The 105,361-nt window shown below is 48.5% G+C and overlaps 3 protein-coding genes across 4 annotated transcripts; 2 read left to right on the forward strand and 1 right to left on the reverse strand.

Annotated features, from left to right (window-relative positions):
* The first annotated feature begins 612 nt into the window (after positions 1-612).
* Positions 613-37,141, forward strand: BIN2 (bridging integrator 2). The gene is made up of 13 exons (XM_038753026.1): positions 613-690; positions 10,717-10,797; positions 13,182-13,236; positions 15,011-15,105; positions 18,559-18,654; positions 21,648-21,755; positions 22,559-22,644; positions 22,759-22,834; positions 26,285-26,367; positions 26,930-27,563; positions 28,702-28,785; positions 31,357-31,449; positions 36,853-37,141. The coding sequence occupies exons 1-13, from the start codon at positions 613-615 to the stop codon at positions 36,898-36,900; spliced, it is 1,617 nt and encodes a 538-aa protein (XP_038608954.1). The 3' UTR covers positions 36,901-37,141.
* A 3,350-nt stretch (positions 37,142-40,491) lies between these two features.
* On the forward strand, positions 40,492-57,007 carry LOC119933635 (small cell adhesion glycoprotein). Its single transcript, XM_038753187.1, has 4 exons — positions 40,492-40,540; positions 49,351-49,424; positions 52,688-52,771; positions 56,631-57,007. The coding sequence occupies exons 2-4, from the start codon at positions 49,397-49,399 to the stop codon at positions 56,804-56,806; spliced, it is 288 nt and encodes a 95-aa protein (XP_038609115.1). The 5' UTR covers positions 40,492-40,540; positions 49,351-49,396; the 3' UTR covers positions 56,807-57,007.
* DAZAP2 (DAZ associated protein 2) lies at positions 56,544-81,369 on the reverse strand. Of its 2 annotated transcripts, XM_038753186.1 has the most exons (5): positions 81,223-81,369; positions 72,238-72,356; positions 68,410-68,658; positions 66,496-66,620; positions 56,544-56,689 (listed from the first exon to the last, which is right to left on the reverse strand). In XM_038753186.1, the coding sequence occupies exons 1-5, from the start codon at positions 81,233-81,235 to the stop codon at positions 56,686-56,688; spliced, it is 510 nt and encodes a 169-aa protein (XP_038609114.1). In that variant the 5' UTR covers positions 81,236-81,369; the 3' UTR covers positions 56,544-56,685. The 2 variants fall into 2 exon arrangements, with proteins under 2 accessions (XP_038609114.1, XP_038609113.1); XM_038753185.1 differs by lacking the exon at positions 56,544-56,689 and having other exon boundaries at positions 66,373-66,620; positions 81,223-81,368.
* Between the last annotated feature and the right edge of the window lie 23,992 nt (positions 81,370-105,361).

The raw sequence follows: 105,361 nt of genomic DNA on the forward strand, positions 1-105,361 counted from the left end.
ATACCATTATCAGCTCTTAGAACAGTGCTTTGCACATAGTAAGCGCTTAATAAATGCCATTATTATTGCTTTGCACATAGTAAGCATTTAATAAATGCCATTATTATTATTATTATCATTATTATTATTTTACAGATGAGGGAACTGAGGCCCTAAGAACCTGGGAGAACGCATAGGTAGCCAGATCCACTTTTCCCGCCCTCCAGGAGCCAGCAATTGAAGAACTGTGGTATTTGTTAAGCGCTTACTATGTGTCAACCGCTGTACTAAGAACTGGGGCAGATCCGAGATAACAGTCACACCCTTCTGCTCCCCCCACCCCGTTCCTTGACATTTAAGGCTGAAGCCCTCCCCACTGGGACTTTCCTCTCCTGACCTCTGATCCCTCCATGTTGGGAGACCCGCAGTCCTGAGTTCGAGAGGGTGTCAGGCAAAAGTGTGGGCCTTTTTGGGGCGGAGAGTTGAAGCAATTGGAAGCAGGGTGGGGGGAGGCCGGGGAGAGACACCCAAGGCCGAGCAAGATTGGCAACCGGATGCAAAGCTTGCTGAGCGGCCCCATTTCCTCCTCAGCTCAGCCTGAAAAGTAAAACCACAGTGTGACAGCTGAGGAGGATGGCGGAAGGGAAGACGGGCGGTGCTGGTCTCTTTGCCAAGCAAGTCCAGAAGAAATTCAGCCGGGCCCAGGAGAAGGTATGTTGCCAGCTTGTCCTTCCCAAGCGCTTAGTACAGTGCTCTGCACACAGTAAGCGCTCAATAAATACGATTGAGTGAATGAATGAATGGAATGAATGAATGAATTGTCCCCCTTCTCCCCCCTCAATCAATCAATCAATCATATTTATTGAGTGCTTGATGAATGAATGAATGAATGAATTGTCCCCCTTCTCCCCCTTGTCTCCCTCTCCATCCCCCCATCTTACCTCCTTCCTTTCCCCACAGCACCTGTATATATATGTATATATGTTTGTACAGATTTATTACTCTATTTATTTTACTTGTACATATCTATTCTATTTATTTTATTTTGTTAGTATGCTTGGTTTTGTTCTCTGTCTCCCCCTTCTAGACTGTGAGCCCGCTGTTGGGTAGGGACTGTCTCTATATGTTGCCAACTTGGACTTCCCAAGCGCTTAGTACAGTGCTCTGCACACAGTAAGCGCTCAATTAATACGATTGATAGATTGATTGATTGATTAAATGAATGTAAGGCCCGGTTCGCCCCCCCACCCGGCTCCTGAAGGGCATTCCCCTCAATCAATCAATCAATCATATTTATTGAGCGCTTGATGAATGAATGAATGAATGAATGAATTGTCCCCCTTCTCCCCCTTGTCCCCCTTGTCTCCCTCTCCATCTTACCTCCTTCCCTTCCCCACAGCACCTGTATATATGTATATATGTTTGTACAGATTTATTACTCTATTTATTTATTTTACTTGTACATATCTATTCTATTTATTTTATTTTGTTAGTATGCTTGGTTTTGTTATCCGTCTCCCTCTTTTAGACTGTGAGCCCACTGTTGGGTGGGGACTGTCTCTATATGTTGCCAACTTGTACTTCCCAAGCGCTTAGTACAGTGCTCTGCACACAGTAAGCGCTCAATTAATACGATTGATAGATTGATTGATTGATTAAATGAATGTAAGGCCCGGTTCGCCCCCCCACCCGGCTCCTGAAGGGCATTCCCCTCAATCAATCAATCAATCATATTTATTGAGCGCTTGATGAATGAATGAATGAATGAATGAATTGTCCCCCTTCTCCCCCTTGTCCCCCTTGTCTCCCTCTCCATCTTACCTCCTTCCCTTCCCCACAGCACCTGTATATATGTATATGTGTTTGTACAGATTTATTACCCTATTTATTTATTTTACTTGTACATATCTATTCTATTTATTTTATTTTGTTAGTATGCTTGGTTTTGTTATCCGTCTCCCCCTTTTAGACTGTGAGCCCACTGTTGGGTGGGGACTGTCTCTATATGTTGCCAACTTGTACTTCCCAAGCGCTTAGTACAGTGCTCTGCACACAGTAAGCGCTCAATAAATACGATTGATTGATTGATTGATTGATTGAATGTAAGGCCCGGTTCGCCCCCCACCCGGCTCCTGAAGGGCATCCCCTTCGGGAAGGTCGGTGATGTCAGGTAGGGACCGAAGTGGGTGGTTTGGGGGATTGGCGTGAACCTCTTCAAATCTCTGAAAAAGCTTCCAGCAAGTGGGATTCAGGTTAGACCTGAGCAGGATGTTAGGTTTTCCTCCAAGGTCTCCGCAATCTGGACTGGGCCTGGGGCCATCCTGCCCGGAGGCAGGGGGACGGACCGGTTGACCTCTGCATCTCCGTGGGAATAATAATGATGGTATTTGTTAAGCGCTTACTAGGTGCAAAGCACTGTTCTAAGCGCTGGGGAGTTTACAAGGTGATCAGGTTGTCCCATGGGGGGCTCTCAGTTTTAATCCCCATTTTACAGCTGAGGTCACTGAGGCACCGAGAAGTGAAGTGACTTGCCCAAATAATAATAATAGTAATAATAATGATGATGGCATTTATTAAGCGTTTACTATCAGTCACTCGTATTTATTGAGCGTTTACTATCAATTAATCAATCAATCGTATTTATTGAGTGCTTACTGTGTGGTTGTACATATTTATTACTCTGTTTATTTATTTATTTATTTATTTTACTTGTACATTTCTATCCTACTTATTTTATTTTGTTGGTATGTTTGGTTCTGTTCTCTGTCTCCCCCTTTTAGACTGTGAACTCACTGTTGGGTAGGGACTGTCTCTATGTGATGCCAATTTGTACTTCCCAAGCGCTTAGTACAGTGCTCTGCACATAGTAAGCGCTCAATAAATACGATTGATTGATTGATTGATTGTGCAGAGCACTGTACTAAGCGCTGGGGAAGTACACGTTGGCAACATAAGCAAAGCACTGTTCTAGGCGTTGGGGAGGTTACAAAGTGATCAGGTTGTCCCACGGGGGGCTCACAGTCTTAATCCCCATTTTACAGACGAGGTAACTGAGGCCCAGAGAAGTGAAGTGACTTGCCCAAAGTCACCCAGCTGACAATGGGCAGAGTCGGGATTTGAACCCATGACCTCTGACTCCAAAGCCGGGGCTCTTTCCACTGAGCCACGCTGCTTCTCCTAGTCACACAGCTGACAGTTGGCAGAGCCGGGATTTGAACCCATGACCTCTGACTCCAAAACCCGGGCTCTTTCCACTGAGCTACGCTGCTTCTCCAACCTCAGAGGTGTCTACTAGGCCGGACCCAGAGAGCCCAGGCGGGCGTGTGTACTGGAAGGGAAGTGGGTATTTGTATGTCGTTTGCATGTGATTTGACTGGGGTAGTGGTCCTCAAAGGGAGGAGCAGGGGTGATGGAATTCACAGCTGCAGTAATAATAATAATAATAATAATAATAATAATAATAATGGCTTTTATTAAGCGCTTACTATGTGCAAAGCACTGTTCTAAGCGCTGGGGAGGTTAAAAAGTGATCAGGTTGTCCCACGGGGTGCTCACAGTCTTCATCCCCATTTTATAGATGAGGTAACTGAGGCCCAGAGAAGTGAAGTGACTTGCCCAAAGTCACACAGCTGACAAGTGGCGGAGCGGGGATTTGAACCCGTGACCTCTGACTCCAAAGCCCGGGCTCTTTTCCACTGAGCCACACTGCTTCTCCAGTAGCGTTTCAAACAGCTGTCCAGAGGTGGAAGCGGGTTCAGGGACTCAAATTCCCTCCTCTGGAGATAATAAGAACGTCCGTGGTATTTGCTAAGCGCTTCCTCTGTGCCAAGCCCTGCACTAAACACTGAGGGAGAGACCAGATGATCAGGCCGGACACAACTTCCGTCCCACACGGGGCTCTCAGTTGAGGTGGGAATAATAACAATAATAATAATGATGGCATTTATTAAGCGCTTACTGTGTGCAAAGCACTGGAGAAACAGTATGGGATCCCCATTTTACAGAGGAGGAAAATGTAGTCCAGAGAAGTTAAGAGACTTGTCCAAGGTCTCACAGCAGGCAAGTGGCAGTGCTGGGATTAAAACCCAGGTTCTTCCGACACTCTATTCATTAGGTCACGGCCCTTCTCTCTCCCAATTCCCCTAGAAGCTCCTCAAGAGACTCAACATCATTGATAATAATAATAATAATGGCATTTATTAAGCGCTTACTAAGTGCAAAGCACTGTTCTAAGCGCTGGGGGGGTACAAGGTGATCAGGTTGTCCCACGTGGGGCTCACAGTCTTCATCCCCATTTTACAGATGAGGTAACTGAGGCCCAGAGAAGTGAAGTGACTTGCCCAAAGTCACACAGCTAATTGGAGGAGCCGGGATTTGAACCCATAACCTCTGACTCCAAAGCCCGGGCTCTTTCCCACTGAGCCACGCTGCTTCTCCAGTCTAGAGTTTACAGTCTAGAGTAGAGGAAACAGACGTTAATAAAAATAAATAAATTACAGATACGGACATAAGTGCTTCCCAGCCCGTGGTCTAACCACTATGTCATTCTGCTTCTACGAGGTTTTCTGCAGCCAACAGAGTTGAAACCTTCCCCTCACTCATTTTTTTTTTTCTGTTGGTGGTGGTGGGGAGGGGTGGAGGATTCATTCAATCATATTTATTTATTTATATTATTTATTTATTTATTTATAAAATACTATTTTATTTTGTTAGTATGTTTGGTTTTGTTCTCTGTCTCCCCCTTTTAGACTGTGAGCCCACTGTTGGGTAGGGACTGTCTCTGTATGTTGCCAACTTGGACTTCCCAAGCGCTTAGTACAGTGCTCTGCACACAGTAAGTGCTCAATAAATATGATTGATTGATTTATTGAGCGCAGAGCACTGTACCAAGCACTTGAATAAGATTATGGGATGCCTCGGGGTTGGGGGAGGGAAGGGAAAGTGGGGAGGTGGGGCTGAAATCCGATTAAATGACTCAATCAACAGTATTTACCGACTAGATCACCGTGCTAAGTGCTCTACAATAGAGGGAGTTCCTGGTAGGATCCCTACCCTCAAGGAGTTGACAATCTAAAAGAAAGCTTATCAATCTGACAATTAACAGGTATTTACTGGAAGTGGCCTGGGGGATGAGGGGGTCCTAAACTTAGGGAGAGGCGAGGGTCTGGATGAAGAGGAAAACGCCCTGAGAGGGGAAGACAAAGACAAGCCCCATAATGATAATAATAATGGCATTTATTAAGCGCTTACTATGTGCAAAGCACTGTTCTAAGCTCTGGGGAGGTTACAAGGTGATCAGGTTGTCCCACAGGGGGCTCACAGTCTTCATCCCCATTTTACAGATGAGGTAACTGAGGCACAGAGAAGTGAAGTGACTTGCCCCAAATCACACAGCTGACAATTGGCAGAGCTGGGATTTGAACCTGCGACCTTTTTACTTCAAAGCCCGGGCTCTTTCCACTGAGCCACGCTGCTGGGCTGATAATCAATCATTCATTCATTCATTCATTCAATCCTACTTATTGAGCGCTTACTGTGTGCAGAGCACTGGACTAAGCGCTTGGGAAGTCCAATTTGGCAACATATAATCAATCAATCAATCGTATTTATTGAGCGCTTACTGTGGGCAGAGCACTGTACTAAGCGCTTGGGAAGTCCAATTTGGCAACATCTAGAGATGGTCCCTACCCAACAGCGGGCTCACAGTCTAGAAGGGGGAGACAGACAACAGAACAAAACATATTAACAAAAGGAAATAAATAGAATAAATATGTACAAAATAAATAAATAAATAGAGTAATAAATACGTACAAACGTAATTATTATTATTATTATTTTATTCATTCATTCAATCAATCGTATTTATTGAGCGCTTACTGTGTGCAGAGCACTTTTTTAAATGATATTTATTAAGCGCTTACTATGTGCAAAGCACTGTTCTAAGCGCTGGGGAGGTTACAAGGTGATCAGGTTGTCCCACGGGGGGCTCACAGTCTTCATCCCTATTTTACAGATGAGGAAACTGAGGCCCAGAGAAGTGAAGTGACTTGCCCAAAGTCACACAGCTGGCAATTGGCAGAGCCGGGATTTGAACCCCCGACTTCGGACTCCAAAGCCCAGGTTCTTTCCACCGAGCCATGCTGCTTCTCTAGGAGAATCCCTTCAAAACCTTACTGAAGGCCCAACTCCTCCAAGAAGCCTTCCCTGACTGCACCCTCCTCTCATCTTCACCCACTCCCTTCTGTGCTGCTCTGACTTGCTCCTTCATTCATTCACTCATTCAATCGTATTTATTGAGCGCTTACTGTGTGCAGAGCATTGGACTAAGTGCCTGAATCCTCCCTCTGATTCCCACAGAACACACACATATAATAATAATCATAATAGCATTTTTTAAGCGCTTACTATGTGCAAAGTACTGTTCTAAGTGCTGGGGAGGTTACAAGGTGATCAGGTTGCACGGGGGGGCGGGGGGGGGCTCACAGTCTTAATCCCCATTTTACAGATGAGGTAACTGACTGTGAGCCCACTGTTGGGTAGGGACCGTCTCTATATGTTGCCAACTTGTACTTCTCAAGCGCTTAGTACAGTGCTCTGCACACAGTAAGCCCTCAATAAATACTATTGAATGAATGAATGAATGAATAAATGAATGAAGTGACTTGCCCAAAGTCACACAGCTGGCAATTGGCGGAGCCGGAATTTGAAATATATGCATATATATATACATATATATATATATATATATACATATACATATATATCTGTCATTTATTCATTTATTTATTTATTTATATTGATGTCTCTCTCCCCCTCTAGACTGTGAGCTCGTTGTGGGCAGGGAATGCGTCTGTTTGTAGTTCTGTTGTACTCTCCCAAGCGCTTGGTACAATGCTTTAATAATAATAATAATAATAATAGTGATAGCATTTATTAAGCACTTACTATGTGCAAAGCACTGTTCAAAGCACTGGGGTAGATACAAGGTAATCAAGGTGTCCCACGTGGGGCTCACAGACTTAATCCCCATTTTCCAGATGAGGGAACTGAGGCCCAGAGAATCAATCAATCAATCAATCAATCAATCATATTTATTGAGCACTTACTGTGTGCAGAGCACTGTACTAAGCGCTTGGGAAGTCCAAGTTGGCAACATATAGAGACGGTCCCTACCCAACAGTGGGCTCACAGTCTAGAAGAAGTGAAGTGACTTGCCCAAAGTCACACAGCTGACAAGTGGTGGAGCTGGGATTCGAACCCATGACCTCTGACTCCAAAGCCCGGGCTCTTTCCACTGAGCCACGCTGCTTAATAATAATAATAATAATGGCATTTATTAATTGCTTACTATGTGCAAAGCACTCTTCTAAGCGCTAGAGAGGTTACCAGGTGATCAGGTTGTCCCACGGGGGGTTCACAATCTTCATCCCCATTTTACAGATGAGGTAATTGAGGCCCAGTGAAGTGACTCGCCCAAAGTCACACAGGTGACAATTGGCAGAGCCGGGATTTGAACCCATGAACTCCGACTCCAAAGCCCGGGCTCCATCCACTGAGCCACGCTGCTTCTCCATACAGCACGCTCTCAATAAATATGATTGAGTGAATGAGTGAATCCCGGAAAACTTCTTGGAAGAGGTGGGCTTCAGCTGCAGTGGGGCAGGGATTGGGAAGGGAATGGGCCGGCTGCGGGGATTTTACTGGAGATTGGCGTCTATTTGGTTTTCCGAGGTGGGATAACGCCTCCCCTGAACCAGCAGAGGATGAGCCAAACTGCTTCCCAGCAACTGGGTGCGAGGGATGGGTAGAAGTGGGAGAATGGGGAGAAGCAGCGTGGCTCAGTGGAAAGAGCCCGGGCTTTGGAGTCCGAGGTCATGGGTTCAAATTTTGGCTCCGCCAACTGTCAGCTGGGTGGCTTTGGGCAAGTCGCTTCACTTCTCAAGGCCTCAGTCGTCTGTAAAATGGGGATTAAGACTGTGAGCCCCACGCGGGACAACCTGATCACCTGGTAACCTCCCCAGCGCTCAGAATCGATCAATCAATCGTATTTATTGAGCGCTTACTATGTGCAGAGCACTGTACTAAGCGCTTGGGAAGTACAACTTGGCAACATTTTGGCTCAGAACAGTGTTTTGCACAGAGTAAGCGCTCAATAAAATGCCATCCTCATTATTAAAGAAACCTCCAGTTGAGAGATTAGCAGGTCGGGCAGCCCTGGCAGGAGAGGAAGGAAGCAGTGAGAGGCGGCGGGGACTGGGGGAAGCGTCAGAAGTGGCAGGAAGGGGATCGCCCACGGACCCTGTGGGGAGGTCGAGGTGGCGAAATTTTAGGGTGGAGGGGAGAGGATGCTGTGGAAAAGGGAAACGAGAGGGCTTCCTTCCCCCTCGCCACCCCCCATTGCCTCCTTCTCCTTTCCTGGTAGTCGTCAGAGCATTGGCATTTGTTGTTAAGAGAAGCAGCGCGGCTCAGTGGAAAGAGCCAGGGCTTTGGAGTCCGAGGCCACGGGTTCAAATCCTGGCTCCGCCACTTGTCAGCTGGGTGACTTTGGGCAAGTCACTTCTCTGGGCCTCAGTTCCCTCATCTGGAAAATGGGGATGAAGACTGGGAGCCCCACATGGGACAACCCGATCACCTTGTATCCCCCGCCCCCCAAGTGCTTAGAACAGTGCTTTGCACATAGGAAGTGCTTAACAAATGGCATCATTATTATTATTATTATTAATGGCATTTGTTGTTAAGAGAAGCAGCACGGCTCAGTGGAAAGAGCCCGGGCTTTGGAGTCGGAGGTCACGGGTTCAAATCCCGGCTCCACCACTTGTCAGCTGGCAAGTCACTTCTCTGGGCCTCAGTTCCCTCATCTGGAAAATAGGGATGAAGACTGTGAGCCCCACATGGGACAACCCGATCACCTTGTATCCCCCGCCCCCCCCAAGTGCTTAGAACAGTGCTTTGCACATAGTAAGCGCTTAACAAATGCCATTATTATTATTATTATTATTATTATTAATGGTATTTGTTGTTAAGAGAAGCAGTGCGGCTCAGTAGAAAGATCCCTGGCTTTGGAGTCGGAGGTCACGGGTTCAAATCCCGGCTCCACCACTTGTCAGCTGGCAAGTCACTTCTCTGGGCCTCAGTTCCCTCATCTGGAAAATGGAGATGAAGACTGTGAGCCCGACATGGGACAACCAGATCACCTTGTATCCCCCCCCAGCGCTTAGAATGGTGCTTTGCACATAGTAAGCGCTTAACAAATGCCATCATCATTATTATTAGTATTATTATTAATGGCATTTGTTGTTAAGAGAAGCAGCGTGGCTCAGTGGAAAGATCCCGGGCTTTGGAGTCAGAGGTCACAGGTTCAAATCCCCGCTCTGCCACTTGTCAGCTGTGTGACTTTGAGCAAGTCACTTCTCTGTGCCTCAGTTCCCTCATCTGGAAAATGGGGATTAAGACTGTGAGCCCCACATGGGACAACCTGATCACCTTGTATCCCCCCAGCGGTTAGAACAGTGCTTTGCACATAGTAAGCGCTTCTAGACCGTGAGCCTACTGTTGGGTAGGGACCGTCTCTATATGTTGCCAATTTGTACTTCCCAAGCGCTTAGTACAGTGCTCTGCATGCAGTAAGCACTCAATAAATATGATTGAATGAATGAATGAATAAATGCTATCATTATTATTATTATTATTATTAAGCCAGTCAGTCACTAGTAATTATTGAGTGATAATAATAATGACATTGGTATTTGTTAAGTGCTTACCCTGTGCCAGGAACTGTACTAAGCCTGCTGTTGCGTAGGGACCGTCTCTATATGTTGCCAACTTGTACTTCCCAAGCACTTAGTACAGTGCTCGGCACACAGTAAGCACTCAATAAATACGATTGATTGATTGATTGATAGATGTGGGCAGCGATCACGTCTACCCATTCTGTTGTATTGTCATTCATTCATTCAGTCGTATTTATTGAGCTCTGCACACAGTAAGCGCTCAATAAATACGATTGATTGATTGATTGATTGATGTGGGCAGCGATCACGTCTACCCACTCTGTTGTATTGTCATTCATTCATTCAATCGTATTTATTGAGCTCTGCACACAGTAAGCGCTCAATAAATACGATTGATTGATTGATTGATTGATGTGGGCAGCGATCGCGTCTACCCACTCTGTTGTATTGTCATCCATTCATTCATTAATTCAATCGTATTTATTGAGCTCTGCACACAGTAAGCTCTCAATAAATACGATTGATTGATTGATTGAGCGCTTACTGTGTGCAGAGCACTGTACTAAGCGCTTGGGAAGTCCAAGTTGGCAACCTATAGGGACAGTCCCTACCCTACAGTGGGCTCACAATGAATCAATCAGTCAATCAATCGTATTTATTGAGCGCTTACTGTGTGCAGAGCACTGTACTAAGCGCTTGGGAAGTACAAGTTGGCAACATGCACCGTGTCCTCTGTGTCCTCTCCTAAGCGTTTAGCTCAGTGCTCTGTCCAAAGTAAGCACTGGATAAATACCGTGAATTGATCGATCGATTGTAAACAGTCTACCATCTCTGTTATATTGTCCTTTCCCAGGTGTTTAGTCCAGTGGTCTGTACGCGGCAAGCTTCCGCTAAATATCGTGAAGGGATTGGTTGCTTAGTACAGTGCTCTGCACACAGTAAGCGCTCAGTAAATACGATTGATTGATTGATTGATTGATCTCCACTTTCCCGGCTCCTCTCCCAGGTGCTGCAAAAACTCGGGAAGACTGTGGAGACCAAAGATGAGCAGTTTGAGCAGAGTGCGCACCGTTTCCAGCTACAACAGGTCGCCTGCCTGGCCTTGGGACCCGGGCGAGGGGCGGGAGAGGAGGTGGGTGGGGGGGATCAGGGAAGGGGGCAGGGAGGGGATTCACTCATTCATTCAATCGTATTTACTGAACGCTTACTGTGTGCAGAACACTGTACTAAGCGTGGCTCAGTGGAAAGAGCTTGGGCTTTGGAATCAGAGGTCATCGGTTCAAATCCCGACTCTGCCACTTGTCAGCTGTGTGACCTTGGGCAAGTCACTTAACTTCTCTGGGCCTCAGTGACCTCATCTGGAAAATGGGGATTAAGACTGGGAGCCCCCCGTGGGACAACCTGATCGCCTTGTAAACTTCCCAGCGCTTAGAACAGTGCTTTGCACATAGTAAGCGCTTAATAAATGTCATTATTAGTATTACCCTACAGCATTAGAAACAATTCCTGCCCACACAGAGTCTAGAGGGATTCTCCCTCTCTCCATCCCCACCATCTTACTTCCTTCCTCTCCCCCTCGTCCCCCTCTCCATCCCGCCATCTTACCTCCTTCCCTTCCCCACAGCACCTGCATATATGTATATATGTTTGTACATATTTATTACTCTATTTATTTTACTTGTACATATTCTATTCATTTTATTTTGTTAATATGTTTGGTTTTGTTCTCTGTCTCCCCCTTCTAGACTGTGAACTGCACTTACTGCACACAGGAAGCGCTCAATAAATACGATTGATTGATTGATTGGGTAAGGGGTCTGGAATGGACAGGGAGGATGAAGTCGGGGCTGGATAGAGAGGGGGTGAGAGGGCTAGAGAAGCAGCATGGCTCAGTGGAAAGAGCCCAGGCTTTGGAGTCAGGGGTCATGGGTTCGAATCCCGGCTCTGCCATGTGTCTGCTGTGTGACATTGGGCGAGTCACTTAATAATAATAATAATAATGGCATTTATTAAGTGCTTACTATGTGCAAAGCACTGTTCTAAGTGTTGGGGGGATACAACGTGATCAGATTGTCCCACAGCGGGGCTTACAGGCTTCATCCCCATTTTAATCAATCAATCAATCAATCATATTTATTGAGTGCTTACTGTGTGCAGAGCACTGTATTAAGCGCTTGGGAAGTACAAGTTGGCAACATATAGAGACGGTCCCTACCCAACAGTGGGCTCACAGTCTAGAAGGGGGAGACAGAGAACAAAACCAAACATATTAACAAAATAAAATAAATAGAATAGATATGTACAAGTAAAATAAATAAATAAATAGAGTACTAAATATGTACAGACATATATGCATATATACAGGTGCTGTGGGGAAGGGAAGGAGGTAAGACGGGGGGATGGAGAGGAGAATGAGAGGGAGAGGAAGGAAGGGGCTCAGTCTGGGAAGGCCTCCTGGAGGAGGTGAGCTCTCAGTAGGGCCTTGAAGGGAGGAAGAGAGCTAGCCTGGCAGACGTGGGCTTCAAGGCTGTCCATCACCTCGCCCCCTCCTACCTCACCTCCCTTCTCTCCTTTTCCAGCCCAGCCCGCACCCTCCGCTCCTCCGCCGCTAATCTCCTCCCCGTACCTTGTTCTCGCCTGTCCCACCATCGCCCCCCGGCCCACGTCATCCCCCGGGCCCGGAATGGCCTCCCTCTGCCCATCCGCCAATCTCGCTCTCTTCCTCCCTTCAAGGCCCTACTGAGAGCTCACCTCCTCCAGGAGGCCTTCCCACACTGAGCTCCTTCCTTCCTCTCCCCCCCGTCCCCCTCTCCATCCTCCCATCTTACCTCCTTCCCTTCCCCACAGCACCTGTATCTATGTATATATGTTTGTACATATTTATTACTCCATTTATTTATTTATTTATTTTACTTGTACATATCTATTCTATTTATTTTATTTTGTTGGTAAGTTTGGTTTTGTTCCCTGTCTCCCCCTTTAGACTGTGAGCCCACTGAGGGGTAGGGACTGTCTCTATATGATGCCAATTTGTACTTCCCAAGCGCTTAGTACAGTGCTCTGCACACAGTAAGCGCTCAATAAATACGATTGATGATGATGATGATGAAGGCCAGCCAGGACCAGGCCCATCCAAGAGAAGAGAAGGCTGAGGCAGGGGGCCGGTGGGGCCCACGCTAGACCTTAAGCTCGTTGTGGACAGGGAATGTGTCCGTTTGTTGTTCTGTTGTCCTCTCCCAAGCGCTTAGTTCAGTGCTCTGCACACAGTAAGTCCTCAATAAATACGATTGACTGAGTGATGCTCCAAGGGCTGGCTCCGGCCACCTGGACCCCCAGGGCCACAAGTGGGGTTGGGGAGAGGGCAGCTCAGCCTTAGCTGTGACTCAGACCCGGTCGCTGGCCGGTTGGCACCGAGTGGCTGCCCTCCGCCTGGGGCGACCCACCTTCTTCCCCTCTTCTCCACCACCACAGGCTGAAGGCCACAGGCTGTACAAGGATCTCAAGGCCTTCCTCAGTGCCGTGAAAAGTAAGGGCTCCATTCCTCTCCCCCATCTGTTTCTGGGGACCCGCCCCCCGGCTGTTTTGGGGGGCTTCTTTCCCCTCCCCTCCTTGTTTCTGGGGGGTCCGTCCCCTCCCCAACCTGTTTCAGGGGGCTCCTTTCCCCTCCCCTCCCTGTTTCTGGGGGGCCCGTTCCCCTTCCCCACCTGTTTTGGGGAGCTCCTTTCCTCTCCCATACCTGTTTCTGGGGTGCCCCTTCCCCTCCTCTACCTGTTTCTGGGGAGCCCGTCCCCCTCCACCACCTGTTTTGGGGGGCCCATTCCCCTCCCCACCTGTTTCAGGGGGCTCCTTTCCCCTCCCCCACCTGTTTCGGGGGCCCCTTTCCCTTCCCCTCCCTGTTTCTGGGGGGTCCGTTCCCCTTCCTCACCTGTTTTGGGAAGCTCCTTTCCTCTCCCATTCCTGTTTTTGGGGGGGCCCGTCCCCTTCCCCACGTGTTTCAGGGGGCTTCTTTCCCCTCTGCCTGTTTCTGTGGGGCCCATTCCCCTCCCCACCTGTTTCAGGGGGCCTCTTTCCCCTCCCCTCCCTGTTTCTGGGGGGCCCGTTCCCCTTCCCCGCCTGTTTTGGGAGCTCCTTTCCTCTCCTATACCTGTTTCTAGGGGGCCCCCTTCCCTTCCCCTCCCTGTTTCTGGGGGGCCTGTTCCCCTCCCCACCTGTTTCAGGGGGCTCCTTTCCCCTCCCCTCCCTGTTTCTGGGGGGCCTGTTCCCCTTCCCCACCTGTTTTGGGGAGCTCCTTTTCCCCTCCCTTCCCTGTTTCTGGGGGGCCCGTTCCCCTTCCCCACCTGTTTTGGGGGGCTCTTTCCTCTTCCCTACCTGTTTCTGTGGGGCCCATTCCCCTTCCCCACCTGTTTTGGGGGGCTCTTTCCTCTTCCCTACCTATTTCTGAGGGGCCCATTCCCCTCCCCTCCCTGTTTCTGGGGGGCCCGTCCCCCTCCTCCACCTGTTTCAGGGGGCTCTTTCCTCTTCCCTACCTGTTTCTGGGGGGCCCATTCCCCTCCCCACCTGTTTCAGAGGGCTCTTTTCCCCTCTCCTCGTTTCTGGGGGGCCCGTTCCCCTTCCCCACCTGTTTTGGGGAGCTCCTTTCCTCTCCCCTCCCTGTTTCTGGGGGCCTGTTCCCTTCCCCTCCCTGTTTCTGGGGGGTCTGTTCCCCTTCCCCACCTGTTTTGGGGGGCTCTTTCCTCTTCCCTACCTATTTCTGAGGGGCCCATTCCCCTCCCCACCTGTTTCAGGGGGCTCTTTCCCCTCCCCTCCCTGTTTCTGGGGGGCCCATTCCCCTTCCCCACCTGTTCTGGGGGGCTCTTTCCTCTTCCCTACCTATTTCTGAGGGGCCCATTCCCCTCCCCTCCCCGTTTCTGCGGGGCCCGTCCCCCTCCTCCACCTGTTTCGGGGGGCTCTTTCCCCTTCCCTACCTGTTTCTGGGGGGGTCCATTCCCCTCCCCAACCCATTCCACGGAGGCTCCTTTGCTCCTTCCAGACTGTAAGTTCGTCCCTCTAGATTGTAAGCTCGCTGGGGGCAGGGAACATGTCTACCAACTCTGTTCCATTGTCATTTTTCATTTAATCAGATTTATTTCATTTAATCATATTTATTGAGTGCCTACTGTGCGCAGAGCACCGTACTAAGCGCTTGGATAGTACAGTTGTACATTGTCCTCTCCCAAGCGCTCAGTACGGTGCTCTGCGCACAGTAAGCGCTCAGTCGGTACGATTGATCGATTTATGGATCGATCTATCGATTCCTCCAGTCATGCACGAGAGCTCCAAGAAAGTGTCGGAGACCCTGCAGGAGATCTACAGCCCGGAATGGGACGGTCACGGGGACCTGAAGACCATTGCAGAGGTCAGTGCGCTCCGGCCGGGAGTCCCTCCCGGAGATCCGGCGCTTAGAACAGTGCTCTGCGCATAGTAAGCGCTTCACAAATGCCATCATCATTATTATTATTAGATGAAGCAGCGTGGCTCAGCGGAAACAGCCCGGGCTTTGGAGTCAGAGGTCATGGGTTCAAATCCCGGCTCCGCCACATGTCTGCTGAGTGACCTTGGGCAAGTCACTTAACTTCTCTGTGCCTCAGTTCCCTCACCTGTAAAATGGGAGTTAAGACTGGGAGCCCCACGTGGGGCAACCTGATCACCTTACATCCCCCTCCCAGCGCTTAGAACAGTGCTTTGCACATAGTAAATGCTTAACAAATGCCATCATTATTATTATTATTATGGAGGGCAGGGGTGGACCCCTGCTAAGGATTTGGGGGGCTGGGAAGGAGGAGAGCATAGGATTTTTGTGGTATTTGTTAAGCGCTTACTATGTGCCAAGCACTATACTAAGCACTGGAGTAGATACAAGCTAAGCAGGTCGGACACAATCCTTGTCCCACATGAGGGCTCACAGTCTTCATCCCCATTTTACAGATTGAGGGAACTGAGGCCAGAGAAGAAGAAGAAAAATGGCTCTCCCCCTTCTAGACTGTGAGCCCACTGTTGGGTAGGGACCGTCTCTAGATGTTGCCAACTTGTTATTCCCAAGCGCTTAATACAGTGCTGTATACACAGTAAGCACTCAATAAATACGATTGAATGAATGAATGAATGAATGAATGACTGGAGTGGGGAGAGACAGCGTGGCTCAGTGGAAAGAGCCCGGGCTTTGGAGTCAGAGGTCATGAGTTAAAATTCCGCCTCCACCAACTGTCAGCTGGGTGACTTTGGGCAAGTCACTTCATTTCTCTGGGCCTCAGTTACCTCATCTGTAAAATGGGGGTGAAAACTGGGAGCCACCCCGTGGGACAACCTGATCACCTTGTAACCTCCCCAGCACTTAGAACAGTGCTTTTCATTCATTCATTCAATCAATCGTATTTATTGAGCGCTTACTGTGTGCAGAGCACTGTACTAAGCACTTGGGAAGTACAAGTTGGCAACATATAGAGACGGTCCCTACCCAACAGTGGGCTCACAGTCTAGAAGGGGGAGAAAGACAACGAAACACACATATTGCACATAGTAAGCACTTAATAATAATAAGAATAATGGTATTTTTTAAGTGCTTAATTATTAAGACCCCGGGTCTTAATAATAATAATAATAATAATAATAATAATAATGGTATTTTTTAAGACCCGGGGGTCAGTAAGGAAGCTAAGAATTAAAATGGTAGCAGTTTGGCTGATGGAGAGAAAAGAGTGGAGAAAGAGAAAGAGAGAGACACACACGCTATCCCTGTCTCTCTCTCTGTCTCTCCTTGGGGCAGGAAAGAGTGAAAGAGATCCAGTCCCCGCTCTTTCATTCATTCATTAATTTATTCAATCGTATTTATTGAGCGCTTACTGTGTGCAGAGCACTGTACTAAGCGCTTAGGAAGTCCAAGTTGGCAACATCTAGAGACGGTCCCTACCCAACAGCGGGCTCACAGTCTAGAAGGGGGAGAAAGACAACGAAACACCCATATTGCACATAGTAAGCGCTTAAAAAATACCATCATTATTAAGATCCGGGGGTCAGTAAGGAAGCTGACATTATTATTATTACTATTGGAGGTCAGTAAGGAAGCTGATGCAGTCAACAAGGCAAGGGAGAAGAAATGCCTGGATTTTTTTTTTTAATGGCATTTATTAACTGCTTACTATGTGCAAAGCACTGTTCTAAGCGCTGAGCACTGTTCTAAGCGCTGGATTAAAATGGTAGCAGTTTGGATGATGGAGAGAAAAGAGTGGGGAAAGAGAGAGAGAGACACACATGATATCCCTGTCTCTCTCTCTGTCCAAGTCGGCAAAATATAGAGACAGTCCCTACCCGACAACGGGCTCGCAGTCTAGAAGGGGGAGAGAAGAATGGAAGAATGGAAATTCATTCATTCATTCATTCCGTCGTATTTACTGAGCGCTTACTGTGTGCAGAGCACTGGACTAAGCGCTTGGGAAGTCCACGTTGGCAACATCTAGAGACGGTCCCTACCCAACAGCGGGCTCACAGTCTAGAAGGGGGAGACGGAGAACAAAACATTGAGGGTTGGGGGGAGCAGCAGCTTCTAAGCAACTGCCTAAGCTACCTAAGCAGCGTGACTCAGTGGAAAGAGCCAGGGCTTTGGAGTCAGAGGTCATGGGTTCAAATCCCGGCTCTGCCACTTGTCAGCTGTGTGACTTTGGGCAAGTCACTTCACTTCTCTGGGCCTCAGTTACCTCATCTGTAAAATGGGGATTAAGACTGTGAGTTCCATGTGGGACAACCCGATCACCTTGTAACCACCCCGGACAGTGCTTTGCACATAGTAAGTACTTAATAAATGCCATTATTATTATTATTATTATTACAAAGCACTGTTCTAAGCGCTGGGGAGTTTACAAGGTGATCAGGTTGTCCCACGGGGGGCTCGCATTTGACAGATTTGACGGATGAGGGAACTGAGGCACAGAGAAGTGAAGTGACTTGCCCAAAGTCACACAGCTGACAAGAGAGAAGCAGCGTGGCTCAGTGGAAAGAGCGCGGGCTTTGGAGTCAGAGGTCATGGGTTCGAATCCCAGCTCCACCACATGTCTCCTGTGTGACCTTGGGCAAGTCACTTAACTTCTCTGAGCCTCAGTTACCTCATCTGTAAAATGGGGTTTAAGACTGTGAGCCCCACGTGAGACAACTTGATCACCTTGTATCCCCTCCAGTGCTTAGAACAGTGCTCTGCACATAGTAAGCACTTAACAAATGCCATTATTATTATTATTATAAGTGGCGGAGCTGGGATTTGAACCCATGACCTCTGACTCCAAAGCCTGGGCTCTTTCCACTGAGCCACGCTTCACTTCTCCGGGCCTCAGTTAAGTCATCTGGGAAATGGGGATCGAGACTGGGAGCCCCACTTGGGAGAGGGACGGCGTCCATCCCGATTGGCTTGTATCCACCCCAGAGCTTAGTACAGTGTCTGACGCATAGCAAGTGCTTCACAGATACCATGATAATAATAATTATTATTACTATTAATTACTATTACTATACTATACTACTATTATACTATACTATTATATTATATATATATTGTATATTATATTATATAATATATATTATATATTATATATTATATTATAATATTATATATTATATATTATACTATTATACTATACTATACTATTACTAATTATTAGTAATTAATTATTATTAATAATAATTATTACTATTACTATTACTATTACTACAATCGGGCGTCCATCCCGATTGGCTTGTAACCACCCCAGAGCTTAGTACAGTGTCTGATGCGTAGCAAGTGCTTCACAGATACCATGATAATAATAATAATTATTATTATTAGAATAACAACCTGCTGTGGGAAGACTATGAGGAGAAGCTGGCGGACCAGGCCGTGCGCACCATGGAGAATTACGTCGGCCAATTCGGCGAGGTCAAGGTAGCCAGAGAGGGATGGGTGGGGCTCGGGGGGTCCCTGCTTGCCGCGTTCCTGCCCCGCATCTGCCTCGTACTTGCCGCGTGTCTGCTGCGAGCCTGCCGTGTACCTGCCGTGGGCATGCAATCAATCAATCAATCAATCGTATTTATTGAGCGCTTCCTATGTGCAGAGCACTGTACTAAGCGCTTGGGAAGTACAAATTGGCATCACATAGAGACAGTCCCTACCCAACAGTGGGCTCACAGTCTAAAAGGGGGAGACAGAGAACAGAACCAAACATACCAACAAAATAAAATAAGTAGGATAGAAATGTACAAGTAAAATAAATAAATAGAGTAATAAATATGTACAACCATATATACATATATACAGGTGCTGTGGGGAAGGGAAGGAGGTAAGACGGGGGGATGGAGAGGGGGACGAGGGGGAGAGGAAAGAAGGGGCTCAGTCTGGGAAGGCCTCCTGGAGGAGGTGAGCTCTCAGCAGGGCCTTGAAGGGAGGAAGAGAGCGAGCTTGGCGGATGGGCAGAGGGAGGGCATTCCAGGCCTGGGGGATGACATGGGCTGGGGGTCGATGGCGGGACAGGCGAGAGCGAGGTACAGTGAGGAGATTAGTGGTGGAGGAGCGGAGGGTGCGGGCTGGGCAGTAGAAGGAGAGAAGGGAGGTGAGGTAGGAGGGGGCGAGGGGATGGACAGCCTGGAAGCCCAGGGTGAGGAGTTTCTGCCTGATGCATGCAGTGTGCAAGGCCCCAATCGACGAGCGTGTATTCTGTCCCCCCAGTGAGAGTTCACCCCCCGACCTCACTGTGATCCCGCTGGGGCTCTCTGGCCTGCCATGCCACACTTTTCCAGAGGCTGGGTCGCGACTGAACTGAGAGCTCACCTCCTCCAAGAGGCCTTCCCACACTGAGCCCCCTCCTTCCTCTCCCCCACCTCCCCATCCCCCCCGCCTTACCTCCTTCCCCTCCCCACGCCACCTGTGTAGATGTATATATGTTTGTACGGATTTATTATTCTATTCATTTTACTTGTACATATTTAGTCCATTTATTTTATTTTGTTAATATGTTCTGTTTTGTTGTCTGTCTCCCCCTTCTAGACTGTGAGCCCGCTGTTGGGTAGGGACCGCCTCTATACGTTGCCAGCTTGGACTTCCCAAGCGCTTAGTCCAGTGCTTTGCACACAGTAAGCGCTCAATAAATACGATTGAATGAATGAATGAATTACTCTAATTATTTTACTTGTACATATTTATTCTATTTATTTTATTTTGTTAATATGTTTTGTCTTGTTGTCTGTCCCCCCCCCCTTCTAGACTGTGAGCCCACTGTCGGGTAGAGACCGTCTCTGTATGTTGCCAACTTGTACTTCCCAAGCGCTTAGTACAGTGCTCTGCACACAGTAAGCGCTCAATAAATATGATTGAAGAAGGACTGGGGGCCGATGCCAGTTCCCCCAGTATGAGACCTCCGGGGTGGGGAAAGGGGAGGTGAGGAATTCGTCTCCCACCAGGCCCGTCTTCCACCCCCGGCGCTGCTCCAGTGTCCCATCAGCGACTGCCCCCCGCCACTGGGAAGCAGGGAATCAGCGCCTCCTCAAAAATCTCCAGTGGCTGCCTGTCAACCTACGCATCAAGCAAAAACTCCTCACCCTGGGCTTCAAGGCTGTCCCTCACCTCTCCCCCTCCTACCTCCCCTCCCTTCTCTCCTTCTCCAGCCCAGCCCGCACCCTCCGCTCCTCTGCCGCCACTCACCTCCTCACTGTACCTAGCTCTCTTCCTCCCTTCAAGGCCCTCCTGAGAGCTCACCTCCTCCAGGAGGCCTTCCCAGACTGAGCCCCTTCCTTCCTCTCCCCCTCGTCCCCCTCTCCATCCCCCCATCTTACCTCCTTCCCTTCCCCACAGCACCTGTATATATGGATATATGTTTGTACATATTTATTACTCTATTTATTTGTGTATTTATTTTACTTGTACATATCTATTCTATTTATTTTATTTTGTTAATATGTTTGGTTTTGTTCTCTGTCTCCCCGTTTTAGACTGTGAGCCCACTGTTGGGTAGGGACTGTCTCTATGTGTTGCCAACTTGTACTTCCCAAGTGCTTAGTACAGTGCTCTGCACACAGTAAGCGCTCAATAAATACGATTGATGATGATGATGTACCTCGTTCTCGCCCGTCCCTCCGTCGACCCCCAGCCCCCATCCTCCCCCTGGCCCAGAATGCCCTCCCACCACACATCTGCCAAGTTGGCTCTCTTCCTCCCTTCAAAGCCCTACTGAGAGCTCACCTCTTCCAAGAGGCCTTCCCAGACCGAGCCCCCTTTTTCCTCTCCTCCTCCCCACCCTTCCCCTCCCCACAGCACCTGTATATATGTTTGTACAGATTTATCACTCTATTTATTTTACTTCTACATATTTACTATTCTATTTATTTTATTAATGATTTATTCATTCATTCAATCGTATTTATTGAGCACTTACTGTGTGCAGAGCACTGTACTAAGTGCTTGGGAAGTCCAAGTTGGCAACATATGGAGACGGTCCCTACCCAACAGCGGGCTCACAGTCTAGAAGATGTGCATCTAGCTTTAATTCTATTTGTTCTGACGACTTGACACCTGTCCACCTGTTTCGTTTTGTCGTCCGTCTCCCCCTTCTAGACTGTGAGCCCGTTCATTCAATCAGTATTTATTGAGCGCTTACTGTGTGCAGAGCACTGGACTAAGCGCTTGGGAAGTACAGGCTGGCAACACATAGAGACGGTCCCTACCCAACAGTGGGCTCACAGTCTAGAAGACAGTCTAGAAGCCCGTTGTCGGGGAGGGGCCGTCTCTATATGTCGCCAACTTGTACTTCCCAAGCGCTTCGTCCAGTGCTCTGCAAACAGTAAGCACTCAATAAATACGACTGAATGAATGAACGGGGGAGCGAAAGGAGGGAAGGGCCCCTAAAAGGGTGTCAGCCTCGGCCCTCTCCCTTCCATCCCGGGCAGGAGCGGATCGCCAAGCGCGGACGTAAGCTGGTGGACTATGACAGTGCCCGTCATCACCTGGAGTCCCTACAGAACGCCAAGAAGAAGGACGATGCCAAGATTGCCAAGGCAAGGGTGGGCAGGGGGTGGGGCAGACCTGCTGGGGCTCCCCCGACCCGCTCAGGATCTGGGGGAAGAATTAAGTCTCCTCTACCCCAGGGTCCACCAAGCAGCGTGGCTCAGCGGAAAGAGCCCGGGCTTTGGAGTCAGAGGTCATGGTTTCAAATCCCGGCTCCGCCACTTGTCAGCTGGGTGACTTTGGGCAAGTCACTTCATTTCTCTGGGCCTCAGTTACCTCATCTGTAAAATGGGGATTAAGACTGTGAGCCCCACGTGGGACAACCTGTTCACCTTGTAATCTCCCCAGTGCTTAGAACAGTGCTTTGCACATAGTAAGCGCTTAATAAATGCCATTATTATTATTATTATAAGTCTTTGGCCCCTCTCACCTCGCCCCTTAAGGACACCCTCCATGGTGAGACGGACCGATCCACTTGGAAGCTCTGCCCGGGGGCTATGTTGGGGGTTCGGCCTAGCCCGCCAGGCCTGGGCTACCCCACTCCCGACTCCCCTCCTGCCCTGCTGGGTTACCCCTGCCCTCCTTCTCCCATCCTGTAGCGGATAGGGCATAGGCTTGGGAGTCGGAAGGGCACGGATTCTAATTCCCATTCTGCCACTTCTCCTCGGGGAAGCCGCTTCACTTCTCTGGGCCTCAGTTCCCCCATCTGGAAAATGGGGAATCGAGACCGTGAGCCCCTCGTGGGACAGTGACTGGCTTCAACCCGATTTGCTCGTATCCCCCCCCGGCGCTTAGTACAGCGCCTGGCACGGAGTAAGGGCTTTACAAATCCCACAATTATTATTATCGTCAGGCCGAGGAGGAGTTCAACAAGGCCCAGGCTGTGTTCGAGGAGCTGAACCAGGAGCTGAGGGATGACCTGCCTGATTTGTACAGCAGGTGAGGGGACGGGGGGGTGGGGGACCCCAGGTCTTGGGGGGCCAGAGGCGGCCTCTCCCTCAGTGTCCCCTCCAGCCCCCTCATTTCCTGGCCCCTCTTCCTTTTTCCGAACAGCCGGATCAGCTGCTACGTCACCATTTTCCAGAACATTTCCAACCTGCGCGACGTTTTCTACCAGGAGATGAGCAAGGTGAGGGTCCCTCCGGTCAGTCAATCAATCCATCAGTGCTATTTATTGAGGGCTTACTTTTTTTAAAAAAAAATGATCAATAGGTGGTATTTTGTCCATCGTATTTATTGAGCGCTTACTGCGTGCAGAGCACTGGACTAAGCGCTTGGGAAAGGACAAAACAGACACCACAACGTCACCACAACGAGCTGACAGTCTAGAGGGGGAGACGGACATTAATAAAAATAAATAAATGATGGATGTGGACGTGAGTGCTGTGGGGCTGGGGATGAATAAAGGGAGGAAGTCAGGGGGACGCAGAAGGGAGTGGGAGAAGAGTCTATGTTGCCAACTTGTACTTCCTAAGCGCTTAGTACAGTGCTCTGCACACAGTAAGCGCTCAATAAATACGATTGAATTAAAAGGGGGATTTAGTCAAGGAAGGCCTCTCGGAGGAGACGGGCCTTCGGTAAGTCTTTGAACGGGGCAAGAGTCACCGTCTGCTATGAGGAGGGAGGGCATTCCAGGCCAGAGGCAGGATGCGGGCGAGAGATCGGCTGTATATATGTTTGTACAGATTTATTACTCTTTATTTTACTTGTACATATTTACTATTCTATTTATTTTATTTTGTTAATGTATTTTGCATTGTTGTCTGTCTCCCTCCTCTGGACTAAGCGCTTGGGAAGTCCAAGTGGGCAACATATAGAGACGGTCCCTACCCAACAACGGGTTCACAGTCTAGAAGGGGGAGACAGACGACAAAACAAAACATGTAGATAGGGGTCAAGTCGTCAGAACAAATAGAATTAAAGCTAGATGCACATCATTAACAAAATAAATAGAATAGTAAATATGTCCAAGTAAAATAAATAGAGTACTAAATCTGTACAAGTATATAGAGAGAAGCAGCGTGGCTCAGTGGAAAGAGCCCGGGCTTGGGAGCCAGAAGTCATGGGTTCTAATCCCGGCTCCGCCACTTGTCAGCTGGGTGACTTTGGGCAAGTCACTTCACTTCTCTGGGTCTCAGTTCCCTCATCTGTAAAATGGGGATTAAGACTGCGAGTCCCCCCGTGGGACAACCTGATCACCTTGTATCCCCCCCACCGCTTAGAACAGTGCTTCGCACATAGTAAGCGCTTAACAAATGCCATCATTATTATTATTATTGTGGTGCTGAGGGCGGGGTGAATATCAAGTGCTTAGGCGGGACAGACTTCGGATTCGGGGGCAGGAGTGGAAGGTTGGTGATTTGCACACGTCTTTAGAGTGGCTGGGGTGAAGCGCTTAGTACAGTGCTCTGCACACAGTAAGCGCTCAATAAATACGATTGAATGAAAAGTCCTTCCCGTTTGTTGTGAATTTTAGTTCACGCCCCCCATCCTCCCCATAGCATTCTCACTCCCCCGGTGAACATAAGCAGCATGGTAGAGTGGAGAGGGCACAGGCTTGGGAGTCGGAAAGTCATGGGTTCTAATCCTGCCTCTGCTACTTAATAATAATATAATGGCATTTATTAAGCACTTACTATGTGCAAAGCACTGTTCTAAGCACTGGGGAGGATACAAGGTGATCAGGTTGTCCCACAGGGGGCTCACAGTCTTCATCCCCATTTTCCAGAAGGGGTAACTGAGGCCCAGAGAAGTGAAGTGACTTGCCCAAAGTCACCCAGCTGACAAGTGGCAGAGCCGGGATTTGAACCCATGACCTCTGACTCCAAAGCCCGGGCTTTTTGCATTGAGCCAGGCTACTTGTCTGTTTTGTGACCTCGGGCCAGTCACTTCACTTCTCTGGGCCTCAGTGACCTCGTCTGGAAAAGGGGGTTGAGACCGTAGCCCCACTTGACACCCCTCCACGTGGTTGGTTGTCTGTCTCCCCCTGCGAGACTGTGAGCCCGCTGTTGGGTAGGGACCATCTCTAGATGTTGCCAACTTGTGCTTCCCAAGCGCTTAGTCCAGTGCTCTGCACACAGTAAGCGCTCAATAAATACGATTGAATGAATGAATGAATGAATGAATGAGTCCCCTTTTTTCCTCCCCTCCTCCCCATCCCCCCCGGCCCTACCTCCTTCCCCTCCCCACAGCACCTGTCTAGATGTTTGTACAGATTTATTACTCTATTTATTTTGCTTGTCCATATTTACTATTCTATTTATTTTGTTAATGATGGGCATCGAGCTTTAATTCTATTTGTTCTGACGACTTGCCACCTGTCCACATGTTTCGTTTTGTCGTCCGCCTCCCCCTTCTAGACCGTGAGCCCGTTGTCGGGTAGGGACCGTCCCTATATGTCGCCGACTTGGACTTCCCAAGCGCTTAGTCCAGTGCTCTGCGCACCGTAAGCGCTCAATAAATACGATTGAATGAATGAAGGATTGAATGAACAAGAGCAGGTGGACCAACTCTGCAGCGGGAGGGATTGGAGTTAGACTGCAGGGCGCAGCAAGGCGAATGGGTAGTCCAAAGACTAGAACTGGAGAACTGCTAGGGAAGCAGTGTGGCTTAGTTGCAAGAGAATGGGCTTGGGAGTCGGAGGTTGTGGGTTCTAATCCCAACTTTGCCACTTATCAGCTGTGTGACTTTGGGCAAGTCACTTCACTTCTCTGGGCCTCAGTTACCTCATCTGTAAAATGGGACAACCCGATTACCTTGTATCTACCCCAGCACTTAGAACAGTGCTTGGCACATAGTAAGTGCCTTAGAGAAGCAGCGTGGCTCAGTGGAAAGAGCCCGGGCTTTGGAGTCAGAGGTCATGGGTTCAAATCCCGACTCTGCCACTTATCAGCTGTGTGACTTTGGGCAAGTCACTTCACTTCTCTGGGCCTCAGTTACCTCATCTGTAAAATGGGACAACCAGATTATCTGGTATCTACTCCAGCACTTAGAACAGTGCTTGGCACATAGTAAGTTCTTTAGAGAAGCAGCGTGGCTCAGTGGAAAGAGCCCGGGCTTTGGAGTCAGAGGTCATGGGTTCAAATCCCGACTCTGCCACTTATCAGCTGTGTGACTTTGGGCAAGTCACTTCACTTCTCTGGGCCTCAGTTACCTCATCTGTAAAATGGGACAACCCGATTATCTAGTATCTACCCCAGCACTTAGAACAGTGCTTGGCACATAGTAAGTTCTTTAGAGAAGCAGCGTGGCTCAGTGGAAAGAGCCCGGGCTTTGGAGTCAGAGGTCGTGTGCTCAAATCCCGGCTCCGCCAATTGTCAGCTGGGTGACTTTGGGCAAGTCACTTCACTTCTCTGGGCCTCAGTGACCTCATCTGGAAAATGGGGATGAAGACTGTGAGCCCCACGTGGGACAACCTGATCACCTTATATCCTCTCCAGTGCTTAGAACAGTGCTTTGCACATAGTAAGCGCTTAATAAATGCCATCATTATTATTATTATTATCATTATTATTAACTGGAGGGGGGGTTGGGAGGGAGGGGCTCTCCCTGACTCCATCTTCTCTCCTTCCGGTCCCAGCTTAACCACACCCTGTATGACGTGATGAGTAAACTGGAGAAGCAGCATTCGAGCAAAGTCTTCGTGGTCAAGGGTGTCACCAAGTGAGCAGGTTTTGGGGTCCCTGGTTGCCTTGCCCCCCAACCCAGGCCACTCTGGGACTCACTCGGGCCATGAATTCAACGGCAGCTAATCCCCATCTTCCAGGAGGGATGGGGGCAACTTGAGGGATTGAGAGTAATCAATCAATCAATCGTATTTATTGAGCACTTACTGTGTGCAGAGCACTGGACTAAGCGCTTGGGAAGTACAAGTTGGCATGTAATGATGATGGTGGTGGGCTTTAAGGGCCCGGCACTGTGCTAAGCACTGGGGTAGCTCCCGTTCCACGTGGGACAACCAGTCTCAAGGCTCTGCTTTGCCCCACCCCAGGAGCATCATGAGAGATGCCCCAACCAGAGCCCTCATGGGAGGAGACACCATGACCTGTTGGCTCTCCTGAGCCTCAGTTTACCCAGCCTGGACAGTGGATTTAGCCCAGTTTGCTGAGACCTGTGGGGCTCTCTGGAGCCCAGGGCTGGGCCTTGGGGGCTCGGGAGGATGGGGGCGGCGGGAGGGCGCCCGGGTTCTCCACCCTTTGATGCCTTCACCCCCCTCCCCACGCAGACGACGGTCTCTGGTCATCTCGGCTCCGGTGCGGCAGTCCTCGGTCTCCACCACCTCCATGGAGGACAGCCCCGCCCCGACGCCCAAAACCCCCTCATCCTTCTCCCTGCCGGAGTCCATGTCAGGGCCTGAGGAGGAGGATGAAGAGGAGGAAGAGGAAGAGGAGGGAGACTCCAGCCCGGCCCCTGGGGAAAACGACACTGAGGCTGGCCTTCAAGACGGGGAGAAGGCGGGGACCGAAGGAGAGGAGGAGGCCGCAGTCGGGGCAGATTCTCCCGCCCCGGACGCCGGCGTCCGAGAGAAGCCGCGGCCGGCCCGGCCCACCTCGCTGCCGGGCGCCGGGGCCGCGGAGTCCCAGGCCCGGGGCCCATGTTCCCCGAGTCCGGCGGCCCGCCCGTCCTCCGCTCTGCTACCTTCAGGGAGCGGCCCGGAGGGAGGCGTCCCGCCAGAGAGACCCCCACGTCTGCAGGCCCCGGCACCCCCCTGTAGCCCCACTCCCGGCCCGGAGCCCCAGGCCCGACTCCGGGAGGGAAAGGAAGTGGAGCGGTCTAGCTTGGACCAGGAGAGCCCCAGCATTGGGGACGAGGAGAAGGAGGAGGAGAAGATGGAAGACTCCCACATGTCCCCGGCCGAGGTGAGATAGGGCGTCAGTCGGGCCCCAGGGACGGGAAGCCCTGGACGGCCCCATCCACAGGCCCCGGGAGTTGTCCAGCTTTGTCCACGTGATTCGGAGCGGGGATGGAGGACGGACCCATTTTGTTAATATAATAATAACGATGGCATTTATTAAGCGCTTACTATGTGCAAAGCACTGTTCTAAGCTGCCGGGGAGGTTACCAGGTGACCAGGTTGTCCCATGGGGGGCTCACAGTCTTCATCCCCATTTCCCAGATGAGGTAACCGAGGCCCGGAGAAGTGAAGTGACTTGGCAAAGTCACCCAGCTGACAAGTGGCGGAGTGGGATTTGAACCCACGACCTCTGACTCCAAAGCCCGGGCTCTTTCCGCTGAGCCACGCTGCTTCTTTAATATGTTTGCTTTTGTTCTCTGTCTCCCCCTTCTAGACTGTGAGCCCGCTGTTGGGTAGGGACTGTCTCTAGATGTTGCCAACTTGGACTTCCCAAGCGCTTAGTACAGTGCTCTGCACACAATAAGCGCTCAATAAATACGATTGATTGATTGATTGATTGACTTGGATCCATTGCCTGGCCAACCAGGCGCCGCGGCAACGTTTGCCCACCCGGACCGGGCCTCTGGTGACCGGCGGGAGGTGGGTTCTCCGGCTGGGAGTCGGCCCGGTCACCCTGGATAGTCAGTCATTCATTCATTCCTTCAATCGTATTTATTGAGCGCTTACTATGTGCAGAGCACTGTACTAAGCGCTTGGGAAGTACAAGTCGGCAACCTATAGAGACGGTCCCTACCCAACAGCGGGCTCACAGTCTAGAAGGGGGAGTCAGACGACAAAACAAAACATATTAACAAAATAAAATAAACAAATAAATAGAGTATTTACTGTGAATCCAGTAATGAATCCAGGGGATTCATTCATTCAGTTGTATTTATTGAGCGCTTACTGTGTGCAGAGCACTGGACTAAGCGCTTGGGAAGTACAAGTCAGCAACCTGTAGAGACGGTCCCTACCCACCAGCGGGCTCACAGTCTAGAAGGGGGAGTCAGACGACAAAACAAAACATATTAACAAAATAAAATAAATAGAATAAATATGTACAAATAAAATAAATAAATAGTCCTGTGCCCTTTGGTTCACAGCCCACCCCGAGCCCTGCCAGCCCGAGCCCTGCCCGTCTGCCCGCGGAGGCTGAGGCCCAGGAGGAGAGCGCGGATCCCTCCCAGGTACACGGCCCCGGCCTGAGCTTGGGGGTCCGGAGACCCTCATGCGGGGGACGGGGGGATGAGGGTGCGAGGGGGAGTGCTCTGCACACACTAAGCGCTCAATAAATACAATTGAATGAATGAACGGGGGGATCAGGGCGCTTAGTACAGTGCTCCACACATAGTAAGTGCTCAGTAAATACGATTGATGATGGACAAACCTGGACCTAGACTGAGCCTGGAGGGCCAGAGCCCTGGTCTGGGTTCTGGGGGGGAAGGGCGGGACAGGTAGGGGGGAGATACAGCGTGACTCAGTGGAAAGAGCCCGGGCTTTGGAGTCAGAGGTCATGGGTTCGAATCCCTGCTCTGCCCTGCCACATCTGCTGTGTGACCTTGGGCAAGACACTTAACTTCTCAGATCCTCAGTTCCCTCATCTGTAAAATGGGGATGATGACTGTGAGCCCCACGCGGGACAACCTGATCACTTTGTATTCTCCCCAGCACTTAGAACAGTGCTTTGCACATAGTAAGCGCTTAACAAATGCCATTATTATTATTATTATTATTATTATTATTATTATTATTATTATTATTATTATACAGCATGGTGTAATGGCTACAGCCCGGACCTGGGTGTCAGAAGGTCTTGGGTTCTAATCCTGGTTCCGCCACTTGTCTGCAGAGTGACCTTGGGCAAGTCACTTCGCTTCTCTGTGATGATGATGATGATGATGATGGCATTTATTAAGCACTTACTATGTGCAAAGCACTGTTCTAAGCACTGGAAAGGTTACAAGGTGATCAGGTTGTCCCACGGGGGCCTCACAGTCTTAATCCCCATTTTACAGATGAGGTAACTGAGGCACAGAGAAGTGAAGTGACTGGCCCAAAGTCACACAGCTGACAGTTGGCGGAGCCAGAATTTGAACCCATGACCTCCAACTCCAAAGCCCGAGCTCTTTCCACTGAGCCACGCTACTTCTCTGTGCCTCCGTTACTTCAACTGTCAAGTGGGGATTAAGACTGTGAGCCCCACGTGGGACAACCTGATCACTTTGTATCCGCCCCGGTGCTTAGAACAGTGCTTGGCACATAGTAAGTGCTTAACAAGTACCAACATTATTATTATTACACAGCTCCTGCCTTTGTTGGGTGACAGGCCAATGCCAGGACAAGACAGACACACATACAAACACCTTTTCTTTCTCTCTTTCTTGGGGGAAGGAGAAGTCCAGGGTTCCCTGTCCTCCAGGAGTTGGATGGGGAGACAGGGAAGGCCCCCGATAAAGAAATGTAAGAGAAAGGTGGCAGGAACTTTAGCAACTCTGAAGGATAAAGAGCCCAAGCCACAGAGGCACATGACACATCCACTTCCCCTCTAGAGTGTAATCTCCTTGTGGTCAAGGAATGTGTCGGTTTATTGCTCTGTTGTCCTCTCCCAAGTGCTTAGTGCAGTGCTCTGCACACACTAAGCGCTTAATAAATGCAACACATACTAAGCGCTTAATAAATGCAACATGCACGCTGCAGGGACAGGGGCATCAGGCGGACCAGAGTCAGGGATGATCAATCGATCAATCAATCAATCGTATTTATTGAGCACTTACTGCGTGCAGAGCACTGTACTAAGCACTTGGGAAGTCCAAGTTGGCAACACATAGAGACAGTCCCTTCCCAACAGTGGGCTCACAGTCTAAAAGGGGGAGACAGAGAACAAAACCAAACAGACTAACAAAATAAAATCAATCAATCAATCGCATTTATTGAGTGCTTACTGTGTGCAGAGCACTGTACTAAGCACTTGGGAAGTCCAAGTTGGCAACATATAGAGACAGTCCCTGCCCAACAGTGGGCTCACAGTCTACAAGGGGGAGACAGAGAACAAAACCAAACATACTAAAAAAGTGAAATCAATCAATCAATCAATTGTATTTATTGAGCACTTACTGTGTGCAGAGCACTGTACTAAGCCCTTGGGAAGTCCAAGTTGGCAACATATAGAGACAGTCCCTGCCCAACAGTGGGCTCACAGTCTAAAAGGGGGAGACAGAGAACACAACCAAACATACTAACAAAATAAAATAAATAGAATAGATGTGTACAAGTAAAATAAATAAATAAATAGAGTAATAAATATGTACAAACATATATACATATATACAGGTGCTGTGGGGAAGGGGAAAATAAAATAAGTAGAATAGATATGTACAAGCAAAATAAATAAATAAATAGAGTAATAAATATGTACAAACATATATACATATATACAGGTGCTGTGGGGAAGGGAAGGAGATAAGATGGGGGAGGTCATCTGGGTGGGCTTTCTGGAGGAGGACAGGAGTGAAGGAGGGCTTGCCGGGGAGAGGAGCAAGGAGGGACATTCTGGGCTGGTCAGCTGCTTGCTGTCCTGGAGGACAGATGGGGACCCCCTCCGTGAAGAGTTGGGGTACTGGCAAGGCTGGGGGAAACTTTAAACCCAAGATTGGAATTTTTAATTGAACGCACCTGGCACCCATGGGGCCCTGAAGGCTCCCAGAGGTGGGGTGGGATGGTGGTCTGCGCCTTTCGGCGACACCAATTTGGTCCTGCAGGAGGAAGGCGCTGGGAAGGCCCCAGGCGGCTCTGCGGAGGAGAAGGAGGAGGAAGAGGAGGAGGCCGCGGTGGGACGGGAGGCCGAGGCCCAGGTAAAGAGTTGGGGCTGTTTGGGGGAAGGGGGGCGGTCCTGACTAGCCCTGGGCTACTACCCGGGGTCTCACTGAGGCAGGCGGACAAGCTTGGGGGATTCAAAACCCAGCGGCCACCTGTCTCTCTTGAAACCCTTGGACTGCCCACTCAGAGAGCCCCAAGCCAGACCCTGCTTCACAAAGTTTTGGAATGGACTAAGTGCTTATTATGTGCCAAGCAGTCAGGCCAGACACAATCCCCGTCACACACGGGGCTCACGCTCTAAGGAGGACGGTGATCAGGTGACTTATCCCCTTTCTTCTGTTGAAGAAACTGAGGCCCAGAGAGGTTTGATCACAAAATAGGCCCATGCTCATTCATTCATTCAATCGTATTTATTGAGGGCTCACTGTGTGCAGAGCACTGTACTAAGCGCTTGGGAAGTACAAGTTGGCCAGTTGCTCATGAGGAGAAGCAGTGTGGTCTAGTGGTTAGAACCCGGGTCTGTGAGCCAGAAGGACCTGGGTTCTAATCCCAGCTCCGCCACTTGTCTGCTATAATAAAAATAATGATGGCATTTATTAAGTGCTTACTATGTACACTGTTCTAAGCGCTGGGGAGGTTACAAGATCAGGTTGTCCCACGGGGGGCTCACAGTTTTCATCCCCATTTTTACAGATGAGGGAACCGAGGCCCAGAGAAGTGAAGCGGCTTGCCCAAAGTCACCCAGCTGACAACCGGCAGAGCCGGGATTCGAACCCATGACCCCCGACTCCAAAGCCCGGGCTCTTTCCACTGAGCCACGCTGCTTCTCTGTATGGGCAAGTCACCTCACTTCTCTGGGCCTCGGTTCCCCCTCATCTGAAAAACGGGGATTAAGACTGAGCTCCTTGTGGGACAGGGACTGTATCTACCCCAGCGCTTAGTATAGTGCCTGGCACATAGTAAGAGCTTAACAAATACCATGAGTACAAAAAGGGCACTGAGAGAGATGAAGTGAGCAAGGTGGGCGAATCGCCAACAGGGCAGGGGCGGGGAGCGTTCATTCATTCATTCAATCGTATTTATTGAGCGCTTACTGTGTGCAGAGCACTGTACTAAGCACTTGGGAAGTCCAAGTTGGGAACATATAGAGACGGTCCCTACCCAACCGTGGGCTCACAGTCTAGCAGGCTGAGTGGGGAGACTGGGGTCCCCACCGACACTCAGACAGAAACCAGGAACCTGTTGAGACCTGAAACTCCGGCGGGGTTGGCGGGGGAGTTGGCCAGGGGTAGGGGCGGGACTGTGAGCCCACTGTTGGGTAGGGACCGTCTCTATACGTTGCCAACTTGTACTTCCCAAGCGCTTAGTACAGTGCTCTGCACAAAGTAAGCGCTCAATAAATACGATTGATGGATTGATTGATTGACTGGCACACCAGCTGGGCAAGGCCCACCCAGACGGAAAACGCAAACAGGGACCCGCCCCCACCCCATTTTCAGGTTCTCCGGGTGATTCATTCATTCAATCGTATTTATTGAGTGCTTACTGTGTGCAGAGCACTGTACTAAGCGCTTGGGAAGTACAAGTTGGCAACATATAGAGCCAGTCCCTACCCAACAGTGGGCTCACTTCACTTCTCTGTGCCTCAGTTACCTCATCTGGAAAATGAGAATTAAGATTGTGAGCTCCCCGGGGGACAGCCTGATCACCCTGTAAGCTCCCCAGCGCTTAGAACAGTGCTTTGCACATAGTAAGCGCTTAATAAATGCCATTATTATTATTATTATTATCCTCCCCAGCGCTTAGAACAGTGCTTTGCACATAGTAAGCGCTTAACAAATGCCATCATTATTATTATTATTATTATTATTATTATTATTATTATCCTCCCCAGCACTTAGAACAGTGCTTTGCACATAGTAAGCGCTTAACAAATGCCATCATTATTATTATTATTATTATTATTATTATCCTCCCCAGCACTTAGAACAGTGCTTTGCACATAGTAAGCGCTTAACAAATGCCATCATTATTATTATTATTATTATTATTATTATTATTATTATTATCCTCCCCAGCACTTAGAACAGTGCTTTGCACATAGTAAGCGCTTAACAAATGCCATCATTATTATTATTATTATCCTCCCCAGCACTTAGAACAGTGCTCTGCACATAGTAAGCGCTTAACAAATGCCATCATCATTATTATTATTATTATTATTATCCTCCCCAGCGCTTAGAACAGTGCTTTGCACATAGTAAGCGATTAACAAACGCCACCATTATTATTATTATTATTATCTACCCCAGCAGTTAGTACTGTGCCTGGCACATAGTAAACGCTTAACAAATAACCGGTAGTGGTATTAATGATGAAGGACACCGGAACCAAAGACTTGGGGAAGAGGGGGCAGTCTTCCCAAAATGCCAGAGTGTCTCCTTGGGATGGGATAGGGATGGGGGAGATGACCCCGTTCCCTCTGCCCCCCTCCAGCAGGTGCCTGGAGGGAAGGGAGGCGGAAGGGAAGGGGTGTGGGCGAACATGCAGCATCAGAGGTTTTATGCTCTTTGATCTGGAGAACTTGTACTTCCCAAGCGCTTAGTACAGTGCTCTGCACACAGTAAGCGCTCAATAAATACGATTGAATGAATGAATGAATGGAGGTCCCTGGGTCCAGGCGTGGGCCTGCTGTGGGGAGGGGAGGGGGGACCCCGGTATCGGGGCAGGACCCGGCCTCCACCCCGCCTCCCGTACGGGCCAGGCCCTAGCGTGGCTCAGTGGAAAGAGCCCGGGCTTGGGAGTCGGAGGTCATGGGTTCTAATCCCGGCTCTGCCACTTGTCTGCTGGGTGACCTTGGGCAAGTCACTTCGCTTCTCTGGGCCTCAGTTTCCTCATCTGGAAAATGGGGATGAAGACTGCGAGCTCCACGGGGGACAACCTGATCACCTTGGATAATAATAAGAATAACGATGGCATTTATTAAGCGCTTGCTATGTGCAAAGCACTGTTCTAAGCGCTGGGGAGGTTACAAGGTGATCAGAATGTCCCACGGGGGGCTCACAGTCTTAATCCCCATTTTACAGATGAGGGAACTGAGGCCCAGAGAAGTGAAGTGACTTGCCCAAGGATCTACCCCAGTGCTTAGAACAGTGCTTGGCACATAGTAAGCGCTTAACAAATATCAACATTATTGGTATTGTACCTGGCGCCCGCGGAGAATTCCCCACTGCCCCATTCCCCTCTCTCTACTGTCCCCTAAATTCTTAAATACTCCCCCCATCCTTCCCCCCATAGTATTAAAGTACATTCACATATTATTATTAATTATTATTATTTCTTTATCATAATTGTGGCATTTGTAAAGCGCTTATTATGTGCCACACACTGTACTAAGCACCAGGACTGATACACAATAATCGGGTACCACTTGGGGCTCACATGCTCTCTTGTTTAGGGAAAGCGGTGTGCCAGTCTAGAAGTCACAGGATCCGGGTTCAAGTCCGACCCGTCCCGATAGCCCGCTCTGTGGCCATGGGCGAGTCACTTAACTTATCTGTACCTCAGTTTCTCCATCTGTAATTAATAATAATAATGATGATGGCATTTGTTAAGTGCTTACTATGTCTGTTCTAAGCACTGGGGGGGATACAAGGTGATCAGGTTGTCCCACGTGGGGCTCGCAGTCTTCATCCTCCAGTGTGACTCAGTGGAAAGAGTCCGGGCTTTGGAGTCAGAGGTGATGGGTTCAAATCCCGACTCCGCCAATTGTCAGTGTGTGACTTTGGGCAAGTCACTTAACTTCTCTGGGCCTCAGTTCCCTCACCTGTAAAATGGGGATTAAGGCTGTGAGCCCCACGTGGGACAACCTGATCACAATTGTATCGCCCCAGCGCTTAGAACAGTGCTTTGCACATAGTAAGTGCTTCACAAATACTTCCCAAGCGCTTAGTACAGTGCTCTGCACACAGTAAGCGCTCAATAAACATGAATGAATGAATGAATGAATGAACAAATACCATCATCTTTATTATTATTATTACAAGGGGCTCAGGTTGTCCCACATGGGGCTCACAGTCTTCATCCCCATTTTACGGATGAGAGAACGGAGGCTCAGAGAAGTGACTTGCCCAAGGTCGCACAGCAGACACGTGGCAGAGCCGGAATTCGAACCCACGACCTCCGACTCCCAAGCCCGGGCTCTTTCCACGGAGCCACGCTGCTTCCCTAAAATGGGGATGATTCCACTCCCCCTCGTCCCCCTCTCTATCATCCCGTTTTACCTCCTTCCCTTCCCCACAGCACCTGTATATATATATATATAGATGTTTGTACAGATTTATTACTCTATTTATTTATTTATTTTACTTGTACATATCTATTCTATTTATTTTATTTTGTTAATATGTTTGGTTTTGTTCTCTGTCTCCCCCCTTCTAGACTGTGAGCCCACTGTTGGATAGGGTCTGTTCTATATGTTGCCAACTTGTACTTCCCAAGTGCTTAGTCCAGTGCTCTGCACACAGTAAGTGCTCAATAAATACGATTGATTGATTGATAATAATAATAATGGCATTTATTAAGCGCTTACTATGTACAAAGCACTGCTCGAAGCGCTGGTGAGGTTACAAGGTGATCAGGTTGTCCCACGTGGGGCTTACAGTCTTAACCCCCATTTTCCAGATGTGGTCACTGAGGCCCAGAGAAGTGAAGTGACTTGCCCAAAGTCACCCAGCTGACAATTGGCGGAGCCGGGATTTGAACCCATGACCTCTGACTCCAAAGCCCGGGCTCTTTCCACTGAGCCACGCTGCTTCTTGTCTCCCTACCTCCCAGGGGTGTTGCGAGGGTTGAAATCAATCAATCAATCAATCAATCGTATTTATTGAGCGCTTACTGTGTGCAGAGCACTGTACTAAGCGCTTGGGAAGTCCAAGTTGGCAACATATAGAGACGGTCCCTACCCAACAGTGGGCTCACAGTCTAATGAACTAATCAACGTGTGCCTACAACGAGATTGGAGTCTGGAAGTGGGGAGACAGACCTGGGGGGCCCGGGGAGGTGAAGAGCGGGGAAAACCGGGCACGGCGGTAATCAATCAATTTACCTGTACATATCTATTCTATTTATTTTATTTTGTTAGTATGTTTGGTTTTGTTCTCCGTCTCCCCCTTTTAGACTGTGAGCCCACTGTTGGGTAGGGACCGTCTCTATATGTTGCCAATTTGTACTTCCCAAGCACTTAGTACAGTGCTCTGCACATAGTAAGCGCTCAACAAATACGATTGATTGATTGATTCTCTGTCTCCCCCTTTATTATTATTTATTATTTATATTTATATCTATTTATTGAGCGCTTACTGTGTGCAGAGCACTGGACTAAGCGCTGTACTAATCGGCTCCGACCTCTGACCTCACCCCGCTTGTGTCTCTTTCAGGCCACGGAGCAGCAGCCGGAAAACGGGGAGCCCACCTCTCCCGAGTGAATCGGGGAATCGTCCCGATCGGATTCCTGAGCCACCCCCCGCATCGTCATGTGGCATCCGGAGAGGGATGGACGGACGCCTCACCCCTCGCCCCTCGCCCCCTCACCCTCTCCCATTTTCCTGCTCCACTGGAGCCGGCCTGGTCCGGAGCCTGGGATTGGGAAGGGAATCTCCCCCCCCGGCTGCCGAAGTCACTGTTGAGTAAATCGTCCTGCCGGAAACAGAGCGGGAATCGAGAAGGCCCCGGGACTCTGGAATTAAAAAATTGTGTGCCAATCCCACTGTCTCCTCTCTGAAGGATTCTGCCCGCTCCACCCCGCTGTGCCCTTCTACGGTAGGGACCGTCCCTATATGTTGCCAACTTGCACTTCCCAAGCGCTTAGTCCAGTGCTCTGCCCACAGTAAGTGCTCAATCAATCAATCAATCAATCAATCGTATTTATTGAGCGCTTACTGCATGCAGAGCACTGGACTAAGCGCTTGGGAAGTCCAAGTCGGCAACATATAGAGACAGTCCCTACCCAACAGTGGGCTCACAGTCTAAAAGGGGGAGACGGAGAACAAAACCAAACATACTAACAAAATAAAATAAATAGAATAGATATGTACAGGTAAAATAAATAAATAAATAGAGTAATAAATCTGTACAAACATATATACATCATCATCATCATCAATCGTATTTATTGAGCGCTTACTATGTGCAGAGCACTGTACTAAGCGCTTGGGAAGTACAAATTGGCAACATATAGAGGCAGTCCCTACCCAACAGTGGGCTCACAGTCTAAAAGGGGGAGACAGAGAACAAAACCAAACATACTAGCAAAATAAAATAAATAGAATAGATATGTACAAGTAAAATAAATAAATAAATAGAGTAATAAATATGTACAAACATATATACATATATACAGGTGCTGTGGGGAAGGGAAGGAGGTAAGATGGGGGGTGGAGAGGGGGATGAGGGGGAGAGGAAGGAAGGGGCTCAGTCTGGGAGTAAATACGATTGAAGGAACGAATGAATGAATCGACTAGACTTGCTGCAGCAGGAGGGGTTTGGGTTAGACTTAAGGGAGAACTTCCGAGCCGTAGGACACTGGGGGGAGGGCTGCTTTGGGAAGGAGTGGCATCCCTGCTCCGGGGCAGCTTTTATAATAATGATCAATCAATCAATCAATCAATCAATCATATTTATTGAGCGCTTACTGTGTGCAGAGCACTGGACTAAGCGCTTGGGAAGTACAAGTTGGCAACATACAGAGACAGTCCCTACCCAACAGTGGGCTCACAGTCTAGATGGCATTTGTTAATAATAATAATAATAATGATGTTGGTATTTGTTAAGTGCTTACTATGTGCCAAGCACTGTTCTAAGCCCTGGGGGAGATACAAGGTAATTAATAATAATAATGGCATTTATTAAGCGCTTACTATGTGCAAAGCACTGTTCTAAGCGCTGGGGAGCTTACAAGGTGATCAGGTTGTCCCACGGGGGTTCACAGTCTTCATCCCCATTTTCCAGATGAGGGAACTGAGGCCCAGAGAAGTGAAGTGACTTGCCCAAAGTCACACAGCTGACAAGTGGTGGAGCCGGGATTTGAACCCCTGACCTCTGACTCCAAAGCCCGGGCTCTTTCCACTGAGCCACGCTGCTTCCCATGATGATGGCATTTTTTAATAATAATAATGTTGGTATTTGTTAAGCACTTACAGTGCCGAGCACTGTTCTAAGCACTGGGGGAGATACAAGGTAATCAATAATAATAATAATAATAATATTGGCATTTATTAAGCGTTTACTATGTGCAAAGCACTGTTCTAAGCGCTGGGGAGGTTACAAGGTAATCAGGTTGTCCCACGGGGGACTCACAGTCCGAGTTCTTTCCACTGAGCCATGCTGCTCCCTAAATGATGGTAGTTAAGCGCTTATTCATTCAATCGTATTTATTGAGCGCTTACTGTGGGCAGAGCACTGTACTGAGCACTCGGGAAAGTACACTTCAGCAATATTATGTGCCAGGCACTGTACTAAACGCTGAGGCACTGGATGGTATTTAGTAAGGGCTCACTGTGCAGAGCACTGTACTAAGCATTTGGGAGAGTACAATACGGCAGAATTGTTAGACTGTTCCCTGTTCACAAGTCTGCGAGTCAGCAGGACCTGGGTTCTAATCCCATCTCCGCCACTTAATAATAATAATAATAATAATAATAATAGCATTTATTAAGGGCTTACTATGTGCAAAGCACTGTTCTAAGTGCTGGGGGGATACAAGGTGATTAGGTTGTCCCACGTGGGGCTCACAGTCTTAATCCCCATTTTACAGATGAGGTAACTGAGGCGTAGAGAAGTTAACTGACTTGCCCAAGTCACACAGCAGGCCGGGATTTGAACCCATGACCTCTGACTCCAGAGCCCATGGCCTTTCCGCTGAGCCACGCTGCTTCTCTTGCCTGTTGGGTGACCTTGGACAAGTCACTTCACTTCTCTGGGCCTCAGTTCCTTCATCTGGAAAATGGGGATGAAGACTGTGAGCCCCATGGGAGACAACCTAATGACTTTGTATCCCCCCAGCGCTTAGAACAGTGCTTGGCACTTAGTAAGCACTTAACAAATACCAACATTATTATTATTAGTCTCTGTGCCTCAGTTCCCTCCTCTGGAAAATGGGGATGAAGACTGTGAGCCCCACGGGGGACAACCTGATGACCTTGTATCCTCCCCCAGCGCTTAGAACAGTGCTTGGCACATAGTAAGCGCTTAACAAATACCAACATTATTATTATTATTCTCTGTGCCTCAGTTCCCTCCTCTGGAAAATGGGGATGAAGACTGTGAGCCCCACCGGGGGACAACCTGATGACCTTGTATCCCCCCAACACTTAGAACAGTGCTTGGCACATAGTAAGTGCTTAACAAATACCAACATTATTATTATTCTCCGTGCCTCAGTTCCCTCATCTGGAAAATAGGGATGAAGACTATGAGCCCCATGGGAGACAACCTGATGACCTTGTATCCCCCCAGCGCTTAGAACAGTGCTTGGCACATACTAAGCGCTTAACAAATACCAACATTATTATTATTATTCTCTGTGCCTCAGTTCCCTCCTCTGGAAAATGGGGATGAAGACTGTGAGCCCCACCGGGGGACAACCTGATCACCTTGTATCCTCCCCCAGTGCTTAGAACAGTGCTTGGCACATAGTAAGCACCTACCAAAATTATTATTATTATTATTATTCTCTGTGCCTCAGTTCCCTCCTCTGGAAAATGGGGATGAAGACTATGAGCCCCATGGGGGACAACCTGATCACCTTGTATTCTCCCCCAGCGCTTAGAACAGTGCTTGGCACATAGTAAGCACCTAACAAATGCCATTATTATTATTATTATTATTATTAGATTGCAGCCAATGGACAGCCGGGCCAGGGACCTGCATGCAAATATATGCAGATGAAGACAAATACATGCAGATGTAGGCAGATGTATGCAAATATATGTAGATGTATGCAAATGTATGTAAATGGGTGGCCTGCTCTTCCGGAAGTTGGGCTCCCAGCCCACGTGGATGAGTCGGGGGTCGCGTCGGGCTGAAGAGGAGGAGAAGGGAGACGAGCTGATAGACCCCGGAGCAACGGTAATTAATAATAATAATAATAATAACAACATCTATTAAGCGCTTACTATGTGCAAAGCACTGTTCTAGGCGCTGGGGAGGTTACAGGGTCATCAGGTTGTCCCACGTGGGGCTCAGTCTTCATCCCCATTTTCCAGCTGAGGTCACTGAGGCCCAGAGAATAATAATAAAGATGGCATTTATGAAGCGCTTACTATGTGCAAAGCACTGTTCTAAGCGCTGGGGAGGTTACAGGGTCATCAGGTTGTCCCACGTGGGGCTCAGTCTTCATCCCCATTTTCCAGCTGAGGTCACTGAGGCCCAGAGAATAAGAATAATGATGGCATTTATGAAGCGCTTACTATGTGCAAAGCACTGTTCTAAGCGCTGGGGAGGTTACAAGGTGATCAGGTTGTCCCACGTGGGGCTCACTCTTCATCCCCATTTTCCAGCTGAGGTCACCGAGGCCCAGAGAAGTGAAGTGACTTGCCCAAAGTCATGCAGCTGACAATTGGTGGAGTCGGGATTTGAACCCATGACCTCTGACTGCAAATAATAATAATGATGATGGCATTTGTTAAGCGCTTACTATGTGCGAAGCACTGTTCTAAGCGCTGGGGAGGTTACATGGTCAGGTTGTCCCACGTGGGGTTTACAGTCTCAATCCCCATTTTAATAATAATAATAATGGCATTTGTTAAGCGCTTACTATTTGCGAAGCACTGTTCTAAGCACTGGGGAGGATGCAAGGTGATCAGGTTGTCCCACGTGGGGCTCACAGTCTTAATCCCCCTTTTACAGATGAGGTAACTGAGGCCCAGAGAAGTGAAGTGACTTGCCCAAAGTCACACAGCTGACAATTGGCAGAGTCGGGATTTGAACCCATGATCTCTGACTCCAAATAATAATAATGATGGCATTTATTAAGCGCTTACTATGTGCAGAGCACTGTTCTAAGCGCTGGGGAGGTTACAAGGTGATCAGGTTGTCCCACGTGGGGCCCAGTCTTCCTCCCCATTTTCCAACTGAGGTCACCGAGGCCCAGAGAAGTGAAGGGACTTGCCCAAAGTCACGCAGCGGACAATTGCCGGAGTCGGGATTTGAACCCATGACCTCTGACTCCAAAGCCCGGCCTCTTTCCACTGAGCCACGCAGGACAGGGGCCCAGCCTCACCGACTCTCCCATCTTCTTTCATTTAATCGTATTTATTGAGCGCCTACTGTGTGCAGAGCACTGGACTAAGCACTTGGAAAGTACAATTGAGAAGCAGTGTGGCTTAGTGGAAATAATAATAATAATGGCATTTATTAAGCGCTTACTATGTGCAAAGCACTGTTCTAAGCGCCGGGGAGGATACAAAGTGATCAGGTTGTCCCACGTGGGACTCGTAGTCATCCCCATTTTACCGATTAGGGAACGGAGGCACAGAAAAGTGAAGTGACTTGCCCAAAGCCGCCTAGCTGACAATCGGCGGAACCGGGATTTGAACCCATAACCTCTGACTCCCAAGGCCGGGCTCTTTCCACTAACCCCTCAATTTGTTCAGCGTTTACTGTGTGCTAAGCACTGAACTAAGATTGGGGTAGATACAACATAATCTTTCTGCCCCTTCCAATCAATCGCAGAGCCCGTTGTTGGGTAGGGACTGTCTTTGTTGCCGAATTGTACTTTCCAAGCGCTTAGTACAGTGCTCTGCACACAGTAAGCACTCAATACGATTGAATGAATAAATGAATGAATGAATCACCTCCTCCAGGAGGCCTTCCCAGACTGAGCCCCCTCCTTCCTCTCCCCCTCCTTCCCCTCTCCATCCCCCTGCCTTACCTCCTTCCCTTCCCCACAGCACCTGTATATATGTATATATGTTTGTACATATTTATTACTCTATTTATTTATTTTACTTGTACATATCCATTCTATTTATTTTATTTTGTTACTATGTTTTGTTTTGTTGTCTGTCTCCCCCTTCTAGACTGTGAGCCCACTGTTGGGTAGGGACCGTCTCTAGATGTTGCCAACTTGTACTTCCCAAGTGCTTAGTACAGTGCTCTGCACACAGTAATTGCTCAATAAATACGACTGAATGAATAAATGAATGAATGAAGTCGTAGAGCCCTTATTAAGTGCAGATCACTGTACTGAGCGCCTAGGAGAGCCCAAGACAGCAGAATTAGCAGCCCCCCCCCCCCCGCCCTTGTCTCTGTGGGTCTGTCTCTGCCCCTCGTGACTCTATTTTCATCTCTGACCATTTCTGTGGCTCTTTCTCTAATAATAATAATAATAACCGTGGAATTTGTTCAGAATGTACTATGTGCTAAGCACTACGAAGACTGGGATAAATTCAAAATCATCTCTCTGTCCCTCTTCCTGTCTTTTTGTCTCCATCTCCCTGTCCCTCCGAATGTCTCTGTAACTCTATCCCCTGTCTCTTTAATTCACTCTGTCTCAACCTACGATTGTCTGTCTCTCTCTGTCCCTCTGTGTCTCCATCTCTCTGTCTCTCCGAATGTCTCTGTAACTCTGTCCCCCGTCTCTGTAATTCCCTTCGTCTCTCTTTTTCAACCCACGAATGTCTGTCTCTCTCTGTCTCTCTGAATGTCTCTGTAACCCTATCCCCCGCCTCTGTAATTCCCTTCGTCTGTTTCAACCTACGAATGTCTGTCTCTCTCTGTCCCTGTGTGTCTCCATCTCTCTGTCTCTCCGAATGTCTCTGTAACTCTATCCCCCGTCTCTTTAATTCACTGTTTCAACCTACGAATGTCTGTCTCTCTCTGTCCCTGTGTGTCTCCATCTCTCTGTCTCTCCGAATGTCTCTGTAACTCTATCCCCCGTCTCTTTAATTCACTCTGTCTCAACCTACGAATGTCTGTCTCTCTTTGTCCCTGTGCGTCTCCATCTCTCTGTCTCTGTGAATATCTCTGTAACTCTATTCCCCATCTCTGTAATTCCCTCCGTCTCTGTTTCAACCTACGAATGTCGGTCTCTATCTCTGTGTGTCTCCATCTCTCTGTCTCTCTGAATGTCTCTGTAACTCTATCTCCCATCTTTGTAATTCCCTCCGTCTCTGTCTCAACCTACGAATGCCTGTCTCTCTCTGTCCCTGTGTGTCTCCATCTCTCTGTGTCCCTGAATGTCTCTGTAACTCTATCCCCCGTCTCTGTAATTCCCTTCGTCTCTCTGTTTCAACCTATGAATATCTGTCTCTCTCTGTCCCTGTGTGTCTCCATCTCTGTCTCTCTGAATGTCTCTGTAACTATCCCCCATCTCTGTAATTCCCTTCGTCTGTTTCAACCTACAAATGTCTGTGTGTCTCCATCTCTCTGTGTCTCTGAATGTCTCTGTAACTCTATCCCCCGTCTCTGTAATTCCCTTCGTCTCTGTTTCAACCTATGAATGTCTGTCTCTGTCCCTGTGTGTCTCCATCTCTCTGTGTCTCTGAATGTTGATTGAATGTCTCTGTAACTCTATCCCCCATCTCTGTAATTCCCTCCGTCTCTCTGTCTCAACCTACAAATGTCTCTCTCTGTCTCTGTGTGTCTCCATCTCTCTGAATGTCTCTGTAACTCTATCCCCACCTCTGTAATTCCCTCCGTCTCTGTCTCAACCTACGAATGTCTCTTTCTGTCCCTGTGTCTCCATCTCTGTCTCTCTGAATGTCTCTGTAACTCTTTCCCCCGTCTCTGTCTCAACCTACGAATATTTGTCTCCCTGTCCCTTTGTGTCTCCATCTCTCTGTCTCTCTGAATGTCTCTGTAACTCTGTAGAGAAGCAGCGTGGCTCAGTGGAACGAGCCCGGGCTTGGGAGCCAGAGGTCATGGGTTCTAATCCCGGCTCTGCCACTTGTCAGCTGGGTGACTTTGGGCAAGTCCCTTCACTTCTCTGGGCCTCAGTGACCTCATCTGTAAAATGGGGATGAAGACTGTGAGCCCCACGTGGGACAACCTGATGACCTTGGATCCCCCCCAGCGCTTAGAACAGTGCTTGGTACATAGTAAGCGGTGAATAAATGCCATCATTATTATTTATTTATCCCCCGTCTCTGTAATTCCCTCCGTCTCTCTGTTTCAACCTGCGAATGTCGGTCTCTCTCTGTCCCTGTGTGTCTCCATCTCTCTGTCTCTGTGAATGTCTCTGTAACTCTATTCCCTGTCTCTGTAATTCCCTCCGTCTCTGTTTCAACCTAGGAATGTCTGTCTCTCTCTGTCCCTGTGTGTCTCCATCTCTCTGTGTCTCTGAATGTCTCTGTAACTCTGTCCCCCGTCTCAGTAATTCCCTCCGTCTCTCTGTTTAAACCTGCGAATGTCGGTCTCTTTCTGTCCCTGTGTGTCTCCATCTTTCTGTGTCTCTGACTGTCTCTGTAACTCTGTCCCAAGTCTCTGTAATTCCCTCCGTCTCTCTGTCTCAACCTACGAATGTCTGTCTCTCTCTTTCCCTGTGTCTCCATGTCTCTGAATGTCTCTGTAACTCTGTCCCCCGTCTCTGTAATTCCCTCCGTCTCTCTGTCTCAACCTACGAATGTCTCTCTCTGTCCCTGTGTGTCTCCATCTCTCTGAATGTCTCTGTAACTCTGTCCCCCGTCTCTGTAATTCCCTCTATCTCTCTGTCTCAACCTACGAATGTCTGTCTCTCTCTGTCCCTGTGTGCCTCCATCTCTCTGTCTCTCTAACTCTGTCCCCCGTCTCTGTAATTCCCTCCATCTCTCTGTTTAAACCTGCGAATGTTGGTCTCTCTCTGTCCCTGGGTGTCTCCATCTCTCTGTGTCTCTGAATGTCTCTGTAACTCTGTCTCCCGTCTCTGTAATTTCCTCCATCTCTCTGTCTCAACCTACGAATGTCTGTCTCTCTCTTTCCCTGTGTGTCTCCATCTCTCTGAATGTCTCTGTAACGCTGACCCTGTCTCTGTAATTCCCTCCGTCTCTCTGTCTCAACCTACGAATGTCTCTCTCTCTCTGTCCCTCTGTGTCTCCATCTCTCCATCTCTCTGAATGTCTCTGTAACTCTGTCCCCCATCTCTGTAATTCCCTCCGTCTCTCTGTCTCAACCTACGAATGTCTGTCTCTCCCTGTCCCTGTGTGTCTCCATCTCTCTGTCCCTCCGGCTGTCTCTGTCCCTCGGTGTCAATCGATTCATTCATTCATTCAATTGTATTTATTGAGCGCTTACTGTGTGCAGAACACTGTACTAAGCGCTTGGGAAGTCCAAGTTGGCAACATCTAGAGACGGTCCCTACCCAACAGCGGACTCACAGTCTAGAAGGGGGGGACAGACAACAAAACAAAACATATTAACAAAATAAAATAAATAGAATAGTAAATATGTACAAGTAAAATAGAGTAATAAATCTGTACAAACATCTATACAGGTGCTGTGGGGAGGGGAAGGAGGTAAGGCGGGGGGGATGGGGAGGAGGGGGAGAGGAAGCACTTACTATGTGCAGAGCACTGTTCTAAGCACTGGGGGGGATACAAGGTGATCAAGTTGAGCCCATTGTTGGGTAGGGACCGTCTCTAGATGTTGCCAACTTGGACTTCCCAAGCGCTTAGTGCAGTGCTCTGCACACAGTAAGCGCTCAATAAATACAATTGAATGAATGAATGAGGTTGCCCCACGTGGGGCTCACAGTCTTCATCCCCATTTTCCAGATGAGGTCACCGAGGCTCCGAGAAGTGAAGTGACTTGCCCAAGGTCACACCGCAGACGTGTGACGGAGTCGGGATTCGACCCCGTGACCTTTGACCCCAAAGCCCGGGCTCTTTCCACTGAGCCACGCTGCTTCTCTGGTTCATTCATTCAATCGTATTTATTGAGCGCTTACTGTGTGCAGAGCACTGGACTGAGCGCTTGGGAACGTCCAAGTTGGCACCATTTAGAGACGGGCCCTACCCAACAGTGGGCTCAATCAGAGAAGTTGTTGCCAACTTGTACTTCCCAAGCGCTTAGTCCGGTGCTCTGCACACGGTAAGCGCTCAATAAATACGATTGGATGCAATCGGTGCGATTTACTGAGCGTTTCGTATGTGCTGAGCGCCGTCCCAGGCGGTGGGGAGAGTCCAAACGGGGAGAGTCGGCCGCCGGGTTCGTCGCCTGGGCCCTTCCAGCGGTGGCGGTGGCCAGTGGGTGCCCCTTGGGTGTCCCTGGGTGTGCCCCCTTGGGTGGGTAAACTGAGGGGCGGCTCCTCCCCGGGGTGAGTCAGGGCGGGCTCGGCCCTGGCCTGCGGGCCTCCCTGTCTCTGGCTCTCTCTCTCTGTCTCTCCTCGGCAGCCGGTCCGACCGGCTCGGGGTAAGGAGGGGAAAGGGGACGGAGGGGAGGAGGAAAGACAGACGGACAGAGGGGGCAACAACCCGGGGCAGGGGGGCGGCCGGAGGCCAAAAGCCAAGGGGGCACGGGGGGCGCCCAGGACGGGACGGGGCCGAGCAGTGCGGAGCGGGAGGAAAGAAGGGACCGGGAAGGAGGGGACGGGGGTTGGAAAGAAGGGACCGGGAAGAAGGGGAGGGGGGTGGAAAGGAGAAGGGACAGGGACGGAGGGGAGGGGGCTGGAAAGAAGGGACAGGGAAGGAGGGGAGGGGGGAGGAAAGAAGGGACAGGGAAGGAGGGGAGGGGGGAGGAAAGAAGGGACAGGGAAGGAGGGGAGGGGGGAGGAAAAAAGGGACCGGGAAGGAGGGGAGGGGGAGGAAAGAAGGGACCGGGAAGGAGGGGAGGGGGAGGAAAGAAGGGACCGGGAAGGAGGGGAGGGGGGGAGGAAAAAAGGGACCGGGAAGGTGGGGAGGGGGTTGGAAACAAGGGACTGGGAAGGAGGGGAGGGGGTGGGACAGAAGGGACTGGGAAGGAGGGGAGGGGGAGGAAAGAAGGTACCAGGAAGGAGGGGGGGAGGAAAAAAGGGACTGGGAAGGAGGGGAGGGGGTTGGAAAGAAGAGACTGGGAAGGAGGGGAGGGGGAGGAAAGAAGGGACTGGGAAGGAGGGGAGGGGGAGGAAAGAAGGTACCAGGAAGGAGGGGGGGGAGGAAAAAAGGGACTGGGAAGGAGCGGAGGGGGTTGGAAAGAAGGGACTGGGAAGGAGGGGAGGGGGTTGGAAAGAAGGAGCTGGGAAGGAGGGGAGGGGGAGGAAAGAAGGTACCAGGAAGGAGGGGGGGAGGAAAAAAGGGACTGGGGAGGGGGTAGGAAAGAAGGGACCGGGAAGGAGGGGAGTGGGGAGGAATAAAGGGACTGAGAAGGAGGGGAGGGGGTTGGAAAGAAGGGACTGGGAAGGAGGAGAGGTGGTTGGAAAGAAGGGGCTGGGAAGGAGGGGAGGGGGTTGGAAAGAAGAGACCAGGAAGGAGGGGAGTGGGGAGAAAAGAAGAGACCAGGAAGGAGGGGATCTGGGAGAAAAGAAGAGACCGGGAAGGAGGGGAGAGGTGGGAAAAGGAGGAGGCAGGGCTAGAGAATGGTCTCACCTGTCCCTAGGCCCTATCCCCCTTCTAGACCATGACTCCTTTGTTGGGTAGGGATTGTCTCTCTCTGTTGGTGAATTGTACTTCTCAAGCGCTTAGTCCTGTGCTCTGCACACAGGAAGCGCTCAATCAATTCGATTGAATGAATGATTGAATGACCAGTCGAGAAGGCAGAAGGAAGGGACGGGGGGCTTTCCTGGGTCCTTGGCCCCCGTCCCCTCCCTGCACCCCACCTGTCTCTCTCTCTCTCTCTCTCTCTCTCTCTCTCTCTCTCTCTCCCTCTCTCTCTCTCTCTCTCCCTCCCTTTCTCTTTCTGTTTCTCTTCCTTCCCCCGGTCCCTCCCTCTCCACCCCAAGGTGACCCCCTCAGCAAGCTTTCCATTTCCCTCAGGTCGTGCAGTCTCCTTCCCTTCCCGCTGGGAAGGCTGGGGTGGGAAAGCGGGTGGCGAGGGGGGACCCAGCCCCCATCGGCCCCTGTCTTGTCAGTGGGGAAGTGAGCGGAGAAAATATTTGCAGAGTTTTCCCTCAAGGAAAAGCCGTTCCAAAGGGCTGTGCCAGTGGCCTGGACATCATAAGGCAGCGGACCCTTGGATCCAAAAGAATTTGGGGTAAGGGGTCTACTGAAATTAGGCTAGAAAGCTAGTTAGGTTAGAAAGTAGCTGGGGGCTAAAAGGAGTGGAATCTCCAGCTGGATTGGGTTTGGCGGGGATTCATTCATTCATTCGTATTTATTGAGCACTTACTGTGTGCACAGCACTGTACTAAGCGCTTGGGAAGTCCAAGTCGGCAACATCTAGAGACGGTCCCTACCCAACAACGGGCTCACAGTCTAGAAGGGGGAGACGGACAACGAAACAAAACAAGTGGACAGGTGTCAATGCCATCAGAATAAATGGAATTTTAGCTATATGCGCATCATTCATAAAATAAATAGAATAGTAAATATGTTCAATGCCATCAGAATAAATGGAATTATAGCTATATACGCATCATTAATAAAATAAATAGAATAGTAAATATGTTCAATGCCATCAGAATAAATGGAATTATAGCTATATACGCATCATTAATAAAATAAATAGAATAGTAAATATGTGCAAGTAAAATAGAGTGATATTTAGATAATAATAGAGTATAGATAGTAAATTAATAGATGATGAATAATAGAGTAATAGGGGATATGGGGGTGGGATTGGAGTCGGTGTGTGTTTGGAGGTGCTCCCGGGGTTGGGGGGCCGGTGGGAATGAGGTGGCCAAAAGGAACTGAGGATCCCATTTGATCAATCAATCAACCCATGGTATTTATTGGGCGCTTACTGTGTGCAGAGAACTGTACTAAGCGCTTGGGAGAGCCAATATAACAATTCAGCACCGAGTTTGATCCCATTTCTCCCGGTTTCCACAGGCCTGGAATGTCTGAGGTGTAAACCCCCACTACCAAGGGCGCTGATATGGACCAAACCCCACCCCCGCCAGCAGGTAAGTGGGCCTCCTAGCATCCGTCTCTATATCAATTAATCAATCAATCAATCAATTGTATTTATTGAGCACTTACTGTGTGCACAGCACTGTACTAAGCGCTTGGGAAGTACAAGTTGGCAACATATAGAGACAGTCCCTACAGTTGCCAACTTGTCCTTCCAAAGCGCTTAGTAATAATAATAATAATAATAATGGTGGTATTTGTTAAGCGCTTACTATGTGCAAAGCACTGTTCTAAGCGCTGGGGGGGCTACAAGGTGATCAGGTTGTCCCACTTGGGGCTCACAGTCTTAATCCCCATTTTACAGATGAGGTAACTGAGGCACAGAGAAGTTAAGTGGCTTGCCCAAGGTCACACAGCTGACAAGTGGCAGAGTGGGATTCGAACCCATGACCTCTGACTCCCAAGCCCTCGCTCTTTCCACTGAGCCACACTGCTTCCCCAGTGCTCTGCACACAGTAAGCGCTCAATAAATACGATTGAATGAATGAATCCCCTGGATTTATTACTGGATTCACAGTAAATACTCTATTTTATCTGTACATATTTATTTTATTTTGTTACTATGTTTTGTTTTGTTCTCTGTCTCCCCCTTCTAGACTGTGAGCCCGCTGTTGGGTAGGTGCCGTCTCTAGATGTTGCCAACTTGGACTTCCCAAGCGCTTAGTCGTCATCATCATCATCATCAATCGTATTTATTGAGCGCTTACTATGTGCAGAGCACTATACTAAGCGCTTGGGAAGTGCAAATTGGCAACATATAGAGACAGTCCCTACCCAACAGTGGGCTCACAGTAGTCCAGTGCTCTGCACACAGTAAGCGCTCAATAAATACGATTGAATGAACGAATGAATGGAGCCGGCCCAGTTCCGGGGTGGTCAAGAGCCTTGAGCCATTGGCCAATCAATCAAAATATAGTGTTCACTGAGCACTTACTGTGCTGTGGCTCAGTGGAAAGAGCCCGGGCTTTGGAGTCAGAGGCCATGGGTTCAAATCCCACTCTGCCACTTGTCAGCTGTGTGACTTTGGGCAAGTCACTTAACTTTTCTGTGCCTCAGTACCCTCATCTGTAAAATGGGGACTAAGACTGTGAGCCCCATGTGGGACAACCTGATAACCTTGTATTTACTCCAGTGCTTAGAACAGTGCTTTGCACATAGTCCCTTCCCCACAGCACCTGTATATATGTATATATGTTTGTACATATCTGTTACTCTATTTATTTATTTATTTATTTTGCTTGTACATATCCTATTGATTTTATTTTGTCAGTATGTTTGGTTTTGTTCTCTGTCTCCCCCTTTTAGACTGTGAGCCCACTGTTGGGTAGGGACTGTCTCTATATGTTGCCAACTTGGACTTCCCAAGCGCTTAGTACAGTGCTCTGCACACAGTAAGCGCTCAATAAATACGATTGATGATGATGATGATGATGATAGTAGGTGCTTAACGAATACCATCATTATCCTCCCCCTTCTAGACTGTGGGCCCACTGTTGGGTAGGGACCGTCTCTATATGTTGCCAACTTGGACTTCCCAAGCGCTTAGTACAGTGCTCTGCACACAGTAAGCGCTCAATCAATACGATTGATTGATTGATTGTTTGCGCACTATACTAAGCGCTTGGGAGAGTACAGTATAACAGAGTTGGTAGACACATCACCTGTCTACAATGAGCTTCCAGTCCTGGATTGTCTACCACCTTCGCCCCTCACCCCAGGGGGAACTAGGGCACAGTCCAGTGCTCTGCACACAGTAAGCGCTCAATAAATATGATTGATTGATTGATAGACACCCCCTCACCCCCTGGGGGGCACGGTGGCCAGCTAAGAAGGACCTAGAGGGAGGGGCTCTGATGCCATTAGGACAAAAAGCTTCAGTGTCGCTCAGGACAGGCGGAAGAGGGTCTGGGTTCATGGGAGAGAGAGACAGGACAAGGTCTTACCACCCTCGAAGTGGACAGATACACAAGCCATTCACACATTCACTCATTCATCCATTCAATCGTATTTATTGAGCACTTACTGTGTGCAGAGCACTGTACTAAGCGCTTGGGAAGCACAAGTTGGCAACCTAGAGAGACTGTCCCTACCCAACAACGGGCTCACAGTCTAGAAGGGGGAGACAGACAACAAAACAAAACCCGTGGACAGGTGTCAAGTCGTCAGAATAACTAGAATTAAAGCTAGATGCACATCATTAACAAAATAAATAGAATAGTAAATAGGTGCAGGTAACAGAAACAGAGTAATAAATCTGTACAAACATATGTACAGGTGCTGTGGGGAGGGGAAGGAGGTAGGATGGGGGGATGGGGAGGAGGAGACACAATAAGCGCTCAATAAATACGATTGAATGAATGAATCAATCAATCGTATTTATTGAGCGCTTACTGTGTGCAGAGCACTGTACTAAGCACTTGGGAAGTACAAGTCGGCAACACATAGAGACAGTCCCTACCCAAGCTCACAGTCTGAAAGGGGGAGACAGAGAACAAAACCAAACATACTAACAAAATAAAATAAATAGAATAGATATGTACAAGTAAAATAAATAAATAAATAGAGTAATAAATATGTACAGACATATATACATATATATATATGTAATATCTTTCGTTTGAGGTATGAGCATGCTTTGTAAACGGATGCACAGCTCTTGTAGGTTTATGCAGTAAAGCCATAGCTTTTCCATAGACACATGCATCAAAGTCATCATCATCATCAGTCGTATTTATTGAGCGCTTACTGTGTGCAGAGCACTGTACTAAGCGCTTGGGAAGTCCAAGTTGGCAACATATAGAGACAGTCCCTACCCAACAGTGGGCTCACAGTCTAAAAGGGGGAGACAGAGAACGAAACCAAACATACTAACAGAATAAAATAAATAGAATAGATACGTACAAGTAAAATAAATAAATAGAGTAATAAATATGTACATACATATATACAGGTGCTTTGGGGAAGGGAAGGAGGTAAGATGGGGGGATGGAGAGGGGAAGAGGAAGGAAGGGGCCCAGTGTGGGAAGGCCTCCTGGAGGAGGTGAGCTCTCAGTAGGGCCTTGAAGGGAGGAAGAGAGCGAGCTTGGCGGATGGGCAGAGGGATTGGGGGCATTCCAGGCCCCGGGGGATGATGTGGGCTGGGGGACAGGCGAGAATGAGGCACGGAATGAATGAATGAATGAATGAATGAATGAATGAATGACAGGACCTTTGAGCCCCATTTTCTCCCCCGCCCGCCCCCGCCTCGCCCCTGCAGGAGGCATACTGCCCACCAGCCCGCTGGCCAAAGCGACGGACACCTTGTCTGGGGATGACACCGCCAACACAGCGGTCATCGCAGGTACACAACCCATGGCCTTCCCCCCGACCCTGCCCCGAGGGTCGTCCCTGCCCACGGAGAGGGGCGAGGGGAGAGTGGCCCGCCCCCAGGCAAATGGCCAGGGTCCCACAGGGCTCTTTTTGGGTGGGATCATCATCATCAATCGTACTTATTGAGCGCTTACTGTGTGCAGAGCACTGTACTAAGCGCTTGGGAAGTACAAATTGGCAACATATAGAGACGGTCCCTACCCAACAGTGGGCTCACAGTCTAAAAGGGGCTCACGGGGCGACTTGAGGATGTGGAGTGGGCTTGAACAGTTCAGGGGCCCACAGGACTCCTTCGGGGTGGGATGGGGCGACTTGGGGATGTGGAGTGGGCTTGAACAGTTCAGGGGAGGGGGTGACCCCACCCTCCAGACCTGCCCCAGGCCCAAAAGATCCGATTGAGTGGGGTTGTAGCGGGGGGATGGTGAGGGCTGGGGAGTAACCCCATCTTTTCCAGGGGGAGAAATGCCAAGATGCAAGGCCTTAATTCCCTTTTCTGGCTGCTCTTCCCCACTCTTTCGGACAGCAGGCCCCAAGGAAACCAGACCCCGGGGGGAGGGGATGGGATTAATAGAAACAGGACTGCAGGGTGATTAGAAATTAGACAGCAGGCTTTAATAGAAACCAGGCTGCCGGATAAGTGATGGCATTTATTAAGGGCTTACTATGTGCAAAGCACTGTTCGAAGCGCTGGGGAGGTTGCAAGGTGATCAGGTTGTCCCACGGGGGGCTCACAGTCTTCATCCCCATTTGATAGATGAGGGAACTGAGATTAGATTAGATGGTATTTTGTGAAGCGCTTACTATGTGCAAAGCACTGTTCTAAGCGCTGGAGAGGTTACAAGGTGATCAGGTTGTCCCACGGGGGGGCTCACAGTCTTCATCCCCATTTTACAGATGAGGGAACTGAGATTAGATTAGATGGTATTTTGTTAAGCGCTTACTATGTGCAAAGCACTGTTTTAAGCACTGGGGAGGTTACAAGGTGATCAGGTTGTCCCACGGGGGGCTCACAGTCTTCATCCCCATTTTACAGATGAGGGAACTGAGATTAGATTAGATGGTATTTTGTTAAGCGCTTACTATGTGCAAAGCACTGTTTTAAGCACTGGGGAGGTTACAAGGTGATCAGGTTGTCCCATGGGGGGCTCACAATCTTCATCCCCATTTTATAGATGAGGGAACTGAAATTAGATTAGATGGTATTTTATTAAGCGCTTACAATGTGCAAAGCACTGTTCTAAGCACTGGGGAGGTTACAAGGTGATCAGGTTGTCCCATGGGGGGGGCTCACAGTTTTAATCCCCATTTACAGATGAGGTAACTGAAGCTCAGAGAAGTGAAGGGACTTGCCCAAAGTCACCCAGCTGACAGTTGGCGGAGCCGGGATTTGAACCCATGACCTCTGACTCCAAAGCCCGGGCTCTTTCCACTGAGCCCCGCTGCTTCTCCCAGGCAGTGAGCTGAAAGGAAATCAGGCAGCAAACTGATTAGAAATTAGATAGTGGGCCTAAAGGAAAGGGGGCTCTCTCTTGCCCCCTTCTAGACTGTGAGCCCACTGATGGGTAGGGACCGTCTCTATATGTTGCCAACTTGGACTTCCCAAGCGCTTAGTACAGTGCTCTGCACACAGGAAGCGCTCAATAAATACGATTGATTGATTGATTGATTGTCCCTCCCCTCCTCTCCATGTCTTGGTTCCCTGGGATTGTGGGGAGGCAGATGGGACAGGGACTGTACCTAACCCTATTCACTTGGATCTACCCTAGTGCTTAGAATAATAATAACAATAATAATAATAATAATAATGGCATTTATTAAGCGCTTACTATGTGCAAAGCACTGTTCTAAGCACAGGGGAGGTTACAAGGTGATCAGGTTGTCCCACGTGGGGCTCTCACAGTCTTAATCCCCATTTTGCAGATGAGGTCACTGAGGCCCAGAGAAGTGAAGTGACTTGCCCAAAGTCGCACAGCTGACAGTTGGCGGAGCCGGGATTTGAACCCATGACCTCTGACTCCAGAGCTCGTGCTCTTTCCACTGAGCCACGCTGCTTCTCACAGAACAGTGTTTTACACATAGAAAGCGCTTAACAAATATCATGGAAAAAAAAGAGAAAGGGGGGAAAGGGAGTCAAGTTAGAGAAGCAGTATGGTTTAGTGGAAAGAGCACTGGGAGGCAGAGGTCCTGGGTTCCCATCCTGGCTCTGCCACATTCGTTCATTCATTCATTCAATCGTATTTATTGAACGCTTACTGTGTGCAGAGCACTGGACTAAGCGCCTGGGAAGTCCAAGTTGGCAACATATAGAGACGGTCCCTACCCAACAGAGGGCTCACAGTCTAGAAGGGGGAGATAGAGAACAAAACAAGACATATTAGCAAGCTAAAATAAATAGAATAAATATGTACAAATAAAATAGAGTAATTCATTCATTCAATCGTATTTATTGAGCGCTTACTGTGTGCCGAGCACTGGACTAAGCGCCTGGGAAGTACAAGTTGGCAACATATAGAGACGGTCCCTAGCCAACAATGGGCTCACAGTCTAGAAGGGGGAGACAGAGAACAAAACAAGACAATATATTAACAAACTAAAATAAATAGAATAAATATGTACAAATAAAATAAATGAATGGAGTAATTCATTCATTCAATCGTATTTATTGAGTGCTTACTGTGTGCAGAGCACTGGACTAAGTGCTTGGGAAGCCCAAGTTGGCAACCTATAGAGATGGTCCCTACCCAACAGTGGTCTCACAGTCTAGAAGGGGGAGACAGAGAACAAAACAAGACATATTAACCAACTAAAATAAATAGAATAAATATGTACAAATAAAATAAATAAATAGAGTAATTCATTCATTCATTCAATCATATTTATTGAGCGCTTACTATGTGCAGAGCACTGGACTAAGCGCTTGGGAAGTACAAATTGGCAACATATAGAGACAGTCCCTACCCAACAGTGGGCTCACAGTCTCCCCCTTTTAGACTGTGAGCCCACTGTTGGGTAGGGACTGTCTCTATGTGTTGCCAATCTGTACTTCCCAAGCGCTTAGTACAGTGCTCTGCACATAGTAAGCGCTCAATAAATACGATTGATTGATTGATTGATAGAAGGGGGAGACAGAGAACAAAACAAGACATATTAACCAACTAAAATAAATAGAATAAATATGTACAAATAAAATAAATAGAGTAATAAATACGTACAAACATATATATATATATATATATATATATATATATATACGGGTGCTGTGGGGAGGGGAAGGAGGTAAGGCGGAGGGGATGGGGAGGGGGAGAGGAAGGAGGGGGCTCAGTCTGGGAAGGCCTCCTGTCCACGTGCCTGCTGTGTGACCTTGGGCAAGTCACTTAACTTCTCTGAGCCTCAGTTACCTCATCTGTAAAATGGGGATTAAGACAGAGATCGGGACTATGCCCAATCCGATTACAGCGTGGCTCAGTGGAAAGAGCACAGGCTTTGGAGTCAGAGGTCACGGGTTCAACTCCCGGCTCCGCCCATTGTCAGCTGGGTGACTTTGGGCAAGTCACTTGGCTTCTCTGTGCCTCCATTCCCTCATCGGTAAAATGGGGATGACTATGAGTCCCACGTGGGACAACCTGATCACCTTGTATCCTCCCCGGCGCTTAGAACAGTGCTTTGCACATAGTAAGCACTTAATAAATGTCATTATTATTATCTACTCCAGCGCTTGGCACATATTAAGCCCCTAAGAAATAGCACCATTATTATCAGAGGGCGGGGGGCCCTTGGTCCGTGAAGGGGGCTGGCTAGCAGGGTCAGAGGCCTCGCGCTCTCCTTTCCAGTGGTCATCACCGTGGTGTTCGTCACCATGGTCTCGGCGCTCGCGGTGATCGTCATCTACCTGTACAAGAACAAGGGGACGTACGTCACCTACGAGGCCCCCGAGGACGGTCCCGCCGCCTCCGTGCAGGTGGAGAGCAGCGGCCCCAGGCCGGGGAAAGAAGAGTATTTCATCTGACCTCCCGGCCGCGCCGGATTGGACCGGGGACCGTAGAGGGGTCGGCCACGGACCCCCGAAACAGAGTACCGGCCTCGGGTCGGGGGGCCAGCTGGAGACCTGAGACATTTGGGGAGGGGCGTCACGGTCTTCGGAAGACGGAAGCGCATTTGGGGACCACTCCCCCTTTTAGACTCCCCCTTTTAGACTGTGAGCCCACTGTTGGGTAGGGCCTGTCTCTGTGTGTTGCCAATTTGTACTTCCCAAGCGCTTAGTACAGTGCCCTGCACATAGTAAGCGCTCAATAAATACGATTGATTGATTGATTGATTTGGGGACCACTCCACCGCTACCCGGTGCCATCGCCCCCGACCCCTCCAAACCCCCGTGGCCCAGTGACCCGTTATCGCCGGGACTTCCCCTGCCTCCTGGCAGGAGGAGAAAGTCCAAGCCCAATTTATTTTATTTTGTTAGTATGTTTGGTTTTGTTCTCTGCCTCCCCCTTTTAGACTGGGATCCCGCTGTTGGGTAGGGACTGTCTCTAGATGTTGCCAATTCGGACTTCCCAAGCGCTTAGTACAGTGCTCTGCACACAGTAAGCGCTCAATAAATACGATTGATGATGATGAAGCCCCATGGGGGGTGGAGACTGCTTTTAAACCCAGTGCTCGGTCCAGAGGCGTAGCACTTAGAGAAGTGCCCAACAAACACCCTAAGCAACCCCATCCACGTTCGGTTATTAAATGGCTCCGTCTTCCCTAAGTTGGACCCTTTTTTCCCGTTTCCTCCTGCTTTCAAAGATTTTTTTTTTTTTTTACGTTCCACATTTTCGGATTTTCCTCGGTTTCTCCACGCTCGTGACTTGAGGCCGGGGAAACCGAATGAGGGCATGGTGCTCTAATGAGGTTCCGGCCGTCAGCAACCCGGAGACCCCAAACTTTTTGCGCGTTCTACTCTGGGTAATATACATCTCGGGACCCCCGCGTTGGCTTTCTCGGTAACGGGCCCGCCCTGCTGATGCTCGGAGTCCACCGGGGCCTCCGGCTCCTTTTCGGCTGGGCTGCATCTCGCCCGTCTCCCCCGCCGTTTTGGTGTTGGATTTTCCAGTGCTTTGCACATAGTAAGCGCTTACTAAACACCCTCATCATCATTATTATCATTTTCCTTCCCTCCTGGAGAAGCAGGGTCGCTTTTCTGACTCTTCTTGAACGCGTGCCCGCTGTTGGCACCATTTTTCCCCGGGATTAAATGCTCTAATGAAAGCGACGCCCGGGTCGCCAGGCTGAAGATCCAATCAGTCGCTCAATTAATGGTGTTTATTGAGCACTTAATATGAGCGGAACACTGTACTAAGAGAGTGGGTCCACGAACACGTTCAGTGGAAGGAGGTGGAGAGAGCTCAGCCAAGCCTCTGGTTCTCGAGCGTCTAATACAGCACCCTACCCACTGTAAGCCCTCATCAAAGAGGAGCGTAATGGCCTAACGGAAAGAGCCTAGGCTTGAGAGCCAGAAGGCCCTGAGTTCGAATTCCGGCTCCACCACTTGTCAGCTGTGTGACCTGGGGCAAGTCACTTCGCTTCTCTGTGCCTCAGTTCCCTCATCTGTAAAATGAGGATTAAGACTGTGAGCCCCGAGTGGGGCAACTTGATTAGCCTGTATTTACGCCAGTGCTTTAGAAAAGTGCTTGGCACAGAGTGAGCACTTAACAAATATTATTATTAGTATTATCATGGTATTAAGCACTTACTTAACAAATATTATCATTATTATTATAAGCGCTTGACAAATATTGTCATTATTATTATGGTATTAAGTGCTTACTTAACAAATATTATCATTATTATTATGGTATTAAGCGCTTACTTAACAAATATTATTATGGTATTAAGCGCTTACTCTGTGCCAAGCACTGTTCCCCCTTTTAGACTGTGAGCCCACTGTTGGGTAGGGACTGTATATGTTGCCAATTTGTACTTCCCAAGCGCTTAGTACAGTGCTCTGCACATAGTAAGCGCTCAATAAATACGATTGATGATGATGTTCTAAGCGCTGGGGTAAATACAGGGTAATCAGATTGCCCCACTTGGGACTCACAGTCTCAATCCCCATTTTACAGATGAGGTCCCAGGCCCAGAGAAGTGAAGCGGCTTGCCCAAAGTCACCCAGCTGATAAGTGGTTGCCGACTTGTCCTTCCCAAGCGCTTAGTACAGTGCTCTGCACACAGTAAGCGCTCAATAAATACGATTGAATGAATGATGGAGTCAGGATTAGAACCCACGACCTCTGACTCCCAAGCCCGGGCGCTTTCCACGAAGCCACGCTGCTTCTCAATTATTATTTCTCTGGAGCTCAAATTACCTCTAATTATAATAATAATGGCATTTATTAAGCGCTTACTATGTGCAAAGCACTGTTCTAAGCGCTGGGGAGGTTACAAGGTGATCAGTTGTCCCACAGTCTTAATCCCCATTTGACAGATGAGGGAACTGAGGCCCAGAGAAGTGAAGTGACTTGCCCTAAGTCACCCAGCTGACAATTGGCGGAGCCGGGATTTGAACCCATGCACTTACTGCCCTGATGTCACCAATGCCTCAAGGAAACAGGGGAAGAGACACAGCCTCCTGGGAGACAGGTCCTGGGTTCTAATTCCGCCTCTGCCACTTGCTTGCTAGGTGAACTTGGGCAAGTCACTTAATTTTCCTGTGCCTGTTTCCTCAGCTGTGAAATGGAGTTTCACTTTTCCATTCTTCCTCTTAGACTGGGAGCCCCTTCTAATAATAATAATAATAATGGCATTTATTAAGCACTTACTATGGGCAACACACTGTTCTAAGCGCTGGGGAGGTTACAAGGTGATCAGGCTGTCCCCCGGGGGGGGCTCACGGTCTTCATCCCCATTTTCCAGATGAGGTAACTGAGGCCCAGGGAAGTGAAGTGACTTGCCCAAAGTCACCCAGCTGACAAGTGGGATTTGAACCCATGACTTCTGACTCCAAAGCCCAGGCTCTTTCCACTGAGCCATGACTGTGAGCCCACTGTTGGGTAGGGACTGTCTCTATATGTTGCCAATTTGTACTTCCCAAGCGCTTAGTCCAGTGCTCTGCACATAGTAAGCGCTCAATAAATATGATTGATGATGATGATGATGATGACTCTGTCCCACCTAGTTAACGTGTATTCATCCCAGTGTATAGAAAAATATTTGACACATAGTAAGTGCTTAATAAATACCATCCAAGTAAGCGCTTAATAAATACCATTCAAAAAAAAATAAGGAACTAGGCCTGAGTCTGAGGCCAAGAAGGGTGGGCTGGAGAGCTGGGGGAAGTCAGTGGTATTTATTTTTAGAAAAGCAGCGTGGTGTAGCAGATAGCGCAAGGACCTGGGAATGAGAAGGTCATGGGTTCTAATCCCCGCTCTACCGCTTGCCTGCTGGGTGACCTTGGGCAAGTCGCTTCTACTTCCCAAGCGCTTAGTACAGTGCTCTGCACACAGTGAGCGCTCAATCAATGCGCTTGAATGAATGAACTTCGCCGTGCCTCAGTTACCTCATCTGTAAAATGGGGATTGAACGGTGAGCCCCACGTGGGACAGGGATCCAACCCGATCTGCTTGTATGCATAGTAGAGTGCCTGGTGTATAGTAGAGCACTTAAGAAATACCATAATTATTATTAGTAGTATTGAGCGCTTACTGTGCCCAGGGCACTGTACTAAGTGCTTGGGAGAGTACAGTGGAAAGAGCCCGGGCTTTGGAGTCAGAGTCATGGGTTCTAATCCCACCAATGCCACTTATCAGCTGCGTGACTTTGAGCAACTCACTTAACTTCTCTGTGCCTCAGTTACCTCATCTGTAAAATGGGGATTAAAACTGTGAGCCCCCCGGGGGACAACCTGATCACCTTGTAACCACCCCAGTGCTTAGAACAGTGCTTTGCACATAGTAAGCGCTTAATAAATGCTATTATTATTATTATTATTACAGTAAGATGGCGTTCCCTGCCCATAACAAGTTGACAGTCTAGAGGGGGAGGCAGACATTAACGGGAATAAATAATGGATATAAACATAAGCACTGTGAGACTGAGGAAGGAGGGAATACTGTGAGCCCGCTGTTGGGTAGGGACCGTCTCTATATGTTGCCAACTTGGACTTCCCAAGCGCTTAGTACAGTGCTCTGCACACAGTAAGTGCTCAATAAATACGATTGATTGATTAGGGTGGCCTCCCTGATCCCTCAATCTCCCACTGACCCCCTCCAAGAGGCCTTCCCTGACTAAACCCTCTCCTCTTAATTAATAATGACAGCATTTGTTAAGCGCTTACTATAATAATAGCATTTATTAAGTGCTTACTATGTGCAAAGCACTGTTCTAAGCGCTGGGGAGGTTACAAGGTGAACAGGTTGTCCCACGTGGGGCTCCCAGTCCTAATCCCCATTTTACAGATGAGGGAACTGAGGCCCAGAGAAGTGAAGCGACTTGCCCAAATTCACCCAGCTGACAGGTGGCGGAGCCAGGATTAGAACCTTTGACCTCTGACTCCAAAGCCCGGGCTCTTTCCACTGAACTATGCTGCTTCTCTATGTTGCTTCTCTATGTACTATGTGCTAAGCGCTCGGGTGGGATACAAGGTAATCAGGTTGTCCCACATGGGGCTCTCACAGTCTTCATCCCCATTTTCTAGATGAGGTCACTGAGGCCCAGAGAAGTGAAGCGACTTGCCCAAAATCACACAGCTGACAAGTGGCGGAGCCGGGATTTGAACCCATGACTTCTGACTCCCAAGCCCGGGCTCTTTCCACTGAGCCACACTGCTTCTCTATGGTGCTTCTCTATGTACTATGTGCTAAGCGCTGGCTGGGGGGATACAAGGTAATCAGGTTGTCCCCCATGGGGCTCTCACAGTCTTAATCCCCATTTTACAGATGAGGTCACTGAGGCCCAGAGAAGTGAAGCGACTTGCCCGAAGTCACCCAGCTGACAAGTGACGGAGCTGGGATTAGAACCCATGACCTCTGACTCCCAAGCCCGGGCTCTTTCCACTGAGCCATGCTGCTTCTCTATTTTTTTTTTTTAATAATATTTATTAAACGCTTACTATGTGCAAAGCACTGTTCTAAGTGCTGGGGGCGCTGGGGAGGTTACAAGGTGGTCAGGTTGTCCCACGTGGGGCTCACAGTCTTCATTCCCATTTTACAGATGAGGTAACTGAGGCCCAGAGAAGTGAAGTGACTTGCCCAAAGTCACACAGCTGACAAGTGGTGGAGCCGGGATTTGAACCCATGACCTCTGACTCCAAAGCCCGGGCTCTTTTCCACTGAGCCACGCTGCTTCTCATGCTGCTTCTCTATGTTGCTTCTCTATGTACTATGTGCTAAGCGCTGGGGAGGTTACAAGGTGATCGGGTTGTCCCACGGGGGGCTCACAGTCTTCATCCCCATTTTACAGATGAGGGAACTGAGGCCCAGAGAAGTGAAGCGACTTGCCCAAAGTCACCCAGCTGACAAGTGGCGGAGCCGGAATTAGAACCCATGACCTCTGACTCCTGAGCCCGGGCTCTTTCCACTGAGCCACGCTGCTTCTCTACGTACTATGTGCTAAGCGCTGGCGGGGGGGATACAAGGAAATCAGGTTGTCCCCCATGGGGCGCTCACAGTCTTAATCCCCATTTTCTAGATGAGGCCACTGAGGCCCAGAGAAGTGAAGCGACTTGCCCAAAGTCACCCAGCTGACAAGTGGCGGAGCCGGAATTAGAACCCATGACCTCTGACTCCTGAGCCCGGGCTCTTTCCACTGAGCCACGCTGCTTCTCTACGTACTATGTGCTAAGCGCTGGCGGGGGGGATACAAGGAAATCAGGTTGTCCCCCATGGGGCGCTCACAGTCTTAATCCCCATTTTCTAGATGAGGCCACTGAGGCCCAGAGAAGTGAAGCGACTTGCCCAAAGTCACCCAGCTGACAAGTGGCGGAGCCGGGATTCGAACCCATGACCTCCGACTCCCAAGCCTAGGCTCTTTCCACTGAGCCACGCTGCTTCTCCTCTTCCCCCACTGCCTGCTGTGTCACCCCGACTTGCCCCCTTTATTGATCGCCCCTCCCAGCCCCACGCCACTTGGGTCCAGATCCGTCATTTATTGATTTCTATCCCAGCTTGTCTTCCCCTCTAGACTGTTAAGCTCATTGTGGGGCGGGAACCTGTTGATTCCATCGTCCTCTCCCGAGCGCTCAGTACAGTGCTCCGCACGCATTAAGCGCTCGATAAATGCAAATGGTATTTGTATGAATAAATGGTGAGGATTGATTGCCGACTTGTACTTCCCAAGCGCTTAGTCCAGTGCTCTGCACACAGTAAGCGCTCAATAAGTACGATTGATTGATTGATTTTCCCTGACCCATTCGGGAGGAGAAGCCCTGTGTGTCCTCTCCCTGGGCTCCCCGGGCTCTGAGGTGTCGGCAAAGGCCCTTTCCCTTTTTGATCGCTTTTTGGCGAAGCGGTGTGACTTAATGGATCGGGCCTGAACCCGAGAGTTGGAAGGACCTGGGTTCTAATTCTGACTCTTCTAGACTGTGAGCCCACTGTTGGGTCTCTATATGTTGCCAACTTGTACTTCCCAAGCGCTTAGTCCAGTGCTCTGCACACAGTAAGCGCTCAATAAGTACGATTGATTGATTGATTGTCCCTGACCCATTCGGGAGGAGAAGCCCTGTGTGTCCTCTCCCTGGGCTCCCCGGGCTCTGAGGTGTCGGCAAAGGCCCTTTCCCTTTTTGATCGCTTTTTGGCGAAGCGGTGTGACTTAATGGATCGGGCCCGAACCCGAGAGTTGGAAGGACCTGGGTTCTAATTCTGACTCTTCTAGACTGTGAGCCCACTGTTGGGTCTCTATATGTTGCCAACTTGTACTTCCCAAGCGCTTAGTCCAGTGCTCTGCACACAGTAAGCGCTCAATAAATACGATTGATTGATTGATTGATTGTCCCTGACCCGTTCGGGAGGAGAAGCCCTGTGTGTCCGCTCCCTGGGCTCCCCGGGCTCTGAGGTGTCGGCAAAGGCCCGTTCCCTTTTTGATAGCTTTTTGGCGAAGCAGTGTGACTTAATGGATCGGGCCCGAACCCGAGAGTTGGAAAGACCTGGGTTCTAATTCTGACTCTTCTAGACTATGAGCCCACTGTTGGGTAGGAACTGTCTCTATATGTTGCCAACTTGTACTTCCCAAGCGCTTAGTCCAGTGCTCTGCACAAAGTAAGCGCTCAATAAATACAATTGATTGATTGATTGACTGACTCCGCGTGTCAGCTGAGTGGACTTGGGCAAGCCACTTCCTTCCTCTCCCCCTCGTCCCCCTCTCCATCCCCCCCATCTTACCTCCTTCCCTTCCCCACAGCACCTGTATATATGGATATATGTCTGTACAGATTTATTACTCTATTATTTATTTTACTTGTACATATCTATTCTATTGATTTTATTTTGTTAGTATGTTTGGTTTTGTTCTCTGTCTCCCCCTTTTAGACTGTGAGCCCACTGTTGGGTAGGGACTGTCTCTAGATGTTGCCAACTTGGACTTCCCAAGCGCTTAGTCCAGTGCTCTGCACACAGTAGGCGCTCAATCAATACGGTTGATTGATTCTCTGTGCCTCAGTTACCTCATCTGTAAAAATGGGGATGAAGATTGTAAGCCTCAAGTGGGCCAGGGACTGTGTCCAACCTGATTAGCTTGTATCTACCCCAGCACTTAGAACAGTGCTTGGCACTTAGTAAGTGCTTAAATACCGTAATCGTAATAATTAGTAACAACTCCCACCCGCCCTCTCCAGCCTCCTTCCCAGTTTAGCTCCCGTCACCAGGCCAGGAAAGTGGGAGACTGCCCGATGGACGGAAGGCGAGTGATGGAAGATAATAATAATAATAATAATGGCGTTTATTAAGCACTTACTATGTGCAAAGCACTGTTCTAAGTGCTGGGTAGGCTACAGAATGATGACAGTGGCATTTATTAAGCGCTTACTATGTGCAAAGCACTGTTCTAAGCGCTGGGGAGGTTACAAGGCAATCATGTTGTCCCACACGGGGCTCAGTCTTCATCCCCATTTTCCAGATGATGATGATGGCATTTATTAAGCGCTTACTATGTGCAAAGCACTGTTCTGAGCGCTGGGGAGGTTACAAGGCGATCACGTTGTCCCACAAGGGCCTCAGTCTCCACCCCCATTTTCCAGATGAGGTCACTGAGGCCCAGAGAAGTGAAGTGACTTGCCTGAAGTCACCCAGCTGACAATTGGCGGAGCCGGGATTTGAACCCATGACCCGTGACTCCAAAGCCCGGGCTCTTTCCATTGACCCATGCTGCTTCTCTAAGATGGTAACAGACCGGATCAGAGATCCTGGCTGCCGGAGGCTTAGTGCAGTGCCTGGCACGTAGTAAGCGCTTAGCCCCCTCCTTCCCCTCCCCATAGCACCTGTATATATGTATATATGTTTGTATGGATTTATTACTCTTTATACATATTTATTGTATTTTATTTTGTTAATATGTTTTGTTTTGTCATCCGTCTCCCCCTTCTAGACTGTGATCCCGCCGTTGGGTAGGGACCGTCTCTAGATGTTCCCGACTCGGACTCCCCAAGCGCTTAGTCCAGTGCTCTGCCCACAGTAAGCGCCCAGTAAACACGACAGTGAATGAATGACAATTACGCTTATGAACAATCAACAGTGCCGCATCATTCAAATCTTCAAAATAGTCTTTATTCTACATTTTTAGTATAAAAAAATCCACAAGTTAAGTGCACCACAGTGAAGAGAGAGAAAGAGAGAGAGAGACATACGATGCTGGATTTCCCCTAGCAGTATTGTACGGTCAAACACCACATATACAGAACGTACTGAAATTCGGATGAACTGAAACCTAACACGGAAGATGCCGTCGCCGGGTCCGACCGCGTCGGCCAAAATTTTTGAGACCCCCCGAGAGAGGGAGAGGGGTGGTGGGGAGTCCCTGAAATACGTATGTCGACCCCGGATCGGGGGCATTTCGAGGGAATCCCGCCCCGCGGCCCGGACCGGTCGCCCTCGGGCTCTGCCCCCGATCCCTCCCGCTTTTTAATCCTTCGGTTTCCAGGCTCGGTGGGGGCCGTTGGCCCGGCTGCTCGTTGGCCACCAAAGCTAAGCTGAGGGCGTCCTGGGGGCGGAAGGAGCAGGGGCTATTTGGGGGTCGGGGGGGGGGAGAAGGGATGTCTCTACCCCGGGCGAAGCGCGGGAGGATGACCAACAAATGTGGATTTTGGCGGGATCTAGTCCGGGGAACGGGAGGGGATGCTCTCGGGGGGCGTTCGGAGACTCTGAGGTGGCACGGTGGGGGGGGGGCAATGTGTGTGTCGTGCGAGGGGAAGGCGGCGGCAGGGTGGGGGGCACGTCGGGGGGGACCGGGAATCGGGCGCTCGGGAGGCTGGAGGACAGTTTCATTGCTTCAAGGACCAGAGCGGCGGCGACATGCTCTCGGGGCGACGAGGCTCGGGGGGCCGGAGGGAGGAGCACGCCACACTCCGCGTGACGGCTGGGCCCGCCCCCCCCGGCCCCCCGGCCCGGCCCGGCCCGGCCCGCGCCGTCCGGTTAATAGGACTAAAGCAGTTACAGTGTGAGAAGGGTTGGGGCGGGGAGGGGGGCTGGGGGGGGGTCGTCATTCCTCGCGCCGGGCCGCCGCCGCCCTCACCAGATGGTGTAGCCGCCGTCCGAGCCGCTGACGAAGTAGTTGCCCTTGCGCTGGGTGACCAGGACGTTGGCCCCCTGCATGACGGCCAGCTGGGCCGCGTTCGGGGGGCAGCCGGGGGGCGGAGGCTGCAAACCGAGAGGAGGGCGGGGGGGGGTAAGTTGAGGCAGGTGGCGCGGGGGACCGGACGGTGGCGGGGCCGGGAGGAGGGGGCTTCAGGAGGTCACCAAGGGGCGCCTAGACCGTCAGCCCGCTGTTGGGTCATCATCAATCGTATTTATTGAGCGCTTACTGTGTGCGGAGCACTGTACTAAGCGCTTGGGTCGGGGCCGTCTCTCTTGGACTTCCCAAGCGCTTAGTACAGTGCTCCGCACACAGTACGCGCTCAATCAGTACGACTGACTGAATGAATGGGAAGCCACCCCGGCCTGGGGCAGTGCAGAGCACTGTACTAAGCGCTTGGGAGGTCCAAGTTGGCAACATATAGAGACAGTCCCTACCCAACAGGGGGCTCACGGTCTAAAAGTGATAAATGTAATGTAAAAAATGACATTATTATTATTATTTCTTCTAGACTGTGAGCCCACTGTTGGGCAGGGACCGTCTCTGGATGTTGCCAACTTGGACTTCCCAAGTGATTAGTCCAGTGCCCTGCACACAGTAAGCGCTCAATAAATACGACTGATCGATTGATTGATTCCCAAACGCTTAGTCCAGTGCTCTGCACGCAGTAAGCGCTCAATAAATACGACTGATCGATTGATTCCCAAACGCTTAGTCCAGTGCTCCACACACAGTAAGCGCTCAATAAATACGACTGATCGATTGATTCCCAAGCGCTTAGTCCAGTGCTCTGCACACAGTAAGCGCTCAATAAATACGATTGATTGATTCCAAAGCGCTTAGTCCAGTGCTCTGCACACAGTAAGCGCTCAATAAATACAATTGATTGATTCCCAAACGCTTAGTCCAGTGCTCTGCACACAGTAAGTGCTCAATATATACAATTGATTGATTCCCAAACGCTTAGTCCAGTGCTCTGCACACAGTAATCACTCAATAAATACGACTGATTGATTCCCAAATGCTTAGTCCAGTGCTCTGCACGCAGTAAGCGCTCAATAAATACGACTGATTGATTGATTCTCAAACGCTTAGTCCAGCGCTCTGCACACAGTAAGGGCTCAATAAATACGACTGATTGATTGATTGATTCCCAAACGCTTAGTCCAGCGCTCTGCACGCAGTAAGGGCTCAATAAATACGACTGATTGATTCCCAAACGCTTAGTCCAGCGCTCTGCACACAGTAAGCGCTCAATAAATACGATCGATTGGTTGATTCCCAAACGCTTAGTCCAGTGCTCCGCACACAGTAAGGGCTCAATAAATACGATTGATTGATTGCTTCTCAAACGCTTAGTCCAGTGCTCTGCACACAGTAAGCGCTCAATAAATACGACTGATCGACTGATTCCCAAACGCTTAGTCCAGTGCTCTGCACGCAGTAAGTGCTCAATAAATACGACTGATCGATTGATTGATTCCCAAACGCTTAGTCCAGCGCTCTGCACACAGTAAGCGCTCAGTAAATACGACTGATCGATTGACTCCCAAACGCTTAGTCCAGCGCTCTGCACGCAGTAAGCGCTCTATAAATACGATTGACTGATTGATTGATTCCCAAACGCTTAGTCCAGTGCTCTGCGCACAGTAAGCGCTCAATAAATACGACTGATCGATTGATTCCCAAACGCTTAGTCCAGCGCTCTGCACACAGTAAGCGCTCAATAAATACTACTGATTGATTGATTGATTCCCAAACGCTTAGTCCAGCGCTCCACCGACACGATGGGACGAAGGAACGAGATGGGATCCCGGCGGGGGCGGGAGGGCTGGGGGGCGGCTGGGTACTCACGGGGATGCTCCCGGCCGAGGCGCCCGCTCCGAATCTCGCTCCGGCGTCGTAGCCGCCGTCCACCAGCACCGTGGAGCCCGGCGGGTACACGGGGCCCAGCGGGTAGTAGGCCATGGGCACCGAGGAGCCCAGCGGCCCCACGGCTACCGACTGGGCGGCCACGGGGAGGTAGAGGGAGGCGCCGGGGTAGGCCGCCGACACCGTGGGGACGGGGGCCGCCCCCGGGTGCACGAAGCTCGGGCGGTACAGCTGCCGGCCGGCGGGCGGGCGGGCGGGCGGGCGGGTGGGGGGCGAGAAAAGGGGCCATTTAGCGTCGCGAGGAGGGGGCTGATCCCTCCGATCCCTCTTCCCCGCCCCCGGACCCCCCGCCATCCCGCAGGGCCCACGCGGGTGCTTGCCCGGGGTTCACGCGGCGCACCTCGAACTCGGCTCTCTGGCCCTCGCGTGTCGCCCGGTGGTGTTCTCGCCCTCCCCAACCCCGCGCCTCTAGGGCCGGAGGGGCCGCGAGCCCGCCGTTGGGTAGGGACCGTCCCTCTAGGTTGCCAACTTGGACTTCCCAAGCGCTTAGTCCAGTGCTCTGCACACGGTAAGCGCTCAAAAAATACCACTGAATGAATGAGGGGCGAGCACCACCTCCAACACCCATGGGTGTAGTCTCTCTCCAGCGCGTACTACAGTGCTCTGCACGCCGTAAGCGCTCAAAAAATACCACTGAATGAATGAGGGGCGAGCACCGCCTCCAACACCCACGGGTGTAGTCTCTCTCCAGCGCGTACTACAGTGCTCTGCACACTGTAAGTGCTCAATAAATACAACTGAATAAATGAGGGGCGAGCACCGCCTCCAACGCCCACGGGTGTAGTCTCTCTCCAGCGTGTACTACAGTGCTCTGCACACCGTAAGCGCTCAATAAATAGGATTGAATGAATGAGGGGCGAGCACCGCCTCCAACGCCCACGGGTGTAGTCTCTCTTCAGCGCGTACTACAGTGCTCTGCACACGGTAAGTGCTCAATAAATGATTGAATGAATGAGGGATGAGCACCGCCTCCAATGCCCACAGGTGTAGTCTCTCTCCAGCACGTACTACAGTGCTCTGCACACTTTAAGCGCTCAATAAATGCGACTAAATGAGGAGCAAGCACCGCCTCCAGAGCCCACAGGTGTAGTCTCTCTCCAGTGCGTACTACAGTGCTCTGCACGCCGTAAGCGCTCAATAAATACGACTGAATGAATGAGGGGTGAGCACCGCCTCCAATGCCCACAGGTGTAGTCTCTCTCCAGCGCGTACTACAGTGCTCTGCACGCCGTAAGCGCTCAATAAATAGGATTGAATGAATGAGGGGCAAGCACTGCCTCCAACGCACACAGTTGTAGTCTCTCTCCAGCATCATCATCATCAATCTCGTATTTATTGAGCGCTTACTGTGTGCAGAGCACTGTACTAAGCGCTTGACAGTCCAAGTTCATTCATTCATTCATTCAATCGTATTTACTGAGCACTTACTGTGGGCAGAGCACTGGACTAAGCGTTTGGGAAGTCCAAGTTCATTCATTCATTCATTCAATCATATTTACTGAGTGCTTACTGTGGGCAGAGCACTGGACTAAGTGCTTGGGAAGGACAAGTTCATTCATTCATTCATTCAATCATGCTTACTGTGGGCAGAGCACTGGACTAAGCGCTTGGGAAGTCCAAGTTCATTCATTCATTCATTCAATCGTATTTACTGAGCGCTTACTGTGTGCAGAGCACTGGACTAAGCGCTTGGGAAGTCCAAGTTCATTCATTCATTCATTCAATCATATTTACTGAGCGCTTACTGTGGGCAGAGCACTGTACTAAGCGCTTGGGAAGGACAAGTTGGCAACATACTTGTGCCAGGGTTGACACTGCCCTTTGTTCTGACGACTTGCCACCCGTCCACGTGTTTTTTATTTTGTCGTCCATCTCCCCCTCCTAGACGGGGAGCCCGTTGTTGGGTAGGGCCCGTCTCTAGATGTTGCCCGCTTGGACTTCCCGAAGCGCTTAGTCCAGTGCTCTGCACACAGGAAGCGCTCAATAAATACGATTGACTGATTGATAGGGACCGTCTCTAGATGTTGCCCGCTTGGACTTCCCAAAGCGCTTAGTCCAGTGCTCTGCACGCAGTAAGCGCTCAATCAATACGATTGATTGATAGGGCCCGTCTCTAGATGTTGCCCGCTTGGACTTCCGAAGCGCTTAGTCCAGTGCTCTGCACACAGTAAGCGCTCAATCAATACGATTGATTGATTGGTAGGGACCGTCTCTAGATGTTGCCCGCTTGGACTTCCGAAGCGCTTAGTCCAGTGCTCTGCACACAGTAAGCGCTCAATCAATACGATTGATTGATTGGTAGGGACCGTCTCTAGATGTTGCCCGCTTGGACTTCCGAAGCCCTTAGTCCAGTGCTCTGCACACAGGAAGCGCTCAACCAATACGATTGATTGATTGATAGGGACCGTCTCTAGATGTTGCCCGCCTGGACTTTCCGAAGCGCTTAGTCCAGTGCTCTGCACACAGTAGGCACTCAATAAATATGACATTGATTGATAGGGACCATCTCTAGATGTTGCCCGCTTGGACTTTCCGAAGCGCTTAGTCCAGTGCTCTGCACACAGGAAGTGCTCAATCAATACGACTGATTGATTGATAGGGCCCGTCTCTAGATGTTGCCCGCTTGGACTTTCCGAAGCGCTTAGTCCAGTGCTCTGCACACAGTAAGCGCTCAATAATACGATTGATTGATAGGGTCCGTCTCTAGATGTTGCCTGCTTGGACTTCTGAAGCGCTTAGTCCAGTGCTCTGCACACAGTGAGCGCTCAATAAATACGATTGATTGATTGATAGGGACCGTCTCTAGATGTTGCCCGCTTGGACTTCCGAAGCGCTTAGTCCAGTGCTCTGCACACAGTAAGCGCTCAATCAATACGATTGATTGATTGGTAGGGACCGTCTCTAGATGTTGCCCGCTTGGACTTTCCGAAGCGCTTAGTCCAGTGCTCTGCACACAGGAAGTGCTCAATCAATACGACTGATTGATTGATAGGGCCCGTCTCTAGATGTTGCCCGCTTGGACTTTCCGAAGCGCTTAGTCCAGTGCTCTGCACACAGTAAGCGCTCAATAATACGATTGATTGATAGGGTCCGTCTCTAGATGTTGCCTGCTTGGACTTCTGAAGCGCTTAGTCCAGTGCTCTGCACACAGTGAGCGCTCAATAAATACGATTGATTGATTGATAGGGACCGTCTCTAGATGTTGCCCGCTTGGACTTTCCGAAGCGCTTAGTCCAGTGCTCTGCACACAGGAAGAGCTCAATCAATACGATTGATTGATAAGGCCTGTCTTTAGATGTTGCCCGCTTGAACTTCCGAAGCGCTTAGTCCAGTGCTCTGCACACAGGAAGCGCTCAATAAATACGATTGACTGATTGATAGGGCCCGTCTCTAGATGTTGCCCGCTTGGACTTCCGAAGCGCTTAGTCCAGTGCTCTGCACACAGGAAGCGCTCAGTAAATACAATGGAATGAGTGAGCGAATGCCAGTCACCCGATCCGGACTAGGCCGGGCCCTCCCGGCCGGATGTTTCTGGTGGGCGGGGAGCGTATCTGCCGACTCCGTTACACCGGCCTCTCCTGAGCGCTCAGTACAGTGCTCAATCAACACCACTGACTGATCGATTGATTGACTGTGGATGCTCTGAGGGGGTCCCCGGCTTTCCTGTACCTCCCCCAGCTCCCGGGCCCGGTCGGGGGCGAGGCGGGTGGCCGGCCCGGACCCCCGGGGCCGGGGTTCGGGGGTCCGTACCTCGGAATAGGCAGGCGGGGCGTCCGTGTAGGGCGGGGCCTGGGGGAGGTGCACGGTCTGGGGGTACACGGGGTTGCCGGGAGGCTGCACGGGGTACGTCGGCTGGGTCGGATACTGGCCTGAAACACACAAAACGGTCGTCGATAATAATGACAAACTCTGAGCCCACTGTTGGGTAGGGACCATCTCTATATGTTGCCAACTTGGACTTCCCAAGCGCTTAGTACAGTGCTCTGCACATAGTAAGCGCTCAATAAATACGATTGATTGATTGATTGATTGACCGTCCTTCTTTGTTGCCAACTTGGACTTCCCAAGCGCTTAGTACAGTGCTCTGCACACGGTGAGCGCTCAATAAATACTAATAATAATAGCATTTATTAAGCGCTTACTATGTGCAAATACGATTGACTGATTGATAATAATGGTAACGATGGCATTTACTGAGCCCTTACTCTGGGCAGAGCACTGTGCTCAGCGCCCAGGAGGTGATCGGGTTGTCCCACGGCAGGGGGGCTCACAGTCTTCACCCCCATTTTACGGATGAGGTCACTGAGGCCCAGAGAAGTGACGTCCCCATCAATCAATCAATCAATCCATCGTATTTATCAATCGATCGTATTTATTGAGCGCTTACTGTGTGCAGAGCACTGGACTAAGCGCCTGGGAAGTACAAGTTGGCAACACAAGTCCCCATCCCCCCGCTGGCTTACCTCCTTCCCCTCCCCACAGCACCTGTATATATGCATGCACATATTTATTACTCTATTTTATTTGTACGTATTTATTCTCGTTATTTTATTTTGTTAATGTGTTTTGTTTTGTTGTCTGTCTCCCCCCTCTAGAGTGTGAGCCCACTGTTGGGTAGGGACCATCTCTATATGTTGCCAACTTGGACTTCCCAAGCGCTTAGTACAGTGCTCTGCACACAGTGAGCGCTCAATAAATAATAATAATAATAATAGCATTTATTAAGCGCTTACTATGTGCAAATACGATTGATTGATTGATAATAATGGTAACGATGGCATTTACTGAGCCCTTACTCTGGGCAGAGCACTGTGCTCAGCGCCGGGGAGGTGATTGGGTTGTCCCACAGCGGGGCTGGGCTCACAGTCTTCACCCCCATTTTACGGATGAGGTCACTGAGGCCCAGAGAAGTGACGTCCCCATCAATCAATCAATCAATCGATCGTATTTATTGAGCGCTTACTGTGTGCAGAGCACTGGACTAAGCGCCTGGGAAGTACAAGTTGGCAACACAAGTCCCCATCCCCCCGCTGGCTTACCTCCTTCCCCTCCCCACAGCACCTGTATATATGCATGTACATATTTATTACTCTATTTATTTTATTTGTACATATTTATTCTCATTATTTTATTTTGTTAATGTGTTTTGTTTTGTTGTCTGTCTCCCCCCTCTAGACTGTGAGCCCACTGTTGGGTAGGGACCATCTCTATATGCTGCCAACTTGGACTTCCCAAGCGCTTAGTACAGTGCTCTGCACACAGTGAGCGCTCAATAAATAATAATAATAATAATGATAGCATTTATTAAGCGCTTACTATGTGCAAATACGATTGATTGATTGATAATAATGGTAACGATGGCATTTACTGAGCCCTTACTCTGGGCAGAGCACTGCACTCAGCGCCCAGGAGGTGATCAGGTTGTCCCACGGGGGGGGCTCACAGTCTTCACCCCCATTTTACGGATGAGGTCACTGAGGCCCAGAGAAGTGAAGTCCCCATCAATCAATCAATCGTATTTATTGAGCGCTTACGGTGTGCAGAGCACTGGACTAAGCGCTTGGGAAGTACAAGTTGGCAACACAAGTCCCCATCCCCATCCCCCTGCCGCCTTACCTCCTTCCCCTCCCCACAGCACCTGTATATATGCATGTACATATTTATTACTCTATTTATTTTATTTGTACGTATTTATTCTTGTTATTTTATTTTGTTAATGTGTTTTGTTTTGTTGTCTGTCTCCCCCCTCTAGAGTGTGAGCCCACTGTTGGGTAGGGACCATCTCTATATGCTGCCAACTTGGACTTCCCAAGCGCTTAGTACAGTGCTCTGCACACAGTGAGCGCTCAATAAATAATAATAATAATAATAATAGCATTTATTAAGCGCTTACTATGTGCAAATACGATTGATTGATTGATAATAATGGTAACGATGGCATTTACTGAGCCCTTACTCTGGGCAGAGCACTGTGCTCAGTGCCGGGAAGGTTACAAGGTGATCGGGTTGTCCCACGGGGGTGGGGGGGAGGGGCTCACAGTCTTCACCCCCATTTTACAGATGAGGTCACTGAGGCCCAGAGAAGTGACGTCCCCATCAATCAATCAATCAAACGATCGTATTTATTGAGCGCTTAGTGTGCAGAGCACTGTACTAAGCACTTGGGAAGTACAAGTTGGCAACACAAGTCCCCCTCCTCCCCGCCTTACCTCCTTCCCCTCCCCACAGCACCTGTATATATGTATGTACATATTTATTACTCTATTTATTTATTTTATTTGTACATATTTATTCTCGTTATTTTATTTTGTTAATATGTTTGGTTTTGTTGTCTGTCTCCCCCTTCTAGACCGTGAGCCCGCTGTTGGGTAGGGACCGTCTCTCTATGTTGCCCACTTGGACTTCCCAAGCGCTTAGTACAGTGCTCTGCACACAGTAAGCGCTCCATAAATACGATTGAATGAATGAAATGTTGCCAACTTGTACTTCCCAAGCGCTTAGTCCAGTGCTCTGCACACAGTAAGCGCTCAATATGAATGAATGAATGATTGAAGTGACTTGCCCAAAGTCACCCAGCTGACAAGCAGCATGGCTCAGTGGAAAGAGCCCGGGCTTTGGAGTCAGAGGTCATAGGTTCGAATCCCAGCTCCGCCACTTGCCAGCTGTGTGACTTTGGGCAAGTCACTTCACTTCTCTGGGCCTCAGTTCCCTCATCTGTAAAATGGGGATGAAGACTGTGAGTCTCCCGTGGAACAACCTGATTACCTTGTAACCTCCCCAGCGCTTAGAACAGTGCTTTGCACATAGTAAGCGCTTAATAAATGCCATTATTATTATTATGTGGTGGAGGTAGGATTAGAACCCATGACCTCTGACTCCAAAGCCCGGGCTCTTTCCACTGAGCCACGCTGCTTCGGTGGATGGGGGCGGTGGGCGCCGACCTCCCCAGAGGGGTTTGGGGGAGCAGTTGGGGCAGGTGGGGGCCGTGATGAGAAGCAGCGTCAGAATAATAATGATAATAATGATGGCATTTATTAAGCGCTTACAATGTGCAAAGCACTGTTCTAAGCGCTGGGGATGTTACAAGGTGATCAGGTTGTCCCACGGGGGGCTCACAGTCTTAATCCCCATTTTACAGATGAGGGAACTGAGGAACAGAGAAGTGAAGTGACTTGCCCAAAGTCACACAGCTGACAAGTGGCGGAGTCGGGATTTGAACCCATGACCCCTGACTCCAAAGCCCCTGCTCTTTCCACTGAGCCACGCTGCTTCTCTAATGACGTGCATCTAGCTTTATTGCTATTTATTCTGATGACACCTGTCCACATAATAATAATAATGATAATAATAATGGCATTTGTTAAGCGCTTACTATGTGCCAACCACTGTTCTAAGCGCTGGGGAGGTTACAAGGAGATCAGGTGGTCCCATGGGGGGCTCACAGTCTTAAACCCCATTTTACAGATGAGGGAACTGAGGCCCAGAGAAGTGAAGTGACTTGCCCAAAGTCACCCAGCTGACAATTGGCGGAGTGGGGATTCGAACCCATGACCTCTGACTCCAAAGCCCGGGCGCTTTCCACTGAGCCACGCGGCTTCTCTGGGATTGGGAGGTTGGGCGACAAACTATGTTGAGGTACTCCGGGGACCAAACTGGGATTTTATCCTGACAGGCAGGACTGTCAGGATAAAGCCAAGCCCAAGTGCTTAGTACAGTGCTCTGTACTAAATAATTGGGCGCTTAGTACAGTGCTCTGCACACAGTAAGCGCTCAATACAATTGATTAATTTAAATAAATTAATAAGCTAGACTGTGAGCCCACTGTTGGGTAGGGACCGTCTCTATAGGTTGCCAACTTATAATAATAATAATGTTGGCATTTGTTAAGCGCTTACTATGTGCAAAGCACTGTTCTAAGCACTGGGGGGGGATACAAAGTGATGAGATTGTCCCACTTTGGGCTCACAGCCTTAATCCCCATTTTACAGATGAGGTAACTGAGGCTCAGAGAAGTGAAGTGACTTGCCCAAGGTCACACAGCAGACCTGTGGCAGAGCCGGGACTCGAACCCATGACCTCTGACTCCGAAGCCCGGGCTCGTTCCACTGAGCCACGCTGCAACTTGTACTTCCCAAGCACTTAGTCCAGTGCTCTGCACACTGTAAGCGCTCAATAAATACGATTGAATGAATAAATAAGCGCTCAATAAATACGATCGACTGAGGTCCGTTTTATTAATGTCCGTCTCCTGCTTTAGACTGTTAGCTGGGCAGGGAACGTGTCTGCTGATTCGGTTGCCGCGTCCTCTCCCAAGCGCTTAGTACAGTGCTCTGCACATACTAAGGGCTCAATAAATACCACACCAGCACTCAGAACAGTCCCTGGCACATAGTAAGCGCTTAACGCGTACCATCATCATCATGGTAAGCGCTCAATAAATACCAGAGAACCAGTGTGGCTCAGTGGGAAGAGCGCGAGCTTGGGAGTCAGAGGACGTGGGTTCTAATCCCGCCTCTGCCACTTGTCTGCTGCGTGACCTGGGGCAAGTCACTTCACTGGGCCTCAGTTCCCTCCTCTGGAAAATGGGGATGAAGACTGGGAGCCCCACGGGGAACAACCTCATTACCTTGTATCAACCCCAGTGCTTAGAGCAGTGCTTGGCACCTAGTAAGCACTTAACAAATACCATCATTATTATTACCCCAGCGCTTAGTACAGAAATTGGCACCTAGTAAGCGCTTAACAAATACCATTATTATTATTATTATTATTATTATTATTATTATTATTATTATCCCAGTGCTTAGAACAGGCTTGGCACCTAGTAAGCGCTTAACAAACACCATCATTATTATTACCCCAGTGCTTAGTACAGAAATTGGCACCTAGTAAGTGCTTAACAAATATCATTATTATTATTATTATTATTATTATTATTACCCCAGTGCTTAGAGCAGGCTTGGCACCTAGTAAGCACTTAACAAATACCATCATTATTATTACCCCAGCGCTTAGTACAGAAATTGGCACCTAGTAAGCGCTTAACAAATACCATTATTATTATTATTATTATTATTATTATTATTATTATTATTATTATTATTATCCCAGCGCTTAGAACAGGCTTGGCACCTAGTAAGTGCTTAACAAACACCATCATTATTATTACCCCAGTGCTTAGTACAGAAATTGGCACCTAGTAAGTGCTTAACAAATATTATTATTATTATTATTATTATTATTATTATTATTATTATTACCCCAGTGCTTAGAGCAGGCTTGGCACCTAGTAAGCACTTAACAAATACCATCATTATTATTACCCCAGCACTTAGTACAGAAATTGGCACCTGGTAAGCGCTTAACAAATACCATTATTATTATTATTATTATTATTATTTATTATTATTATTACCCCAGCGCTTAAAACAGGCTTGGCACCTAGTAAGCGCTTAACAAACACCATCATTATTATTACCCCAGCGCTTAGTACAGAAATTGGCACCTAGTAAGCACTTAACAAATACCATCATTATTATTATTACCCCAGCGCTTAGAACAGGCTTGGCACCTAGTAAGCACTTAACAAATACCATCATTATTATTATTATTATTATTATTATTATTATTACCCCAGCGCTTAGTACAGGAATTGGCACCTACTAAGCGCTTAACAAATACCATTATTATTATTATTATTGTTATTAATTACCCCAGCGCTTAGAACAGGCTTGGCACCTAGTAAGCACTTAACAAATACCATCATTATTATTACCCCAGCGCTTAGTACAGGAATTGGCACCTACTAAGCGCTTAACAAATACCATTATTATTATTATTATTATTGTTATTAATTACCCCAGCGCTTAGAACAGGCTTGGCACCTAGTAAGCACTTAACAAATACCATCATTATTATTACCCCAGTGCTTAGTACAGAAATTGGCACCTAGTAAGCGCTTAACAAATACCATTATTATTATTATTATTACCCCAGCCCTTAGAACAGGCTTGGCACCTAGTAAGCACTTAACAAATACCATCATTATTATTACCCCAGCGCTTAGTACAGAAATTGGCACCTAGTAAGCGCTTAACAAATACCATTATTATTATTATTGTTATTATTATTATTATTATATTACCCCTGCCCTTAGAACAGGCTTGGCACCTAGTAAGCGCTTAACACCATCATTATTATTACCCCAGTGCTTAGTACAGAAATTGGCACCTAGTAAGTGCTTAACAAATACCATCATTATTATTATTATTAACCCAGCGCTTAGAACAGGCTTGGCACCTAGTAAGCACTTAACAAATACCATTATTATTTATTATTATTATTATTATTATTACCCCAGCGCTTAGAACAGGCTTGGCACCTAGTAAGCACTTAAATACCATCATCATTATTATTATTATTATTACCCCAGCGCTTAGAACAGGCTTGGCACCTAGTAAGCACTTAACAAATACCATCATTATTATTACCCCAGCGCTTAGTACAGAAATTGGCACCTAGTAAGTGCTTAACAAATACCATCATTATTATTATTATTACCCCAATGCTTAGAACGATGCTTGGCACATAGTAAGCGCTCATCAAATACCTTCATTATTATTATTACCCCAGCGCTTAGAACAGTGCATAGTAAGCGCTTCACACATACCATCATTATAATTATTATCCCAGCGCTTATAATGGCGCTTGGCACATAGTAAGCGCTTAACAAATACCATCATTATTAGTATTATTACCCCAGCGCTTAGAACAGGGCTCGGCACCTAGTAAGCGCTTAACAAATACCATCATTATTATCTGTGCCTCAGTTCCCTCATCTGTAAAATGGGGATGAAGACTGTGAGCCCCACGTGGGACAACCTGATCACCTTCTAGCTACCCCAGCGCTTAGAACAGGGCTTGGCACATAGTAAATGCTTAATAAATACCCTCATTATTACATAGTAAGCGCTTATTACACACGTTTCCCAGACTGAGCGCCTAGCTTCCTCTCCCCCTCGTCCCCTTCTCCATCCCCCCCGCCTTACCTCCTTCCCTTCCCCACAGCACCTGTATATATGGATATATGTTTGTACATATTTATTACTCTATTTATTTATTTACTTTACTTGTACATATCTATTCTATTTATTTTATTTTGTTAGTATGTTTGGTTTTGTCTCCCCCTTTTAGACCGTGAGCCCACTGTTGGGTAGGGACTGTCTCTATATGTTGCCAATTTGTACTTCCCAAGCGCTTAGTACAGTGCTCTGCACATAGTAAGCGCTCAATAAATACGACTGATGATATGTCTGTACATATTTATTACTCTATTTATTTATTTATCTATTTTACTTGTACATATCTACTCTATTTTATTTTGTTAGTATGTTTGTTCTCTGTCTCCCCCTTTTAGACTGTGAGCCCACTGTTGGGAAGGGACTGTCTCTATATGTTGCCAATTTGTACTTCCCAAGCGCTTAGTCCAGTGCTCTGCACACAGTAAGCGCTCAATAAATACGATTGATGATGATGATGGTATGTCTGTACATATTTATTACTCTATTTATTTATTTATCTATTTTACTTGTACATATCTATTCTATTTATTTTATTTTGTTAGTATGTTTGTTCTCTGTCTCCCCCTTTTAGACTGTGAGCCCACTGTTGGGAAGGGACTGTCTCTATATGTTGCCAATTTGTACTTCCCAAGCGCTTAGTCCAGTGCTCTGCACACAGTAAGCGCTCAATAAATACGATTGATGATGATGATGGTATGTCTGTACATATTTATTACTCTATTTATTTATTTATCTATTTTACTTGTACATATCTATTCTATTTATTTTATTTTGTTAGTATGTTTGTTCTCTGTCTCCCCCTTTTAGACTGTGAGCCCACTGTTGGGTAGGGACTGTCTCTATATGTTGCCAATTTGTACTTCCCAAGCGCTTAGTACAGTGCTCTGCACACAGTAAGCGCTCAATAAATACGATTGATGATGATGATGATATGTCTGTACATATTTATTACTCTATTTATTTATTTATCTATTTTACTTGTACATATCTATTCTATTTATTTTATTTTGTTAGTATGTTTGTTCTCTGTCTCCCCCTTTTAGACTGTGAGCCCACTGTGGGTAGGGACCGTCTCTCTATGTTGCCAATTTGTACTTCCCAAGCGCTTAGTACAGTGCTCTGCACACAGTAAGCGCTCAATAAATACGATTGATTGATTGATTGTCCGGAAGGGGGCGGAGTTGAGTAGAAGCGCTGGGGCCCGAGCCCATTGGCTGCGCCGGCCTGACGGGCGGGGAGGGCAGCCTATCAGAGCCCAGCACGGGCCGCAGGGGGCGGGGCCCCCCGCAGCCTACGACCCCGCCTCGGCTGCAGAAGGGTGAGGAGGCCGGGAGGGGGCGCCGGAGGGAGGAGGCGCTCGTCGCCCGGGAGACGGGCGGTCCCGCCCCCGCCGGCCGCTGATTGGCCGGCTCCCGGCCCCGCTCTGGCGCGCCATTGGCCGCCGCCGCCGCCCGTCCCGCCGAGGGCCCTCGGCTCCAAACTGCGCCACGCAGGCCGAGGGGGCCGACGCCGCGGACGGCCGGGGGTCGGGGGGTGGCGGGGGTCCGAGGGGGTCGAGGGGGCGAAGGGCCGCCCTTCGGGGGCTCCTCCCGGCCCCGGCCCGGCCCCCGGCCCCCGCGGCCCCCGCGCCGCCCTCACGCCCTCCCGCGCTTGCCTTTGCTGTTCATGGCGGCGGCGGTGGCGTTGGCGACTGGTCCCGGTGGCGGGTGAAGCTGCCGACGGGAGTCCTTTTTTTCCCCCCCTTCTCTTCCTGTTCCGAGTCACTTCCTTGTCACGTGGTACGCCGGGCGGGCGACGTCACTGGACGCGCTTACGCCTTTCGGCGCGCGTACGTCACTCGACGCGCGTACGTCACTCGACGCGCTTACGTCACTCGACGGGAATACGACTCTCGACGCGCGTACGTCGCTCGACGCGCTTACGTCACTCGCCCCACGCGGCCGGAAGCCCCGCCCTCGTTCGCTCGACGCCTCAGTCAGTCATTCATTCATTCAATCGTCGCCTCAGCAGTCAGTCATTCATTCAATCGTATTTATTGAGCGCCTACTGTGTGCTTCATCCCCATTTGACAGATGAGGGAACTGAGGCACAGATAATAATAATAATTTTGGTATTAAGTGGTTGATTGATTGAAGTGGTTACTATTCATTCATTCAATCGTATTTATTGAGCGCCTACTGTGTGCTTCATCCCCATTTGACAGATGAGGGAACTGAGGCACAGATAATAATAATTTTGATATTAAGTGGTTGATTGATTGAAGTGGTTACTATTCATTCATTCAATCGTATTTATTGAGCACCTACTGTGTGCTTCATCCCCATTTGACAGATGAGAGAACTGAGGCACAAATAATAATAATAATTTTGGTGTTAAGTGGTTGATTGATTGAAGTGGTTACTATTCATTCATTCAGTCGTATTTATTGAGCGCCGACTGTGTGCTTCATCCCCATTTGACAGATGAGGGAACTGAGGCACAAATAATAATAATAATTTTGGTATTAAGTGGTTGATTGATTGAAGTGGTTACTATTCATTTATTCAATCGTATTTATTGAGCGCCTACTGTGTGCTTCATCCCCATTTGACAGATCAAGGAACTGGGGCACAAATAATAATAATAATTTTGGTATTAAGTGGTTGGTTGATTGAAGTGGTTACTATTCATTCATTCATTCAATCGTATTTATTTAGCGCCTACTGTGTGCTTCATCCCCATTTGACAGATGAGGGAACTGAGGCACAAATAATAATAATAATTTTGGTATTAAGTGGTTGATTGATTAAAGTGGTTACTGTTCATTTATTCAATTGTATTTATTGAGCGCCTACTGTGTGCTTCATCCCCATTTGACAGATGAGGGAACTGAGGCACAAATAATAATAATAATTTTGGTATTAAGTGGTTGATTGATTGAAGTGGTTACTATTCATTTATTCAATCATATTTATTGAGTGCCTACTGTGTGCAGAGCACTGTTCTAAGCACTGGGGGGATACAAGGTGTTTTTTAAGCGCTTACTATGTGTCAAACACTGTTCTAAGCACTGGGGGAGATACAAAGTCATCAGGTTGTCCCCCGTGGGGCTCACAGTCTTCATCCCCATTTGACAGAGGAGGGAACTGAGGCACAGAGAATAATTAATAACAATTTGGGTATTAGGTGGTTACTATTCATTCATTCAATCGTATTTATTGAGCGCCGACTGTGTGCTTCATCCCCATTTGACAGATGAGGGAACTGAGGCACAGATAATAATTAATAATTTTGGTATTAAGTGGTTGATTGAAGTGGCTATTCATTTATTCAATCGTACTTATTGAGCACCTACTGTGTGCAGAGCACTGTTCTAAGCGCTGGGGGGGATACAAGGTATTTGTTAAGCGCTTACAATGTGCCAAGCACTGTTCTAAGCGCTGGGGGAGATACAAAGTCATCAGGTTGTCCCCCATGGGCCTCACAGTCTTCATCCCCATTTGACAGAGGAGGGAACTGAGGCACAGAGAATAATTAATAATATTTTGGGTATTAGGTGGTTGCTATTCATTCATTCAATTGTATTTATTGAGCGCCTACTGTGTGCTTCATCCCCATTTGACAGATGAGGGAACTGAGGCACAGATAATAATAATAATTTTGGTATTAAGTGGTTGGTTGATTGATTGAAGTGGTTACTATTCATTCATTCAATCGTATTTATTGAGCGCCTACTGTGTGCTTCATCCCCATTTGACAGATGAGGGAACTGAGGCACAGATAATAATAATTTTGGTAATGAGTGGTTGATTGATTGAAGTGGTTACTATTCATTTATTCAATTGTATTTATTGAGCGCCTACTGTGTGCTTCATCCCCATCTGACAGATCAAGGAACTGAGGCACAAATAATAATAATAATTTTGGTATTAAGTGGTTGGTTGATTGAAGTGGTTACTATTCATTCATTCAATAGTATTTATTGAGCGCCTACTGTGTGCTTCATCCCCATTTGACAGATGAGGGAACTGAGGCACAGATAATAATTAATAATTTTGGTATTAAGTGGTTGATTGATTGAAGTGGTTACTATTCATTCATTCAATCGTATTTATTGAGCGCCTACTGTGTGCTTCATCCCCATTTGACAGATGAGGGAACTGAGGCACAAATAATAATAATAATTTTGGTATTAAGTGGTTGTTTGATTGAAGTGGTTACTATTCATTCATTCAATAGTATTTATTGAGCGCCTACTGTGTGCTTCATCCCCATTTGACAGATGAGTGAACTGAGGCACAGATAATAATTAATAATTTTGGTATTAAGTGGTTGATTGATTGAAGTGGTTACTATTCATTCATTCAATCGTATTTATTGAGCGCCTACTGTGTGCTTCATCCCCATTTGACAGATGAGGGAACTGAGGCACAAATAATAATAATAATTTTGGTATTAAGTGGTTGGTTGATTGAAGTGGTTACTATTCATTCATTCAGTCGTATGTATTGAGCGCCTACTGTGTGCTTCATCCCCATTTGACAGATGAGGGAACTGAGGCACAAATAATAATAATGATTTTGGTATCAAGTGGTTGATTGATTGAAGTGGTTACTATTCATTTATTCAATCATATTTATTGAGCACCTACTGTGTGCAGAGCACTGTTCTAAGCACTGGGGGAGATACAAGGTATTTGTTAAGCGCTTACAATGTGCCAAGCACTGTTCTAAGCGCTGGGGGAGATACAGAGTCATCAGGTTGTCCCCCATGGGGCTCACAGTCTTCATCCTCATTTGACAGATGAGGGAACTGAGGCACAGAGAATAATTAATAATAATTTGGGTATTAGGTGGTTACTATTCATTCATTCAGTCGTATTTATTGAGCGCCTACTGTGTGCTTCATCCCCGTTTGACATATGAGGGAACTGAGGCACAGATACTAATTAATAATTAGGATAGTAAGTGGTTGATTGATTGAAGTGGTTACTATTCATTCATTCAGTCATATTCATTAAGCGCCTACTGTGTGCTTCATCCCCATTTGACAGATGAGGGAACTGAGGCACAGATAATAATTAATAATTTTGGTATTAAGTGGTTGATTGATTGATTGAAGTGGTTACTATTCATTTATTCAATTGTATTTATTGAGCGCGTACTGTGTGCAGAGCACTGTTCTAAGTGCTGGGGGGATACAAGGTGTTTGCTAAGCGCTTACTATGTGCCAAGCACTGTTCTAAGCGCTGGGGGAGATACAAAGTCATCAGGTTGTCCCCCGTGGGGCTCACAGTCTTATTTTACTTGTACCTATCTATTCTATTTATTTTATTTTGTTAGTATGTTTGGTTTTGTTCTCTGTCTCCCCCTTTTAGACTGTGAGCCCACTGTTGGGTAGGGACTGTCTCTGTATGTTGCCAACTTGGACTTCCCAAGCGCTTAGTACAGTGCTCTGCACACAGTAAGCGCTCAATAAATACGATTGATGATGATGATGATGATGATCCCCATTTTACGGATGAGGGAACTGAGGCCCAGATAATAATAATAATTTTGGTATTTGTTAAGCGCTTACTATGTGCCAAGCACTGGGGGAGATACAAGGTATTTGTTAAGCGCTTACTATGTGCCAAGCACTGTTCTAAGCACTGGGGGAGATACAAAGTCATCAGGTTGTCCCCTGTGGAGCTCACAGTCTTCATCCCCATTTGACAGATGAGGGAACTGAGGCCCAGATAATAATAATAATTTTGGTGTTAAGCGGTTACTATTCATTTATTCAATCGTATTTATTGAGCGCCTACTGTGTGCAGAGCACTGTTCTAAGCACTGGGGGGGATACAAGGTGTTTGTTAAGCGCTTACTATGTGCCAAGCACTGTTCTAAGCACTGTGGGGGATACAAGGTGATCAGGTTGCCCCCCATGGGGCTCACAGTCTTCATCACCATTTGACAGATGAGGGAACCGAGGCCCAGAGAATAATAATAATAATAATAAGGATGGTATTTTTTAAGTGCTTATTATGTGCCAAGCACTGTTCTAAGCGCTGGGGGAGATATAAAGTCATCAGGTTGTCCCCTGTGGGGCTCACAGTCTTCATCCCCATTTGACAGATGAGGGAACCGAGGCACAGGTAATAATAATAATTTTGGTATTTGTTAAGTGCTTACTATGTGCCAAGCACTGTTCTAAGCACTGGAGGGGGGCTACAAGGTGATCAGGTTGCCCCACGTGGGTCTCACTGTCTTCATCCCCATTTTCCAAATGAGGGAACTGAGGCCCAAAGAATTATAATAATATTGATGGTATTTGTTAAGCGCTTACTATGTGCCAAGCACTGTTCTAAGCGCTGGAGGGGGGCTACAAGGTGACCAGGTTGCCCCACGTGGGGCTCACGGTCTTCATCCCCATTTTGCAGGTGAGGGAACTGAGGCACAGAGAATAATAATAATAGTAATGATGGCATTTATTAAGCGCTTGCTATGTGCCAAGCACTGTTCTAAGCACTGGGGGAGATACAAGGTGATCAGGTTGCCCCACGTGGGTCTCACTGTCTTCATCCCCATTTTCCAAATGAGGGAACTGAGGCCCACAGAATTATAATAATATTGATGGTATTTGTTAAGCGCTTACTATGTGCAAAGCACTGTTCTAAGCGCTGGGGAGGTTACCAGGTGATCAGGTCATCCCACGGGGGGCTCACGGTCTTCATCCCCATTTTCCAGACGAGGTCACTGAGGCACAGAGAAGTTATATGACTTGCCCAAAGTCACACAGCTGATAATTGGCAGAGCCGGGATTTGAACCCAGGACCTCTGACTCCAAAGCCCGGGCTCTTTCCACTGAGCCACGCTGCTTCCCTTGGTCTCTTGTCACTTATTTGTTAAGTGCTTACTATGTGCTAAGCACTATTCAAAGCGCTGGGGGAGAATACAAGGTGATCAGGTTGCCCACGTGGGGCTCACTGTCTTCATCCTCATGTTCCAGGTGAGGGAACTGAGGCACAGAGAATAATAATAATAATGATTTTGGCATTTGTTCAGCACTTGCTAGGTGCCAAGCACTGTGCTAAGCGCCGGGGTAGATACAAGGTCATCAGGCTGCCCCACGTGGGGCTCACTGTCTTCATCCCCATTTTGCAGATGAGGGAACTGAGGCCCAGAGAATAATAATAATAATAATGGTATTTGTTAAGCACTTACTCTGTGCCAAGCACTGTTCTAAGCGCTGGGTTAGATACAGGGTACAGGAGGTAGGGCGGGGGGGAGTCATTCATTCAGTCGTATTTATTAAGCGCTTACTGTGTGCAGAGCACTGTACCAAGCGCTTGGGAAGTACAAGCATTATTATTATTAGTATTATTATCCCCATTTTGCAGATGAGGGAACTGAGGCCCAGAGAAAGTGAAGTGACTTGCATACACCCCAGCGCTTAGTACAGTGCTAAGAAGCAGCTGTGGCTCAGTGGAAAGAGCCCGGGCTTTGGAGTCAGAGGTCATGGGTTCGAATCCCAGCTCTGCCCCTTGTCAGCTGGGTGACTTTGGGCAAGTCACTTCACTTCTCTGGGCCTCATCTGGAAAATGGGGACGAAGACTGTGAGCCCCACGTGGGACAACCTGATCGCCTCGTATCTACCCCAGCGCTTAGTCTCCCCCTTCTAGACCGTGAGCCCGCTGTTGGGTAGGGACCGTCTCTAGATGTTGCCAACTTGGGCTTCCCAAGCGCTTAGTACAGTGCTCTGCACACAGTAAGTGCTCAATAAATACGACTGGATGAAGGAATGAATGCAAGCAAATCGGGTTGGACACCGTCCTTGTCCCCCATGGGGCTCACAGTCTTAATCCCCATTTTGCAGATGAGGTCACCGAGGCCCGGAGAAGCGAAGCGGCTCTACCAAGTTCCCACAGCACACGGAAGTGGCGGAGCCGGAATTAGAACCCAGGTCCTTCCGACTCCCAAGGCCGGGCTCTATCCACCAGGCCGTGCTGCTCCCTTATTACGGATAGCATCATCAATCGTATTTATTGAGCGCTTACTGTGTGCAGAGCACTGGACTAAGCGCTTGGGAAGTACAAGTTGGGATATGTTGCCAACTTGTACTTCCCAAGCGCTTAGTACAGTGCTCTGCATACAGTAATCACTCAATAAATACGATTGAATGAATGAATCTCTTAATTGAATGAATGAATGAATGCAAGCAAATCGGGTTGGACACAGTCCTTGTCCCTCGTGGGGCTCACAGTCTTAATCCCCATTTTGCAGATGAGGTCACCGAGGCCCGGAGAAGCGAAGCGGCTCGACCAAGGTCCCGCAGCACACGGAAGTGGCGGAGCCGGAATTAGAACCCAGGTCCTTCCGACTCCCAAGGCCGGGCTCTATCCACCAGGCCGTGCTGCTTCCTTATTACGGATATCATCATCAATCGTATTTATTGAGCGCTTACTGTGTGCAGAGCACTGTACTAAGCGCTTGGGAAGTACAAGTTGGGATATGTTGCCAACTTGTACTTCCCAAGTGCTTAGTACAGTGCTCTGCCCACAGTAAGCGCTCAATAAATACGATTGAATGAATGAATCTCTTAAGCGCCTACCGTGTGCCAAGCGCTGGGATAGATGCAGGATAACCAGTTCAGCCACAGCAGTCCAAAACACCACTTAGGGCTCCCGGTCGTGTTTATTGAGCGCTTACTGTGTGCAGAGCACTGTACTAAGCGCTTGGGAAGGACAAGTGGGCAACAGATAGAGACGGTCCCTACCCAACAACAGGCTCACGGTCTAGAAAGGGGAGACAGACGACAAAATCAATCAATCAATCAATCAATCGTATTTATTGAGCGCTTACTATGTGCAGAGCACTGTACTAAGCGCTTGGGAAGTACAAATTGGCAACACATAGAGACAGTCCCTACCCAACAGTGGGCTCACAGTCTAAAAGGGGGAGACAGAGAACAGAACCAAACATACCAACAAAATAAAATAAATAGGATAGAAATGTACAAGTAAAATAAACAAATGAATAAATAAATAAATAGAGTACGGGTGTCAAGTCATCAGAATAAATAGAAGTAAAGCTAGATGCCCATCATTAACAAAATAAATAGAATAGTAAATATGGACAAGTAAAATAAATCGAGTAATAAAACTGTGCAAACATATATGCAGGTGCTGTGGGGAGGGGAAGGAGGTCTGGCGGGGGGGATGAGTCGGTAGAAGTTGGGAAAACCGAGGCCCAGAGAAGGGAAATGACTTACCCAAGGTGCCACAGCAGGGTGATGACCGAGCTGGGACTTGAACCCAAGTCAGAGGTCATAGGTTCAAACCCCGGCTCCGTCAGCTGTGTGACTTCGGGCAAGTCACTTCACTTCTCTGGGCCTCAATCACCTCATCTGTAAAATGGGGATGAAGACTGTGAGCCCCCCGAGGGACAACCTGATCACCTGGTAACCTCCCCAGCACTTAGAACAGTGCTTTGCACGTAGTAAGCGCTTAACAAATGCCATCATTATTATTATTATTGTTAAGACTCCCGACTCCTAAACACGCCCCCCCCAGACTGTTGCCTAGCCCCTCTAGACTGCAGGCTCACTGTGGTCAGGGAATGTGTCCCCTTATTGTTCTATTGTATTCATTCATTCATTCATTCATTCAATCATATTTATTGAGCGCTTACTGTGTGCAGAGCACTGTACTAAGCGCTTGGGAAGTCCAAGTTGGCAACATCTAGAGACGGTCCCTACCCAACAGCGGGCTCACAGTCGAGAAGGGGGAGACAGACGACAAAACAAAACATGTGGACAGGTGGCAAGTCATCAGAATATTCATTCATTCATTCATTCAATCGTATTTATTGAGCGCTTACTGTGTGCAGAGCACTGTACTAAGCGCTTGGGAAGTCCAAGTTGGCAACATATAGAGACGGTCCCTACCCAACAGTGGGCTCACAGTCTAGAAGGGGGAGACAGACAACAAAACAAAACATATTAACAAAATAAAATAAATAGAATAAATATGTACAGATAAAATAAATAAATAAATAGAGTATTTACTGTGAATCCAGTAATGAATCCAGGGGATTCATTCATTCAGTCGTATTTATTGAGCTCTTACTGTGTGCAGAGCACTGTACTAAGCGCTTTGGAAGGACAAGTTGGCAACATCTAGAGACGGTCCCTACCCAACAGTGGGCTCACAGTCTAGAAGGGGGAGACAGAGAACAAAACCAAACATATTAACAAAATAAAATAAATAGAATAAATACGTACAGATAAAATAAATAAATAAATAAATAAATAGAGTATTTACTGTGAATCCAGTAATGAATCCAGGGGATTCATTCATTCAGTCGTATTTATTGAGCTCTTACTGTGTGCACAGCACTGTACTAAGCGCTTGGGAAGTCCAAGTTGGCAACATCTAGAGACGGTCCCTACCCAACAGTGGGCTCACAGTTTAGAAGGGGGAGACAGAGAACAAAACAAAACATATTAACAAAATAAAATAAATAGAATAAATATGTACAGATAAAATAACTAAATAAATAGAGTATTTACTGTGAATCCAGTAATGAATCCAGGGGATTCATTCATTCAATCGTATTTATTGAGTGCTTACTGTGTGCAGAGCACTGTACTAAGCGCTTTGGAAGGACAAGTTGGCAACATCTAGAGACGGTCCCTACCCAACAGTGGGCTCACAGTCTAGAAGGGGGAGACAGACAACAAAACCAAACATATTAATAAAATAGAATGAATATGTACAAATAAAATAGAGTAATAAATACATACGAACATATATACAGGTGCTGTGGGGAGGGGAAGGAGGTAAGGCGGGGGGGATGGGGAGGGGGAGGAGGGTTAGAATAAATAGAAGTACTCTTCCAAGCGCTTAGTACAGTGCTTTGCACACAGTCAGTGCTCAATAAATACAATTGAAAGAATGAGAGAATGAATGCTCTTTCCACTGTCAATCACTCAATCAGTCGTATTTATTGAGCGCTTACTGTGTGCAGAGCACTGTACTAAGCGCTTGGGAAGTCCAAGTTGGCAACATATAGAGACGGTCCCTACCCGACAGTGGGCTCAAGCCTGCCTCTTTTTAGTAAATAAGCCGTAGCAAGCGTCAGTCCTGGGTCCCCTCCTATTCTCCAACTACAACCGCGGCTCAGTGGAAAGAGCCCGGGCTTTGGAGTCAGGGGTTGTGGGTTCGAATCCCGGCTCCGCCACATGCCTGCTGTGTGACCTTTGGCCGAGTCACTTCACTTCTCTGAGCCTCAGTTCCCTCATCTGTAAAATGGGGGTGAAGACTGTGAGCCCCGCATGGGACAACCTCATCACCTTGTAACCTCCCCAGCGCTTAGAACAGTGCTTTGCACAGAGTAAGCGCTTAACAAATGCCATCATTATTATTACAACCACTCCCTTGGAGAACTCATTCGCTCCCACGGCTTCAACTCCCACCTCTCTGAGGAGCATTCCCAAATCTCCCTCTCCAGCCCTGACTTCTCCCCTTCTCGGCCGTCTCCCATTTCCTCCTGCCTTGGGAACGTCCGTACTTGGATGTTAGAATAAATACGAAATAAATAAATCCCAAATAAATCCGTACTTGGATGTCCCACCGACACCTCGGGTCCCAAACGGAGCTCCTCCTCTTCCCACCCGAAACCTGCCCGCCTTCCGACTTTCTCATCTCCGCCACCTTCCTCGTCTCCCCCGTAATCATCATCATCATCAATCGTATTTATTGAGCACAGAGCACTGTACTAAGCGCTTGGGAAGTACAAATTGGCAACATATAGAGACAGTCCCTACCCAACAGTGGGCTCACAGTCTAAAAGTAATCCCGACGTCATCCCCGGCCCACGTCTCTCATTCAATCCGCCGATCCGGGCTGTCGCCAGATAATAACAATAATAATAGTGATGGCATTTATTAAGCGCTTACTATGTGCCAAGCACTGCTCTAAGCGCTGGGGAGGTTACAAGGTGATCAGGTTGGCCCACCGGGGGCTCGCCGTCTTTAATCCCCATTTGACAGATGAGGGAACTGAGGCCCACAGAAGTGAAGTCACACAGCCGACAACTGGCGGAGCCGGGATTTGAACCCATGACCTCTGACTCCAAAGCCCGGGCTCTTTCCACTGAGCCACGCTGCTTCTCAAGCAGCGTCCTCCTGTTTGCCCTCCCCTCGACATATTTATTACTCTATTTATTTATTTTACTTGTCCATATCTATTCTATTTATTTTATTTTGTTAGTACGTTTGGTTTTGTTCTCTGTCTCCCCCTTTTAGACTGTGAGCCCACTGTTGGGTAGGGACTGTCTCTAGATGTTGCCAATTTGTACTTCCCAAGCGCTTAGTACAGTGCTCTGCACATAGTAAGCGCTCAATAAATACGATTGATGATGATGATGATGACCTAGGCTCTCATGTCGGCACCCCTTTGATTTTCCCTAGAATTTGCGCGCATGGTCATCTCTACTTGATTTTCACGTCTCCTTCTCCCCCTCTAGTCTTCCCTTCTCAACTTCTCTCCCTCCAGTCTTAACTTCCCCGTGCCTCAGTTTCCTCATCTGTAAAGTGGGAATTCAGTTCCCGTTGTCGTCCCGCCCCCATAGATGGAGCCCCAACGTGAGACAGGCACTGGGTCCTCAATGGAAAGAGCACGGACTTTGGAGTCAGAGGTCATGGGTTCAAATCCTGGCTCCGCCACTTGCCAGCTGGGTGACTTTGGGCAAGTCACTTCACTTCTCTGGGCCTCAGTTCCCTCATCTGGAAAATGGGGATTAAGACTGTGAGCCCCCTTGGGACCACTTGATCCCCTTGTAACCTCCCCAGCGCTTAGAACAGTGCCTTGCACATAGTAAGCGCTTAATAAATGCCATTATTATTATTATTATCTACACACATCTGCTCTGCCCACAGTGAGCGCTCAATAAATACGATTGAATGAATGAATGAATGAATCATCTCGTATCTACCCGAGCGCCCAGTACAGTGCTTGGCACAGAGTAAGTGCTTAACAAACACCGCAATTATGATTAACAGTAGTATTAATATCACTGGATCGTTCTTATTCTCCAAGCTCCGTATGGGCTCGGGACTCAGAGGTCGTGGGTTCTAATCCCGGCTCCGCCACATGTCAGCTGGGTGACCTTGGGCCAGTCACTTCACTTCTCTGGGCCTCAGTTCCCTCATCTGGAAAATGGGGATGAAGACTGTCAGCCCCAAGTGGGACAACCTTGATTACCTCGTATCCCTCCCAGTGCTTAGAACAGTGCTTGGCACATAGTAAATGCTTAACAAATACCAACATTATTATTATTATTCTCCGGGCCTCAGTTCCCTCCTCTGGAAAATGGGGATGAAGACTGTCAGCCCCAAGTGGGACAACCTTGATTACCTTGAATCCCTCCCAGTGCTTAGAACAGTGCTTGGCACATAGTAAATGCTTAACAAATACCAACATTATTATTATTATTCTCCGGGCCTCAGTTCCCTCCTCTGGAAAATGGGGATGAAGACTGTCAGCCCCAAGTGGGACAACCTTGATTACCTCGTATCCCTCCCAGTGCTTAGAACAGTGCTTGGCACATAGTAAATGCTTAACAAACACCAACCCTATTATTATTATTCTCTGGGTCTCAGTTGCCTCATCTGGAAAATGGGGATGAAGACTGTCAGCCCCAAGTGGGACAACCTTGATTACCTCGTATCCCTCCCAGTGCTTAGAACAGTGCTTGGCACATAGTAAATGCTTAACAAATACCAACATTATTATTATTATTATTCTCTGGGTCTCAGTTGCCTCATCTGGAAAATGGGGATGAAGACTGTCAGCCCCAAGTGGGACAACCTTGATTACCTTGTATCCCCCCCAGTGCTTAGAACAGTGCTTGGCACATAGTAAGCGCCTAACAAATACCAACATTATTATTATTATTCTTTGGGTCTCAGTTCCCTCATCTGGAAAATGGGGATGAAGACTGTCAGCCCCAAGTGGGACAACCTTGATTACCTCGTATCCCTCCCAGCGCTTAGAACAGTGCTTGGCACATAGTAAGCGCCTAACAAATACCAACATTATTATTATTATTCTTTGGGTCTCAGTTCCCTCATCTGGAAAATGGGGATGAAGACTGTCAGCCCCAAGTGGGACAACCTTGATTACTTGTATCCCTCCCAGTGCTTAGAACAGTGCTTGGCACATAGTAAATGCTTAACAAATACCAACACTATTATTATTATTCTCTGGGTCTCAGTTGGCTCATCTGGAAAATGGGGATGAAGACTGGGAGGCCCACGGGGGACAACCTGATGACCTTGTATCTACCCCAGCGCTTAGAACAATGTTTGGCACATAGTAAGCGCTTAACGAAGACCATCATTATTATTATTATGGAGGACCCCCGCCCCCAAATCCGCCTGCCTCCATTCCCCCTGCTTTGTGGGGGGAGAACTGGGGAGGGGGGAAATGTGAGCCCATTATTGGGTAGGGACCGTCTCTATATGTTGCCGAATTGTACTTCCCAAGCGCTTAGTACAGTGCTCCGCACACAGTAAGCGCTCACTATACGACTGACTGAATGAATGAATAATAGCAATAATAATAATGGCATTTATTAAGCGCTTACTATGTGCAGAACACTGTTCTAAGCGCTGGGGAGGTTACAAGGTGATCAGGTTGTCCCACGGGAGGCTCACAGTCTTCATCCCCGTTTTCCAGATGAGGTAACTGAGGCCCAGAGAAGTGAAGTGACTTGCCCAAAGTCACCCAGCTGACAAGTGGCGGAGCTGGGATTTGAACCCACGACCTCTGACTCCCAAGCCCGGGCTCTTTCCACTGAGCCATGCCGCTTCTCCAATAATAATAATGACGGCATTTGCGTTGCCAACTTGTCCTTCCCAAGCGCTTAGTCCAGTGCTCTGCAAACAGTAAGCGCTCAGTCAGTACGATTGAATGAATAATAATAATAATAATAATAATGGCATTTGTGTTGCCGACTTGTCCTTCCCAAGTGCTTAGTCCAGTGCTCTGCACACAGTAAGTGCTCAGTATATGACTGACTGAAAAAAAAAATAATAATAATAATAATAATATTTGTGTTGCCAACTTGTCCTTCCCGAGCGCTTAGTCCAGTGCTCTGTACACAGTAAGCGCTCAATAAATAATGATTGAATGAATAATAATAATAATGATGATGGCATTTGTGTTGCCCATTTGTCCTTCCCAAGCTCTTAGTCCAGTGCTCTGCACACAGTAAGCGCTCAATAAATAACGATTGAATGAATAATAATAATGATGATGGCATTTGTGTTGCCCATTTGTCCTTCCCCAGCACTTAGTCCAGTGCTCTGCACACAGTAAGCACTCAGTATACGACTGACTGACTGAATAATAATAATAATAATGGGATTTGTGTTGCCGACTTGTCCTTCCCAGGCCTTAGTCCAGTGCTCTGCTCACAGTAAGTGCTCAATAAATACGATTGAATGAATAATAATAATGATGATGGCATTTGTGTTGCCCATTTGTCCTTCCCCAGTGCTTAGTCCAGTGCTCTGCACACAGTAAGCGCTCAGTATACGACTGACTGAATGAATGAACAATAGTAATAATAATGACGGCATTTGTGTTGCCCATTTGTCCTTCCCCAAGCGCTTAGTCCAGTGCTCTGCACACAGTAGGCGCTCAATCAATACGATTGAATGAATGATAATAGTAACAATGATGGCATTTGTGTCACCCATTTGTCCTTCCTCAGCGCTTAGTCCAGTGCTCTGCACACAGTAGGCACCCAATCAATACGATGGAATGAAGAGTGAATTAGGGGTGCACACAGTAAGCGTTCAATCAATTCGATTGAATGAATAATAATACTAATAATAATGTCATTTGTGTTGCCCATTTGTCTTTCCCCAGCGCTTAGTCCAGTGCTCTGCACACAGTAGGCACCGAATGAATATGATGGAATGAAGAGTGAATGAGGGGTGTACACAGTAAGCGCTCAATCAATTCGATTGAATGAATAATAATAATAATAATAATTATGTCATTTGTGTTGCCCATTTGTCCTTCCCCAGTGCTTAGTCCAGTGCTCTGTACACAGTAAGTGATCAATCAATACGATTGAATTAATAATAATAATAATAAACAGCGTTTGTGTTGCCTATTTGTAATTCCCAAGCGCTTAGTCCAGTGCTCTGCACACAGTAAGCACTCAATATATGACTGACTGACAATGAATGATAATAATAATAATAATAAAGATGGCATTTGTGTTGCCCATTTGCCCTTCCCAAGTGCTTAGTCCCATGCTCTGCGCACAGTAAGCACTCAGTATACGACTGACTGACTGAATATAATAATAATAATAATAATAATAATAATGGCATTTGTGTTGCTGACTTGTCCTTCTCAAGCGCTTAGTCCAGTGCTCTGCACACAGTAAGTGATCAATCAATACGATTGAATGAATAATAATAATAAGAAGAAGAAGAATAAACGGTGTTTGTGTTGCCTATTTGTAATTCCCAAGCACTTAGTCCAGTGCTCTGCACACTGTAAGCGCTCAATGTACGACTGACTGACTGAATAATAATAATAATAAAGATGGCATTTGTGTTGCCCATTTGTCCTTCCCAAGCGCTTAGTCCAGTGTTCTGCACACAGTAAGCGCTCAATCAATTCGATTGAATGAATAATAATAATAATGATGATGGCATTTGTGTTGCCCATTTGTCCTTCCCCAGCGCTTAGTCCAGTGCTCTGCACATAGTAGGCGCCCAATCAATACGATGGAATGAAGAGTGAATGAGGGGTGCACACAGTAAGCGCTCAATCAATTCGATGGAATGAATAATAATAATAATAATGTCATTTATGTTGCCCATTTGTCCTTCCCCAGCGCTTAGTCCAGTGCTCTGCACACAGTAGGAGCCCAATCAATACGATGGAATGAAGAGTGAATGAGGGGTGCACACAGTAAGCGCTCAATCAATTCGATTGAATGAATAATAATACTAATAATAATGTCATTTGTGTTGCCCATTTGTCCTTTCCAAGTGCTTAGTTCAGTGCTGTGCACACAGTCAGCACTCAGTATACGACTGACTGACTGAATAATAGTAATAATAATGGCATTTGTGTTACCCATTTGTCCTTCCCTAAGCGCTGAAGCCAGTGCTCTGCACACAGTAAGCCCTCAATCAATTCGATTGAATGAATGCTACTACTACTACTACTACTAATAATAATAATAATGTCATTTGTGTTGCCCATTTGTCCTTCCCCAGCGCTTAGTCCAGTGCTCTGCACACAGTAGGCGCCCAATCAATACGATGGAGTGAAGAGTGAATGAGGGGTGCACACAGTAAGCGCTCAATCAAGTCGATGGAATGAATAATAATAATAATAATGTCATTTGTGTCGCCCATTTGTCCTTCCCCAGCGCTTAGTCCAGTGCCCTGCACAGAGTGGGCGCCCAATGAATACGATGGAATGAAGAGTGAATGAGGGGTGCACACAGTAAGCGCTCAATCAATTCGATTGAATGAATAATAATAATAATAATAATGTCATTTATGTTGCCCATTTGTCCTTCCCCAGCGCTTAGTCCAGTGCTCTGCACACAGTAAGCGCTCAATCAATACGATTGAATGAATAATAATAAGAAGAAGAAGACGAATAAACGGCGTTTGTGTTGCCTATTTGTAACTCCCAAGTGCTTTGTCCAGCGCTCTACACACTGTAAGCACTCAATATACGACTGACTGAATGAAAATAATAATAATAATAAAGATGGCATTTGTGTTGCCCATTTGTCCTTCCCAAGCGCTTAGTCCAGTGCTCTGCACACAGTAAGCGCTCAATCAGTTCGATTGAATGAATAATAATAATGATGATGGCATTTGTGTCGCCCATTTGTCCTTCCCCAGCGCTTAGTCCAGTGCCCTGCACACAGTAGGCGCCCAGTGAATACGATGGAATGAAGAATGAATGAGGGGTGCACACAGTAAGTGCTCAGTCAATTCGATTGAATTAATAATAATAATAATAATAATAATAATGTCATTTATGTTGCCCATTTGTCCTTCCCCAGCGCTTTGTCCAGTGCCTTGCACACAGTAGGCGCTCAATGAATACGATGGGATGAAGAGTGAATGAGGGGTGCACACAGTAAGCGCTCAATCAATTCGATTGAATGAATACTAATAATAATACTAATAATAATGTCATTTGTGTCGCCCATTTGTCCTTCCCCAGCGCTTAGTCCAGTGCCCTGCACACAGTGGGCGCCCAGTGAAGACGATGGACTGAAGAGTGAACGAGGGGCCCGGAGGAGGCCAGGGAGCGCTCAGTAGATAGCAGCGGCCGAATGGACGACTCCTGCATAAATTATGGCGGTGACGTGACGCGCCGCAACGAAAACTGCCGGGCCGAGACGAGGAGGGGGCGGGGGCAGGGAAGAAACCCAAATTAAAAAATTACCCTCCGTCATCCGGAGCCCCCCGCCCGGGCTCGGGGGTCCCGGACCCACCGCGGACCCTCCCCACCCCCGGGGACCCCCAGGACCGGCCCTCCAGGACCAAGGGTGAGGAACTGGGGAGGGGGCGACCCCCACAGAGACTGGGACTAGGAGGGAGGGACCCTGTTCGGTTAATATGCAGTAGGCCCGTCATTAGCATAATTTATCTATTTATGAGAAAGAGAAAAAGGGTGGGGGGCCCGCGGCCTGAGCCCCCCATTCCTCCATCCATCCAGCCATCCGTCCCCTCCAGGACCAAGGGTGAGTAACTGGGGAGGGGGCGACCCACACAGGGACTGGGACTGGGAGGGAGGGACCCTGTTCGGTTAATATGCAGTAGGCCCGTAATTAGCATAATTTATCTATTTTATAAGAGAAAAAGGGTGGGAGGCTGGGGGTCCCGCGGCCTGAACCCCCATCCATCCCTCCCTCCCTCCCTCCATCCCTCCATCCGTCCCCCCCTCCAGGACCAAGGGTGAGTAACTGGGGAGGGGGCGACCCACACTGGGACTGGGACTAGGAGGGAGGGACCCTGTTCGGTTAATATGCAGTAGGCCCGTGATTAGCATAATTTATCTATTTTATGAGAAAGAGAAAAAGGTTGGGGGGCTGGGGGTCCCTCGGCCTGAGCCCCCATCCATCCATCCATCCCTCCCTCCCTCCATCCGTCCCCTCCAGGACCAAGGGTAACTGGGGAGGGGGCGACCCAAACCGGGACTGGGAGGGAGGGACCCTGTTCGGTTAATATGCAGTAGGCCCGTGATTAGCATAATTTATCTATTTTATGAGAAAGAGAAAAAGGTTGGGGGGCTGGGGGTCCTGCGGCCTGAGCCCCCATCCATCCATCCATCCATCCATCCATCCATCCATCCGTCTGTCCCGGACCCCCGAGGACCGACCCTCCAGGACCAAGGCTGAGTAACTGGGGAGGGGGCGACCCACACAGGGACTGGGACTGGGAGGGACCCTGTTCGGTTAATATGCAGTAGGCCCGTAATTAGCATAATTTATCTATTATTTATGAGAAAGAGAAAAAGGGTGGGGGGCTGGGGGTCCCGCGGCCTGAGCCCCCCATCCCTCCATCCATCCATCCATCCATCCGTCCCCTCCAGGACCAAGGGTGAATAACTGGGGAGGGGGCGACCCACACTGGGACTGGGACTGGGAGGGAGGGACCCTGTTCGGTTAATATGCAGTAGGCCCGTAATTAGCATAATTTATCTATTATTTATGAGAAAGAGAAAAAGGGTAGGGGGCTGGGGGTCCCTCGGCCTGAGCCCCCCCCATCCATCCCTCCATCCATCCATCCATCCGTCCCCCCAAGGACTGACCCTCCAGGACCAAGGGTGAGTAAGTGGGGAGGGGGCGACCCACACTGGGACTGGGACTGGGAGGGAGGGACCCTGTTCGGTTAATATGCAGTAGGCCCGTGATTAGCATAATTTATCTATTATTTATGAGAAAGAGAGAAAGGGTGGGGGGCTGGGGGTCCCGCGGCCTGAGCCCCCCATCCATCCATCCCTCCATCCTTCCCTCCGCCCCCCCTAGGACCGACCCTCCAGGACCAAGGGTGAATAACTGGGGAGGGGGCTACCCTGTTTGGTTAATATGCAGTAGACCCGTAATTAGCATAATTTATCTATTTATGAGAAAGAGAAAAAGGGTGGGGGACTGGGGGTCCCGCGGCCTGAGCCCCCCATCCATCCATCCATCCATCCATCCCTCCATCCTTCCCTCCACACCCCCCCAGGACCGACCCTCCAGGACCAAGGGTGAGTAACTGGGGAGGGGGCGACCCACACAGGGACTGGGACTGGTTAATATGCAGTAGACCCGTAATTAGCATAATTTATCTATTTATGAGAAAGAGAAAAAGGGTGGGGGGCTGGGGGTCCAGCAGCCTGAGCCCCCATCCATCCCTCCATCCGTCCCCCCCAAGGACCGACCCTCCAGGACCAAGGGTGAGTAACTGGAGAGGGGGCAGCCCACAATGGGACTGGGAGGGAGGGACCCTGTTCGGTTAATATGCAATAGGCCCGTAATTAGCATAATTTATCTATTTATGAGAAAGAGAAAAAGGGTGGGGGGCTGAGGGGTCCCACGCCCTGAGCCCCCATCCATCCTTCCATCCATCCATCCATCCATCTATCCATCCATCCATCCATCCATCCCTCCATCCTGTATATATGTATATATGTTCATATATATGTATATATATACCTGTATATATGTTTGTACATGTTTATTACTCTATTTTACTTGTACATATTTACTATTCTATTTATTTTATTTTGTTAATATGTTTTGTTGTCTCTCTCCCCCTTCTAGACTGTGAGCCCGCTGTTGGGTAGGGACCGTTTCTATATAGGTTGCTGACTTGTACTTCCCAAGCGCTTAGTCCAGTGCTCTGCACACAGTAAGCGCTCAATAAATACGATTGAAGGAATGAATGAATGAATCCCACCATCCCTCCATCCATCCCTTCATCCATCCCTCCATCCATCCCTGTCCCCATCACCCCCGGCCCGGGCAAGTGGGAAGGGTCGCCCACACGTTGTGGGCGCTTCATAACCGGGGCAGGAGAGGCCCTTGTCTGGGGCCCAACTCCTCAGAAACTGCAAATAATAATAATGATGGCATTTGTTAAGCACTTACTAATTATTATTATACTTATTATTACTCTATTTTACTTGTACATATTCTATTTATTTTATTTTGTTAATATGTCTTGTTTTGTTGTCTGTCTCCCCCTTCTAGACTGTGAGCCTGCTGTTGGGTAGGGACCGTCTCGCTATAATAATAATAATAACAATGGCATTTATTAAGCGCTTACTATGTGCAAAGCACTGTTCTAAGCACTGGGGAGGTGACAAGGTGATCAGGTCGTCCCACGGGAGGCTCACAGTCTTCATCCCCGTTTTCCAGATGAGGTAACTGAGGCCCAGAGAAGTGAAGTGACTTGCCCAAAGTCACACAGCTGACAGTTGGCGGAGCCGGGATTTGAACCCATGACCTCTGACTCCAAAGCCGGGGCTGTTTTCCACTGAGCCAGGCTGCTTCCCCTATATGTTGCCGACTTGTACTTCCCAAGCGCTTAGTCCAGTGCTCTGCCCACAGTAAGCGCTCAATAAATACGATTGAATGAATAATCACAATAATGATTATTATAACACCACCCTGATGTAATAATAATGGCATTTGGGAAGTGCTTACTATGTGCCAAGCACCGTTCTGACACCCAGCCCAGTGGGGCCTGCGCCGGACCCTGGGGGCAGACCCCCCTCCACCCCCAAAGGGCTGCGGACTGACATTTAATAAAAACGATTTATTTTATTTTGCTCTATTTTATTTTGCTAATATAATAATAATAATAATAATAATGGCATTTGTTAAGCGCTTACTATGTGCAAAGCACTGTTCTAGGCACTGGGAAGGATACAGGGTGATCGGGTTGTCTAGCGTGGGGCTCACAGTCTTAATCCCCATTTTGCAGATGAGGTCACTGAGGCACAGAGAAGTTAAGTGACTTGCCCGGTCACACAGCTGACAGTTGGCGGAGCTGCGAAGTTTGTTTTGTTATGTTTTGTTTTGTCATCCGTCTCCCCCTCCTAGACTGTGAGCCCGCTGTTGGGTAGGGACCGTCTCTGTATGTTGCCAACTTGGACTTCCCAAGCGCTTAGTACAGTGCTCTGCGCACAGTAAGCGCTCAATAAATACGATTGATTGATTGAAGGCAGCGGATAGTCCTCCCCAAGTTCAATTTTGATAAAAATCTCCACTTGTCCCTCCCGGGTTCCAGGCCCATCGTTTTTGTTTGGGTTTTTTTTTTTTACAGTATTTGGTTAAGCGCTTACTAGGTGCAGGGCGCTGTACTGAGCGCTCGGGTAGATAGGAGGTCACCAGGATGGATGCGGTGTGGGGCTCACGGTCGGATTCCCCAACCCAGTGCTTCAAACAGTGCTCGGCACATAGTAAGCGCTTAATAAAAGCCATTGTTATTATTTTCCAGAGGAGGGAATTGAGGCATGGAGAAATGGTACCAATAATAATAAAAATAATAGCATTTATTAAGTTACTAGGTGCCAGGCGCTGTACTGAGCGCTGGGGTAGACAGGAGGTCATCAGGATGGATGCGGTGTGGGGCTCATGGTCGGAATCCCCAACCCAGCGCTTAGAACAGTGCTCTGCACATAGTAAGCGCTTAATACATGCCATTGTTATTATTTTCCAGAGGAGGGGAACTGAGGCACGGAGAAATGGTACCAATAATAATAATAATAGCATTTAATAACTTACTAGGTGCTGGGCGCTGTACTGAGCGCTGAGGTAGAGAGGAGGTCACCAGGATGGATGCGGTGTGGGGCTCACGGTCAGAATCCCCAACCCAGCGCTTCAAACAGTGCTCGGCACATAGTAAGCGCTTAATAAAAGCCATTGTTATTATTTTCCAGAGGAGGGGAACTGAGGCACGGAGAAATGGTACCAATAATAATAATAGCATTTATTAAGTGCTTACTATGTGCAAAGCACTGGATACAAGGTGATCAGGTTGTCCCACGGGGGGCTCACAGTCTTCATCCCCATTTTACAGATGAGGGAACTGAGGCTCAGAGAAGTGAAGTGACTCGCCCAAAGTCACCCAGCTGACAAGTGGCAGAGCCGGAATTTGAACCCATGACCTCGGACTCCAAAGCCCGGGCTCTTTCCACTGAGCCACGCTGCTTCTCTAATAGAATACTTATTCTATTTATTTTATTTTGTTGATAGTCATTCATTCATTCAATCGTACTTATCGAGCGCTTACTGTGTGCACAGCCTTCATCCTCACTTTCCAGATGAGGGAACTGAGGCCCAGAGAAGTGAAGTGATTTGCCCGAAGTCACCCAGCTGACAGTTGGAGGAGCCGGGATTTGAACCCACGACCTCTGACTCCAAAGCCCGTGCTCTTTCCACTGAGCCACGCTGCTTCTCTAATAGAATACTTATTCTATCTATTTTATTTTGTTGATATTCATTCATTCATTCAATCGTATTTATTGAGCGCTTACTGCGTGCACAGCCTTCATCCTCACTTTCCAGATGAGGGAACTGAGGCCCAGAGAAGTGAAGTGATTTGCCCGAAGTCACCCAGCTGACAGCTGGAGGAGCCGGGATTTGAACCCACGACCTCTGACTCCAAAGCCCGGGCTCTTTCCACTGAGCCACGCTGCTTCTCTAATAGAATACTTATTCTATCTATTTTTTGTTAATATTCATTCATTCATTCAATCGTATTTATTGAGCGCTTACTGCGTGCACAGTCTTCATCCCCATTTTCCAGATGAGGGAACTGAGGCCCAGAGAAGTGAAGTGACTGGCCCAAAATCGCGCAGCTGACAAGCGGCAAAGCCAGGATTAGAACCCATGACCTCGGAGTCCCAAGCCTGGGCTCTTTCCACTGGGCCACGATGTTTCCCAACTCATCCGGTCGGATGAGCTCACTGTGGGCAGGGAATGTGTCTGTTGATTGTTACCTCGCCCTCTCCCAAGCGCTTAGTCCAGTGCTCCGCACACAGTAAGCGCTCAATAAATACGGCTGACTAATAAAATGGTCAAAAGAAGCTCAGGATCGGCAGACCGACGGACAGATTTCCCATCATTTCTTGCTCTTTTTGGGGGTTTTTTTTTTGGTGTGTGTGTTTTTTTGGGAATTTCCCGTTGGAATTTTTCCTTTCCAAACAGCTTGCGCATTGGGGCCTCCATATGCAGCGGTGTCTCATGGCTCCTCGCTCGGCGTGTTTGCAAACCCTGAGGAGTTTTCTGTAAATTGAACGTAATCTTCTGGTATATAAAATCTGCCTCGGGGGACGGAGCCAAGCCAAGCTCTCGGGGCTCGAGGAGGAGGACGACCTCGGCTTCAAACGTCACCGTCCCCCCAAGAGGAGGAACCCCCATTCCCATTTTGCAGATGAGGAAACTGAGGCCCAGGGAGGACAAATAACTGCGCCTTATGGTATCGGCTAACCGCGCGATAATAATAATAATAATTGTAGTATTTGTGACGTGCTTATTTAGACTGTGAGCCCACTGGTGGGTAGGGACTGTCTCTGTATGTTGCCAACTTGGACTTCCCAAGCGCTTAGTACAGTGCTCTGCACACAGTAAGCGCTCAATAAATACGATTGATGAGGATGATGATGATGATTACATGGGGCTCAAAGTCCCAAGCCCCATTTGACAGATGAGGGAACCGAAGCACAGAGAAGTGAAGGGACTTGCCTAAGGCCACACAGCAGACAAATGGGGGAGTTGGGATTAGAATGAGAAGCGGCGTGGCTCAGTGGAAAGAGCCCGGGCTCTGGAGTCAGAGGTCATGGGTTCAAATCCCGACTCCGCCAATTGTCAGCTGGGTGACTTTGGGCAAGTCACTTCACTTCTCTGTGCCTCAGTTCCCTCATCTGGAAAATGGGGATGAACACTGGGAGCCCCCCGTGGGACAACCTGATCACCTTGTCACCTCTCCAGTGCTTAGAACAGTGCTTTGCACACAGTAAGCGCTTAATAAATGCCATCGTTATTATTAGAAGCTGGTCTCGCTCTTTTCCTTTTTTGTTTTTTATGGTATTTGTTAAGCACTGTACTAAGCGCTGGGGTAGATTTAGGGTAATCAGGTTGGACACAGTCCATGTCCCACATGGGGCGCACAGACTCAATCCCCATTTTCCAGATGAGGTCACTGTGGCCTAGAGAAGTGACTGGCCCAAGGTCACACAGCAGACGAGTGGTCACGGTGGGCAGGGAATGTATCTGTTATCAGAAGCAGCATGGCTCAGTGGAAAGAGCCCGGGCTTTGGAGTCAGAGGTCATGGGTTCAAATCCCGGCTCCGCCAGTTGTCAGCTGGGTGACTTTGGGCAAGCCACTTCACTTCTCTGGGCCTCAGTTCCCTCATCTGTCAAATGGGGATTAAGACTGTGAGCCCCACCTGGGACAACCTGATCACCTTGTATCCCCCCAGCCCCAGTGCCTCGAGCCAGGATTCGAACCCATGACCTCTGACTCCAAAGCCCGGGCTCTTTCCACTGAACCACGCTGCTTCATAAGGTCCATAGGTCCTTGTGTCATGTCATGCCAACTCTGGTGCAGGGGACTCGCCCGAGCGCTTTGTCCAGTGCCCGGTCAACCCACCGATGGATTTATTGAGTGCTTACTGTGTGCAGAGCACTGTACTAAGCGCTTGGGAAGTACAAGTTGGCAACATAGAGAGACGGTCCCGACCCAACAGTGGGCTCAGAGTCTAAAAGGGGGAGACA

The sequence above is a fragment of the Tachyglossus aculeatus genome, chromosome 10, assembly GCF_015852505.1.
Source record: "Tachyglossus aculeatus isolate mTacAcu1 chromosome 10, mTacAcu1.pri, whole genome shotgun sequence".
Classification (NCBI taxonomy): Eukaryota; Metazoa; Chordata; class Mammalia; order Monotremata; family Tachyglossidae; genus Tachyglossus; species Tachyglossus aculeatus.

Coding starts and splice junctions, on each gene's coding strand:
- LOC119933635 (XM_038753187.1), top strand. CDS start 49,397: ATGGACCAAACCCCACCCCCGCCAGCAG. Junction 49,425..52,687: donor AACCCCACCCCCGCCAGCAG/GTAAGTGGGCCT, acceptor TCGCCCCTGCAG/GAGGCATACTGCCCACCAGC. Junction 52,772..56,630: donor CAACACAGCGGTCATCGCAG/GTACACAACCCA, acceptor TCTCCTTTCCAG/TGGTCATCACCGTGGTGTTC.
- BIN2 (XM_038753026.1), top strand. CDS start 613: ATGGCGGAAGGGAAGACGGGCGGTGCTGGTCTCTTTGCCAAGCAAGTC. Junction 691..10,716: donor TCAGCCGGGCCCAGGAGAAG/GTATGTTGCCAG, acceptor CTCCTCTCCCAG/GTGCTGCAAAAACTCGGGAA. Junction 26,368..26,929: donor GTGGTCAAGGGTGTCACCAA/GTGAGCAGGTTT, acceptor CTCCCCACGCAG/ACGACGGTCTCTGGTCATCT.
- DAZAP2 (XM_038753186.1), bottom strand. Junction 68,659..72,237: donor CCCCGCCTGCCTATTCCGAG/GTACGGACCCCC, acceptor GCCGGCCGGCAG/CTGTACCGCCCGAGCTTCGT. Junction 66,621..68,409: donor CCTCGGCCGGGAGCATCCCC/GTGAGTACCCAG, acceptor CTCGGTTTGCAG/CCTCCGCCCCCCGGCTGCCC.